Source organism: Tiliqua scincoides, chromosome 3, assembly GCF_035046505.1.
Source record: "Tiliqua scincoides isolate rTilSci1 chromosome 3, rTilSci1.hap2, whole genome shotgun sequence".
Lineage (NCBI taxonomy): Eukaryota > Metazoa > Chordata > Lepidosauria > Squamata > Scincidae > Tiliqua > Tiliqua scincoides.
In genome coordinates this window covers 24,214,390-24,336,285 of record NC_089823.1, presented here as the reverse complement: position 1 = coordinate 24,336,285, position 121,896 = coordinate 24,214,390, and the positions used below count along the sequence as shown (strand labels likewise).

Sequence of the window (121,896 nt, the reverse complement as noted above, 5' to 3'; positions counted from 1 at the left end):
TTTAGCAATAAAGTCTTGGAACACTCCTTTGAACTAAAGCATGGTAAAAATCAAAAGCACCCATTTCACAGAAATTGGCTAACCTGGGGAGTTCTTGAATGAGGCCATGTTCAGTTCTAATTCCGCCAGAGCCGATGGCTGAAGATTGCATCCATCAGAAGTGTCTGCATAAGCCCCATTGAAAAGACAAAAAACTCATTTGCTTTTATTTAACAATATACAAGTTAAATATGTTAAATGCACAAATCATTTCAGCAACACTTTCCATTAGGCAGTCTGGTGAACCTTAGTCATCTAGCAAAGCACAGAACTCATTATTGCTTCATGCAGTCTTACAATGTGGCTTATCAATTTTAGGGGGCATTGATTTCAAGCAGTGTGAAAAGGCAGCACTAGAAAAACTTTTGGAAGACATAACTGCTGGTCACAGTGCATACTGCTCTTTCTTATCAATGGAAAGTAGGATACATTATGGGGTAGAGCAGTGATTTTCAACCTTTTTCATCTCAGGGCACACTGGCAAGGCACTAAAATGGTCAAGGCACACCATCAGTTTTTTGACAACTGACAAGGCACACTGTACTGTCAATGGGGGGCTCACATCCCCCAATAGCCCTACTAATAAATGACCCTCTCCCAAATTCCCACGGCACACCTGGGGATCATTCGCTGCACACCAGTGTGCCACGGCACAGTGGTTGAAAATGGCTGGGGTAGAGATTCTGTGTGGTTTAGCAGATAGAGGGTCAAGGAAGAGCCTTGTTCAAATTCCTATTCAGCCAGGAAAGCAACTGGGTGTCCTCAGTGGCATAGCTAAGCCATTTGCTACCCGGTGCACAGAAAATTTTGTAGCCCTCCCTCCCCCACTTCAACATCAAATTTAATTAAATTGGGTGTTTTTATTTGTTAAACTGAGTGAGGAATATTAGTATATTGAAAAAGCAAGAACGCTGAAAGTTAGGATTGGGCCATATGTTGTATGAATTAAAACTAAGTTGTGTTATTTGTTATTTAAATACAGTATATGTATACATCTAAAATAAAACAGTAAAATGCAATGTAAAGTAGCAGCAATCAATCACAGGCATAATGGATGAACACATAAGCACAGCTGCTACCCCCTGCGCCCCCCCCAGTGACACCACTGGGTGGCCTTGGACCAGTCTGTCAGCCTAAACTACCTTATAGGGTTGTTTTGAAAGAGGGAGGGTGGTAGGTGGAAGCGTGCATTCCACCCTGAGTTTCTTAGAGGAAGGATGTGACAGAAAATGTTACCCGAAAGCAGGAAACTAAAAGCATTACAGCTAAAGGAACTACTAGCCACCTGAAAAGGGATTGTAAGCAGTTATATGAAGCTTACTACCATTCAGTAGTCAAAGAGACATCCGAGTAAAGCCCTGGAATGGCAGGTGGATCAACCCTAGGACATTTTGGGGGCATGTGCATATTTTTAATAGCAACTGTGCTGAGAGGGTGTGTGTGTGAAATCCTGACTGAGACTGCAGCACGGAAAGAGGAGTTATTCCCTTTCCACTCATGCTGTGGTCCAGATAAGGGAAGTTGCCTCCCAGGAGGTAAGTTGTCCTCCCAGTACAAATTGGATTCTTTTTTTTGGCAGGGGGGGGGGATTATTATAACCATGACAGAGGCAGGAAGGGGTAACACACACACACACACACACACACACACACACACACACACACACACACCTGGTTGCATTCTAAATGTTAGTCATGACTCAGTCCACAGAAATTAATGGCACTGAGTCACAGGTAATTTGTCATAATTTCAATGGTGGTCCAAATTAGGAATGTCTTTGAAGAACCTCAAAATGTCACTGGGTTAGCATCAGCCCCTTGTCAAGAGGATAAGAAGTTCGGATCCTAGACAATGACTTTGCAACAAACATTTTGCATTAACATAAGAACAGCCCCACTGGATCAGGCCATAGGCCCATCTAGTCCAGCTTCCTGTATCTTACAGCGGCCCACCAAATGACAAGAGACCTCATCCTGGTGCCCTCCCTTGCATCTGGCATTCTAACATAGCCCATTTCTAAAATCAGGAGGTTGCACATACACTCATGGCTTGTAACCCGTAATGGATTTTTCCTCCAGAAAATTACAAGTAACACAATGAAATTGACCCTCCGATGTCAACTTGTTTATGGATCCCAAAAGGAATAATGTAGCACAAATCAAAGAGAAAAATGTGACACATCATCCTCCAGTATTCTTAACAGGTTGCCCTGCTCTATACTTTCAACACCCTACCCTGCCCATTTTTTAATCTGATTTTTTTTACTATGAGGAATTGGGATCAATAATATAATTAAAATGAAAGGGAAGACAAGGAAAATGTAACATTGCATATCCAAAGTATTTGGGTCCAAATAAGACACTAATATGATGAAATTAACTATCCAGTTATTGTAGTCTCTGGGATGGATCCCAAGATGCCTTGCACTTGTGCAAGGTAACTCCCAATTTCTAATTCTCCCCTCTTGCTGCAGCTGTTTTGCCTGCATTCTGTTTTGTCCTGGAGGGCCCCTGGTCTGACTAGCAAGATTGAATGATTTAGGAAGGTAATAGCTACTACTATGCCTGGTTTGGTATGGCAAACAGGACAATCATGTCCCCAATCTGCCAAGTTCATACGTGCAACAGTAGTATTTTGTGCACATTCACTATTAGTTATGCAAAGTGATTTCATAAGATTGCAACAGCTGTGAGGCATCAGGCCGTGATCCATGAAGTATGGGAAGGACACCACACAAACCTTCCTTCCCACTGCGGGAAGGAGGGAGAAGGAAAGTTGCACTGTGAAAGGAGAACTCCATTCGTGTTTCTCTAGATCAGTGATTTTCAACCTTTTCCACCTTTAAGTGCACACTGACAAGGCACTAAAATGGTCAAGGCACACCACCAGGTTTTTGACAATTGATCTTCCATTGGCCCTACTAATAAATGATCTTCCCCCAAATACCTGTGGCACACCTGTGGACCACTCACGACACACCAGTGTGCCACGGCACAGTGGTTGAAAATGGCTGCTCTAGATCCATCTCATTGTCAAATACATCTCTTTTTTTGTATGTAACTTAAATGGGACTTATCTGATGCCTGATTCATAAATATTCTTTTAAGTATAGAAAGATTAAACATTTTTACCTAGGATAATGCAAGATGCCCAGCATGCAAGCAATTCCTCCTCTCCCTCAGAGGCTTGTGAATTTGTGCCTGTGAAGTTAATGTACAGCCACCAGGAACACTATAAACAGAACATTTCCCTGGTATTATGGTCAAGGGAATTTTCACCAGCTTATATCCAGGGATTTCCAGGTTCACACATTACATTTCAATGCATATACACACTGGAAGACAGTCAGGACTCTCACATAGAAGACAAAACTGGAGTGAATCAGCCCTTTGCATTTCTACTAAGTGCACTTCCATATATGTGGAGATCACCAGCTTCAGGAAAATAGGAACACAATATGTATACAAACAAAGGCAGATCTCAAAGACAAGGCTCACTTCAATCAATTTTATTATCTGCAGAACAAAAAGTTGCACAGGTGGACAGAGACAGCAACACAGTAAAAAAAATTAGATCCACAAATTATTTACAAGGAATTCAGTGGTTCAACATTTTAATCTTGTAAAAAGCAGTAACACACATCAAGGTTTGTGTTTTTTTTTAAACCAAAGCCCAACACAAATTTTAACTAAAACTGTGGTCTGAAATGAGTTTTAAACTTTTTAAAAAAGCTTTCTCTTTCCAAAAAAGAAAATTTGCTCATACTTCAGATTCTGCTAACACACGTGCACAAAGGAGGAAAGCCTGAGGCTAAGAAATCTATTTCCCTTAATTCTGAATTCACCACATTCAAGACTAATACGTCTGCTGGACACCTACTATGTGAAGACACAAAAACAGTCAAACTTAGAAAAATAGTACTTAACAATTGAGAGCAGCCAAAACCAGAAATCTGTATGTGCACTACCTGCTTTGTTTAAAAAGTGCTAGATGAGAACTGCAAATTCTTGCTTAAATTATATACAAAATATTTTCTACGTAAGAAGGCTAGACCTCACTGAAATTCTGTACACATATGTGCTGCAGTGATCAGGCATGCTGATTTACAGCCCAAATATCAAAAAGATGGTTTAGCACAAGCCCTGCTGAAGTGAATGGGATATGCACTGGCAACACAGTTTAAAGACTACAACCATAGTCCCTCATTTAAGGCAATGTATGTTCCTGTTGCATCTGTTTTAAACATTCACAGATCTGGAGATACAACTCAACATGCAATGATATTGTAATCTGAACTCTAATGTGTGACTGATACTACTGTATTTGTGTGACACAGTTTCTCTCATCGTTCAGCTCTGATCTAACCTTGGTATATACTTGCTGTCCCTGCTGAGTAAACATAACTCCAGAAAGGAAATACTATCAGCTCATTCAGAATGGTCTGATCATGTCAGAGTAGAACAGTCTGTCTCCTGCATGTCAGAAATGAAAGCCTTAAACATAAGAAATGGATCCACCTGTTCTGAAATGGGCCTTGCTCAGGTAACATCTTGTGTATACGGTCTGTTCACAAGAGCAACTCAGTGTGTTCTGTGATCACCACTCACAGAAAAAGATACTGTGACAACTGTCATAAGCCGGTATTCTTGCACTGTCAGTGTACCCTGGAAGTTTCTGTCAAGTCATCCTCAAGCACTCTTCTTCCATGCAGTTCCATGAACTGCACGAGTAGACTGTTTGCATTAGTTTTGCTATGCCATTAAAGGTTGCTGAAATTGATTGAATTGAATTAGTTGTTTGGGCAAACCAGTGCCATTTGAAAAGGTGTGAATCAGTCAACACCTCTCAAAATTCACAATTTCTTTTGAAGGCCTGCCAGCTAAGGACACACTGCTACTGTTCAGGACCAACTGGTTTGAGAATATTAACTATGAACACCCAGTCCATTTACAGCACAGAGTGGAAATAAAACACAAATGGAAAATTAGTCAAAAGTCTGCAATGTTTTGGGACATCAACATATATACATAAGTAAATGTTACAACTGGTTTTTGATATACTGATGGTAATAGGAAGGGAAAGGAAGAGAACAGCCATACAACCTTGGAAACATTCTGTCTTATAAGACAAGGTTTGCAATGCATTATATGTACTCATATACATACACAAATGTGCATTTGTACTGTATATATTTACATACATATACACAGAACCACCCTGATGTTTTGAAAGGCCATATAAAAAACCAAAAGATATGGACTCAAGCATTTTTACTAGAATATACTTTATCTGTACAAAGAAACCAAGTATGCATATATCTATATGGTTTAAAGCTTATTGACAAAAATATTCTGCTACTTGTAATAGGTTAAATAGATGGTTTAACAAGATTTCGTAAGAATGAAGTATATATCTAAAACGAAGACAAATAAAGTTTTTAAGTGAGCTTTGATTCACAAGAAAATAGCCATTTGTTACAATTACATTTTATAATCCAGATTGGGAAGAAGTAGCAAAACCTTATAAATTTCCAAGACACAGAGCACCTACTGTATCAAGCTTAAAAAAATAGATTTTTCATGATAAACTAGATAAACACATTGTCCCATCTCTCTGTCCCAATCCTCCCTTTTCACATTTATCTCTTCCCCCTTTTGTTTCCAGCTGGAGGTTTCTTCAACTGGAGAAGTTGTCCACCTGTGCCAAAACTTGCAGAGGCTGGATTGGACACCCCAAATGTCAGGCCAGCAGATGCAGTGATGCCAGGGTTGCTGAAGTTAAAACCAGATGTGCTCGAACTGCCAAAGCCTTGTAAGGGAGGGGAAAGCATTTCAGTAGGTCTAATTATGGATAAGTTACTTTCACTGAAAAGTAAGATGCTGTAAATCCAATATTACATACCCATTGTATCTGGGAGGGTTAATAATAATAAAAAAAGTTACAGTTCCGCTAGGTTAGGCTGGTTGCACTGAATTCAAGGTTACAGGTACAAAATTTACCTTAAGGTCTATACTTCAATATATCACAATCCTAAAGTACAGTGGAACAATCTCCTTACTTGCAGGATTTACTGTTACTAATAGGGAATTTCTGTAACAACTGCACATGTCTAACACATTTGTCTGTGTTACCCAAATAAAGTAACTTGATCAATATCATCTGCAAAAGGAACAGTGCCAGGGTGGATTGCACTGCTTTGAACAAATTTACTCAGTAGGGCTGGAAGATGCAAGAATGAAAAATTCTATACTAATTCCAGACTCAAATGGCATTAAAATCTGATATGTCCCTCCTTTGGCCAGTCTGTGGCATACTGTGACATGTACTGTACTTTTCATTTGAGCTTATGTACTGTACTGTATTTTCATTTGAGCCTATGTCTTCTCCCCACACAATACAATATACTGTATGGTTTGGTTTCATTGGTCTTTGCTCAATGTAACAAGCTTGTTACTAATTCTGAACAAATCCTGCTGCTTTAGAGATGGAACAACTGTTCGTTTTCCCCAGGGCGGAGGGGTGGGGAGGTCAAGAAAGATAGCAGACAAATCCTGCACATGCACCATGTATTGGCATAACCTTGATTCCCCACCACCATCTTGCAAATACTGTCTTCCTTCAATGTTAGTTCTGCTACTTGGAATTGAAATTCACAGACCAGGGATAGGGGAATGGGAGTCCCTTTGGGGACCAAAATGCAGAATACCAAGTACTGTAAAGCACAGAATAAACAGTGTTTTTGTCCCTGCTTAGGAAGAAGTGAATCACCAAGCCATCAGAGGATCTCAAAGTTTACTAACACTGTGATTATGGGAGTCAAAGGCAATACCAAATATTTTAAGCTACCTTTGAAGCTTTAAGCTACCATGTCTGCTATTGAACATCAAATCTACAACTAACTTATTTTTACTAGAAAAGGAAGGACTCAACAAGAAGGGTACCTGATTTTACTGGTGCAATGCAATTTTCCACTCACACTGAAAAGCCCTTTCTCAACTGCATCTTAATAGTAGTTCACAATTATCTTTTGAGGGAAAATGGCAGGTGGTCAAAACACCAATACATTCGGAGACATTTTAGAGTAATGAAAAGGAACTAAAGCTCACTTATGAGGCATAGGCATGTCCAGTAAAATAACTGACTTCTTTCTTTTGAGTGACAGATTCCCCATGCCATGCCATAAAGTGCTTTTCACACTTTATTTTCAACAGAAGTTTGCCATGCAACATAAGGGATTTTCGTTTAAGAAATACAAGCTCCCTTGGGAATACAGAAAGAATCCATGCAGTTCTTTGGGTCAAAGCCATTGGAACCACAGAAGCCTGGTCTGAAATTTGGAAAGTTTTCTATTAGATTCTTTCACAGCTGGATATTTCTAATGCCACTCTAAAGACTATTTTACATAAGAAAAAACATTTTCAGTCACTGGAGAAATTTATGTTAGACGTTAAGTACTAATAGCACATTAAGTATCTTAACATTCGGAATAAAACAAACCTGCACTAAGGCTTCCTGACGGCTTATTTGCAGCTCCAAATCCAAATGATGATGCACCTGTAGCAGTGCTTCCAAAACCAGAGCTAGTTCCAAACCCTAGTGGAACAGTAGTGAAAACAGGGAACACAAGTTAAAATACATGCATACAAGGACTGGGATTGTTTTAAGCACCTAGCCCCTCAGACCCATTCTTTTGCTGAAGGTTCTATTGTTAAAGCCCAACTGGGTGGAAAGGTTGGCAGGCACAGGCATGTATTCTTCGACTGCTCTTAAACAGGGTATGTTTTATGGCAATGCATAAACCCATCATCCACTGTGAGACGAGAATCTGCTTGTGTTGGCTTGTATTAAAGGTCCCATTCCAATGAACGAACAATGGGAACAGATATACTCAAGGGAATTAACTATGCAGAGAGTGCCTTAAATCTGTATGCCTGGAAACAGCAGCAGCAGTGAGCAAGTGCAGTTTATAAAAATGCACTTGGGTTGGAGGGGCCAGTGACATCGCCTACAGTTCACCTGCTATAATATTGCAAGTTGGTTATGGTCCTGAAGCATGGGATCATAATTTAAGCCTGCAGTCCATGTGAATTTAACACACCTCAATACCCTTTTAACAGTGAATTTTCTATCTCTGAAGCTAATCTTGACTATTTTAAAAGGCGAGTGCCCATATTAGTGAACGTGAACACATGAAGCTGCCTCACACCGAGTCAGGCCAATGTTCCTTCTAGCTCAGTATTGTCTGCATTGGTCAACAGCTACAGGGTTTTTGACAGAGGTTTTTCCTAGTATATTTGGGAAATGCTGTGGGTTGAACCCAACACCTGCAGGCAAAGCAGGCCTTTTGCCACTGAGCAACAGTACCTAGTTGCATTTCTTAATAGTTTTGTCCCCATTTCCCCTGTAAGGGCACACAAAAATGAAGATTTTTACAGACACACAGATTATGTATACAGTTAGATTTAAAGAATAGGGAGATGCAAAGTGACTATATTTCCAAGAGGCATGTGGTGCCTTGTCAAGTCTCCAAGCACAGTGGGACCCAGGCATCTACAGATGCCAGCGAATACAGGGGTGTGAACTTAAAGGGCTTCAAAAACACAAAGCATGCCAAAATTGCATTTCCTACCATAGCACAGTCAAACCACACTGTTCCCCAGCCTCTAGAGCTCTTTTTAGGATTAAAAAGTCCCACTCCTAGGTTGTACAGAAGTTCCTCTCTCCTCCCAGCGTTGCCTCAGAATGCATTTTGGGGCAAACCTGGGAGGAGAAAGGAACCTCTGCATGACCTGAAAGTGGGTCTTTTAAACCTAAAAAGAGCTCTAGAGGCTGGGAAACACAGTTTGACTGTGCAAAGATAGGACATGCAATTTTGGCATGCTTTGTGCTTTTCAAGCCCTTTAAATTCAGACTCCGGTATCTGCAGAGGGTCCCGAAGCAGAACCCCCACAGAAGCAGATACACATCCCAGCTGTATATCACTATAGCAACAAGCACTTGACATAGAACATTACCCCTCTTTCAAATGTTACATTGCTGTGTTACTCAATAGCCATATTAATGTGCTTTCTCCAGGCATTATAGGCAAGTTAGCACCTTTCCAGAAATAGCACTAACTTTATTTCCATTTTCCAGAAATTTGCATAAACAGTGGGACTTGGGGTGAAGTGGGGACATCAACATGCCTGTAGTGGGTAGAGCCAATGTAGCAAGATGGTAACATATGAATAACTTGCATCTCATCTTCAAAGACCAGGGCAGATATAACAATATAAGTTTATACACATAAAAGTGTGAGGGTAAAAACACTTTAGTAACTAATCATCTCTGATCTCCTACTTAGATTGCATTCCAGGAATGAGAACCACTTGGCAAGTTCACATTATCAAAAGAATGCCCCCAACAAACCTGAGATTGTGATGAAATGTGAGATGAAGGGTGCCTATAAAAATGAAGACTTAATGCAGTTTAACCCTTTAATGCTCTTTACCATTCATAAACAAAAAAAGTTGAAGAGTGGTAGAAGGGTATTTCCAATGTGTGCTTACAATTGTAGCGGGTCTTCTAACCCAAGTTGGAGTTATGAATATGAACCAGAGACTAGTAGAGATTCAGATCAATTAACACAGAGCACAGAGATCTTGCATATTTGGTATAAAGAACTCGGGGACCAAGTAGTTCTTCCAGTGAAGTGCACTGCTTAGTTCAATTCAGGACGTGCTGTATAGTAATTCAGTGAAATATTAGAAAAATTAAAGTGTACCTCCAAGGCTTGAAGAGCCTAAGCCACTTGATTGCAAGCCAGTGCCAATACCTGAACCGAATGGTGTTCCAAAACTAACTCCCAGAGACGGCTGTGGCCCTGGTATAAAAAAAAATGAAAACAAAACTTGCCTTACTCTTTCGCAACAGAGATCCGTTACGTTAACCCTTTCATTAAAAAAGCAAAAACATCACAGCTTAACAAATGCTTTTAAAAGCACCAAAACTTTCATCAGAATTCTTTCCCAAACTACCTTAGCATCTAAACGTGATACGTCTAAGATATGGAATACAATATTAGAGGATGCTACCAGTAAATCTAGCAAGTTATGCCAAAGCATAAGATCACAGTATGACAACTCAGCATGTCATTTGTAAGAATTTATGTTCCTTGATGGGACTATATTTGAATGTCCTACAAGCAGTTAGCAGTGCTTCTTTAAGTTAGATACTAACATGATTAAAATCATCATGTTACCAAATGCTGGATATTAAATACTCTTTTGAGTATTTTATCCATTTTTTAAAAAAAACCCAAACAAAACAAGTGGATAAAAAAAACAAGACAATGACTTTGTTTTATTAAATTTATTGTTCATTTTAGAGCAAGTCAATTACACAGTAACATGACAATTCAAACTGGTTCACACAAAAATGATAGTTACTGAGTTGTTAGAACTCTGCTACATTTACAACAATTTTTGCCTGTTTAAATAAACATTTACAGAAAGGCACAGTTGTGTACCTTACCCAATACATTCAACAGTTTCAGATTCAGAAGTTTCTAACAACATTTAGCAGATTGGAGAGACAATAGTTTCCCTAAATATGCAAACTGCTTAATCCATTTTTAGTATGCCAAGATAGAATTTATAACCTTATCGCTTGTGTGTGTGTTTAAAAAAAAAAAAAACTTACTAGCCCCTCATTATAAATAGGTCATAACAAAAGTTCAGGTTAATCTAGTAGCTTATAAAAGCTACCAGACAGTTTTCACAGTACAATCTGTATTTCTACCTTTAAGCACAGCCATCAGTGCATTAGTCAAACTTGAAAGATTATAATCAAGTTCAAATACTGTGCCTACCTCTTCATATTTGTATATTCTTCCCATGTTGAAGGCCAAGGGCACAATGCAGCAAGTGTCCAATCTTGGAAAACTCAATTAAAATGAACGGAGAGGATGCAGCAATGCTGCTGAACTGCTTCCTCAAAACAACTGTCTTGTTGATCCATATGAACTCAAAAATTAATAGTATAGAATGCATCAGTATAACTACCAATAAGTTTAATTTTAAAAAATCACTGCAAAATCTTTAGGTTTTCAATTCTTCCTGGACATTCATATTCTCTATTAATTTTTCCAAGTTTCTCTAGCCTGTTATTGCATTACAGTAATTAGCACTCATCTACCATGATTGGCATTTTATAAACAAAACAAAAAAGGACCCTTGGTGACAATTTGTAGGCTGTGTTGTGCAAGTCAGATAGTATTCATGGTCCCCTTCTGAACTTGCAAATGTATAAATACTGGAGGTTCAAGTTCTCACAACTGCTAATTTAACAACTAGCCAAATAAATCAAGCAAAAGGCACTGTTTTGCATTAGGTCTCTTGCAAGAAACATCTCCTCACCTTAGGTGATCCAATGCAAAAATGAGGTCATTATTCAAGGTCGCATTCAGCCTTTAAAAAGGGCAACTACAGCTGTGAACTTGCAACTAGCACTTAGCACTTATTTGACAAGTTGAGGTTCTATCTGCATCCCAAGTACGTACACCAACTAAAGACTTTATTCTTTTATAGAACATTGCATTAACAAATTAAAAACTTGACAAACAAATTTATATACTCTCTACCTGGAAGCTCCTTAAAAAGTTTCCAGTACAAAATCAGTTAGATTTCTAACAAAAAAGTGTCCAGTGTTCTCTTTAAGAGGGTGTGTATCGGTTTTCCATCTCAAGAGGAGGCACCATTGGTGGAAGACTTAAGTAGTTAACACAACAGTCCTCCCAAACAAGCATGCATTTGAGCATGCTCTTTAAAGTAATTCAAGATGGGCCTATATTCAAGTTACAGAAAAATATTTTCTGATACTTAAAGCTGACACATTTTTCAGCTGAATAGCAATCTCGTAGGAGTACAACTCTGGATCAGAAAACCAAAACTTGTCATTGAAGAGTCAGGTACACGTACATAATGTTAGAGATCGTCCATGCCAAAATTCATAAGTAAACATTGTTGCCTTTGGATAACACATTACAAATCATTTAAGCTATAATTAACCTAAAGTCATCTATTTAAAATCCCTAATTTTTGCCCTAGAGAGCAGTTTAATAAATAAAAACTCACTACTAAGAGCCCAGTTAGGGTAAACATCAGCAAGGTTTCCTACTTGGCTTGCTGGATATTGTTACTCAAGTAGTGAAAATAAAGGTGCAAACCCAAATTGTCCAAGTCTGACAAATCTACTTCCTAGTAAAGCAAGCTTATATCTCGTTAACTTCACTTGAGTGGCAAGACTGAATTGGATACTGCCACAGAATTGGCTCAGGCACAGAGTCCAATTTAGTGTCTTTACTCAGACAGATATTTGTTCTGACAGAAATACAGTATTGTCAAAATGATACCCTCAGTAAGGTCACAGGGCACAATAAAGTTTTTAGTGCGAGAGAGCAAAGCAAAGTGCTTTATAGGTAAGTCAACCAAATTGATTGCTCAATCAGTAGCAACATGTGCCTAAGGCTATAATCACACTAAACTATTTTTGCCTGAAAAATGCTGATGGCACAGCAAGGGAGATAATAAGGGAGATAAGGGGTTTAATACAGACTCCATCCATTATAACTATTAGTGCAAGCACCATTATTCCAACGCATTACACAATTTCACAATTGCAATTACTAAAGTGTTCTAGAGTTGACAAAGTTCCAGAACTCTTATTAACACTGAATATTTGACTTCTGAATTAGGGTTCTGCATTTTCTTAAACCTACACCCTCTGCCCTACTTCAGAGAAAGACACTTTTCTACTCAAGGGAAACTGATCCAGTGGATATAAACAGGAATCTTCACGTATACCAAACTACACCTCTAACATCAAGTTACAATATATTATTTTTCAGAAAACTAGAATAAGCAATACCATTTTGTGACCTCTTCTCATTATTCTTTGGTGGCCTGTGCAAGATTAAAGATGAGTTGAAGGCCAAAATGCAGTCAATGCATATGAATATCCAAGTTGGTCATTGGTCCATCTAGCCCAGCCTCATCTTTTCTGACTGGCACTGTTCTCCAAATCCTCCAGCAGAGGTCTCTCAGCTCTGCAACCCAAGATTCTTTAAACTGGAGTTGCCAGGGTCTGAGCCTAGGATCTGATGTATGCAAAGTACATGCCTTATCACTGAGCTATGGCCCCTCCAGCTGCCATTTTAACAGTCACAGGTCTGTTTAGGTCTGCAACTAAACCTCTTGGCATATTTGCCTTATATACCATTGTCACTGCAAGACCAAATGAACACCTTCTGTTCACAACTGTCTGCATTTTATAGTCTAACCAAATTTCCAGTGACAGCATACATTCATAGGAGTACTGGCTTAGCTACTCTCTTCCCTCTGCACTCGGAAAATGGTGAAGGGTTGGATCCAAAGCATGCCTTTTCACATGCAGAAGATGAGCTCACAAAAGAGCTATTATACACCTTATGCTACAGCAACACACAAGAAACTTGAAACTAAATCCAAACTTGTTGTTCTACTTGCACATGCACAAGTGCCACTAAAAATTATTTCTGCTATACTTGCACAAGGTTTTGCACAATAGATTGAGCAACTGTTTCCATTCTCCTCACGGTTCTTTGGATCCAACTCACTGGCAGTAGTCTACCACATATATAGTCAAAAGCAAGTTCCAATAAAATCTGTGAGTCCTACAACAAATGAAGGGTATTTAAGAAATGGGGGAAAAAGTTTCCATTTATATATGAAGTTTCTGGGAAAGTGTTCCTTAGTAATACATTATGCAGAGTTACTCTGATAACTTTGGGGAAAAATCTTAACAGGACTATGGTTTTGGAAGCAATAGACCTCAAAATTTATTCCTTCCTGTAAGACAAACTGTAAAATGCATTCAAAGAAGGTTATTTGTCAAATACTTTCACGTGCTTCTTGCAAAAGCTATACATCTTTATTTAAAATGTGGCAGATTAAGTTATGTTGCTACATGAACCAGAAGAATGTACTAGTCCTTATATTCTTGCAGTGTTCTAACTATTTGGACTCATCTGTTACAGGCTCAAGATGCCAACACCTGGCATAGGTCAGAGCCGGAAATACCCTGTAGATCCCATTACTTAATAGCAGTAACTTAATTTACAGCTCTCTAGGTAGTAAGCCATGTTGCTTTTTGCCAAGCAACACAAACATAAGGGTGGGGCCCAAAAGGTCAAAAATCGCCAAGGAGATTCTCAGGTACGTCAAGATAAAAGTGTAAAAACTGCCCACTATTTTCCAAACTGAGTGCCTGAATTTGAGCCATGTTTAAAACCAGAATAATTCCAAGTCCCTCCCTAAAGTGACCTGATATCCAGAACCACCTTTGGAAAACAGGCATTTTAAGTGGCCACTCAGCATCTAAACTTTAAGCACCAAGGTAGACACATGACAAGTTTTTTTTAAATGGAAGTTAACATACTTCGCCCCCAAGCTGTCTAGCAGTTCCCAATCTTATCAGTGCCACGATGAACCCTGTCCTCCTCAGTGGGTCATGACGCTCCTGGTGGTGTTGGGGAGACCTCTTCTGGGTCACGCCAGGCCAGCAACCCACTCTAATGGCCTCCACAGGCCTCAGAATGTCCCCCAAAAGCCTCTGAAAAGCTTCCAGTTTTCAGAGACAACTTCTGGTTTAACCCTGAAAACTGAAGTGGCTTTCAGAGGTTTCTGCAGGACATTCTCAGGCCTGCAGAGGCCAGTAGAGTGGAACACTGGCCCAGCATGGCTGCCCAATGCCTCCGGAATGGCTATTTGGAGCCATTTGGGTGCAAGAGCGGGCAGGAGGGCCCAGTGCACGAAACACCTAGCATGGGCAAAGTTGTCTTAATGACCACCACCTCAAACACAATTTTTAAATTTTTCCTTGTATTGAACTATTCAAGACTCCAGGAACTTTTAGCACCACCCTCTGATGTTAAAAGATATAAGGGCCCTTCAAGCTCTGGAGGCATATTTCAAATTACAAAGTGCTGTTTTAAAAAGGCCTATACTTTTGTATGATGAAAGTAACAAATCTGAAATACATTTTCCCCAATTAGAAAAAGTTTACACAACAGTGTGTCTTAATTTTGGAAAGATGTTATCCTATGCATATTCAGAGGTGACAAAGACTCACATTCCAAGGGGTTGAGTAATACAGTAAACAAGCTGTTACAAGTAAAGTCACAAGATTAAATACTGAGTGTATAATTATTGCTAAGTCTATCCCAGATTTTCTATTACCTATGTTTTGATAAGTTTAGTCACAATTTTTGATTTTCAACACAAAGGAAGACCTTATATAAAACATCATACAAGTTGACCTTATATATATTTTTAAAACACTAAAAGCTATAACTTGAATGCACTCAGACCTGTAGCAGGCTGTTGCTGCTGTGTGAGTGTTGCAGCCATGGCAACAGCTGCTGCATTTGGTATGTTGCTGAAAGGAGTAGGTCCAGTTGTAACTCGCGGAGCAGTCTGCCACTTCTTCGCTTCTGCTCTCCTTGCCTCAAATACATCCACAGCATCCCCCAGAAAAGTTTTTCTGTAACCGAGATATTGATCTTTGAGCATCTGAGGAGATACAAGTAATGTTAGTTCATTACATCTCATCTTAAATATTTCAGGTTTTGTCCAGTTTTGACAGCTGTTATAGCATACTACAAGCTGGAGTATATACTTCCCCAGGATATTAGTTGAGAACTTAAAAGAAATAGGGTATCAGTCAATTAGAAATCATTGAATTTTCTGTGATCCTCAGATAAGTTGGGGGGGGGGGGTTAAACCTGTCTGACTTTAGTTTTGTCTGATTTTTACCCAAGGCCAGATCCTGAAAGATTGCCTACCAGTAATTGTTACCTAAGAACTGTAGTCTTAAATTTATTAAAAATACAGTAAAAGATCATAAGATACGTTTTTATTCATTAACTTTTAAAATTCTGGTCTCCACGACCTTTTTGTAAACACTATCAAAGTAAGCGCACTGTAAACAACATGCCAGTAGAACCATTAATCAAAACCTTTAAGGTGCCTAGTTTGTTAAGCCAGAGGCTCTACATATAACCCAACTGCGAGTGTGCAATTCAATTCAGTGGAAAGACAAGCAACAAGGAATAACTGAGCAAGTGCAGCTACACATAGTTGCAACCTGATTTACTCAGAAGTAGACACATTGCTTTCCATAGGTCTTATTATCAAGCAATGGTGCACTGAATTGTTGTCTCAGACTTTGTTTCAAATGGAAATGAGGATTTATCCTGGTGTTTTAAAAACCAGACCTCTGCCAAAAAGTTTGCAGAATGGAACTAGAGTGCCAAAGGGTTAGGTGTGATCCTGCCAAAGAGAACTAGGCTTACTTTATTTAAATGGAAGTGTTGAGTCCTGGCTTATTTTTGTCTCAGAAGCAGTGAAAAGGTTAAGTTTAGCTGCTGTTTGCTCTGAGCCTGCTTGCCTGGAAACTATTTGCTCTGTCCTCATCTCTGCTGCTGATGTGCTTGAACCCGAGTGAACTTGCAGATAAGGCAAGGAGATGATCTACGCTTCCTTTATTGGCTGAAATTTCTTGCCTTATAGGCAAGTATCTATGGTATATCCTACTTTTCTATATGCTCAAGATGGCTTATAATCACAACAAAATCAATACTGCAAAGACCTTTCTACACTGCAGCATAAACAGCAAGGTACATAACAAAAGCAATCCTAACTTGCCCTAAAGAGAAAGAAACAGATGCCATCATCTCAGATGAAAGTCAGACAAAGTTAACAGATACCAGTTCCATTTGAGAATAAGCCTATTTTCCAACAGTAAAGAATTGCCTACTTTCCAACTCCAGTTATTAAAAAGCCACTGTAAAAAACACTCTGGAACAGGAACACCTTTCATATTAAGAGCAGCTAAAAAGAAGCCATACCTCTTACAAGTCAAGCACCACCAGGTGGAATAAAAAAACAATGAATTTGGCAAGTGAATAGCTGCTTACCTTTCCCATAAGGACTCTGACATAACTGCCTGACTTAGTGAAGGCCATGTTTTGCAGCTAACACTAAGGAAAACAATATAAAGCTTAAGTTGGTCTTGTAAACTCCTAACTTAAAATGTCCCTCAAAGAATGAATCAGTAGCCTTTCCCCTTTTAAAGGCATAATATAGACCAACGTCCTACCACAATGTAAAAAAACAAAACACAGAGTGTCGTTGGAGACTCGGCCAGGAACCAGCACCATTCAATCAACGTTCTTCTATTAAAACAAGAGACACAGAGACCACAAAGGCAAAGTAAAGGAAAATTTAGTCCTTTAAGAACATTGACAGCTATTCATGTCACAATTTTGATTATAAAACATACGTAGATGTGATTTACCTTCACATTTTCATGTATTGATTGAAGCTGTGCAGCTAGAGCTACAAATGTTTGATAGATTTTCTGCATAGCCATGGATAAATCTACAAGACATGAAGATTTCAGAAGTCAAGACCCATTGCAATATGAATCATATTAGCACCAATATTAGGGCATAATGTGCTACCAGGCTCTAACAAGTATCCTACCACACAAAGTAAGATATGGAGTGTCAGACTACTTAAGAACATAAGAACAGCCCCACTGGATCAGGCCATAGGCCCATCTAATCCAGCTTCCTGTATCTCACAGTGGCCCACCAAAAGCCCCAGGGAGCACACCAGATAACAAGAGACCTCATCCTGGTGCCCTCCCTTGCATCTGGCATTCTGACATAGCCCATTTCTAAAATCGGGAGGTTGTTCAGACACATCATGGCTTGTAACCCATAATGGATTTTTCCTCCAGAAACCTGTCCAATCCCCTTTTAAAGGCGTCCAGACCAGATGCCATCACCACATCCTGTGGCAAGGAGTTGCACAGACCAACCACACGCTGAGTAAAGAAATATTTTCTTTTGTCTGTTCTAATTCTCCCAATACTCAATTTTAGTGGATGTCCCCTGGTTCTGGTGTTATGTGAGAGCGTAAAGAACATCTCTCTCTGAGAGTCCAAATAGTTTGGTAAGAAAGCAACAAATACTGTGCATCTATCAGTAACACATTTCTTTCTAGCACAAAAGGTTTAGTTTTCAAAGCCCTCATTTTAATTAATCTGCACAATTCAGAAGTATGCTAACAAAACCTCTGAGAATCATAGAGTTGGAAGGGATAGGTCATCTAGTCCAACCCCCTGCCCATAGCAGAAAACCCTCCTAGAGCAGGGGTCTCCAAACCCCAGCCCGGGGACAACTTGAGGCCCATGGGGAGCCTCTATCCAGCCTGCATTCAGCCTCTGGTCCCCTGAGAGCCCCAGGCCCCCTTAACCAAATGCAACTGGAGCTGTGCTTTTGGCTGCATCCAGAGGGTGTTGTGAGGGCTGGAGAGACTGCGTGCACCCGGCCCTCAGAATGCCTTAAAACAGCGGTTCTCAAATTTCAACACCAGGACCCACTTTTTAGAAGGAGAATCTGTCAGGACCCACCAGAAGTGGTGTCATGACCAGAAGCGGCAGGAAGATTTTTAACAATCCTAGGCTGCGATCCTACCCACACTTACCCAGGAGTAAGTCCCATTTACTATCATTGTTAAAAACAAACGTAGCAGCCTATTAAAAGTACAGATCTGTAACATTTCCCCAAATGCAGTCACATATCATGGTAGCATCATCTAATACATTAAAAATAAAATGGGGACCTACCTGAAACTGGCTCATAACCCACCTAGTGGGTCCTGACCCACAGTTTGAGAAACACTTCCTTAAAGCCTAAAAACATCACTTCCTGGTTTTCCTGAAAAACCAGAAGTAACTTTTCATGCCCTCTGAAGGCTTTAGAACTTTTCTGAGGATTGGGTAGGTGTTTCCTGTGATGTGCTGGTTCTGAGGTATTTACTCCTGCTTGGGAAGTGGGGGAATGGGAATCCATTTGAGTGTGTGCTCAATTTCTATTTCTATAGTGTGTGTTGGTGCTTGGAGAAAACCTGGAAATTTGAGAGCATGCATTTATTCATTCATCTAAGTTCCATCTCTAGTGTATTTAAAAAATTTTCTCTGGCCCTCAAAACTGTGCCAGATATTTGATGGTCAAAAAATTTGGAAACCCCTGTCCTAGAGCATCTTGGCAGGGATGAGAGGCTGCCTTATTGAAAGCAACTAGAAATAAAATTCTGAAAGGAGACTTCAACTTGTTGATTTGTCAGAACAACAAGTTATATGTAGATATTCAATTTTATTTTTTTCCCACTTCACTATATTTATAGACTGCTAAAAATATGATATTTATAGGATATATTTATTATATAAGATCAAATATTTATAGACTAATTTTTATTTAAAGACTGCTTTTCAACAGAAAAAGCAGAAGTAGTAGCTCAAAAAGCATGAGTAAATGGTCCCCTGCCCTGAAATGGCTCACAATCCAAAAAGAAGCAGAACACACAAACCAGAAGCAGTCACTAAAAGAAGCAATGCACTGGGGTGAATAGGGGTAGTTGCTCTCCTCCCTGCTAAATATAAGATAATTACCATTTTAAAGGGTACCTCTTTGCTCAATTAGCAGGACATTTGATTAAGTGCTTTGAAGAAGTGGTTCTCAAATTTTGTGTTCACCACATACTTGCCCTTCCTAGACAGCAAGACATTCTGTCCGTGATTTACACCAAAAGGCCTTTGAGGAGTTGCTGCTGGAAACAGGCAGACTGAATCTCCCACAACAAATGCTGAGTTCAGAGGAGTTTGGAACACAACAGAATATCTTGCAGTTTTCCAAACCTCTCCATGAAGTCTGGGACTTTCTGCTGGACCTTACTAGAATTTTTAAAAATAATTTCACCACGGGTCCACAAGCATGCCTGGGTGAAGATGATACTTGTGAGAGCAATCAAGGGTTTGGGTGGCAACTCTTTCCTGGATACCAGATTGCTTTTTCTGGATCCTAATCAATATATTTGTATAAAACTAACAATGAAGTAGCTAAAGAAATGTATGAAAGCACTAACTAATACCTTGTGGAGTTATATGGGAATTGTTTGCCTGAGTGGCAAGATGATTTTCCAGTTCTTCTATTTGTTGTCTGTACTGCTGCAATTGTACTTCAAACTGTTCAACCAAGATCCTGAAGTAGCTAGAGAAAGGAAATTTTAGAATATATAGAACATCTATCACAAACATCCATACAAAAAGGTGTTCATGTCAACTTCGTAAAAGTCAATGATACTAATTGTCTAGATTTAGACTTTACCTATAATAATAATAATAACTAGGTATTTATATACCGCCTTTCTGGTCATCAGATTACTCCTCTGACTTTATTCAAGGCGGTTTACATAGGCAGGCGTTTCTAAAAACCTCAAGGGGATTTTTACAATCATAAAGGTTCTCTCTTTCAAGAACCAACAACATTTCAGAATGGATCTTCCTGGTTTGGTCTCACTTCTGGCTTCCAGTTCTCCCACACAGGCTGGCAAGTAGCTCCATCTCTCACATGGAGGGCAGCCAAGACGCTTGCTCACACCAAGAGTAGGTTGAATCACTCAGCTGGGCTTGTCAGCTGCTTCAAGGTCTCGCCATTCTCAGCCGTTCAGGGAGCTGCCAGTGTCCTAGAACTGGTGACCTTCTGATGTTATCTTCGGGCTAACGGAGGCTCTACCTTCTAGACCAGACCTCCTGCCTATGTACCCACTACCCACTTTCAAATACTGGAGAAATGTTTATTCCTGGAGTATACAATCCCTGTTCACAAGCCAAGAAAACCCTCTTATCACTGCTATTTTTTAATGGCAGTTTATAGAAATGACCTTTTTCTCACACATACTTTAGCTATATTCATGTTACAACCCTACTGAAGGGAAGAGGTAGGTTTCATGAAATAACATGCATGCAAAGTGTCAACAACTGATGGATCATGTGGTTCACACATTTGTATTATGATACCAACTACGTGCAAGTTCAAACTAGTGGAAGCAAAGAACTGAAAAACAGATATAGCTGCCAGCATGTTCTGCGAATGATGGTACAAAATGCAAGTGAAAGTGTTCACGCAGTGCTGTAGTAATTAGGATTTATAACAATTCTCATTGTTCTGCACGTGCCAGCTTGCCCAAGTGGATTTACTTGCCCAAGTAGATTTACCCTCTGGATTTACTTTCACTTGTCTCATGCATTAATCTAATGGAAAGTAGGAACAGTTGGGCAGCTCAATCCTATCCCCCGGTGGTGCCCAGAGAAGCAGTGGTGCCGAAATGACCACCGCTGCATCCTATGGGGCTGGGGCAGCCACTGGAATCTCCTCAGGATAAAGGAACATTTGTTCCCTTACCCTGGGTAAAGCCAATGCGGGTCCAAGGCAATTCCTCAGAGCTGCACCAGCTATTTTGCTAGCGCAGAACTAAGGAGGACCATATAGGGCTTCGCAGGCCAGGAGGGGGCATAGCCTTCCTGGGTCCAATCCTCCTCTCCCCCACTCTCCCTTCATCCAGTTCTGCCCTTCTGCTGCCTTCCACCCACCTTGAAAAGCTGCTCTGCTGGCCAGCAGAGAAACTTAGCACTGGCCACTCCATGAGACACCTTCTTGGCACCGAGGTTCAATGCCTATGCCAGCTCCTCATTGCTGGCACAGAAGTTCCTTATGGCGCTTTTGCGATAGTGGTTGCCCAGGCAGCACGGTGGCCATCAGCACTGTCCAAATATAGGATCGGCCCTTAGGCCCTTAGTGAGCTAAGCACACCACAAGCATGCAGAAGGATGCCTTTAACCAATTAACAATATACTATGATTCACGGAACAACAAGAACAGCACACACTTAATCACAACTTCTAAAACTGTACTTACTCTGCTGGTGCTGTATTTTCATGTTGAAGGCCTGGAGGAGTTTTTTGTGTCCTTAGTGCTATTTCAGCATTTTTAAGTTCCTACAAAAACAGGAGGGGAAAAGTTGTGCTTATAAGCATGTTTTAAAATTCACTAAGTACTGTAGTAAGATTTTCATATAAATATTTACCGCTGAACAATTTTCTTCAAATAGTTTAGCCAGTTAGCCTGAACTATGAACTTTCCTATGCTCAGGATTACTGGGTTTGAGGGCAAAGACGACAATCAAGACAATCAGTGCCATTTTCTGTGTTAAACCAAACTTCTAGGTTGCCTCCAAATGAATCTCCAGGTGCTATCCATCAAAGTAGACAAGTATGCATGATATGAGAAGCAGACATAGTGAATAATGTTGCAGCCTTGCACCCAGAGAAGAGCTGGTCAAAAACTGCTTTATTCCCTCATACAACCAAGGACCACAGATGCAACCCAAAACTTATTCCTCACCAGATCACACAGGCTATTATATTACTTCAGTGTTGCCAAATCTTCACTTCAATTCATCCATGTAATTTTTTTTTTATATTCACAAACATCTGCTCCTCACAGCAAAAGAACAATCAAACAGGAAAAGAAAATCACAGCTAAGTGTCATCAGCACAATGATGGCATTGAAACCTACATTTTACTGTGGTCACCCAGAGGCTTCAAATACACTGAACAGATCAAACATGAAGAACTGTATAGTGAAGTTCTGGGAATAAGGAGATGAAGAGTAGTCACTAAACTACTGTAGTTTCCTTCAGGAGAACAATATTCTAGCACAGTGCAGTCATACCAATACAGTTCTCAGCTATATAAACATAAGCATGGCTTGGCCCATGAACACTGTTAGACAAATAGCCATTTTTCTGCAGAAAAGCAAATGCTTATTTTTTCCTATGTTTAGGCTTCAATAAATGGTCCTACTCAGTTGTCATACCTGAGCAGTTTCCACTTTCAGTTTGTCAATGTTAAGAGTGTTTCTCTGCAATCCACTGGCAGCCACTGATAAAAGCTGTTTCAAAGCTTTAATATCCTCCTGAACTTTAAGCATGGCTTTGGAAGACATTCGACTAATTTCCTCTTGAACCTGTTTTTGTTCTTTTACAAATTTCCTGGGGGAGGGGGGAAAGAAGAAGAGAGAAGAAAAAAGATTCATTCACAATCCATTCCCAAACATATACTGTAGCTCTTTAGAACTTATGTTTAGAACTTTATAAGTGCCTTAGCCGAGACAAGACTACCAATGAAAACAGGATTTTGTGTTCATGGAATGTGAGTAATGATATCCAAGATACCACAGCTGTTAAAATTCAATATTTTAGAAAAACAAATAAAACAGGCTGGCATTTTTTTAGGAGTTAGTCAATTTCAAGACAGTTTACCTTCTTATTGAAACACTTGAAATTTCAATGAGGGAGAAAATACTTACTGGAGATTGTCTACATCTTGGCAAATTACTGGAGGTAGATTTTCATCTTTCAGTGCTTTACTATCCCTGCCAATAGACAATAAGTGCTGTATTGGTATGATGCAATTAAATTGTTTGCTGCAGTAGCTTTTATATAGCATTGTAAATCTAAATCTGAAACTATTTAGATTTAGAATCTATAGCACTGTAATTAAAACTATTCAGCAATGAACTTGTATGTTCTACTTATAAAAATCATAAATATCAAGTAGCAAAATAAGAAAAAATTTAAGAAAATTTTTAGAAGGCTTAAGAACATAAGAACAGCCCCACTGGATCAGGCCATAGGCCCATCTAGTCCAGCTTCCTGTATCTCACAGCGGCCCACCAAATGCCCCAGGGAGCACACCAGATAACAAGAGACCTCAACCTGGTGCCCTCCCTTGCATCTGGCATTCTGACATAGCCCATTTCTAAAATCAGGAGGTTGCGCATATACATCATGGCTTGTACCCCATAATGGATTTTTCCTCCAGAAAATTTTCCAATCCCCTTTTAAAGGCGTCTAGGCTAGACGCCAGCACCACATCCTGTGGCAAGGAGTTCCACAGACCAACCACACGCTGAGAAAAGAAATATTTTCTTTTGTCTGTCCTAACCCGCCCAACACTCAATTTTAGTGGATGTCCCCTGGTTCTGGTATTATGTGAGAGTGTAAAGAGCATCTCCCTATCCACTCTGTCCATCCCCTGCATAATTTTGTATGTCTCAATCATGTCCCCCCCTCAGGCGTCTCTTTTCTAGGCTGAAGAGGCCCAAACGCCGTAGCCTTTCCTCATAAGGAAGGTGCCCCAGCCCCGTAATCATCTTAGTCGCTCTCTTTTGCACCTTTTCCATTTCCACTATGTCTTTTTTGAGATGCGGCGACCAGAACTGGACACAATACTCCAGGTGTGGCCTTACCATCGATTTGTACAACGGCATTATAATACTAGCCGTTTTGTTCTCAATAACCTTCCTAATGATCCCAAGCATAGAATTGGCCTTCTTCACTGCCGCTGCACATTGGGTCGACACTTTCATCGACCTGTCCACCACCACCCCAAGATCTCTCTCCTGATCTGTCACAGACAGCTCAGAACCCATCAGCCTATATCTAAAGTTTTGATTTTTTGCCCCAATGTGCATGACTTTACACTTACTGACATTGAAGCGCATCTGCCATTTTGCTGCCCATTCTGCCAGTCTGGAGAGATCCTTCTGGAGCTCCTCACAATCACTTCTGGTCTTTACCACACGGAAAAGTTTGGTGTCGTCTGCAAACGTAGCCACTTCAGTGCTCAACCCTGTCTCCAGGTCATTTATGAAGAGGTTGAAAAGCACCGGTCCCAGGACAGATCCTTGGGGCACACCGCTTTTCACCTCTCTCCATTGTGAAAATTGCCCATTGACACCCACTCTCTGCTTCCTGGCCTCCAACCAGTTCTCAATCCACGAGAGGACCTGTCCTCTAATTCCCTGACTGTGGAGTTTTTCCAGTAGCCTTTGGTGAGGGACCGTGTCAAATGCCTTCTGAAAGTACAGATATATAATGTCCATGGGTTCTCCCGCATCCACATGCCTGTTGACCTTTTCAAAGAATTCTATAAGGTTCGTGAGGCAAGACTTACCCTTACAGAAGCCATGCTGACTCTCCCTCAGCAAGGCCTGTTCGTCTATGTGTTTTGAGATCCTATCTTTGATGAGGCATTCCACCATCTTACCCAGTATGGATGTTAGGCTGACCGGCCTATAGTTTCCCGGGTCCCCCCTCTTTCCCTTTTTAAAAATAGGCGTGACATTTGCTAATAATAATAATATCCTCCAATCTTCTGGCACCGTGGCCGTTTTGCGGGACAAGTTGCATACCTTAGTCAGGAGATCTGCAACTTCATTCTTCAATTCCTTAATAACTCTTGGGTGGATGTCATCAGGGCCCAGTGACTTACTGATCTTTAATTTATCAATGAGGTCTGAAACATCTTCTCTTTTAACCTCTATCTGACTTAACTCCTCGGTCAGGAGGGGCCGTTCGGGCAGCGGTATCTGCCCGAGGTCTTCTGCCGTGAAGACAGATGCAAAGAACTCATTTAATTTCTTAATTAATTTAAGAACTTAATTTAAGAAATGGTTTCCTTATCGTGACCAGAACACAAATTGACCCAGTCAATATGAGGATAATTGAAGTCCCCCATGATTACAACCCTGTCCCTCCTTGTCACCTCCCTGATCTGTTTCCTCATTTCAAGGTCCCCATCAGATTTCTGGTCTGGAGGACAATAGCACGCCCCCAGTATTACATCACTGCACAAACCTGGTAATTTAACCCACAGAGAGGCTTCTTTCCATAATTCTAACTAACAATTAAGAAAACACAGAGACAAGACAATAAAGATTAAGGACCCAATCCGAAACATTCTCAGTGCTAGTGCTGAGCTCCAGCACCAGGGCTGAATGTCACAAACATGCAGTAAGGCACATCTGCGGCACCCGGAAAGGAGGAGCCACCAGCTCTGGGTCAGCACCAGTCGGCGCTGAGCTTCAGCACTGCACGGAGGGCTGGCAGGCACACCAGCTGGCAGTAAGTAGTTTCGGGATGGGGGAAGGTAGAGAGTGGGCGGAACAGGGCAGGGGGGAGAACTGGGGCAAGAAGGGGTGGGACCAGCAGAGCTCTGCTCCGCCGGATCCTAAACCAGATCCTAAACCGGATCCTAAATGTCAAGCCAGAAGGTGCGATAATGGAGTCTCTCAAGTCTGCGTCAGCAAAACAGCCAACACAAGACTTGAGAAGCCACTGCGAGATTTGGTACTCTCCCCAGGGGAAGGGGACAAAAGTTTCCTTCCCCCAAGGAGACTTCCGGTGCTGGATGCACCTAAACCAGATCCTAAACCGGATCCTAAATGTCAAGCCAGAAGGTGCGATAATGGAGTCTCTCAAGTCTGCGTCAGCAAAACAGCCAACACAAGACTTGAGAAGCCACTGCGAGATTTGGTACTCTCCCCAGGGGAAGGGGACAAAAGTTTCCTTCCCCCAAGGAGACTTCCGGTGCTGGATGCAGCGGTAGCCATTTAGGTGCCACTGCACCTCGCGAATCCTCTGGCTTTAGGATTGGGCTGTAAAGTCAACTGTTTCAAGCTTTATCATTCTCCCTGGAAACTACAGTATTGGAACTCCAATTTCATTACCTTAAGTATCCAAATTAAACCTAGTCAATGTAGTCCAATCAAGTACTGCCACGTGTTTAGAGGCACACAGTCCAATTAGTATTTCTTCAATTGAAAATATTGACACTTACTCTGGTCTTGTTCCTGTTCTGTCACCTAGAAAAAAGTTACCTTAATTAAAATTAAGAAGTTTTCTAATGTAGGGCATTCCTAGATATCCATGTTAGCCCAGCTGTCAGCATAACAGGGCATTCAAATATTAGTTATAAAAGTGCAACATTAAATCAATTCCCATGTTGACTCCCACTGAAGTTAAACAAATAATATTAAAGTATACAAGTTTTCACACACACACACACACACACACACACACACACACACACACATTAATGTACAGAGCAACTATTATCTGACTATTTTTTCAAAATTTTAGCATTCTCCTAGTACTCATCACCTAAACCTTAACAGTAAACTACAATGGAGAAAAGTTCCTCAGCATCCAAGACTCCTCAAATCAATTAGAGAGAGACTACCCCCAAATCATTCTCCCCAACAGAATTCAAACTTTATTCATATATGGGTCCCTTTAGGGAGAAGGGCAGGATATAAATAAAGTTTATTATTATTTATATTATACAATGCTCTGATTAGAAGAATGCATCTATAATTCAGCTAGTTTTACAAAATGAAAGTACAAGACCAATATTTCCTTAACCTGTACATCACTCTCAGTAGCTATTTCACTCACAGCAATATTTTTAGTAAATTGAATCCATTATTGCAAAATTGTTAAGACATTATCCATACAAAATCCTGACTGCTGTGTCAAGCATTTGGCTCTAAAATCAAGGTTATATTTTTTGGTAACCAATTTCTCTCAACTACAATGAGAAAAATAGTGGAATGAGTTCTCATAGGGGGTGGGGAGGAATGACCATGTTTGCCAAATGAGAAATTTTCCAAATGAATTATAACCTAAAATCAGAGTTACACAAAAGCTAGTGGCTAAGAGCTCCATTTAGAAACTATCTGGTTTGCTATCTCTGCCATTAACTCATTAGGTAGCTTTAGCTTACTCATTCTCTCAGTCCCATTTGTAATACAAGGATAATAATATTGACCTACATCACAAGTTGTAAGAATTACATGAAGATAATGTATACGAAGCACTTTCAGCCCTCCAAATGCCAACATAAATCTTGAATCAGGCCATTATACAAATTCCCAGATTCCAAAGGCTTTAAAATCTCTTCACCTCACCCCAATTAAAAGATATCTGATTCTAAAAAATAATTTAATCCACCTTGCAGGGTTATAGGTTAAAGACAGCATGCAGCTTATTTGCCAACTTTCAATAATTATTCTCATAGACTTTGCACAAAAGTAGTATACAAAAACCCCCTTACTTTTTTTATCTGAAGAACTACTGAAGTCTATGCCACCAAGACCTTCATTAAGTGTAGTAGCAGGTACTGCAGCTGTTCCCAGAGTCAAACCCAAAGCATTCTGTCCAAGTCCTGCAAATAACCCAGCAACTGCATCAGAGATTTCTTTCCATCTTCAGGCATCAGCATTAAACATATTAAATATCACATGTTGTAAAGCAATAAACCTTTAGAAAAATCAACAATTAGGAAAACAGGAATCCATGAATCTTGTGGTTTGGTTTAGGAACAACAAGTTCCAGCAAATGCTGTGGATGAGTTCAGCTCACAGCTATATATCATCTCAGGAAGAGATACGTGCTACCGGGATTTTTCCAGATTGCTGGTCCTAAGCAGAAAGAGTTTTTAACATTTCTTTAGGTTCAAGAAATGGACAAGTAATGCTGTTCAAGATCATATACTTGTTTTGCACCATAAGCACCCAAACTTTGAAGCTTTCAGGATAAGGAACAAGCAACAATTATTTCTACCTTTTTAAATACCAAAGGATCAGCAAGTCATACAATATAGCCAAACTGGAAGAGATTTGTCTCCAGGTTGGTGCATACAGCCAAAATCATATATATTCAAAATTCCTTTAAAACCTACAAATACTATCTCTTTAAAAACTAAAAGCACTGCCCATGGCATGCAGGAAACTGCCTTTCCCTTATGTTGTCTCAACTTGAGAGAAGGGCAGTTTCATTCTCTCATTTCAGGATCACTCAAGGGCATAAACAGAGTAAGTGGAATGGTGGGAAAAATCACCTGCACTGTTTACATTGTTTTTCTCTTTTGGGGGGGGGGGCAGCCGTGGTGGCAGCCAAATGCATATATTTGAACTTGCACAAGCAGTGTGAAAGATGTGGGTTGATTGTATGTACAGCAATCTGGATAAGGCATATATTCTAGGTGAATTAAGACAAATAAGAGAAACACCACCTGTTGCAGCTGTACTTGCATTTGGGAAAAGTGTCCCTCCCAAACCAGCCAAGGCACCTCCCAGGGAAAGTCCTGTGGATACAGTTGTGGTTGGGGGAGCTGTGCCGCCCAAGTTTAATGTAAAACCAGAAGACCCTAAGTTTTAAACAAAGATTAAGATAAAATAATTCAAATACATTAAAAAACAGTAACAGCTATATAAATATCTGCTAAATCATCTAGTCTTAAGAAAGCAATGAAAGAAAGGCATTAGGGAAATGACCTCCAGAAATTCTTCCTGATGTTAGAAGCATAAAATTTCTAGAAATTTTGAAGCAGTGAATTGACAAAAAAAGTCTCTCTCGCACCCCCCCCAATATTTTCTTATTAAATCTAACCATACTTCAAAACTCTGAGAACATAAAATGCATTACGTATAAGCCCATTAAATTAGCCACCAAAACCTTGTCATTTATACCAATATCGCCTTGAAAAATACTGCTTTCAATTTCAAACTCATTTTTATCTTTACGCACAGTCTGAAACAAGTTTCTCCACTATTTAACCTATTCACTTGTTTCTTGATTTGGAATTTCCAAATATAAGCTACAGTCAAGGGAGGACTCGAAAGCATGTGAAAGAATATGCCTGCTGTATACAGGAATTGTAATTACCCAATACTGTTGATGGTTTTATACATATTGGAATGTATACATATTTTGAGGGTGTAAAGGGCAGACAAAATAGTGTTTTAAAACTGCCTTAGAAACATTTCACAAATCATTCCAAAATATTTTCCATGTAAAAGAGATACTATGTTTCCCCATCACTTTTTCCAGACCTTCATCGTTCTAGTGTGTTACCCTGTTACTCACTTATTCGCTGAGACATCCAAAAGACTCAAGAAGGGCTGGAAATAGAAGATACCCCAAAATCACCACATCTAGGTTTCACCCCATCCATCGCAGTCCAGATTGCCTAAATAAGGTTTATGGCATGTCTCCAAGACATTCAAATAATCTCATGACGCAAGAGTTCCATAACTGGGCTGAATCTACACTATAATACCCCTATATGGGCCTTTTGACCTGAACCCACAAGCATATACAGCCTTGTGAGGAGTTGTGCAGGTCCCACTGCCATTTCTGCATTGATGGCAGGGATTCACAAGGGTCCTAGAAAGCTCTCTCAGGGATGGGACAAGTCCTTATTTCAGGATCCTCTATAATCCAGTTTTATAATAGCTTTTAATGAAGACCAAGGTTGCTGGCTCTCTACTCAACTATAGAACGCTGCTTTAGTTACAGCAGTAACAAGTCTTCTCTATCGTGAACCATGTTCTCAAGTTTATTCACTTTAATAAGTTCTGCTATTACCACTGAAAGTAGTGGGTTTAGAAAAGAAAGACTATTAGTGGCAGTACACAAGACCAGCTGAGATGCTAATTATTTTCACTTTGAACACACTGTGTCCACTCAAACATCTTAGAGAAATCCTCTTGGCCAACATTATCAGAACAACATTGATCCATCTGCCTAAACAGTTATTGCTAAAGTATGAACACTTAAGGACAATTATGTTTCCGCATCTGCAAACACAAGGAAATGCAAACAGAAAGAAAGTCGGATACAAAATTATTAGTCTTACCTGCTGCAGGTGCTGATGTGAGGGCAGAAGAAAGTGATAGACCAGCAGAGGTAGATGTGATAGGCAAAGCAAATGGTGTGGCTGATCCTGCAGGTTTGTTGAAACCTAAACTAAAACCAGTGGTTGTGGCAGAAGTAGTAGCAGGTACACCTGTAAAAGAACAATGCACAAAAAGAGCATATATCTGTTTTGATATCTGATGTCCATTCTTGCTGCCCATCCAAACTATATGCTCTCTAGGGTTCATTATAGAAGATATAGGCAACTGAATTCCATACCAGCAGCTCCATTTAAGACTATTCTAATTCTGGAGATTACCATTGCACAACTGATAGTCAAGTCTCACTCACTGAAGGGTCACAGACAGCCACACACACATAGCCATTACTGCAGCATGAGCATTCAAATGCATACCCCAGCTACAAATCTGCTTTTCATGAAGCATTAACCCAAATAGGGCATGTTAACCCAATTTTAACACCTATCAGTAAATCCCCCTTAGGAGAGAACAAGACATCCAAAGACAAAGCAGTTGAAGAAAGGGGAAGACCAAGAGTATGAAGATATTAACTTGAGAGAATGATAAGCGGGACAGACAAAAAGCCTGAAGGAAGTACAGGAGACAGACTTGAGAAAAGAAGCAGGAAGGTGAAGAGGAAAATGCCACAAGAGTCTTGATACACAAGCAGCAGTTGGCAGGAAGGACAAGCAAGAGTTCTGAAGGCTAAGAAGGTCAAGAGAAGCTGAATTTCACAATTATTTTAATCAGACAAATCATTTTTACAGTCTCCAGTGTGTCATCACCTATAAATTACTTTCAAACTTAGGTTCTTAACCTTTTTAAAAAATATTCTCAGGAGTTAATCTACATAAGAACAAATATTAGTCTAGTAATTGAATTTTTTCTTAATTTGGTACCCACAAAATATCAGAAACAAATAAAAGATCTTGTTTGTCATTTGCTCCAGTGGGCAACTGTGCAGGACTGCCAACCACTACAAATTGCCATTATCCTTACTGGTGCCCCATGAAGATATGCATGGTATTTAACAGGGACTAAAAAATGACCCTGTTGTAGTGTAACCCACATCTTGTGATCCTCCACTTTATTATGATTAACACCAACACAGCCATAATATATCTGTTCTGCTGCAGTTACAGTCAGGATTTATCAAGCACAAATCCAAATCCAAACAATTGCCCATCATTTGGGAATGTTAACCCATTTTTGCCCAGTCCACAGGTATACACATTTGGTCCCTGTTGCATATATGCAACGTTGGGCAGAAATGGCTTAATGTAACTGTGAGCCTTTTTAAGGAAAAGTGTTGAATATACAGTGCTTACTTAGTGTTAATCCTGTAGCAATGGTTGTTGCTGTTCCTGTAGCACAAAATAAAACTGAGTTTAAAACACACTTCTATTGCCAACTGCCTTACAATCATATCACTACCTGCAAAATACTGTATTAAAATTATCCAGGAGCACTCCTGCAATGTTATACAGCCTGGGATGAGTTTTTAAAAATAATATTTCAAAATTCTTGAGAAGCGAGTAAGTCTTTGTACAATGGTGGCCAATAAATCAAGCCCCAGGTATGAGATAGCATGCACAAGACACGAGGCACTATAGTACATATGTGGCTTTGCATAGTCTCAGCCAGAAAGCAGGCAGCATGGACCCAATGTCATAAACCAGGACTATAAGCCATCCTGATCTTATCTACAGGGTGGCCACAATGTCTTTAAGCAGGCATAAATGGCTTCAATCCCAGTTCCACACAACCTCACACACAGGGATTTTGTGGCCACCCTGTAAATGAGTCAAACGCTGACTGCCTATGCATCATTTGACAACACCGCTGTTGAATACAACCTATTCACATTTCAATATTAACATTGTATATAGTATCATCAATGTATGCAAATTTTAAACAGAACAAGGACAGGTCCCTGCCACATTGGGATTACAATCTAGAGCAGTGATTTTCAACCAGTGTGCCATGGCACACTGGTGTGCCATGAATGGTCTGCAAGTGTGCCACGGGAATTTGGGAGAAGGGTCAATTATTATTAGGGGCATTGGGGGATGTTAGCCCCCCACCAGTAGTGTTGTGTGCCTTGTCAATTATCAAAAAGCTGATAGTGTGCCTTGACAATATTAGCACCTTGTCAGTGTGCCCCAAGATGAAAAAGGCTGAAAACCATTGATCTAGAAAAATGGAAAAACAGTGGAAGGGAAAGGGAACAGAAACAGGAGAAGGATATGCAATAATTTTAAGAGGGAAAGATTGCAGCACAATCCTATGAGTATCTACTCAGATGTAGGACCCACTGAGTTCAATGGAAGCTAATCTCAGGTAAACAAGTATAGTAGGAGTTCCCAAGTATGCATCATGACACCTTAGGGTGTCACAACACACTCACAAAAGGTGCTATAGGATGTCCCCAGTGGCCCCTTCTTGCTGTTCCCCCAGGCGCCATCATCTTGGATCTCAAAAAATCTCATGAGATTTGGACACTGCCAACTTGGGTCTTGCAAGATCCAAGAAGGCATTGCCTGGCTGAGCCAGGAAGAAGAAACTGCAGGGGCATCATGATCCAAGCAAGTTTGGGAACTACTGATGTATAGGATTGCAGCCTAAAGCATTATGCCAAAGGATGCATAGAAAAAGCTACAGAACAGTTTAGCCATACACTGCTGCGGAGAATAGTTAGTTATCAGTATGAGCAACAAGTTACGTAGGAAGACAACATCATAACAAGTATAGCCAAGCCCCCCATATCCACTGACTATTATCTATTACCACAGTTAACAGATATCCATAGTTCACAAATCCCTCCCCCCATCACACTCATCTCATCTATTTCTGTATTGTTTGCCAACTTCCAAACTGCTTCCTCTCTGTGCCTGCTTGTTAGCTATTACACTCCAAGTACAAAGAGGAAGCAGTTTGGAGGACTTGCACAAAGCAATGATAAGTATAGGGTTCACTGCTATCCACTGCTTGGGTATCCGCAGTAGCAGCAGGAACATATTCCCCACAGATATGAGGGTGGGGATGACTATATTCTGTTATTTTGGTTCATCTACATCAGCTAAAAAAATCTATCAATTGATAAAGATTTAATGCAATGGTTAAGTATGCCAAGAACAGACACTTCCAGATGCACTGATTTAAAACTGCTTTGTTCACAATTGGATACATAAGATATAGTTTGTTACTGTATATGAAAGTAGCAAATTTTCACCATGCTGGTTGAAATAACACAGTAAATGGCAGTACTATTCTATGAAGTTAGTCCAGTTCACTGTTTGTCTTCCATTTTGCAATCATCATTAACTCATATCAGTTCTCAATTCAACATACTCATTTTAATGGAACAGAAATGGAGCAAATATATTTTACCTGTATTAGTCCCTCCTAATGTAAAACCAGTAGTAGGTTTTGAGCTAAAAAGTCCAGCTCCAAAGCCGACAGAAGCTGTTGTGGTTGGAGCAGCTGCTGAGGCCAACGTTCCAAAGTTAAGCCCTCCTGTTGAACTAAATTGCAAGATAAAACATCAGATCAAGTTAACTCACATGTTCAATTTTTTTATCATAATGTTTCTACAGAACAGTTTGAAACCAAGATAAGCCACTAGCATAAACTCTCAGGGATAGTTTGAACCGCAGTAAGTTCTTGCAGGGGCGGGGGAAGGCTGTGAAGCAATCCCCAGGATTGAGTTGCTAAGGGGGGGGCGCAGGGACTGGGATGCACTCATCAGTGCCTGCAGCAGCCTGTCGGGGGTGTGGGGAGCCCTGCGTGAGTGTCTGCAGGGCTCCCCACAGCTTAAAAAGTGAAAGTGGAGTGATCGTGCTCCACTTCCACAAAACTAGTTTGAAAAGACCTGCACCAATATTTTACTTCCTTTAAAATAAAATGTTTTGTGGTGAAAAAAGTCAGAGCTTCAATTGACCATTCAAGTGAAAAAATTGCCCAGGAGCAACACATTAATACTATGAAGTCATATATTCATTATTCCTATACAGTAAGGAATATTCCTATACAGTAAATCACTATTACCCTTGTTTTGAGGGGCTGGCACATTGATGCCACTTGCAAGGGAAGAATGGTGGGAGACAAGTACACCTTCTCTCTTGCTTGTGAATTTGGCTTCCCAGATGCAGTTGTTGGCCACGGTCAGAAACAGAATGCTGGACTAGATGGCCCTTTGGCTTGATCCAACAGGGCATTTCTTATGTCCAAGACATCCAACTTAAGTTGAAATTAAATACTGCCCTAACTTAAGCTGCCCAAGTACTGTAGCTCTTCAGGGACCACAAAAGTATATAGAGGGGGGCCTCATACCCGCAGACCAAGTTTACAGGGCCACCCTGCATGTGCCCCATCCAGGGGGGCGGGCAAGGGCTTCCCCAGGGCTCTCAATAAGGCATTGAAAACATCACTCCCTTTACAGAAAAACCAGAAGTAGTGTTTTTACTGCTGGGCTCAGAGGACCCTCCAGAGTCCCCCTGGTATTTGCAGTTTCAGTTAGCCATGGGGAGGGGGTACCAGAACAGAACCATCGCAGATACTGGGGCATGAAAGTATTCACAAAATGCTCAACTATTCCCACATTAGTATGCCAATTGCTCTTAAAACCTTTAAATTAAAACTTTAAAAATGATCAGATGAACTGAACCACAAGAAAAGAAAACCACATCAGCCTTTGAAAAATCACAATGCATTCACTCATATTGGTTCCCTATTTCCACTGTCCTTTCTTATTTTTAATCTTGTGAATGATTTGAGACAAAAACATAGATATGGGGTTCTAAAATGAAACAAAGAAGTTTCCACGACAGTTGGTGTCTTTTGTTCCAGCACATGAATCACTAATTACAGAAAACTCATTAAATGCTTCCGAATGGAATGTTTCAAGGTTGAGAAACTAGGTGTGCCCCCAGCATCAATACAATGGCTTATAGAATAATCCTAAACATGTTTACCTGGGAATATGCTCCAGTGAACAAAGATGAACTTACTTCTGAGTAAACATGCTTAGGATTGCAGCCTTAAAACAGTAAATTTGAAGTATTATAAAATGGTGTAGAGGCTCATGAAGCTAAATGTGCAACAACCAAACAGAAGGTTACTATAATCACAACTTAGAAATGTGCAAGCGTAGCACAGACAACTAGAACTTGATCACTGTTCTCACTATGACCTTCTAAGTTTATTTGAAGATTTTTCACTTTTCTGACATACACAGCACCATCTGTGTTCGATACATCAAGAAAACATTCATGTATGTAAATTAGTGCATTCTAATGAAACCCCCCCCCCCATCATACTGCTTATTAACTCCCAGCTGTACACATTTGATCCCTGCTGCATGTATGCATGCAATGTTGTGCAGAAATGGTTTCCAAGGAAAAAACAGGTAGTCAAGTCGACAACATGGTCCATGACCAAGGATGAAAAGATGGTGACTTGCTTGCCAAAACCACTCATGAAAATGAACTACAATTTGGACTGGGGATTCCCAACACATAACATATTGTTTCAACTCTGTTTCAATTCTGCTACATCAAGTCAATAACATTACTCAACACAAATGAAATTATACAGTACTTGTGTCTGGAAACTTACAAAACACAGCCAGATACTACTAATTCAGATACTGATCTGAAATACCCACCAACAAATTATGTCCAAACAAATAAGCATATAATTGGGGGGGGGGGGGAATAGAAAAAGAGAAGCAGGAAGTTCCACTTCAATAGCTTAATAGTAAACTAAAAAGGTGTCACAAAAGAATAGAGGTCAGTCCACCCTAACTACACTCCTAGGGCGTACCACTTGACACTCATTGCAGATCTCTCCCAATAGCTGAGATTACATGGTTATTGCAACGAAAGGACCTTTAGCAACTTTATACACAAGGCAATTATCTTGAATATAAACTCTGTTGTTTTAGAGTCACAGTTTTAGTTTCATTTTTGACAATGAAAATCACAAAACAGTTTATTTATTGAAAAAATAAATGAATAAATTGTTCCTTGTCCCAAAACGATTGGCAGTGTTTCTCAAAGTTTGTCCCCTACTGTACCACTTCACATCATGGAAGTACAATCAAAAGTAACTGGTGATGCTATCACCAGTTACTTCCAGATTGGAAGGCCAGATGCAATGCGACAAACACCAGTAAGAGGCTCAGGGCAGATGGGAGGATTTTTGAGCACATGAAAATTGCACACTGGAGCTCTGCCTGCAGAGCTGAGCCTCCTACTGAAGTCTGTTGCACTGTGTTGCCAGGTTTGCTGCTAGGCAGCAGGGGTCCGGGTACCACTGTGAGCACCATCAGACACCATCTCAAGTACCACTACTGGAGAAACACTGGTCTAAATAGGTTAAGGAGAAAGCAGGTTGCTCTATTTAAATTCCTAAAAAGTGCACACCTTGGATAAATCTTTGTACAGAAAAGGCGGGATATAAATAAAAGTGCCAGGTTTTGTGGCTTTTGTCTTTGCCATGGGGCCCCTTTTCTGCTTAGGTGGGTTTTCTCCGGCAACAAACAGTATACTCAACCTTGGGGTCTGAACCCCAATGGGGTTGCAAAGCCTCAGTTGTGGGGTCTTACAGGAATGAAAAAGGTTGAAGACCACTGGACTAGAGCAGCATTTCTCAGCCAGAGGTACAGGTATCACCACTGCTACTTAAGGTGGTGTCTGGTGGTACTCATGGGACCCCTAGACACCTGCCGCTTGGTAGCAAGACCAAAAATGTGACACAACAGTAGTAGGAGGCTCCAAAGCAGGCTTTTCTGCACTCAAAAAAGCCCTACCGTCCACCCTGAGCCTCTTACTGGTTTGTCATGTTGCATCTGGCCTCCAAACCCCAAAAAAACTTGTAATGATGTCATCGCTAGTTATTTTTGGTGATACTTTTAAAATGTAGACAATTTGAAGGGGTACAGCAGGCGACAACCATTGAGAAACACTGGACTAGAACAGCAACAGGTAGAGAAGGAGGCATCTGGTGCACCTCTTCAGCTACCAGGAGGTTATGTCCCAGTCCTGCTCAGATTCTTAGCAATGACGCTAAAATAGCTGTCACAAGTGCCAGGCTGTCTGGTAACTTTTTCTGTTCTAATAATAAGAATATATGGTAACAGTGAACAGTGCCAGGAGGGTATTACAGGGACAGGGGTGGGTGGAAGGGTGCTGGGAGAGGGACAGGATCAACAGCAGCAGAGTCCCCAGTCTCATACTTGAGAGCCCAATCTTGAGCATGTCTACTCAGAAGTAAACCCCACTGTAGCCAATTGGAATTACTCACAGGTAAGTATGGATAGGATTGCAGCCTTTATTTATTTATTTGGGATGAAGCACAAAAAAGGTTGCAGATGATTGAAAGAAACAGAAACAGGTTCCCCCCTTGGAGGCTGCCCCCATAGCTGCTCCAAGGCTGCACTGCTATCCACACTTACCTGGGAGTAATTCCCACTGACTGTAATTGTGCTTCCTTCTGAGTAGACATGCACAGGATTGGGCTCTGAGGCTGCAGTCCTATCCACACTTACCTGGGAGTAAGCCCCACTGACTATCATGGGGCTTACTTCTGAGTAGGTAAACATAGGATGGGGCTCTGAGGCTGCAGCCCCATCCACCTACCTGGGAGTGAGCCCCACTGACTATCATGGGGCTTACTCTGAGTAGACAGGCATAGGCTTGGCTGAGGCTGCAGTCCTGCCCACGTTTACCCGGGAGGAAGCTCCACTGACTGCAATGGGGCTTACTTCCGAGCAGAGAGGCTCGGGCTCCAAGGCCAAAGGCTCCCCGACTGACCTCTGGGTGGGTCCGAAAGAGAAGCCCCCTCCGCCGCCGCCTCCTCCTCCTCCAGTGCCCGCGGCGGCAGCCGTGGCGGACGCCAGAGTGCCGGCCCCGAAGGAGAAGCCCGCCGACATGGCGGCGGAGGCCAGAAGGGCCTCGGTGGCTCTCCCGGGCAGGGACTTCAAGCGGCGCCACTGGTGACGCCGAAGAAAGGCCGCCCGTCACGCCTCCCCTCCCCTGCGCGCGCTGCGGCGCAGTGCACCACGGGAGAGGCCCCTCCCTCTCACCCCCGCTCCTCTCTGAAGTACAGCAGCCTGTACTGAAGTACAGTACCCTGCCCACGCTTTCCTGGGGGTAAGCCCCACTGACTAGAGTGGGGCTTACTCCTGAGTAGATGTGCATAGGCTTGGGCTCTCAGGCTGCACGGCTGACCGTACTTTCCTGGGAGTAAGCTCCATTGATTCTAATGGGGCTTACTTCTGAGTAGACGTGCATAGGCTTGGGCTTAAAAGAATGTACATAGTAGCTGGTCAGAAGTACAGGTCTGTCACATTTCCCCATATGCAGTCACAGGCCCTGGTAGCATCAAGTCTAAAAATAAAATATTGAACAGAATGGGGACCCACCTGAAATTGGCTCATGACCCACCTAGCGGGTCCCGACCCACAGTTTGAGAAACACTGCTCTGGGGCATTCTGAGAAAGCACAAAGCACCTCAGGAGGTGGCGCAAGTCCAAGGAGACCCATAGGGGCAAGGGCGCTGTACCCAGAGGTAAGGGCCTCCAGTTCAGCATCAGAACCATATATAATCCCTGGCCATGTTTTTGTGGTGAGGCTTTTTACCTGACTCCATTGTTGATTTTAGAGCCTCCCCTCCAGAGAAATCCCAGGTCACAGACATTTTTCCTCATTGGCTCCTTTATCAGGCTTTCTCTTCTACAAGCAGTGTCATCTGACTGTAGAATTCAGGTTTAACTGTGAAATGCTGAGGCAGATGGAGCCAACAGTGTCACTGGATCCTTGTTCAGTGAACTATTATGACAAACATCATCCTGTCCCAGGCTCCTTGTTGCTTGCAGTAGGTTTTCTTGATTGGCCAGCTGGATTGTGATGTCACAGGTATTCCATTTTACCAATCAGTATCAGCCAGCAATATGACAACACAAAATTAAACATGCTGAGAATACATGCTGGAAATGAGTTTACATTTCTGTGATCCATAAAAACTGTACATAGTAACAGAAAACTGTACATCTGTACAGGTACTATGTAGTTTTATAGTTATACAACTATTGCACAGGCCTACAAAATTGAGGGTCAGAAAAGTTTTTCCCAAACTTTATGGTGGTTTGATATGAATTTGGGGTGCCGATTCCAAAAATGGCATCCGTTTTGCCCAATCATGTTTAGTTTTGGAGATACAGTATAGCCCCATTAGTGAATGGTTCAAGCAGCTTCCTCATGAAGCCATGGTGTAGACTTCCTCATCAGGAAGCTGCTTGAACCATTCACTAAAGGGGCTATGCCATGTCTCCAAAACTAGACATGATGGGGCAAAACGGATCTTGGTATGTTCCATCAGCTTCTTGGTGGACCAGACTCTCTTTGTGAGTCTGGTAAATGTGGTAGCTGCTTTACCGATGTGTTTGTTTAGCTCGGTATCCAGAGAAAGAGTGTCGGAGATCGTTGAACCAAGGTACACAAAGTCATGGACCAGCTCATGCACAGAGATTGCAATGCAGGGAGGTAAGTCCACATCCTGAACCATGACCTGTGTTTTCTTCAGGCTGATTGTCAGTCCAAAGTCTTTGCAGGCCTTGCTAAAACAGTTCATGAGCTGCTGGAGATCTTTGGCAGAGTGGGCGGTGACAGCTGCATCATCGGCAAAGAGGAAGTCATGCAGACATTTCAGCTAGACTTTGGACTTTGCTCTCAGTCTGGAGAGGTTGAAGAGCTTTCCTTCTGATCTGGTCCAGAGATAGATGTAGTTCCAAAGGCCTGCTTCAGCAAGACAGCGAAGAAAATCCCAAACAAGGTCAGCGTGAGAACACAGCCCTGCTTCACTCCGCTTCGGATGTCAAAGGGGTCTGATGCGGAGCCATCAAAGACTACAGTGCCCTTCATGTCCTCGTGGAAAGACCTGATGATGCTGAGGAGTCTGGGAGATCTTGGGGAGAATCTTGAAGAGGCCATCCCAGCCGACCAGGTCAAAAGCCTTTGTGAGATCTATGAAGGCTATAAAGAGTGGCTGTTGTTCTTTGCATTTCTTCTGCAGCTGTCTAAGGGAGAATACCATATCGGTGGTGGACCTGTTGGTTCGGAATCCACACTGCGATTCTGGATAAATGCTCTCTGCAAGTACCTGGAGCCTCTTCAGTGCAACTCAGGCAAACAGCTTTCCAGCAACGCTAAGGAGAGAGATGCCGCGGTAGTTATTGCAGTCACCCCTGTCGCCTTTGTTCTAGTACAGCGTGAGGATGTTTGCATCCCTCATGTCCTGAGGTACTCCACCTTCTCTCCAGCAGAGGCAGAGGATTTCATGCAGCTCAGTGGTGATGATCTCTTTGCAGCACTTTAGGACTTCAGCAGGGATGCTGTCTTTCCCAGGTGCCTTGCCAGAGGCGAGGGAGTCCAAGGCCACGTGAAGTTCTGCTAGGGTTAAGAACATAAGAACATAAGAACAGCCCCACTGGATCAGGCCATAGGCCCATCTAGTCCAGCTTCCTGTATCTCACAGCGGCCCACCAAATGCCCCAGGGAGCACACCAGATAACAAGAGACCTCATCCTGGTGCCCTCCCCTACATCTGGCATTCTGACTTAACCCATTCCTAAAATCAGGAGGTTGCGCATACACATCATGGCTTGTACCCCATAATGGATTTTTCCTCCAGAAACTCGTCCAATCCCCTTTTAAAGGCGTCTAGGCTAGACGCCAGCACCACATCCTGTGGCAAGGAGTTCCACAGACCGACCACGCGCTGAGTAAAGAAATATTTTCTTTTGTCTGTCCTAACCCGCCCAACACTCAATTTTAGTGGATGTCCCCTGGTTCTGGTATTATGTGAGAGTGTAAAGAGCATCTCCCTATCCACTCTGTCCATCCCCTGCATAATTTTGTATGTCTCAATCATGTCCCCCCTCAAGCGTCTCTTTTCTAGGCTGAAGAGGCCCAAACGCCGTAGCCTTTCCTCATAAGGAAGGTGCCCCAGCCCCGTAATCATCTTAGTCGCTCTCTTTTGCACCTTTTCCATTTCCACTATGTCTTTTTTGAGATGCGGCGACCAGAACTGGACACAATACTCCAGGTGTGGCCTTACCATCGATTTGTACAACGGCATTATAATACTAACCGTTTTGTTCTCAATACCCTTCCTAATGATCCCAAGCATAGAATTGGCCTTCTTCACTGCCACCGCACATTGGGTCGACACTTTCATCGACCTGTCCACCACCACCCCAAGATCTCTCTCCTGATCTGTCACAGACAGCTCAGAACCCATCAGCCTATATCTAAAGTTTTGATTTTTTGCCCCAATGTGCATGACTTTACACTTACTGACATTGAAGCGCATCTGCCATTTTGCTGCCCATTCTGCCAGTCTGGAGAGATCCTTCTGGAGCTCCTCACAATCACTTCTGGTCTTTACCACTCGGAAAAGTTTGGTGTCATCTGCAAACTTAGCCACTTCACTGCTCAACCCTGTCTCCAGGTCATTTATGAAGAGGTTGAAAAGCACCGGTCCCAGGACAGATCCTTGGGGCACACCGCTTTTCACCTCTCTCCATTGTGAAAATTGCCCATTGACACCCACTCTCTGCTTCCTGGCCTCCAACCAGTTCTCAATCCACGAGAGGACCTGTCCTCTAATTCCCTGACTGTGGAGTTTTTTCAGTAGCCTTTGGTGAGGGACCGTGTCAAACGCCTTCTGAAAGTCCAGATATATAATGTCCACGGGTTCTCCCGCATCCACATGCCTGTTGACCTTTTCAAAGAATTCTAAAAGGTTTGTGAGGCAAGACTTACCCTTACAGAAGCCATGCTGACTCTCCCTCAGCAAGGCCTGTTCGTCTATGTGTTTTGTGATCCTATCTTTGATGAGGCATTCCACCATCTTACCTGGTATGGATGTTAGGCTGACCGGCCTATAGTTTCCCGGGTCCCCCCTCTTTCCCTTTTTAAAAATAGGCGTGACATTTGCTATCCTCCAATCTTCTGGTTGGTTGGTTCACTGTCAAGCTTCTCCAACACAGGCAGGCATTCGATGTTATTCAGTGCTTCCTCGGTTACTGCATTTTCTCAGGAATATAGCTCAGTGTAGTGCTGCACCCAGCATCCCATCTGCTGCGCCCGGTCCTGGATGACCTGGCCTGTGGCGGACTTCAGACGGGCAGTTTTCTTCTGTGTTGGACCTAGGGCCAGCTTGATAACGACATACATCCCCTTGATGTTGCCCGTGTCAGCTGCTATCTGTATCTGGGAACAGAGTTGGAGCCAGTAGTCATTAGCACATCTCCTGGCAGTCTGCTGGACTTTGCTGCGAGCAGCTGTAGGTTGTGGAGGACCTACAGGAGGACCTGTAGGTTGTGCTCACTGGGACAGGCTTGTAGGTTGTGCTCACTGGGACAGGCTTAGTATGCTGCTAGAGCTCTCCTCTTTTCCTCAATGACTGGTGTCAACTCATCAGAGTGGGCTTGAAACCAGTCTGCCGTCTTGTTGGTCTTCTTGCTGAATATGGACAAGGCAGTGTTGTAAATGGCATTCTTGAAATGTTTCCATCTGTTGGCTGCATCTGCATCGGCCGGGCCTGGAAGAGATTCCTCAAGCACTTGTGCAAATTCCTCCACTTTTCCCTGGTCCCGGGTCTTGCTGGTGTCAATGCGAGGTCTTCCTTCCTTTTTCGTGTGATACAGTCACTTAGTTAGCAGTTTCACTCTGCTGCACACCAGGGAGTGGTCAGTGTCGCAGGCAGCACCCTGATAACTGTGTGATCTTGATGCTGGGAAGGCTGGAGTGCCTGGTGAGAATCAGGTAGAGCTGGTGCCAGTGCTTTGATCTTGGGTGTCTCCAAGAGACTCTATGTTGGGGCTTCGTGTTGCTGACACAGAGACCGTGATGACAGCAAAGCTCTAGCAGGTGCTGGCCATTTTCGTTTATCCTCCCAGTGCCGAACTGGCCTAAGCAAGTGGGCCACGAACTGTGATGAGCACCAACTCTAGCATTGAAATCGCTGAGGATGAACAATGGCTCTTTTACAGGGACCTTCCTGATAGTGGTGGCCAGGTCATCGCAGAATTTGTCTTTGGCTTCTGCTGGAGAAGACAGAGTCGGTGCATAAGCACTGATGAGAGTGACAGGTCCTGCTGATGACTGGAGCTGCAGGGACAAAATTCTTTCACTTCCCACAGTAGGTGGGATAATGGATTTCAGCAGGGTATTTCTGACCACAAAGCCAACACCATGTTCCCTGGTCTCGTTTAGTGGTTTTCCCTGCCAGAAAAATGAAGGCTTACAATCTAATACAGTGGTTTCCAAACTGTGGGTCAGGACCCACTGATGGATCACAACCTGATTTTTAGTGGGTCGCCAATGGGTGATGGAAAGATCAGATAACTGCCTCAAGCACTGAGGCTATTCAAAACTCAGATACTGTAGCTGCTAATTACCCTGCAAATAGCTCAGCTCCTGCAGTTTGCAAGGAAGTGTAAATATAGGCAGATGAATGTTCAAGGGTCTTCTGGTTATTATGAATAAATAAAATATTATTTTTTTTGAGATCTCCTTTTATAAAAGTCTGGTAAACCTAGATGGGTCCTGACATTAAGTTGTTTAAAAAAAGTGGGACCTGGTGCTAAAAAGTTTGGGAACCCTAATAGATACTGCCATACAAAAGGGGGCAGAAGGACACATATAAGAAAATGTACACTGTACAAGATAAGCTCAGCGATCATTCATGAGGATAATAAATAACTGGCCATACCACAGGATTTCTAACTTTGCAACATGCCAGCTTAACACCTGAGAAATGGATCAAAAAGGAGAGAAAATCTTGCCTTGGATAAAGTCCCATCCTATGCATGTCTACTCAGAAGTAAGCCATACTGCAATCCTAGCCACATTTTCCCAGGAGTAAGCCCCATTGACTCTAATGGGGCTTACTTCTGAGTAGATGTGCATGGGATGGGGCTCTCAGGCTGCAAGGCTAGCCACACTTTCCTGGGAGTAAGCTCCATTGACTCTAATGGGGCTTACTTCTGAGTAGATGTGCATAGGATGAGGCTTTCAGGCTGCAAGGCTATCCAGACTTTCCTGGGAGTAAGCCCCACTGACTACAATGGGGCTTACTCCTGAGTAGACGTGCATAGGCTTGGGCTCTCAGCCTGTTGATGTCCTTAAAACGCCCCCTGCTCTCTCGGGTGCAGGCGTGGCGTTCTTGGCAGGTCCTCCGAACGGCAGGGGTCGCTGTGGGAAGCGCTGCGGCCTCTTCCGGGGGCTCCCTGTCCCCCCGCCCCCCTCGGATTCTGAGGAAGTGTCTCCAGGAGACGCCGCCTGCGCTGCTGTGGTGGGTTTGGGCGCGGCGGCATCATGGAGCACATCCGCACCACGAAGGTAATTGACTGCGCTGGGCCCTGCTGGGGTCCCCCCCGGCTGTCTCTGCAGGAGGAGGCGGCTGTCAGGTGGGAGGGGAGCCCAGTCCCTTGCATGTCTGCTCAGAAGCAAGTCCCATTCTAGTCAATGGGGCTTACTCCCAGGAAAGTGTGGACAGGATTGCATCCTCAAAGCCCAACCCTGTGCATGTCTACTCGGAAGCAAGTTCCATTGTAGTCAATAGGCTTACTCCCAGGTAAGTGTGACTAGGATTGCAGGCTCAGCGCCCACTCCTATGTCTGTCTACCTAGAAGTAAGTCCCATTAGAGTCAACAGGGCTTACTCCCAGGTAAGTGTGGGTAGGATTGCAGCTTTTCAGAGGTGGCAGCCTCTCTGAGCCCAACCCTATGCATGTCTACTCAGAAGTAGGTCCCATTATAGTCAGTGCAGCTTACTCTCAGGAAAGTGAGGATGGGATTGAACCCTGACACTCCCTGGCCAGCCTGGGTTCCTCTTCCCTTCACCTTACCTGCGCTGCTCCTGCTCAGTGCATAATCCAGGCACCTTTGCCCCAATTCTGTGGGAGTTGCTCTCAAAGGTGCCACAGATCATAGTCTTGCAGGGCTGTTTTGTGCATTGGCCATAAGCAGGGACGTGTGGAGGTAGGTGAGGCAGAACCTCCCCACTGGAGTCCTTAAAGCTCCACCATGGTGTGAGGCGCCCAAGTACCCACAACCCAGGTGCTCTTGAGGAAGAGCCTCCTTAAGCAAAAGTGTATGGCTTGTGAGTGCTTGAGCACCTCACAAGGTGGGTGGCTGCAATTTTCAAAGAACTGCAGTGGGGAGCCTCTGGGAGTAAGCCCCTGTCTCCCCACACACCGCATGTCCCTGGCCAGAAGTGAGTCTGACTCACAACAATACATCACACAAAGAGAACTGTGCGGCATTTTCAAGACTATCAGGTGAACTGATCTAAGCCATTGTTTTTCAGCCAATGGTACAGATACCATCAGTGGTACTTGAGGTGGTGTCTGGTGGTACTCACAGGACCCCTAAACACCTGTTGCCCGGCAGTGAGAGCTCCAAAGCATGCTTTTCCATGCTCAAAAAGGCGTTCCACTCCACCCTGGTCTTTGTTGTGTCATATCTGGCCCAGAAGTCATATCTACTCATATCATATCGCGTCATATCAACTCAGAAGTAACTGATGATGAGGTCATCACCAGATACCCCCAGTGGTACTTCGAACAGGTGGACCATGTGACGTGGTAGAGTGGAGGACAAACCTTGAGAAGCACTGGTCTAAGGTAAAAGAGATGCCTCCCTGCCATCCGGCTATTGCTCTAACAGGTTCTCAGTGCCTTTTTGTCCTCACTCGTACTGCTATCTAGCGTTAGAGCTATGTTTCGCAACCAGTGGTATGGGTACCACTAGTGGTACTTGAGATGGTGTCTGGTGGTACTTGTGGGATCCCTGCCGCCCCGCAGCAAGAATGTGACACAACAAACAGCAGTCGGAGGTTCCAGTCCAAAGCATGCTTTTCCATGCTCAAAGAAATCCATTCTGAACCCTTTATGGGTGTTGCATCACATCTGGTCTCCCAACCCAGAAGTAACTGGCAATGATGTCATGTCCAGTGGATCATGTGAAGTGGTACAGCGGAGGATGAATGTTGAGAAACAGCACCCTGGACTATAGCTTATCACCAGATGCTGGATAAATTTGATGTGTGTTTGTTCTTTGTGTGTTTGCTGCTCTAATGTACTATGATGGCGGCTACTCTTTCTTTGAAGTCCTAGACCAGCATTTCAACTTTAGGGCTCCTGAGCCTTTATCAATTGCATAAAAGAGGAAATTTCATCTGGGAGTCCAGTTGCACCTGCTGAAATTCCCTCTTCTACACAATTGTTAAAGTCCCAGGAGTCCTAAAGTTGAAATGTTGGCCACCCCATCCTAGAGTTTTGTTTTACAAACTGTGGGCTAAATTTTTGAAGCCATGATGGGGAGGGGAGGTTCTTTTTGCCTTCAACTGGCACTTCAACTGTTTGATCTCGTCCCCCGCCCCATGGCTTAAATATATTCCTGACAGTATATCGGAGCTGCAAACAAAATGGATACCAAATTTTATGTGTTTTTAGCCAATAAGCTTTATGCTGAAGTAATCTGTGGTTGACGCCCTTTAAGCCTATACTGTATTTTTATGGCGTAGACAAGCCATAAGCAAACAGCTTGTGTGACGCACAGTGCAAATAGTTCAGCGGTCTTTTGGCTGCCTGCTTGGCTACTGTTCTTCCAAAAGTTATCATCTGAAGGGTTGTGCTTTAATAACCTGACAATATAACTATGCACTGTTTCAGGAAAAAGATGTATTGTCTGATATTTCAAAAGACAATCAAAACTTTACAAGACTCAGTCAAAACTTTACAAGACTCAGCAGTTAATTGGTTTCCTCCTGACCTGCTATACAGCTGCGTTCCTGAATACACACCCTTGTTCTTACTTATTGATGCATAACTTTTGCTTACCAAAAAAAGGCACAAAATGACAAAATTAGGTGGGTAATTGCAGTTCTCAATATATTATTAGAAAAATTTATATCCCACCTTTCCCATGCCAAAGCAAATCGACAAGTATTTGTCCATGAAGGGCCCACTTCACTTTCTAGCCATATGTATGACTTGTGTCCGCATCTTGTTAGGCTGTGTTGTTGGTTCAAATTATTTTACAGCACAAGTTTACCTTGAATGCCTGTAATAGATTGCTTTAGCTCTGTACCTCCTTGAAAGCCTGCTTCTCTATTTCCTGCAAATTAGCACGAACGAAATAATTTCTATGCAGTTCATAGTCTTTGTATTTCTGAAAACCATATATTTAAAAGTAGTGACTTATACTTCTGATGGTTCTAAAAATCAAAGGGCTGGATAATTGGCCATAAAAGGTTTCTTGTATGCGAGCCAGGGAAAATGTTGATGCTGAGTTAGTGTCTAGGAATCGCAAATAGCTGCACTGCTGATGCAGGATGTCTTGTTTTTACTGCCATCTCCTTTGAGCTCTGATCCTCCTGTCAATGGAATTTAGAAGATGTCCCCTCTCTGATTCTAGTGGCAGGCTCATTGTTCGAGGCCTGGATGGAATTTTCTGTACTGGCACTAATGAGGTAACTTTGCCAAGAAAAAATGAGCAGTGCATCTATGCCACATCTCTTATTAAAGCTTTTTTTGTGTTTTTCTGGTTTAACATTGAGATTCAGGCAAAACAAACCTTTGAATATGTGAATTGAGTTTTGGATAAAGTAAAAAATGTTTGAACTGGGAAGGATGCAGTTTAATTTGAACCGTTAGATCAGTGTTCCCCAGCCTGTGGCTTTGGGAGAGCATATTAGACACAAACTTCTGTGCCTCAGTCTGTACATTGAATAGCTTTCTGAGATTATAAGAAGGCAGATGGGTGGACTCTTCAATTCATGGAAATACAAAATGCACTGCATCATTTTCTAGGACATTTTTCATTGTTACAGGTTTTCTGTTCAGATTTACTTTGAATAGCAACAATGAGGTGAGCCTATGTCAACACTGTATTTCATAGTTAGATAACTGAACTATATCACCTCATAGGAATGTATGTATTTTCTCCCCTTGCAGGTAGAGCAGGTGAAATTATTAGACCGATTCAGCACAAGCATCAAGTCACAAACTGGAACTCTCTACCTTACAGCAACTCATCTGTTATTTATAGACACAAGCCAGAGAGAGACATGGGTGAGGATTCTGGTTGCACTGTCTTTCAGTGCATTCCTTTTGTTATATTTGTCTTTATATATATTTGTTATATTTGTCCTTTTGTTTTTAAGGGCTAAAGCAAGTTGATGTTAATGATTTTCCCCAAGATAAGAAACTTGCTTTATGAGCAGTTTATTGCCATTGGCTGCTCTGAGTGTGAGGATATGAGCTGCCCTGCTACAATTTTTTTAAATATATACTGAATTGTATGGGTCTGTGAGGTTGTCCTGTTTGAGCCGTACAGTTTTTGTGTGCTACAGTGCACTCTTTCAAGCATTTTAGGTTCCACTTCAGACTCCTGAAGAAACTGGAGGGGTAGATTTGTTTTGTAAGTAGGATTTTCCCATACTTCAGGTAGTTGCCCAAATATAATTCCTATGCATGTGTGAAAAGCATGAAAAATGTCAATCTCCCTTAAATCCAAGGCTCACAGTCTTCTCTCTACTTATGAAAGTGCTGTTAAACTTCAATTTTGTAAGATAACCTAAACCATCTGGCCTCAGGGATGAGAAGCACCTTTTATCAGCTTTGTTAACCAGGGTTACTCAGTGAGATTACATCACCACAGTTCTTTGTGAGCTACTTTGATGATGGGTTTGTTTCTTGGTATTAAGATCTTTAAAGCCCTGAATGGTTTAGGACCTGGGTATTTTAAGAACCATCTCCTCCCATGCATGCCTTCCCATGCACTTTGATCATTAACTCGGGTCTTGCTCCAGATGCCATTCCCCTCGGGCATGGCAGGCATCCCTCATGAGCAGGCTGTCTTCAGTGGTGACACTAGCCTTGTGAAATGCCCTGCCTGCGGAGGTTTGACTGACCCTCCTCTCCTGCATTCCTTCAGGAGATGGGTAAAAATTTGGTTTTTCTGTTCAGCTATTGGTAGACGTTGAGGTTTGTGATGGTGTTGCTGGGATGGCTAGTTTGGTTTTTTTCCTCCTTAATTTTGTTGTTCTCTGCTTTGTGATGCTCTGTGGCAATAAAGACAGGATAAAAAAATGTTTTAAAAGTAGAATTTGTGATTTTGTTTATGGGAAGCAAGGAATGAGCCATTCTCTGTGGATTCTTTTATGCAGATATTGCACCACCATATTGCCGCAGCGGAGAAGCTTGCCTTGACAACTTCAGGCTGCCCCCTGGTGATCCAGTGCAAGAACTTCAGAATTGTTCACTTCATTGTTCCCAGAGAAAGGGACTGTCATGATATTTATAACTCCTTGCTTCAGTTGTCAAGACCAGGTAGGGTAACTGCCTTCCTCTGTTAGAATGTGCTAAATTGAGGTGCTCCTGTTCTCTCAAAATTTGACAGCAGGGGTCAAGTTCCTTTTTTTTCTTTTGATTTATTTTAGCAAGATACGATGAGCTTTATGCCTTCTCCTACAATCCAAAGCAAAGTGAGGAAGAGCGGGTGCAAGGCTGGCAGTTCATTGACCTAGCAGAAGAGTACAATCGGATGGGTGTGCCTAACTCTGACTGGCAGTTGTCTGATGTAAATCGTGATTATAAGGTAATTGTTTCTGTGAAGGAAGAATGCAATAGGCATTCCATGCTGTAGCAGTGCAAGATGCTGCTTTGGGGAGCACCCAAGGCTTTTGGGGGCCTTGGTGCTTGGTGAGAGACACACAAGACTGTATCTTGTTGCCTGAAGGAGAGTGTTAAAGCAGAAGCACTCTGAGGGTTTGAAAGTTAGAACTTGAGGCAGCAAAGAGTTATAGCAATGAATAAAACAACAGACATGTATAGAAGCGAGATGCAGAAGGAAGGCCTGATGCAGAGGGAAAAAGCTTCTGGGATTCAGCCTTCTCTGACTTTTATTCCCTCTCAAACAGTACACAACAGGCTGGGGTTTTCCATTCTCTGATCTTGTTTACAATACTAAGCTATGAATCAAAAGTCTGCGTAATAGGGAAATTACAAAAGGATGCTGAGATTCACACTGGCTATAACTAGCCGGCTCTCTAGCTTAACCGCAATACACATTCCTAGATATGATTCTTTATAACATCTTCTTGTTGACAGGCTACAGAGCTTCAGACTCAGCATGTCACCAAGGCCGTGCAAGTTTGCTCTGCGCAAGTGCAAAGTGTGCTTTGCTTTATTGCCAACATACTAAGGCTAAGGCTAGCGCCTCCACATAAACACTACACCATGCGTTTGTGCTCTAGTTCTGTCTTGTTTTATAATGCTCCACACGTTTCATTGGCTTTGAATGTTAGGATGTGTTGATTCATACTCTTCAAATGTGCTTGGGAGCATGCAGAAGAATTCTTACCCATGAAATGAAGTCAGTAGGTGGAGTCTTGCCATGATCCTGGAATAACGTCCTGGAGAGTGTGGCTTGTTTCTCTCTCCCACGTGAGAATTCTGTTTAAAGGCCCTCTCCAGAATCCTCATTTTCTAACCTTGACAAAGTTCACACCTAGTTACATAGCAAGTGAGGGATGACTCAGTCTGGTTTGTTTATTTAAGAATATTTAAATACTGCTTTTCAACGAAAAGTTCATAAAGTGGTTTGCCCAATTGATCACTAGCTGGGTCCCTTGTCACAGAGCTCATTTTTCCTCTGTGAGCATGGCTGCGAATGAAGAGGAAGTTTCTCTTCCAGATTCATTCCAATCACTTCTTTCACTGGCTGCACTTTCTTTCTTATGACTTCATATGGAAGTCGTCTGTTGTATGATTTAATGCCAATAACTGATCTTATGTGGGGTTAGTTGTGAAAACTCCTACCATATCCTCAGTTCTTCTCCTTTAATGAAAAGCTTACTGTATTTGTAACTACTGACTTGTGTGATGAGAATTCTACACCAAGTGCCTGAAGGGTTAGTGCTCATATGATCTTTTGTAGTTGTTTACCCCAAACTGTAATCGAATGACTTCTCTCTGGTTCCCTAGCTTTCTTTTTTGTACTTTGCTGGGGAGTCTTACCTCAGGCTGTCTACTGTTGAGTTCATTTTGATAGCTATTTATTTTAGAACAGTAACTTGCAGGATTCCTCCATGTGTCCGATTCCTTGCTGTTTTTCACATGTCTGTTAACAAGTTTCCACTTTTTCTGCTGCTTGGGGTAAACAACTACAAAATATAATATGAGCACTAGCCTCTCAAGCACTTGTAGTGGAAAATGTCAATTTAGTAACCATATTTGTGGTGCTACCTATCTCTGATACTCACCTAATTTTATTTTTTTCTTATGATAATTGCTGGGACTGTGTTTGACCCTTCAGGATCTATGGGGAGAATCAGCACTGCATTGTCTAGTGCTTTTTTGTCCATGTTGTTCCTTGCTGCATTTCAGGATTTAAAACCATTGGAAGACTTCGGATCTTGGTAATAGTTAAACTTCCTCTGAGGGATTTGGGAACGTGAAGTTTGGTTTAGGAGTCATTGACAGGAGAACCAAACCCTTGCTCAGAAACAACTATCTTCTTTTGGCTGATTTTTTTAAAACTCGATTTGTTAGGCAACTTGTGCCCCACCCTTCACATGCTGATGGATGCTTCTGATCATACTATATTATGCACATTGTGATTTTGCTGCTCATCATCCTTGTTAACCATTTTCCTAAGGAAGACTGCAAGACCATTCGTATTTTTCTAACCTTGGATGTTCAAATTTCTTCAGGATAAGTCTCCTGGTCTCAGTCTGTGACAAAAGTGAAATCTCCAGCACACAGATGACACTCTGCCTGCAAGGCCTGCATCCTTTATTTCAATAGATGTCTATTTGAATGTTGCTTACAGTTTTATTTCTTTCCTTCTCTCAGATCTGTGAAACATATCCAAGAGAACTCTATGTCCCCAAGAGTGCAAGCAAGCCCATAATTGTTGGCAGTTCTAAATTTCGAAGCAAAGGAAGGTTCCCTGTGCTGTCATATTATCATAAAGATAATGAGGTATAGTCTGATTTCCTTTCAGTGCAAGTGGGCTAAAGACTGTTTTCCAACACAGGAAAAGACAAGAGGGTGAGTAGAGTAGCCTACTGTAGGCCCCTAGATGTGTTGTGGCTCAGCAAAAATGGATGCTAGTGGTGTGAAACAAGTGCCTAGGTCCTTTCTGACAAACATCTCTCCTGATGTTTTCAAACTTCCAGAAATAAATTTGGCTTTTTGTATAGCAATTATTATACTTATATTTCTTGACAAAATAATAATTTCAAGTTAGAGGCAAGAAGTTGGGCTAGAACTACTGTTGTGTATGGAGTCTATAAAACAAGCTAATTTGTCTTTGATGTTGAAAGTAAGTTGGCTATAATTGCAAATATGCTCCTGTATACAGGTGTGCTCTCCTTTGCAATGCTGGGATCGCATATCAGATGACCGCGTGTAGTCATGTAGTCATCAGGGGGCGCACAACCCCACCCTGCGAATGCGAGGGGTGTTCTGCTCCCCTCGCCTCCAGAGCACTGTCTGAGCCTCCCAGAGGCAGCGCACATCCAAGCATTGCCTCTGCAAGGCTCAGACTGAGGGAAGTCATGTCTTTCACACAGTTTCCGGTTTCCTCTGTGAACTGGAAGTCAATTTCCCTCAGTCTGAGCCTTACAGAGGCAGTGCTCGGATGTGCACTGCCTCTGGAAGGCTCAGATGACCATCCAAAGGGGAGTGGAGCATTCCCTTCCCTGTGGAGGGTCTGCGTTGCATCAAGTGCTGCTTGATGACAGGCATCGCAGTCCCGATCCCTGTCAAGTGGTGCATGACTGTATAGTGCAAAGCATATCTCTTCAGAGACCAGAATAGCTCTGGTCTTCATTTTTGCTTGCTAATATTGTAGACTAATGACTTTGAATGCTATTCATGTTATTTAAAAGAGCTCAGACCTGTTATGATGTGATATTTATTCTTGTTCCCTCAATCTTATCGCTAGGCTGCCATTTGCAGATGTAGTCAACCTCTCTCGGGATTCAGTGCCAGATGTCTGGAGGATGAGCACATGTTGCAGGCGATCAGTAAAGCCAATCCTACCAATCGCTATATGTATGTTGTGGACACCAGGCCTAAAGTATGTGTTGTCTTTTTCACTAATGATTTTTAGTATTGCTAGTAGTAGAAAGTGCTGCACTTTCAGGATACTGAAAGTGGGGTTACTCCAAAGAAAACTGTGTTTACTGTTCAGTTGCAGTTTCTATTAGGACTCAGTCTGAGCAGTGTCAGAGGAGAATAATGAAGTGGTCTGTCTGTGACTCTGTCCTGGGGTGTCCTACAGGGCAATCCTGTGTACATCTAATCCGAAGTCCCATTGAGTTCATTGGGATTTGCACACTTATTATTATTATTATTATTATTATTATTATTATTATTATTATTATTATTAACAGTATTTATATACTGCTTTTCAACTAAAGTTCACAAAGCGGTTTACAGAGAGAAAAATCAAATAACTAATGGATCCCTGTCCCAAAAGGGCTCACAATCTAAAAAGATGCAAAAGCAGACAGCCACTAGAAAAGACGCTGCTGGGGTGAGGTGGGCTAGTTACTCTCTGCCTGCTAAAAAGAGGAGCACCCACTTGAAAGAGTGCCTCTTACCCAGTTAGCAGGGGTTGACCTGCACTTAACCTGGGAGTACAGAATTGCAGATATTGTAGCTCTTTGGATTCCAGCACTACTCTTTGAGTGCTGGTGATAGTTGTTCCTAGTCATCCAGCATATATGAAAATTGGTTTGGTTCCGATTCTCTACACTATATAACGTGCAATTTATTGTTACCAGGTAAGAAGGACATTTTCTTGTATTTGGAATTCAGTTCAGCTGGCAACTTGGCTTAGCAGGGAGAATGTAATTATGAATAGTAGAATTGTCCTAGGATCAGGAAACCAAGTGATTCATAATGGTATTTTTGATGCTGCCATGTACACACTTCATGAAAGTAACATCTCATTTTCTCTATTTTATTATTGCACTCTTTTTTTTTTGAAGCTGAATGCAATTGCAAACAGAGCAGCAGGAAAAGGCTATGAAAATGAAGACAATTATTCTAATATTAGATTCCAGTTTGTTGGTATTGAAAACATTCATGTCATGAGATCTAGTCTGCAGAAACTTCTAGAAGGTATGTATAGGTGTCCTTATTGGTATCAAGAACTTGTGATAATGAGTTCAAAACATGAGTCTAAAATTGAGGTCCATTTTTAAAAAAAATTATGCTATGGATGCTAAAGGGTGGAGAACGGTTGTGAATTCTGTTTGTGATAGCTGTAACCTGCCATCTGTTTAGTTTATGAAAATTGATTTGTCATCTAGAACAGGGGTGTCCAAACATTTTGGCGGGAGGGCCACATCATCCCTCTGACACTATGTCGGGGGCTGGGAAAAAAAGAATTAATGTACATTTCAAATTTGAATAAATTTACATAAATGAATATATTAGAGATGGAACTTATATGAACGAATGAAGGTCTTGCATTAGCTTAAGGCCTATAAAAGGCCTTGTATAAAGCAAGGCCGGCCTTTCCTTCACTGCCGCTGCTGTATCACAGGCATGAAACAGCAAGCAGTGGAGGGAGCCCTTGTCCCACAGCTCATGTGAGAGGTCAAACAGTTATCCTCACACTAAGAGCAGTTGCATCAGGCCAGCACAGGCTCCAGCAAGTCTCTGGAGGGCCAGATTCTCATTGGAGACTGGGGGCTCCCTGCGGGCCGGATTGGGAGTCTCTGAGGGCTGCAAGTGGCCCCTGGGCCGGGGTTTGGGCACCCTGATCTAGAGTACACATTAGTTTCAACTGGAACAAGTTCTTATTTTATATACATTGATGCATGTGTGCAGATCTTTGATCTTGTTAGAAATCAACCTCTGATATCCTATTTTGGAGTCTTAATTGTGAGCTGCTGAAGGGAAATTTTTTCTTGTATAATTCACAAATCTAAATTATTATTTCATACAGTTTTTAAAATGAGGATAATGTTTGTTCCTTGCAGAAGGAATTGTTACTGAATTAATAGCCACTAGTTTTCTTTTCATTTTAGTCTGTGGGACAAGAGGCCTATCTGTCAGTGATTTTCTGTCTGGTTTGGAGAGCTCAGGATGGCTGCGGCACATCAAAGCAGTGTTGGAGGCAGCTGTCTTCTTAACCAAAGTAATTTTGCATTTTTTTTTACTTTTTGAAGGTACTGCATACCCATAGCTTACAGTATATTAGGTTTATATACTGCTTTTCAGGAAACAGTTGTGGCTACAGCAATTCTCAATGCATAAACAATAAATGCACACACATGCAAATGGCCCAAATCTAGGAAACTGAGTTCAGCAGAAGGTTTTGCAGCTACTGCTATATTCTTCCTGGCTGTGCTGCACTGATGCAAATACTGTCAGCTGTGCCAGTGGTGTTAACTGGCATGAGGAATGGAAGGGGCTGGTAAACTGACCAGCTCTTTCCTCTCAGTAGGAAATCAGAGCTGTAGGTACATCCTCAGTTCCCTGCAGCAGGCTATTCCTCCTGTATTAGGGTGGATGCAGAAAGGGAAATCCTTGCTTGGATGAGGGCACTTCTGTGTACTTTGTGGTGTTAAAAGTGGAGGTGGCTATACATAGCAGCTGAATTTGTTTGTGATGCACACATGGATGAGGCTTATCCCTTCTTAGGCCATAGCTTCGGAGAATGCAAGTGTGCTGGTACACTGCTCTGATGGCTGGGACCGGACATCACAAGTGTGTTCCCTGGGTTCTTTGCTGTTGGATCCATTTTATAGAACAATTAAAGGATTCATGGTGAGTACATTCAGAACAAGTAGTTTCCTTGAGTTAGCATATGCTAAAACTGAGTTACTTTGTAACTGGCTGTTGACCAAGTGATAAATTTTTAAGATAAATGTTTCAGATTAGATTGGAGTTTACTTTCCCTGCTGAAGATAAAAGATGTGTGTGTACATCAAGCCTGTGTGCATCACATATAAGCAGGCTAAGAGCTCAGTTAGATGACATAAATCATAGAACATAACTTTGCAGAATAAATCTGTGTTTAAATTAATACGTACAGCCAATTTAAATTGATCCTTAAATTGCCAATTTGCAATTTCTCATTAAGAATATGAAATAGAGGTGAAATAGAGATTTCACCTTAGTGAAAAAGTTGATGTGTTTACTGTGCTAGCTCTAAGCATGATACTACTACACACATCAATTGCATCATCTGTATTTTTAAACACTTTGTGATTCCAACTTTTACATTTAATTCTGATATTTGAGTTGGATGATTCTGGGTACTGACCTAATGTTTTAAAGAGTCAAGACTAGAAATCAAAAATTGAGCTTTGCAAAGGGGATATTATCCAGATTAAAACTTGCAACTTGAAAATAAATTAATAGCATTTTTAGAATAGAGTTTTGCTAATGCTTCTTTTCTTCCAGGTTTTGATAGAAAAAGACTGGATTGCTTTTGGACACAAATTTGCAGACAGGTAGAGTGTTCGCATTAAAGACTTGCTGCAGGCTTGAATTTGTTATGTACTGTAAATGTGCTTCATCACATCTACAGTAATTATTAAGTGAAATTAATAATTCATTTTAGCCTGCATGTTTGCAGTCTTGGGAGACGGCCTCTTAGCCCTGTAATAGCATTCACCTTATGTTAGAATCCTCTAGGCTAGAACTTAACTGAGGTCCAGGGAAATCACAAGAGAGCTTGACATATCTGTATCCTAGTTTTCCTGTTTTCACTGAGCTAGATACATGGGGGAAAAGCCCTTAGTGTATCTGAGCTCATCAGGGCTCTCTTGTGGCTTTCAGCACCTGTTTGTGATGCATCTCTTACTCAATGTGAAATGCAATTCCTAGGACTGAGTTGCTCATGTGGTCTCTGTGGATGTTCTGTACTCCATGTGCATGTTCCGTGTACACACAAATGCATTCACACTTTTAAAACCGACCAGGGGAATGCCTAATCCACTAACATTTGAATATCAGACTAAATGCCTTGAGGTTTAAAATGGATATCTAAACTTCATGGTACTCTTTATTGTTTTGGTTTTTACTTGCATATGTTCGTCCAAAACTGTAGAGCAGTTAACTTGAGTATACATTGAGTAGGATCCAAAAACCGAACAACATGTTTCAGATGTCCAAGGAGGATTTGGGCTTGTGTTTCTTGACAGCAGCCCTCTTCATGCCATGGAGCAAGCCTCTTTTGAGACTAGTGAAGGAGTGACACTTCCAAAAAGCAATTTGTGATGCAGCCTGCAGCAGCTCTTCAAAGGAAGGAGTAAAAAGAAATCCCATGGCGCATGTCTCTAAATTAAGCCCTTTGTTCCACTCCTTTTTCCTATGTGTGTCCACTTACCAGTATCACATAGGTAAGTCTGAACTTTGAACACACAAGACTTGAAATCGAAAACAGTATCTTAAGCGTATTATTGTAGTGTCACAGGACTAATATATGTCCAATAGTCCCACATGTTGTGTTACACTGAAATGCTCTTGTATAATCTCTAGAGTAGTGTTACAAGCAATTATTTTTATTGTAGTCAAAGTTAAAAGAAGTTCTAATGCACTTGTGACTGGACCAGCATATGTCAAAACAAATAGTTTTGCCGTAGTGCAGTATGCAACACCCCAGTTGTTGGTATTTTGTCTATCTTATATTAATGTGGAATGTGTTTTTTAGATGTGCCCAATTGGATGGAGACCCAAAGGAAAACTCACCAGTGTTTGCCCAATTTTTAGAATGTGTCTGGCACCTGACAGAACAGTTTCCACGAGCCTTTGAGTACAACGAAGCCTTTCTTCTCCAGATCCATGAACATGTTCACTCGTGCCAGTTTGGAAACTTCATTGGAAACTGCCAAAAAGAACGAGAAGAACTCAAGTAGGACTTCTTCCTTGAAATTGTGTTATGTAGAACTTACCACCTCTTGCTGTTCCTCAGCAGGAGAAGTCTGGGAATCCTCCCTTGGGACTAGAAAATATTAGTCTTTAGACAAGTTCTATGGTGGTGACCGTAAATCCACAAAGTGTTCTAACAGCTGTGCTGTAAGTTCTTTCTTATAGGGGGTGGGGGGAATGAAATATTTCAGCTAAGCAAGGAAATGAATCCTTGTGGGGGGGGGAGACGGACACACATAGGTACAGTATAGATACCTGTCTTCCTTCCCACCTCCCCATGGGAAGGTTTTACTAAGTCTGGGAAATGGAATTGGGGTTAACCCGCCTTCCTCCAGTATGCAGACTTGATTCAATTCCCACTCCCCTTCCTGGCACAGCTGGTCTTAAGAACAGACAAAAGCTATATATTTTTCTGTCTGTTCTGGTGCACTCTTCTTCAGAACCTGGAGCATGGCATTGCTGTGCCATCCTCAGATGCTTGGTGATGACATCACACATCATTGCCAAACATCCAGGTCGCTGAGCTCCATGGTACACAGAGCTCAGCTCAGAGCTGCATGGCTACGCAGCTTAAGGAATCACTGTTCTTGTATGCTTTGTCTCTAATGTATTGGACTAAATTTAGTTCTTCAACCACTGACAATGTGTAACCTGACATTTTCCTTGCCTTAAGATTGAAAGAGAAGACTTATTCATTGTGGCCTTTCCTTCTGGATGAATGTAAGAAATATCTAAACCCTATCTACAATGAGAATTTTTCTCATTTGCATGCTGTTCTGGAACCTAGCACAACATCCTTTAACTTTAAGTAAGTTTCATTGAAATAATTTGATTTTTTAAAAATGCACCAGTAGGCAAAGTGATGTATTAAAATACTTCTTATGGTTGACACATAGGTTTTGGAGAAACATGTATCATCAGTTTGATCACACAATGCATCCAAGGCAGTCTGTACTCAACCATGTCATGAATATGAGTGAACAAAATAAACTACTGGAAAAAGATGTTAAAGAACTGGAAGCTGTAAGTATTGGGGACTAGCAAACTTTATTTGAGCCTTGAAAGGATTACATTACTACAGAAAGTTAAGCCCCGCCCTTTTTTTTTTTTACAGAATTCAGTCCTCATCCCACATGCTAACTTGTATCTATACCCTGTCTTTCATTAATGGAAAGGCACTTTTGTAAGGATGTTTCTCTCCACTCTTCCCCACTCTGCTGATTCCCTTCAACAGTTCCTTCCACTCTGTTCCCCAACTTTCTTGAGGGTGCAGCTGTGGGGAGAAAGTTGCAAGAAAGCCCCCTTGCCCAAGTGATGTTCTACCTGCATGGCTTTCAAATGATATTTTCTTTGTAATGATATTGTGTTTGCATTTTGTGAGCATTGTCTTTGGAATTCATAAGAAAAGGTTAACACTCTACCTCCAGACACACTCGAGAATGTGCACATAAGTGTCCCAAAACAAGTGAGAGAGGAGTGTGCACAACAGGTGGACTTGCCAGGGACTCTTGAACTGAAACTTTTAATCCACTTGCCATACATGTGAATGCTCTTAAATAGCAAAACTTGGCATTGGATGTACATTTATTGCTTACAGAACTAAGCCCTGTGGTGGAATTACTAACTGAACACCCTGGGCAGTTGTCTACCGACGCAGGCTGCAATAGCAGATGAGAAAGGCATCTTTGCTCAAGTACTATCATGGTTCATGTACTTTTGCTGTTCAGGAAGAATAGAGGGAGAAGGAAAGGTGAGGGGCCTGATGATTTATGGAGGCAAGAAGTGCCACTCCATGGGGTGGAGAGGATCATAATAGTTGGTTGTAGAGCACATGCTTTGCATGCAGAAAATTCCAGATTGGTCTAAGAAGTCTCCCTGGTATTGCCAACTAAAATGATCTCAGGCAGCAGATAATTGCTGATTATCTCAGGATTAGCAAAGAGCCCTAGTTAAGACCCTGATGAGCCATTGCCAGCCAAAGCAGATAGATAGTGGGCAAAATAAACCAGTAGTCTTGGTATAAAGAGGCCTTATATGTTCACAGGGAGTAGTGAACTAGTAGTGGGTCAAGAACTGATTGTGAGCCACAGTTCATCTGGAGAAAGAATGGGTTCTGAAATAAGAACTAATGATGAATCATTCCTCTTAATCTCAGAAATTAGGGCGCCGTGCAAACAAGGAGCTGGATGCAGTCTTCTCCAAGGAATGTTTACGATCTGTTCAGCCTGTGTCACCAGCACTTAATACATGCCAGTGCTTTAAGAAGGAACAACCTCTATTGCATGGGAATGACTGTATTCGAACGATAGAGGGCTCCAACGCAGCAGACAATCGGTACAGCGAGTATATGGAAGAGCTCTCCAAACCGGAGCCTGGTGTTGTCAGTCTGGAGTATGGAGTGGCAAGAATGACATGTTAAAGGTCACGTGGAGCACTGCTGTACTCTTTCCGAAAAGACTGAAGTTCAAGGACAGGGCATTGTGAGACTGGTCTCTTGGTGCATGACCAAAAACCGATTTATTGAATGAAGAGCCTTGTTAACATAGACTAGAACAGCATGTTGGTTGTTAAGGGAGGTTGTTGCTGTTCTCTTGAAGTAATTAAGTTAGTGATATTGAAAGAATTGTGGAATGTTTTTCATAAAATAGTTTGTGGCTTAAAGAACTGAAGAATGGAACTGGTTTGTGTTTGGAGTGCAACAAACTATAGTTTGCACTGGATAACTTGATGTTGTTCAATGTGTTTATTGCCAAATGGATGATCCATCTTTGAAAATCTACTTCTAGGATGCAACAAGTTACTTACTGAGACAGCCAAAAGTATATAATGTACAGTGTATGTGTACTGCTATTTAATCTGTTGCTTGTTACTAATTTTTGATGTCTCAATTGCCATTGAAGGTACTGTATCTCTTAACTAGAAAGAGCTGGCCTTACTTTTTTTTTTTAGTCCGCTCTATTTTCTCATCAGATTGTGAGATAACATATTGTACGCAAAGTGACTTTTTGAAATTATTCTCCTTCAAAATAATAGCATGAGAGTTAGGCTAGGTTCCATCTATGGACATGTTAGTTTTGCTTTGGTAATTATGGAAATTTTAGTCTCTTGAAACAACCAATTTTTCTGATAACTAACTAGTTAATGGATTGAAATTGCATCCCTGATTTATCTGGCTCACTGAAGGGCAGTTTATGATGTCATTTGTATGTATCCATACAAAGGACTAAAATACTGTGGAGCAAATTATTTGTTTTAATGAAAACAAAACGGGTACTAAACAAAGACTGCATCTTTCAGATCAAGTTTTTGTAGCTCAGCAACTACAGTATACATAAAATAGCTTGGGCATCTGACAGGAAGGAAACTATAGAAGCAGCACATGTTTTTGAGCATTATTTTTTTTTGAATTGGTGGTGATGGTCTACAGGACATTTGTTTCTCTCCCAGAAATCTGTTTTTAAAAGAAAAATCTTAGTTTAAAAACCAAACAAAAGGTCACTTTTAATCTATAGAAACTGGTAGATTTCATTTATGTCATGTAAGTCATTGTGGCTGACTAATGAAGCAGCCGTTCTTATTTGGGAACTGAGAGAAACAAACCCCAGGTTTGCAGGCCAGCTGGCTGCAGACTCTACAGCCATTTGCTTTGAAAACCTGTTCATGTTCATGCCTGCAGGATACAGTATATTGCCTGGGAGCAAACAGGTCTCTAGTTAACAAGAAGACATAGTAAGGAGGATTATACTGTGCATCTCATACAGGTAAATGAAACATGTCCCTGGAGGTATTTTGTTTCAACTTCACCAGAGAAGAGAATGGATTTGCTTTCAGTGTGTGATGCTGCCTCTGCTCTTCCCAATTTGTTTTTATTGTCTAATTGAAGGAAAGGAAATGAGCTTTGAGAGCCGAGATTATAAACATGCACACCTTGAGGTATTAAACTCCCTAGGTGGTATAGTAGACTAATTTGTACCTGTGGGATCAAATGGTTATTTGGCACTGAGTGAAAATTAGTTTAGACTCATTCTAATCCCTGAAGGCTGTTTGAACAAAACTGCGGACACACCACACAAAACTTGACACAGTTGACTGTGTCTCCCACTGCAGTAGTTGGGATTCTGGTTATAGTAACAAGGGCAAAACGGGTCATGATTGAAGAACTGGCAAAATTGTAAAGGAAAACCATAACTATATCTTGCCAGCGCATTTAAATAGGTTGCCAGTGTTGCTTTATTGTATGTTTAAAGAAGGAGCAAGTTGAAGCCTTGTATTGTTCATTGTCTTGGTGATGGATATACTTGTCCACAGAGGGGGGGCAGGAGGGGAATATAGGATCCAGCATTCAGTGTAGTAGATCCTGTGTGATTGTACATTCTCATGTTTTCTGCCATTTTTGGCATGGTATGGATATTGTGTATACGCTAATTTTGGAAGGTATGCGGGTGGAGAAATATCTTTCTCGGGTGGTTTCTCCCTCTAGTTCATTTTGTTGTGAATAAATCTTATGTTACCTGAAAATACAAAACTGAATGTTATAATATCACATTTGTTTCTTGTAATCTTTAAATATGAGTGAAAGTAACCCATGTACATAGATCTTATTCTGAAAATATAAAATTTAGGGGTTTTAACTATTCATTTGAAGAATGGAAAGCTTTGTAGGGAATGGAAAGCTTTGGACAGTAGGACTTAAACTCACAAGTAAATATACTCGGGGAATGCACAGCAAGTCTAAGTGCTTGAATAAGAAGGGACTATTGTTCATTGAAAAGACTTGTGTACTAAGCGAAGACAAACACAATATTATCAATAGTAGGAGCAGTTTTAAAGTACCCTCACCATACTGAGTATTTTGAAAGGCCTATGGGAATCTGAAGCATAACAGGGGGGCAAGAGTGAAGATTGGCTTTCTGGGTACGTGCACATGCAAGTCAAATTGCAACCCTGGAATTGCATGGCAGATGGACAACTTTCTGTGATCACTGTTATGTCTTTACCCTATATCTTTTGTTTGTTTTGAACTTTCACGCAAAGGACACCTATTGGAATTAAGAGATTTTCCAAGCCTGAGATCCATATGGTGGTTTGCAACAATTATCTAGCCTTGCAAGAAGCCAGCGTCTGGAGTCCAGTCTTAATCTTATCACTGAAGAAGTAGAACCTCTTGGCCCACAGTAATGGGTATTTCCATATGTACAAGTGGCCAGACATCTCAAAAAACTTTCAGATGCACTGAACTATGTGCATCTGTGACATGTACATCTGCACTCATACAACATCTGGTATATATATCACATATATAGTATGTATAGGTGTATATGCATAATACAATTTATATTTTATGTTAGTCATTTTTCTCTCTGTAAGCTGCTTTGCATTTTTATTAAAGCGGTCTATGAGTATTCTTAATAATATAGTTCAGTATAGCTACCTTAAACATGCTTTTCTTAGTTGAATAGGTGTCTGGAATTTTTGCAACACTTCTTATATTTTAGGCTGACTTGCTCAGCTTTTCCTTCCCATCTATCCTTCCCTTTGGCCAACATTGAATAATTTATAGAGGGAGGGAGGCAGCTCTTTCACTTTCTTTCCGTCATGTAAATTGTGTGCCAAGATCACTTAAAGTGCTTGGGACTGGGCCCAACAAAGCTCCAGTATATGGCTTTGCAGACCTAGGAGCCAGTAACCACGTGGGTTTTCTACCTTATATGCACATGCAGATTGGAGGCAGGAAGTGGAGAGTACAGTCATGGGTGTCTTGAGGAGAATGATAACAAATCTTTAGCTAATTAGGGATATGTGCTGTTTAATTATGAAATGGCATGCAATTCATTCCTAGGTAGAATATCCAAGTTTAGTAGTAACTTTATTGTCATTGTGCTACAGCACAATAAAATTTATGCACCTTTGAGATACAAGCATAAATATATGCTACAATTCCAACAATCACACACTACTCTACTCTAGAAAGAAGTTTGCTTCTGTGCCTACGTTCAGATCTGTTTGGAGGTGAATTGTGTGGTCTCGACCTGCAGCACAAAAGTGACATGTGAATTGATTTGGCCACCTTCATACTAATGAAACTGTATTTTATTCAAAATCTTGGAGTATTTATTTTTTTAATCATCTTGCAAGAGTCATATTCTCTTATGGTAAAGTAGCATGATTTTTTTTTATAAGCATACTACTTAACCATAAGAGAACATTTCTGGGCACACATAGGTACCATTCTGCTAAGAGCCTCACATGTGAGAATTAATTGCATGTTGGAATCCTTTTTGTTTAATTGGAGCTTTAAATTTCCAGCCATTGGGTTTTGTAGGACAGCTGCCAAATGGGTATATGAGCAAATGCAGCAGGGGCTCTGCTGAGCTTGTGCATTTTCAATACATATCCAATTACTAGTGACCTGAATCTAGGAACACAGCAACCTAAAAGCATCTAGTCACAAAAGATGAGCAGAAGCATCCCCACTGTTGCCTGGTCTCACCCACCTTGTTTTAATTTGAAAATACAAATCCCCTTACTAGAGGCTTCAAATAATAGCCTGAAATTAGGAAAGAAACATTCTTATGTGAATCCACTAGGACCCAGTTCTGCCCTAGCATTGAAGAAAACCCTTCTAAGAAACTGCATTTTGTATTCTGCAACAGTGATTTTTTCTTTTCTTTCCAAAGACCTTTTTATCACAGTCATTCGACACATCTGGGAAGAGCTGAGATAACACAATACTCGTGATACTGCTACAGTGTGAAAAGAAGCCTGCCCATCCATTATGTACGCAACAAAGGCTCCTACAGCTGCCCTGTCAAAAGAGGGAATGAAGCCAGGCTGGCAAGGCTTAGCTGCTGCCATGGAATTTTTGCAGATTGATATTGCCATTCTCCTCTCCCCCCCAACCCGTAGCATGTGTTGATGCCCACTGTAAAGCAAAGATGGGGAAACCTAGCATGGCAGGTACTATCTTGGACTTGGGGCGCATGAGGGAGAAAGGAGAGAGAAGAGAAGAGAGAGAGAACATGGTGACAGCTTTTTTGGCTCTAGAATTAAAAAGATAAAAAGTTCAGCTCTTTTTCTATCAGCAGATAGAAATAATGCAAGAGTACTCTGCTGTGATTTTAAAATTGTGTAGGAGGTGTTTGCCAGGGATTGTGTACATTGTACCGAAGGCATTACACAGCTCTTCGTTTGCTGCAATGCCTTTTCAGGATATTTGAAGATTAGAGTATGAAGCGCTTGTGATCTTGTACGTGTTTTTGGATATGGTTCCAACAAATGGATCTGAAAGCACCTTGACCTCTTCCTCGGTCTTGGTAAATGAGTGGAGAATTATGGTGCCTGGTGTCCACATTATGTAAGTGTATGTGGCATATCTGTGCTGCTGGGGACAGTAAAGCTAGTGTTAGCATCTCGTCTGCATCATCTGGGAGGAAAGAGGGTGGGGTGCGGCTTGTGAACTGTCAGGGATGGTGTGGCAGAATGCAAAGATGTAACTTAAGCCAGAGGAGCAGCTGCTTCTATTGCCCAGAGGAGTTCAGAATGAGTTAGTTTGAGATGTTTGAATGCATGGATCTCCCGGTCACATTCACAAACCTTTCCAGGAATTGTTCTTTCAGTTTTCACAAGCTGAGTACATCTGCAGTTATTCAAATTTCCCCTTAATCTTCAACTGTGGTCTTTTTTCCCCCTTCTAATTCCCTGTGCTTCTGCCCTCTCCCCCTCAACACATCTGCTAGCCTCTACAAGGTGGCTTTAAATCCTTTGCAGCCATTTTCAGCATATTGCTCTCAAACATTCTGAAATAGTCCTCCTTAAAATCCAGGTAGTGCTGTAATTCATGCATGTTTAGTAAACTGAATGTGCCTTTTTCTCCCTTGTCAAAAGGAGAGAGGTTTAGATTAAAACTGATTCCAAGGTTAAGAAGATTTTGTTATCCTCAGCAGCTGCTATGAATTGTCACAGTGCTTTATCCTGTATACATTTTAGATTTCACACAGAATTGTTAGACTAGCTGCACAATCGCAGGCATGTCTACTCAGAAGTAAGCCCTAGTGCATTTAATGAGATTCACTCTCAAATCTCATTGTAGGATTGTGTGTATAGGATTGCAGCCTGGGTCTCTTGCATTTCCTGGCCATTTGGACCTCCTGTTTACATACTTTTTTTTGTCTGTACCCAGAGTCAACATTAGTAGGAAACTGCCCAAGGCCACCAGAAACCAATCCCTGGGAATACATCTCTGCAGAGAACCCTCTGAAACCTAGAGCTGGCCCTGACCCATAGGTGAGATGTGTAATATACACATCTACCTGCCAGCTGAAGGTTGTGGCACTTTATGCATCTGCTGAATGGCATGAAAACTTTATCTACAATAAATTGGTTAGTCTTTAAAGTGCCACAAGACTCTTCATGGTCTCTGATACAACAGTCTAATATGGCTACCTTCTGGGAGTTTATTTTACCTTGGAACTCTCAAGCTAGGGTGGGATTATATGTCTTATTTTTCACAGCCATTTTTGCCAAATGTGTGGTGTGTTCTCCCTTCCCCTCTGAGGCATACAGCCTGAAGTGTTTTGTTTGGAGGTGGGGGGAAGCCTTGGTTGCAAGTAGCATTTACATTCTGAAAGACCCACTTTGTGTTTGGTTGCATGTAAAAACCCTTTCAGCCTGTAACTGTAAGCTCCATTGACAAGGCTGTTTCCCTTTAGGACCACTGATTTAGGGCCCTCCTTTTGTAGTTTTCAGGACTTTTTCAGGAACTACTGAACTTGAAAACCATCCCCCCCCCTTTTTTTTCTTTCATGGCTCTTGATTGCTAAAGAGCCAGTCACTCGATGCTTTGCATCTCAATATAAATAGATGGTTGGATGGCAGGGAAAAAACTCAGCATCCTCAATAAGAGACTATACAAATAGTATAAAAGTGGTAGATGATGCAGGGCCTGGGGGTGTAAAGGGGGTAATTTGTACCCTGGCCCAAGGTCAGAAAGGGGGCCCAGGAGCCAAAGGAGGGGCCCCAGAAATTTCCTGGGATCTTTTCCAATCTCATCTAGACTCACTACCCATGCAGGATGCTGGGAACATTACCATGGGCACATGACAGAGACTACTGCCGCAAGCCACAAACACCAGACCCAGGAATGTATACATTCCTTAACAGTGTCAGGAAGAAACTGACATGCTACAATAGTTCTTTGGCTTGTGGATCTGCTTACCATGAAAGGAGCTCAGTGACACAGCTGTGGGACTACAGAAGTCAGTTTTGGTGTACATAGGACACTTTCCATTCTAGTGCGAGCCTAAATACAATGATATAATCTCCTGCAATGATTTTCTATACTGAAAGATTTTAGAGAGACTTAAGAGTGTGTTTGGTTTTCCATATTATTGTATCTAGCTGCCAACACTGGACAGGCAGGTAGACCTGAGCTCTGCATTGGGAGACTGGTAGACTTGGGCTCCAAAGTGAAGTCTATTCTGGCTGTTGCCACTTTCCTCCTGGCCGCCCCCATTGCCACAACCCCCCTCTGTTTCAACCCCTCCCTCTTTGGGAAGGGGCCCAAAAGAAACTTCAGACCTCCTGATAAAATTCCTGTCAGAGGCCCTGAGATGATGTCGTGTAATTATTATCATTTAACAGCTATATATGTGTACCATTCTGTACAAATGATGCTGGTTTGCAGGACTCATGCTTCCAAAAAATTATTCAAAAATACAAATTATCAGAATCATGTAATGACTCTATACAGGTACCGCAGGGGGCCCTGCTGTAACCATGATGGAGAGTATGAACATGCTCCCACATGTTTATGGCAGTGTTTCTCAAACTGTGGGTCGGGACCCACTAGGTGGGTCGTGAGCTAATTTCAGGTGGGTCTCCATTCATTTCAATATTTTATTTTTAATATATTAGATTTGATGCTACTCTGATACGGGGCTGCATTTGGGGAAATGTTACAGACCTGTACTTTTAACAATGATAGCAAACAGGACTTACTCCAGGGTAAGTGTGGGTAGGATTGTTAAAAATTTTCTTGCTTGATGAAGTCACTTCTAGTGACAGATTCTCATTCTAAAAAGTGGGCCCTGGTGCTAAATGTGTGAGTGTGCTAAATTCACCATTACCCCTGCTGGTTTTTTGGCTGTGACTTTTGATAGAATAGAGATTTCAATGCAGTTTATTTCATTGCATTCTGCATGACGTTATGCATAGAATGATATATAACACAATGGTATTATTCAAAAATACCAAGATTTAAATTTTTTTGGCCAGTAGTGGTGTCACCCCCTGTGTACGTCATCTAATGCGGCCCACACACCCCTGCATCACCCTTGGGGTGCCACTGCAGCTTCCATCAATATCCCAATCTGGATAGATCTTCCCAAGATTAATATTTATGCTGGAGGGAGGGGTAAGGCTTCCAATGGCACTACCACTTTTTGTTTTTACAGAGCAGCTATGTGGGAGGGGGAGCAACTGAGAGTAGTATTTTAGTGGGAGCAGAACATTAACCACCCTCCCCCTAGGCTCTGATCCCAACCCACAGAGAGGCCTGATTGACTGTTTACTTGATAAAAAAATACAAGCCATGCTATTTCCATGTGGATCAAGAAATATCAAATTTGACACTTTGGGTCAAAGTGCACACCAATAACAATACATTATATTGTTTTTTCTTGGATTTATAAAAAGCACTTGGGAACACACAAAATACTCTATGGCAGGGACTAAGAGATTCCCCTCCTCCAATTTCAATCTGGATTATTTTCCTGTCCCTGCAGTGCAGGTATAACCTAATTATCCACAAATTTTTTCACTTGCAGTTTTATCTCAATGCGATAAGAAGGGCCCTTTAAAGGGAAAATGTCCTTTTAATCAGCCTTGCTTACCATTGTAATGTGGGAGAGCTGTGGCAGCCAGGCAATCAATCAAACTCTCTCCAGGGGCTTAGAATAGCTAAGTTTCAGTTCATTCTGAGGCAAGCTACCCCTCCCTTTCTCCCCCAAACACCTGCTAAAGAATGCAAAGTGGAAGTGATTTTCACCTCTTTGCATTATCTTTGCATTGCATTATCTTGATTCTTTTACATGCTCCAGGGGGAAGGGAGGGGGGTCCCTTGCCACAGAGTGAACTGAAACTAAGAAAAGAGACGCCTGAGGGGGGATATGATTGAGTCATACAAAATTATGCAGGGGATGGACAGAGTGGATAGGGAGATGCTCTTTACACTCTCACATAACACCAGAACCAGGGGACATCCACTAAAATTGAGTGTTGGGAGAGTTAGAACAGACAAGAGAAAAATATTTCTTTACTTAGCGTGTGGTTGGTCTGTGGAACTCCTTGCCACAGGATGTGGTGACGGCATCTGGCCTGGACGACTTTAAAAGGGGATTGGACAGGTTTCTGGAGGAAAAATCCATTACGGGGTACAAGCCATGATGCGTATGCGCAACCTCCTGATTTTAGAAACGGGCTATGTCAGAAGGCCAGATGGAAGGGAGGGCACCAGGATGAGGTTATCTGGTGTGCTCCCTGGGGCATTTGGTGGGCCACTGTGAGATACAGGAAGCTGGACTAGAGGGGCCTATGGCCTGATCCAGTGGGGCTGTTCTTATGTTCTTATTGATTGCCTGCCTGCCACCTCTCTCCTGCATTACAATGGTAAACAAGACTATTTTTAAACAGCTGAGTAAAGGGACATTGCTTTTTAATTGACTTTATTTGGCATCTGCAGATATTGAGACACAACCTGCATTTACAATAGTTAAAGTTTCAGTCAGATTATGTGCAAGTGAAGAGATGTCCCATAGTTTTGAAATGTTAAGGTTTTCCTAGAATGCTCTGACCTAATTAATGTGACTTCAGCACAAGTTTCCCCCATAGCTTCAAAAGGCTCTTATCTGTGTTTAACACTTTCAAGGTTGGCATTCCAGAATAAGTATGCATGCTGCTATGTCTGAACATTTGCTAGTTGCCTTTCAAGGTCAAAATGACTAATTATGATGAGATATACCATATTTTTTGCTCCATAAGACGCACCTGACCATAAGATGCACCTAGTTTTTAGAGGAGGAAAACAGGAAAAAAAATATTCTGAACCAAATAGTGTAATAAAATATTTAATAAACTATAACAGAACAACATTTGAACCATGTAAAGTGAACAGCAGTCAACAATGGCATTAAGAACCATTATCACTGTCATTAACAAATGGAGAGACTTAAAGGTTTGAGTACTCTATTTTTCTGGAAACCCCAAGAACTCATCATCGCTAGAGTCAGAATTTATGAAGCTCACAAAAGCAGGTGCACACAAATAGGGGATCACATCATCTTTCTGCTACAATGATGTTCTGCCAAATTCCAATCCACTGGGCCTCGTGCCAGCTTAAGGCTGATCAGTCCCCCTTGTGCAACTCACCAGTGCAGCAAGCAAAAGTGAGTCCAGTTCTAGTCCACACATGCCAAGTAAATCAGTCCCATCAATCAGAGTTGCCAAATCAGAGTCCAGAGCCAATAAGCCAAATTACAGTCCAAGGTCAGGTTCCAGGTAGGTGAGTCAAATCCGTCAGGGTATCCAAGTCCAGTCACAATCCATAGTCAGATTCCAAATTCAACAAACCCAGTCAGTCTCCTCTCCTACCTCCAACCTGCACTCCTTCAAAACTCACAAACCCTTTCTGCCTCAGGTACTCCTTATATCCCTGAGGGCCCTATTGCCTTCCAGTGGCTGCAGCTGTGCAGCACACTCTGCTGGATGCCCAGGCCTTACCCTTAAAGGGGCCACTGCTGACACCACATCTACCTCCTCGACAGTTCTTCCGTGATTCCAATACAAATGAACAAGTGGAAAGTCCAACCACAACTTGAATTCTCAAGACACAACAAACCTCTGGATTTATGGTGATTTACCTGAGGCTTGTGCAATAAGCAAACACTGGCATTCTGACCAAGGAGACAGTTTTTTCTTTGTGATGGGGGGGGGGGGGGCTTACATTCAGATGCTGGATGAGGTGAGTGAAAGCGCCCCTCCCCTGCTGTGTGAGTGTGTGTGGGGGAGCAGAGCATCTGTGTGTGTAAGAGAAGGGGGCAGCCTGTGTGTGTGAGAGAGGGGGGAAAGTGTTTGTGTTGCAGAGAAGTTGTGATGCTCCAGGCTTGGGGTGGGGGGAAAGAGAGGCTGTGATGTTCCAGGCTTGGGGGGGGGAAGAGTCTGTGATGCTCCAGGCTTGGGGGGGGAGCAAGAGTCTGTGATGCTCCAGGCTTGGGGGGGGGGAAGAGAGAAGCTGTGATGCTCCAGGCTTGGGGGAGGAGAGAGAGGCTGTGATGCTCCAGGCTTTGGGGGGGGGAGAGAGAGGCTGTGATGCTCCAGGTTTGGGGGGCGGAAAAGAGAAGCTGTGATGCTCCAGGCTTGGGGGGAGAGAGGATGTGATGCTCCAGGCTTGGGGTGGGGGGAAAGAGAGGCTGTGATGCTCCAGGCTTGGGGGGGGAGAGAGAGGCTTTCCTGGGAGTAAGCCCCCCCTGACTCTAATGGGACTTACTTCAGAGTAGGCATGCACAGGATTGGGCAGCGAGACTGCCACCCCACCCACGCTTTCCTGGGAATGAGCCCCAGTGACTCACTTCTAAGTAGACACGCAGGCTTGGGCTCCCTCCAGCGCTGCCACAGTCCGCGCCGGCGCTGAGGGAACGCAGGAGCCCCCCAGCCAGCTCAGCCTCTGACTGCCCGGGGAAGCCGAGCAGAGCAGCAGAGTGAGCGGGCAGGGGGCGGGGCCAGGGCCGGGGCAGAGTTTTTTGTTTTGTTTTGTTTTTTGCAGTATTCGCTCCATAAGATGCACGCACTTTCCCCCCCACTTTTTGGGGCGGAAAAAGTGCGTCTTATGGAGCGAAAAATACGGTACTTTTATTTTCCTGAAAAATATTTTCCAGGAATAATGCCTCCTGAAAAATTAAAAAAATGTGATTATTAGTCACATAATGTAATCTTTCTTTTTCAATATGGTTTGGTACCACTGCATCCCCTGGCTTGCTGAATTAGTCATCCTAGATTATCTCACCCAGCAAGGTATAGGTTGATGTCATGATGCTACAATGGGTGTAATGATGTCATTGGAATGAATAGAATTACTATGTGGTGACATTTCACTATAAACTGATTTCAGATGACAATTTAAATAAGTTAAAAAAATGTTTTCAAGAGCTGCTGAAAAATCACCAAAAATTAGAAAAAGTTAGGTGTTTAGCCGGAATTTTTTTCAGTAATGAACTATGAAGGCATGGTTTGGTCTTTGGCCCAGCTTGAAAAGCATTGGCATTTCACAGATCTTAATTTTTATAATGAAGAAATCCTAATTCTTCTGTTTAATTGTGAACATATGTTCTAATCCAGCATGCTGGTGATGCTGTTTTATCAAAGTTTATAGGGCAATTCTGCATCGTAATGCTTGCCCTGGAAGTTCTCTACTGCTTTCTCTATAAATTGTGACAAAATTGAAATACCACAATTGTGTTATAAAATGTGCCACAAGTATTATTGTTGTTGTTGTTGTTGTTGTTGTTGTTAACAACAGTATTTATATACCGCTTTTCAACTAAAAGTTCACAAAGCGGTTTACAGAGAAAAATCAAATAACTAAATGACTCCCTGTCCCAAAAGGGCTCACAATCTAAAAAGATGCAAATGAATACCAGCAGACAGCCACTAGAACAGACACTGCTGGGGTGAGGTGGGCCAATTGGGGTATTGATTGGTTCTTCCCCCTGGCTTAGTCACTAGGGTATAAAGTGCATGAGCTTTTTGGGTGAACGCTGTTGAAATGCCACATGCCCACACTTTTGCTCTATATATGCAAACCGTTGCATCAGCAGACGTTCACTATGCACAGAATTTAATTCTCTGGGAAGCAGAGCACAGGATTAATTGGTTTCATGGACTTGTTCCATTGACATAGTTTGGGAAAAGCAGAGAATTGCCCTTTCAATTAAAAACAGCCACCAGCACCACCCTGTCAACTGGCAGTCAGTCACAGAGTAGGTTTAAACTAACTTTTTCAGTGATTTGAAGAAAGCAAGCAACTTATATCTTTTGTCTAGGCTGAATTAGCTTCATTTTTGCATTTGCCCAAATCTCTTTTCAAATTAGTCTATAACTATGTTCAATGAACTACATGCCATTTTGTACATTCTCTTTGAGGGGAAGAAATGGTTGTTGGCAACCTTCAGTCTCGAAAGACTATGGTATCGCGCTCTGAATGGTGGTTTTGGCACAGTGTCTAGTGTGGCTAAAAAGACCAATTTGTGACAGGGAAGTGACAATCCCTTCCACACTGGGAACAAGTGTAGTGTGTCCCTGGTCTGTCTCCCTGGCTATGGGCCTTCCTTCATTGCCTCTTTGCCTCAGTCTGTTGGCAAAGTGTCTCTTAAAACTGGGAAAGGCCATGCTGCACAGCCTGTCTCCAAGCAGAACGCTCAGAGGCCAAGGTTTCCCATCTGTTGAGGTTCATTCCTAAGGCTTTCAGATCCCTCTTGCAGATATCCTTGTAGCGCAGCTGTGGTCTACCCATAGGGCGCTTTTCCTGCATAAGTTCTCCATAGAGGAGATCCTTTGGGATCCGACCATCACCCATTCTCACGACATGACCAAGCCAACGCAGGCGTCTCTGTTTCAGTAGTGCATACATGCTAGGGATTCCAGCACGTTCCAGGACTGTGTTGTTTGGAACTTTGTCCTGCCAGGTGATGCCGAGAATACGTCGGAGGCAGCGCATGTGGAAAGCATTCAGTTTCCTCTCCTGTTGTGAGTGAAGAGTCCATGACTCGCTGCAGTACAGAAGTGTACTCAGGACGCAAGCTCTGTAGACCTGGATCTTGGTATGTTCCGTCAGCTTCTTGTTGGACCAGACTCTCTTTGTGAGTCTGGAAAACGTGGTAGCTGCTTTACCGATGCGTTTGTTTAGCTCGGTATTGAGAGAAAGAGTGTCGGAGATCGTTGAGCCAAGGTACACAAAGTCATGGACAACCTCCAGTTCATGTGCAGAGATTGTAATGCAGGGAGGTGAGTCCACATCCTGAACCATGACCTGTGTTTTCTTCAGGCTGATTGTCAGTCCAAAATCTTGGCAGGCCTTGCTAAAACAGTTCATGAGCTGCTGGAGATCTTTGGCTGAGTGGGCGGTGACAGCTGCATCGTCGGCAAAGAGGAAGTCATGCAGACATTTCAGCTGGACTTTGGACTTTGCTCTCAGTCTGGAGAGGTTGAAGAGCTTTCCGTCTGATCTGGTCCAGAGATAGATGCCTTCTGTTGCAGTTCCAAAGGCCTGCTTCAGCAGGACAGCGAAGAAAATCCCAAACAAGGTTGGCGCGAGAACACAGCCCTGCTTCACTCCGCTTCGGATGTCAAAGGGGTCTGATGTTGAGCCATCAAAGACTACAGTGCCCTTCATGTCCTCGTGGAAAGACCTGATGATGCTGAGGAGCCTGGGTGGACATCCGATCTTGGGGAGAATCTTGAAGAGGCCATCCCAGCTGACCAGGTCAAAAGCCTTTGTGAGATCTATGAAGGCTATAAAGAGTGGCTGTTGTTGTTCTTTGCATTTCTCCTGCAGCTGTCTAAGGGAGAATACCATATCGGTGGTGGACCTGTTGGTTCGGAATCCACACTGTGATTCTGGATAAACGCTATCTGCAAGTACCTGGAGCCTCTTCAGTGCAACTCAGGCAAACAGCTTTCCAGCAACGCTAAGGAGAGAGATACTGTGGTAGTTATTGCAGTCACCCCTGTCGCCTTTGTTCTAGTACAGCGTGAGGATGTTTGCATCCCTCATGTCCTATGGTACTCCACCTTCTTTCCAGCAGAGGCAGAGGATTTCATGCAGCTCAGTGGTGATGATCTCTTTGCAGCACTTTAGGACTTCACCAGGGATGCTGTCTTTCCCAGGTGCCTTGTCGAGGCGAGGGAGTCCAAGGCCATGTGAAGTTCTGCTAGGGTTGGTTCACTGTCAAGCTTCTCCAACACAGGCAGGCATTCAATGTTGTTCAGTGCTTCCTCGGTTACTGCATTTTCTTGGGAATACAGCTCAGAGTAGTGCTGCACCCAGCGTTGCATCTGCTGTGCCCGGTCCTGGATGACCTCACCTGTGGTGGACTTCAGAGGGGCAGTTTTCTTCTGTGTTGAACCTAGGGACTGCTTGATACTGTCATACATCCCCTTGATGTTGCCCGTGTCAGCTGCTATCTGTATCTGGGAACAGAGTTGGAGCCAGTAGTTGTTAGCACATCTCCTGGCAGTCTGCTGGACTTTGCTGCGAGCAGCTTGGAGGACCTGCAGGTTGCACTCACTGGGACAGGCTTTGTATGTTGCTAGAGCTCTCCTCTTTTCCTCAATGACTGGTGTCAACTCCTCAGAGTGGGCTTCAAACCAGTCTGCCATCTTGTTGGTCTTCTTGCCGAATATGGACAAGGTGGTGTTGTAAATGGCATTCTTGAAAAGTTCCCATCTGTTGGATGCATCTGCATCGGCCAGGTCTGGAAGAGATTCCTCAAGCACTTGTGCAAATTCCTCCACTTTTCCCTGGTCCCAGGTCTTGCTGGTGTCAATGTAAGGTCTTCCTTCCTTTTTCGTGTGATACAGTCACTTAGTTGAAGAAATGGTATACCAGCTTAAAAAATAATCTTTTTTTTTTAAATGGTTGCCTAGTCCTTGTAAAACATCTAAGAGTAGGAGTGCAAAACCTGCCAAAGATGGACATTTTCATCTGTGCCTGACATTACCTTGAAAACGTTTTCCATCTGTAAACAAGTAGTAGGTCATCTTAGAGAATTTATATGAAGATCCTTGTCTTGTTACACTGAGAGGTAGTTTCTTATGTGTGTCTTAATAGCTTATCCAATCATACACAATTTAGAAAATGACCTATAAAAATGCATGCATCATTGTGCCTTGCAATGGGAACTCACCCCCTCTCCATGAACTGCTCACTTTCATTTTAGGCTACTGCAATGCATTGTACATATGCATTGTACATACCTTTGAAGGATTTCTGGCAACCTCAGTGAGTACAAAGCACATCCGCAAGACTGCTAGGGGCCAAACTACGCAAGCGAGGCTGGTCCTTGCTGTAATGATTTTCTTTTAACTCGTCAAGATTAGCTGTGAAACACAGCAAAACTGCAGGGCAGATAAGGGGGCTTTGCCTCTTGAACCACCATGGTTCTGATCCTGATCCCACCCCCACATGCTGTTTGGCTTTTTAAAAGCTTCCATGGGTACTCAATGGCAGGTGGTATGAATGGGCTTCCCAGGTCATTGTCCTGTATATGGATGCCCTTCCCAGGGAAATGTGACTGGCACCAAATTGGATGCTTTCTGGAAATGTTCACCGGAAATTTCTGGTGATAGAATATGGACAAAGATAGTAGCAGAGGAAAAGAGAGAGAGAGACTATGTGCAGCAACTGCAATAGCAGAGTTCCAGTAGGACTGGCAAAAGACCACTGGTGCCTGAGGTGGTGTGCCAAATGATGCCCCTTTACCTGGTGATCTACCAGCCTCTGTTCTTCCCATTCCCTGGACTTTGAAAGGAGGAGGAAGTGTGAACGAGAGAAGAGTAGTGGACTAGAGAGACTATGCTCTAGCCTACCACTCTCATCTTCCAGATTTCCTTTCCAGTAAAGAAGGGGATGGTGGAACAGTAGAGGTGAGTTGCGAGACAGAGGAGAGCTCCTCCTTTACCAATCTGCTACCTGAGACAACCACTTCAGTCAGCCTTACAGATGGGCTGGCTTTGAGTCCCAAGATTAATAGGAAATTTCTGTCAGCATAGTCTTTGGTGCCTTACAAACTCTAACCATGAAATGCAGCCATTACACAATCTGGGAGGAATTAACACAAATATTTGTGGTGCTAAATGTTCAGTCCTGCTGTGTACAGACACATTCCAAAGGGACCGACTGACAGCTTGCAGGAATCACATGGTGAAAAGTCAATGTTAGTTGAGTGAAACATGCTTAATAACATTTTGTAGAGGGAGGTATAGTTCACCGGCAGAATAAACACCAGTGTATGCCTGTCAATACATATCTAGAAACACCAAGCTACCTGGACCAAGACTGTAACAGCCTTCTACCAAACGAATCTGCTCTTATCAAACTGCAAGTGTCTTTTTAAGCTACCTATATTTAAAACAGTTGGGTAAACGTTGACTGTGTATAGGCACTTGCTGTTCCAAAAGGTTTCAGTATGTGTTGTGTTTCCCCCACTGCACAAATCTAAGTATATATTCTTGGTGTCCTTTTCTGGTAACATCCAGTTGCTTTTGGAGTGAAAGGAACCTATTTGTGTGTGTGTGGAAACCTTATATATGCTTCTCACATCATAGTCATTTGAAGCAGACCTATACTGGTGGCATCATCATCATCAGTAATAATAATGATAACCCTGACAGATGGCAGCCAGGTTTTCAATCTAGAGTCACACACACCCCTGCCTGCCTGCCTGCCTGCCTTAACTGGAGCTGCCAGGGGATTGAACTTGGGTAGCCATGTTTCTGTTACCAGAGAACAGTGGTGACACTGAAAGGTGAACAAATGCAGTAGAGTCTCAAGCAAGAGACCACACACCAGCCCTTCCCTCCTCCCAAAGGCTGCCATAATTTTTTTTTTTTGCAAGGCTATTGTACCTCTCACAGTGGCATAATTAGCAAAAATTCAGCAGGGGATGCTCTGTCTGTTACTTCAGCTGCCTTTTGGGAAAAGCATCATCTGTATCTCAAGCTACTACTCAAGGCACAAGAGTTCTGCTAGGAAGAACACTGGTGACACTATCCTTCCTCAAGGGAGAAGAAAAAGGAGAATCTAGCACTTTATTTTAGGAGGTGATAATTTACAGAGGGAACTCTGTTTTTTTCTCTACAAACTGTATTCCTAATTCTGAAGAGATCTGAAATGGGTAGTGAGATGTTCAAGAGAGTGATAGACTCTCCCTGCCCCTAAGAGTAATAGACTGTAATTTGATGCCAAAGAGGTAAAGCAGCAAGAGGTTAGGCAAATTTAGAAAGGGTGCATGTGTGTAGAGAGGGCGAAAGGCACTCTTTGATCACTTATATCAAGGAACACATTGCACAATATGGCAACAATACTGGGAATTTTGTGTCAGCGATAAGTTCTGGAATTGCTAAACATTACTAAAAATGGTCTTTCTCAGAAGCTGTTCCCGTGTTTTCTAAATTCCACCACTGCCCCCCAGTTCAAGGTAACCAGAGGCTGCACATGGTCCAGCCATGACACCAGCATTGATGCATTTTATGGTGGTGCCCTGTGTTCTCCATGACTTTAGCATTTGTCTGAAGAGGGCAGTGATGAACCTGGAGACGCTTCCTCCTGGGAAATAAGGGCTATTTACATTTTACTCTGTACCCACTTACAGAATGTGAGGTGCATATCATTTAGTAACATCGGTATTGCAGCCATTACTGTAACCAGAGTTAGAGTGTAATCCTAAGTGCTTCTTGGGCCAGTGCAAGTTTCTTGCACCAGCCTGGAAGGGTTGCAAAAGTGCCATAAAGCACATTTGCACCTCCTCGAGTATCAGCTGGGCTGGTGCAAGGATGCATTCCAGCCCAGGAGGCTGCATCCAGCCTCTGCTGCGCTGACAAAAGATAAGCTCCCGTCGGCCGGCATCAGGGTCTGGGGGGCACAGGAAGGGCAGGGAGGAGGCAGAGGGGGGTATTCCAGTGCAGGTGTTGGGAGTGCAGGTGTTAGGAGAGCAGGGGTAGGGTCAAGACCCGGCACTTGTGCTGGATCTTGACCCCATTCCCAGGCAGCAGGGTGTGCACCTCTTGAGGGGCTCAGTTCCAAGTAGATTCATTGGGGCTGCTGTGGTTCTCCCTGGGTGAAGCGTCTCCCCTTGCCACGGGCTGAGCTGCTTGCAACCCGAAACTTGTGCTAGATACAGGGCAGGCCTGCTGTCCCCCAGCAAGCTAGGATTGTGCTGCCCATTGCTGAAAGACACTGATCAGGAAAGAGAAGGAATAAAGATGAAGAGCCATGCCTGAGAGAGCATGCCAAATGCTGCCCCCCTTAGTCGATGATGTGCCTACTCCTCCCACTCAAGAATCCTCATCTTCACATTTCTTCTTCTTCTCTGTCTGCCTCTTCCTTATCCAAAGCAGGGAGCAGGAGGAGGAGGAGGATTTGAGACAAGTAGACAGAGATGGGCACCTCCGACCAATTTGCTGCCTGAGGTGACCACATCAGTTGGCCTCATGTGTGGGCTTGCCTTCCGCTAGACTCTGGTGGGGAGCTTCTGTCTACGAAAGATCACCTTCTCAGAATCAACCTGGGCAGGCTTTTCTGTGACCTGTGTGGCCATTCAATCAAGTTATTTGAATTTTCATAACACTGCTGACAACATGAACAGCACGCAGGTCTGAGAAATTATTTTCCTGCTGAAGTTCCCTGAAAAGAGAACATGCAGGACTCGTAGTCAGTAATGGGACAGGTAAATCAGACTCAGAAGAGGTATTGAATGTATTTGAATAGGTAATGAGCGCCCGAAGTATTCTTGCATTCTTTTGTAGCTCCATTACAGAGGGTTGTTATAGAAAATGAGGTTTTCATAGCACACAGAACTCCTTTTTTTTCCACTTGTGAAGCACGCAGACATCAATCAGCCTCTTTGGTGGGCAGCGATACATTATGCAAGGTTACCCTCAAGTTGTTTTTTATTTCAAGTCTAGTTTGTTAGCACCATGGGAGAAGCTTGTTTCAAGGTAACTGAGTAACAACACAATACATGGCACATAACACTATATTTTCTCTTTACGTGGCATGAGAGAAGTTATGAGATAGTATACTGAAGACCCATGTCTCAATTTCCACTGAGGATTTGAAGCACTTCATAAACATACCTTCACTCCCCCCTTTCCCCCCTCAGTGACAATGCTCTGTGTATACTGAGTCTGACCTAGGATTCAGCCTGTCCCATTCTGTCCAGACCCCTCTGGGTCACATAGCACACATATCACTTCCCCCTTAAATATTTTGATCAGATATGAAACTGAAGTTCATATTTACAGTGATGAATGTGTTCCTAAGTGCTATCCTGAGAATCAACACAATAATAGAGACCATTGGTCCATCTAACTCCATATGCCAGGGCTTTTCAGACTGGGGCTTAGCGACGCCCCAGCCTATGTGCCCTGGACACTTTTACCTTAAGGGGCGAGGGCAGCCTGGAGGCAGGGGGGAGGCAGAGGCCCGATCCCCAGGATCGTGATGCTCAGGGGGGCTGCAGGGGCTTGGGTACACTTACATGAGCCTCCTGCAGCCTCCGGGGGTGCAGGGAGCCCTGCGCAACCTTCTGCAGGGCTCCCTGCAGCTTTGAAAGCAAAAGCGGAGCAATCGTGCCCCGCCTCCGCTAAAGCGGAAGTGGAGTGCAGTTGTTCCACTTTCACTTCTGAAGCTGTGGGGAGCCCTGCAGAAGGTTGTGCAGGGCTCCCCCCACCCCTGGAAGGCTGCAGGAGGCTCAGGTATGTGCAGCCAAGCCCCTGCAGCCCTCCTGAGCGGCGCGATCCTGGAGATCGCACCACTGCCTTCCCTCTGCCCCCACTGCCCCCCCCACCCCCTCAAGAACTTAGAGCGGCTCAAACTCTCCCTGAGAGTTTGCAAACTGCTGCCATGTGCTATAGTCTGATTGGTGCAAACTCTCTATAGACTTCCCAGTCCAAATCTTGTCACTGGAGATTATAGGGACTAAGCTTTGGCTCTTGTGCATTCAGAACATGCATTCTACCACTGAGCTACGGTTCCTCTTCTACGTAGGGAGAGAGGCACACAGCAACCAGGACCAGTTAACGTTGGGGTTGAGGTGCAAGTACTAGTCTAGCACTTCAAACCACACTGGTTTTTTTTATATCAGTGCTTAAGATCAAGAAAGAATAAGGACCTTACTCTGCACTTCTAGATAGACTTCAAAGCAAGGGTTGAGAACAGCACTAATGGTGCTAGGCTTTTTTATAATTTTGAATGAACACCAGACAAGTACAAAAATTATATTTGTATTGGCAACCTTCAGTCTCGAAAGACTATGGTATCGCACTCTGAAAGGTGGTTCTGGCACAGCGTCTAGTGTGGCTGAAAAGGCCAATCCGGGAGTGACAATCCCTTCCACACCGGGAGCAAGTGCAGTCTGTCCCTGGCCTGTCTCCCTGGCTATGGGCCTTCCTTCTTTGCCTCATATTAGGTCAAATTGGGTTCTTCCACATTCACATAAGGTGAATATAGCCGTACTTGAACAGAACCAGTAGGAACAGTAGGGCAGTGGGAGCACTGCCTGGAATGGCTCCAAAGGGGAGGGGGAAGGGCCATTTGCATGCCACAGTGAGGCTCCTTGAAAAACTTCATACTTCTAGCTATGCCAGTGGTAAGTCCCTTTTAAAACTGAGGGGACTGACAAAAGAAATTTGTTTGACACAGAACTGGGAGATTTCTGAGTAAAAAAAAACAAACCAGAAACCTCCACTAAGCCCTTGAGTACACCTAAAGTGGTTTTTTGAATCCCAGCCAATCTCTCAACATGAACTACACAGCAGCACCATATCATTTCTGCATGAGTTAATTAATTAGATTAGTCCCCATATTCTTTCTTCACAACAGGAAAAACTCCTTAATCTTATTTTTTCCAGAGGAAAACACAATTGTATAATAATATTTTTTTTTCTCAGTTGGCTTTCTTCAGCAGGACCAGTTGCTGATGCTGATGTACATCTCCTACATGAACTAGAAATGCCTTTTCACTGACAGATTATCACTTGAGGGGACGATGTCCATTACAAGGGATTGTTGGTGCCACCATTGGAGAGCAAGCACCATTTGTTTCCAAGGGTCTCTCCGTTCAGTCCTGTGCAGATGGTGAAGATACAGCCTGCTGTGTAAGGAGCCTGGAGAAACAATCTGAAGAAGAAAGAGCAACTGTAGGAATTTTTATACAGGCAGCATAGCCCAACAAGGCAGTTCGTTCTTGAATGCATATGATACCTAGAAGACCTTCCTTCTGGTCATTAGATGCTTGTTTTATTTTGGGAAACCAATTTTTTGATAGGACAGCCCTACATTTAGTTGCCTATGATGCTTGAACGAGTTTATGAAATTTTGGGAGTGTTGAATCCAAAAATAACATTTGTTTTGCCCAATTTGGCTGTAGTTTGGGGGATAAGGCATAGTCACCTTATATGCTGATTCAAGCAGCTTCCTCGTGAGCTCGAATGAGTTTGAGCTCATTTGATCAGACAGTTTGATCAGATAAACTCGATCGGACAGCCTACCGTGGATAAGTAAAATATATTTTTTACTTGCCTCCTGTTGGCTGTCCGATTGCTCCCCTCACCATTGGATACAGAGCTTGCTCTGTCAGCGTGGCTGTTATTGGCACCAATGATGGGGGATAGGATTGGGCAGTAAATGTCAGAGTGTCTGTGCACCCTGCACCACCCATTGTGGCCTCTGCTCGAACAAACCTTTGCATGTCTCTCCTATGGAGAGCTGGCAGTTTGAATGAGTGGACAAGCTTCTGTTCCTCCCCTCCCATTAGTGAATGCTGTGCAGGCTTCCTTGGTCAGTGCTTCTTCTGTTTGAAATGAACAGGTGCAGGGATGCTGGGAACCCAGTGTCCTGAGCTCATGCTCATTGCAATCAAGAGGCGCAGAGCAGGGAGGTAGCATGTAGAGATCTCTGTAAGTGCAGGGAAAGGGTAAGCAGGCTCCAAGTCATCTTTCCCTGCTTGCTTGGTGCCTTGAGAACCAATCTGGAGCCGTGATGGCTTTTTCCCCCTGCTTCTTTCTTCCAGCATGCTGGAGGGCAACGGAGGTTGCTGCTGCTGCTGCTCCCAGCAAGTCTAAAGATAAGTGCCCTATGGAGTGGCTGGTTGGAGTGGGTGGTGGATTGGGGAGCTTATACATCCATTGCCACTCCATTGTCCACTCTGATCCCAAACCTCCACTGCCTTGTGGCTACATCCAGTTATGAAAAGGCTTCAGGAGTCAACCTCGAGGCAAAATCCGGAGCCGGAGTCCCTGAGGCAGTTCATGTCTGAATACTGTCACATTCTGGCAACTCCTGCGACGCTGCTGGAACCAACCGTATTGGCCTCTGCCTTTCCATTGGACCTTTTCAGCGATGTGGAGAGGGGGGATTTGCTGCATGGGTAACAGCCTATCCTCCATACCTACTTTACCCAGGCTTCATGCACTAGAGAGGACACTCTGTTCCAGAACCACCATTCAGAGCGTGACACCATAGTCTTCCGAGACTGAAGGATGCCAACAACGTCCATTGCCTTTCCAAGTGTGCTGCTTCATGCAAGCACTTCAGGAGGCCTCATGACTGGTTTGCCCCATGTGCCCTACATCTCTGACTTCTAAACTGAGACTTCCTGCTTGATTTTGTGTAATAATTCAGCCATCTCTCTCCTTTGCAGTCTGATCCTCAAACCAGGCACATTAGGGTACAACTCATTTTTCCTTTTACGTGCTTCACCTTGATCTCTCCGTGTTCTCTCTCTCTTATTATAGTTTTCAGTTGCTTTACAGCCTTTCCTCCAAGGAGCCTATGGTGGCATAAATGGGTCATCCCATTTTATCTTCACAGTAACAATCCTAAGGAGGTAAATTAAGCTGAAAGCTGATGTTGCTTGTCTAATGCTAAGGCTACACAGTGAGCTTCATGATTAAGTGTAGATTTGAACAGAGATCTCCCTGGTCCAAGGCCAGAGCTGCAGCCTGAACACCACACTGGCTCTTATTCCAAGGGTTATGGTTATTGTATGAATCTGTTCAACTTTTCAACAGGAAGCAGTCATGTTTTTGTCCCATCAGCCCTTAATGCCCACTTTTCATTACATGGTTTGCATCTGTGCTGCTCTTCTCTTTATGATTATGGTTGTTATGTTTTATATGTTTTATTTTTATCTATTGTAAACCACTTTGGTAGCTTTATTGCCGAAGAGCAACCTCTAAATGCAGAGATGAATAAATATGTTCAGACTCGGGCAAATAAAAGACAGAGCTATCTTTTCTTATATTTGATAAATGAAACAGTAGGAATCTCAGTTCACAAATCCTGAAATGTAACTACATGCTCTTAAATCCAATTACTTAAGCTTACCTGGTTTGTGGATTAGGTTGTAATGTGTGCTAATTAACTAACAGTTCTTAGCTGGCAGAGATCCATATATCTAAAATCATTTCATTTTAGTATACCTCCAAACATCTAAAAATGGTTGAGCAGGTTACATGCTTTGGTCTAATTCTCTGGGGTTAGCACCTACATGTGTTTACATCAGTAGTTTCCAAACTTACTGTGATAACAGACCGTATTGCAGCAGCAATCATGCGAGATCTTGGCCCAGCCAAGATGGTGGCACCCAGAAGAGCTGGTAAAAAGAGGCTGTCGGGAACATCTTGCGGTACCTCTGTGAGTTTGCCATGGCACCCTGGGGTGCTGCAGCGCACAATTTAGGAACCAATGGTTTAAATATTGGATGCAATTGGAATTATAGGACCTGGTGGGGGCACCCATCTCTGTCCTCCTACTTGTCTCCACTATCCCTCCTCCTCCTTCCCTGGATTGGAAAAGGAAGAGGAAAAATGGAGGGGTGGAGAGTGCTGAGCTACAACACTGAAGAGTAGGAAGAGCAGAAACTGGCACATCATCAGGTAAGGGGGGAGAAGCATTTGGTATGCTGCCACAGTTGTAGGAGGTCTTGAGCTGGCCATGGCTAGTGGACCTCCATTGTCTGTAGATAAGTAACCAATGACCAACCATGGCAAAGACTGGTGTCATACTACCCTGATTGTCTCACAGAGATTTTTCTGGGATTTTCCACTGTTACTGGAAATATTTTTAGGCTGAAGGCAACAGTAATCACAGTTCTTCACTGAAAGTCAGTTTCTTTTCCTCATCTGTGTTTCTTAAAATCTTCACACCATCTTTAACCTGATTTAATCCACATGTAATGCTTCTTGGTGTCTCTCAGTTTGTCTTTCACCGCTTTACAAGAATGATTTTCTCATTTGCAGTGCAATCCTAGGCATGTCCGCTTAGAAGTAAGTCTCACTGAGTCCAATAGGGCTTATTCCCAAGCAAGTGTGCATAGGACTGAAGCCTTAATTATGCACTGTAGCTGAAACAAAACTTCAGTTTCATTGTCAAATTTCCATGATGTGAAATGATTACATTTTCAGTGTTTCATGATAGGAATGTCCACATCCTAACCTGGAATCTGCATATAACAAATCCTCCTGCCACTTAACACTGGTTTTAGTTAACTGGGTTGCCAACTGACCTGAACAAAAACCGGCCAGTACTCTACTCCTGTGAATCTGTAAAGGCAGCTAGCTTCCTGTGATTAAATCAGGGGGTGAAGCTTTTCATGGTGTGGAAATAAACATCTCCTGCCAAAGAAGCGGCTGTTTAAAGGTGCAGCTAGTGGACAGAGAAGTTGGCAGTCCTTACTTCAGCACTAAATAATAATATAGTAGCAGTAATAACAATATTAATAGAGCGCTTTTGAACCTTCAAAGCACTTCACAAACATTCTCATCACAATCTTTCAACAATGCAGTAACAATGCTATTATTATGCCCATATAACAACTTTCTACGTATAGAACTAACGTCCTAAGCAAAAAACATCACCCCTCCTTCTTTCTCTTTGAAAAGGAGTACCAATTATTCTATAAAAGTACTTAGCAATATTTGGTGCCTAACAATGACGCTTGATGTTTGTTTCAAAAGCCCCTCCTCTTTTTTCTTTATTTTCTTTTTCTGAAGCTGTCAGGCTTTAGTGGTCTTGAACAGGCAACATTCAGTTAATCCTCTCACCACATCGCCCTTTGTTCCCCCTGGGCTAGCTTTTACTGCACATCCCTTCCCTCCCCCTTCTTAATTGGCTCCTGCTGACCCTGGACTACAGAACCATCCATAAAGTTTGTTGTACTTTCCGGAGGCTTTTTCAACTCCCACTTTAACCATCATGTTGCCCTTTCTCTTTTTTGATGCATGACATAAGCTGCGTTGAAAGTCAGTATATAAATATTCTGAATATTTTCATATATATCATTTAATATATCATATAATATATCTAAGGATAAAAGCTGCATCTGGCTTTTTGCTGTTTTATTGTTGCATTGTTTTTATATTGTTTTATAATATTGTTTTATATAAGCTGCCCTGGGCACCCATGGCGATGCAGGAAAGGTGGGGTAAAAATGTATTAAATAAAATAATAATATAATATGCAATTTATGAATGATTAACATGTGAAGAGGGCAAAAGAGGGGCACACGAGGTAACCCACACTGATGTGCTGCCTGCCCCTCCCCCACATTTGGTGCGAGTCAGTGTGCTCCTGTTTTACCCTCCTCTCATGTGTGCTATGTACAAAAATGCACATAAAAAAAAAAAAAAACCTCAGGTAGGGAGAAGTAATTTTGTAAACAAGCCTGTAAAACTCACTTTTTGAATTCTGAATTATTTGCTTAAAAATTTCAATTTGGGAATGATTTCCATGTGCAAATCTGAAATTCATGAGAAACATTTTCTCAAAACTAGTTTCGGTTCCAGTGCAGAGAACCAAAACCGGGTCCAGATTTTATGCTCATGTTGGAAAGACCAGTCGAGTCTGTACATGTATGTTTCATACAAACTCCTAGTCAGAATTAAACTCCATAGATAACGACAAACTATGGGTTGAAAGCCATTATAACAGTTCAGGCCACTGTTATTTAATTATATTGTAATGAGTTTTATTGACCAATGTCCAAAGGACTAGTTTAGATTCACCTACAGCTTTTGGCTTGCACAGTAGAACTGTTGACATTTTCCCACTGAATGGCAGACCCACACACTATATTCCAAACTCCCCTCGATTTCAAAAGTGGTGCGGCACAGACATAGCGGTGGTGGTAGAGACCATGCTAATTCTATTCAATAACTACAAGGTCAAACATCCCTTGGGCACACAGCAATAGTGTAGCTAAGGGGTTGGTGTGGTAAGTATTGCAGGTGACACAACATGCAGTGTAAGCACCCTCTCCCACTCACTGTTGGAGCCATTCTGGGCAGCAACCGCAACGTGTTGCTATTGTGGTATCTGCAATACTTACCGTGCCGCCACCCCTGTAGCTATGCTATTGGCACACAGAACTACTGGCACAATTATTTGGATCCAGGCCATTATCTGTAAAGTAAGAAGCAGAATTTCCCCCTCCTCATTTTGAACGTTGGACCCGCTGGCAGCCCTTTGGTGAAGATTATATCAGCTTCCATGAACTATCTGGCCAAGCTTTTGTACCTGCAGTGTATTGGACCTATGGTTGGCTCCATCATGGTCTGGATGCTTTGATTTTGGAATGGCTTTATTCAACATCAAAGAAATGGCAAAGACAAAAGCAGAGACTAATGCTGGGATCTGTTGTAGAAAGAGGGAAATCTGCAGCCGAGCAGTCAGGCGGATTCTGCCTTCACTTCAGTGGGAGTGAAGGACATCAAGGAGACCCCCTGGCAGAGACAAAACTTTGAGTAAATCTTCCCAGATGGCAGACGACACGGGGAAAAAAACACCATCTATTCTCTGGATGCCTCTTAACGTCTCTTGTTCAGTTTGTCCAGTGTTTCTAGATCGAAACAGATGGGACACAAATAGACAAGGCAGAGATAACATGAATAAACCCATTTGTTCTTCTAACTCTGTTTAGGCAGAAAAGAACATGCTAGTTAAAAAAATTAATAGGTATTTGTGCCCATTTCCGAACATTTTTGTGTGCAGTCAGTTCTAACCAATTCAGTATTAATCTAAGGACAAATTTTTGAAGTGTGTCGCTAACACAGTATGCCTCAATCATGTTCAGGTGGGATCTAGTTCAGCTGAACTTGTTCTTGTTATAATGTAACACAGAATAAATATAAGATAAATGTGTTGAAGGCTCTCATGTGGTTGGCTTTAAACGTACAGTAATGATATTGCATGGGTGTGCCATTCCAGGAGAAGAGTATGGGGGTAAACAACCAGGCCATACCCATTTCTTACTAGGAATCCTACCTTTGTGCTATCCAATAATCAGGAAAGGCCCTTGCCGTTTTATCAGCTCTTGACACATGACTTCTTGTCTCTTCCAGAGCAATTTGATATGTAGCAATTCGCAAGTTGATAATCTTTAGCTGTCTGACTTCAGCAGGCCAGGACTTTTTCTAGCCAGTTGACAATTCTACCAGAGAAGCCAAGATTTTCTCTACTGCCCCATCACTGAATGTGAAAACCCACAACCTGCAAAGAAAAATAAAGATTTGTTGTAGTTCCACATTTTTAGCCAAGGATAACAGTTTGCAAATTTGCAGCAAATAGCTGTTGGGGGCAGGGTTTTTGGCAGGAAAACAGCACAGGGGGAAAGTGTGAAGCCTGAGTCCCATATGGCCATGGATGGCTCCAAGCCAGATCTCCCCACCCCATGTGCCTTTTTTTTAAACTGAAAAGGGCACTTCCAGTTCAGTCCCCTTTTCTGTGTTAAACTTTTCCGTTAATGTCAGGCAACATGTTATCTGACCCTGCATGAAAACAAGGTAAGTGTGAATAGTTGTGTTGTCCTGTGCAGAACAGCTAATATAGCAATAGCTCTCAACTAGGCTTATCCTACTCTTGAGTTTATTTATTTTTCACATGTTTATACCGCCCATCCTCCAAGGAGCTCAAGGTGGTGTATATGGTTTCTCCTTTTGTTCTCACAACAACCCTGGAAGGTAGGTTAGGCTGAGAATGACTGGCTGAAAGTACCCAGGAAGTTTCATGGCTGAGCAGGGGTTTCAACCTGGAGCTTTTAGGACTAAGTTCCCTGCCCATTTGCTGTGATGTGGCTTCAACTTATTGTTGTTACCAACATTCTGGGAGGTGACATTAAAAACGACAGTGCAAGCTTATCACACTTAGAGCAATATATAAAGGTTGGCACATGCAGACATGAGGCAGTCTGAAGCAGCTGCTTCAAAGGGTGGGCTCTGGGAGGTGGTGTCCCCTGCACCTGCCCACTGCCACATCCTCTTATTGTTCATACTCCTTGAAGAATAAGCAAGAGTACAAGGAATGTCATGTAACCTCCTCCTCCAGCTCCATGCCCAAAAAAGAGAAGGTGGGGCTGCTGTGATCCTGATAACTCTCCTTGAATGAGAGCTCCTGGGAAAAGGATTGTAACTTCTTTACCTCCTCCAGTGATTCTTCAAAACTGGTGAGGAGGAAGCCAGTTTTGAAGTTCTAGGAGGTGGAGGGTGTAAGGGGTAGGTGGTGGAAGAACAGGACCACACTGTCACTGCTATCATGGCCATCTCCACCTTCCTACCTCTGCCACCCAGTGCTTCTTCAAAACAGGCCAGGAATGGGTAGGTCTTGGAGGTGGAAGAGGTTCATCTCTGCCTGTGAGGCCTTCTGTACCCAGCCTGGTTGGAAGAAGTGCTGAATAGTAGAGAAAGTCAGGAGGTGGAGGCAGTGGCAGCAACAGGCAGGGCAGCAAAATGTCAGTACCACTTCAGGCATCAATTCAGCTTTAGCCAGGCCTGGGAAGAATCTTGTCTTATTGTGAAGACATTCAGGCGTTTACCAGGCTTACAATTCTATCATTTTGATAGATAAAGATCCTCTTCCATAACATTTATCAGTGTCTCTTAGGACATGAGCTCCAACTACCTACCTAATTTTGATTGTATTTACGGTCCTCAGCTTGCTGATAGCTTTCAGATGGTATATTCCCTCTCTCAGTTCAATGGGTTTGCCTCCAAGATTACAACAAAGGTTGTGGTAGACAGTGTACCTGACTGGCTGAGCCTTTATAAACCCGTTCCACAATCTGTGGGTCATCTGAGGTACCCATATCTTTTAAGGGAGGGGATTAGGATTTAGGTCTGACCAATTTTGTTTATTTTTAGCCTCAATTCTGGCTCTCCATCTGGTTTTTGAGCAGTTCCAGTTTTCTACTTATGTTTGTTCATCAGATCTTTTGGAATAGTTCCTCACTTTGCCTAGACTCAAACACTGCTGACTCCACATGTTGTCCACATGGTTTCATCAAATGATTTCATTGCATTTTGTTCTTTTTCTGCTTTTGTCAGTCACTATATTCAATAGAGTAACGGTAGGATGCAATGCTTCCTCACCATCAGCCTAAACAAAGTGGCCTAAACATACTGGCCTGGTTTAGGCCTAAACATAAACCAGGCCAGAAAGCATGAACCAGAAAGCATGAACCAGGCCAGCCTAAACATACTGGCCTGGTTCATGCTTACCTGGCCTGCATCTTACACACTGCACCTTGAACACATAAATCTAGACGTATCAGGCAGCGTACATTTAGTTGGCAAAGTACTTTATGGTCCTTATCTCTTTCATCCACACAATAACTCTAATTGTAATTGCTATCTAATACTTTAATAACTTAGTTAATAAAGTAACTAAGTACTTTAGTTGGCAAAGTACTTTATGGTCCTTATCTCTTTCATCCACACAATAACTCTGGTTACAGCCCACATTATGCCCATCTTACAAACTGGGAACTAATTAGGCTGGAGAAATAGCAGCTTGCCCGAAGCAACTAAAGTTGCCTACTCACTACAAGTTTATTTCAGTTAGAAATAGCTTTGTAACCAGTTTAATATTACAATCTCCCTCAAAGGTTGCTGGAAATGGTAATGCCAAAAAGATGCTGAGCATAATCCTAATCCATTCACTTCTCAAGCATGGGCCATCACAGTTTAACAGATTTGAAACTAATTTAAATTTTGGTCCAATTCGATTCCAGGCCTGCACTAGTGGAACACAAAAGCACTGTAAGGCTCTTTGTGGCAGTGCAAGGAGCCAGCATGCTGGCAGGAAAGCCAGAGCCTTCCCATGTGTGCTAATGAAGTGATGAAGACCCACGGGAGCAAATAAGTCCTGCACAGGAGGTGAAATGGGGCAGGGGAAGGCAGGGAGGGGATTTAACAGGGCAGGGGAGGGTGGAACAGCGAGAAGATGGGGCAGGGTGGGTGGATCAGGCCTGGGAGGGGGCAACTTCAGCAGCAATGGCACACACCTTCCTGGCCTGAACTGCCTGTATGAATCAACTTGGTCGTGTGCCAGCAATATTGCTGGCACAGGTCTGGGTTGACCCTTTGCAGCTGCTGGGGCTTACCCCAGGTCATAGGGACAAATGTACCTTTATCCCAAGGAGACCTTCAGCAGCTGAAAATCCCCTGAAGGATGCAGCATAGCCTGTGTCAGTGGTGTTGCATCACCATGCAGGGATTTAGTTAGGATTCAGCTGTTTGAAATATAGATGGGCCAATAGTAGGTCTAGTCAAGGCTGGGCAATGATCTAGTCCCAGATTTTTACAGATCCAGGTGAGTATTATCTTGTGGGCCATAGTCACACTGAATAAGTTGAAACCTAAATATGCAAGTCAACCTGCGTTCTTAAATACAAGTTCATAAGACTTTTTCCTATGAAATATCTTGAAACTAAAGATGGAGGAAAAGAGTAATATCCTGTGATATAGAATTTCAAATGATGACCAACAAGATTACACAGAACAGCAAGTCAAATCAGAAGTCTGGGGTGGATAGGAAGAATGAGCCAGTGCTGACACAAGAGTGAGTTTTGATTGCAATATTCACAGTTCACACTGTTTTCTGGAGCATGTAAAGCAGATCCATACTTCACAGAAAGTTAGTGATAAGTTATAAAGTTAGTTATAACTAAATTCATAAAGAAGTGCACAAAAGGAGATTAATTAACAAGATCAAAATAGTTGCAGAAACACAATTAACAACAGACACAAAACACACATCTGTATTTTTATGTGTTGATTTTATTTGTAGCCTGCTCTGTTCCAAAGGATGGGAAGTCCCATCTCTATCCAGACACTGCATTGCTAAGGGTCATGCCATCAGGGACAATATACCTCGCAATGTGACTATAAATCCAGATGAACTCTTCTTCAGAGCTATACCCACCACATGTCAGGTCCTAATGCACATAGGCTGGAGTACCTGATTTAGCCTTGGGAAGTATTCATGTAGTCCCAAGTGCTAGATGTGCATCTTCCAGCACAATAAATGCACCAAGAAGAGATGGATGCTTGAAATATTAGGATTAAAAAGCAATCTTAGAACAATTTGCCAAAATTAAAAATGCTCGACCACCATGTAAGCAAACTGGTATTCAAATCTTTAATTCAAATCAGATTAAAACATCTTTAGGTTAATAGGTTAGTAATCCACACATGCTAAAATATGGGTTACCAGTTAAATCATTCAGAGGCTCAGAAACACAGATAAACCAAGCAGGGATTAAAGTGCTTAGGCTGTATTAGTCTCTTTAGGAAATCCCAAATTGAATTTTTACCAATAAAGACTTCAAATGAGCACTGGACAGTCATCTGCTGTGGATGGAATATGCATGTTTCTAACAATGGCTATCTGACCACATTGAACACGTGCTCTTTGGTTACTAATATAGCTAAACAGGTTGAAAGGGAAACGGGACGTGACTTGTCTTGATATGTTTAGCATTTGTTAACATTCTGTTTCTCTCTGATGGAGGAATTAGCCCTGCACTTTGTCCACTGGGAAGTTTTGATAGGCTGTTAGCAATTGATTCATCTGTGCTTCAGGTGCCAGGAGGGGAGGTATTGGGAGGGGTATTTTTGTCAGGAGTGTAACATGGAGGAAAGGGTTAAGTGCCCCCTTCCATGCCCTGATGGCCCCCTATGGCTGCTGTTTAACTCTTTTTTTTTTTTTTTTTATGGAAGCAGAAACTGTACAGTTAGCACCATGTGTATAACAGTCCCACCCTCACCACCAGAGATGCAAACAGCTTAGAGTAGTGGTTCACGAACTGTGCATCTTAGCACCTGAAGGTGCTGAGGGGCAACTCGGATATCCTTGGCAGCCTATTCTTCCTGGCTGTCATGGGTGTTGCCATCTTGGATCATGCAAGATCTCATGAGAATCACCTGAGATCTCACTCAGGGATTTTCACTACACAGGTGCCTTGTTGTTCCTGTTTGTCAGAATTCGTTTTGTCCTTCGCCTTTCCTAAGAATTGTAGAAAAATCCTTGAAGGACACTCATATCGCATGACTGGACTTCAGCTCAGACTTTTCAGGGGGCAACATCTCTCAGAGAAAGTACTAGACTGAAATAAGGCCTCCATGTTAGCCAGCTCAGGTGGCTACCATAACTTACAAACTGAGCTTAGACACACAAGACAATGCACAGTTATGCCTACATTTTGATGTGAATGTTTGTGGGTTTCCAGAGAGCACTGTCAGAAAGACACACATTTCTTGTTGCATTGTGGGAGTGTCTCAGTCTGTTTTTCTCCTCTAACGGAGTCTACTTAATTGTCTTAATTCCCCTGTCTCCTAACTCAGACTCCTGCTCTGATGGTAAAGTGCCTGACTTCTAAAAGCTTCTTCATCAATTCCTTGTGGATATACCGTATTCCCAAATGATTTACCCTGTAAGACAGAAATGAGCTTTCAAAGTCAGACCCTCCCTGCTGCACCAGTGGCTCCCAAGCCATTACAACAAATTTGATTAAGGTCAAAGCTATACCATTTTGAGCAGCCATTTTGTAAGGAGCCTCAGTTCCTATAGCTATATAGCTATAGCTATAGTACCTGACACTCTAATACAGTAGTACACCATACAGTACCCTCAATATGGTTTGCAGGACAACAATTGTTGTGTCACAGAGGATGAATTCTAATCACCATAATTATAAGCAGAATAGAGAGAATTCTCAGACCCTTAATTATATTTTTATGGGCAGGGAGCCCCCAACTATAGTTTAGGGAAAGACAATAATCCCACCCAGTCTTTGCAAAGAGCTTTCATTTTCCGTCCTTCTTTTATTTTCCTTTGTTCTTTCCTTTCCTCCTATCGGTCACTTTTTGTTAGAGCACAATCTTATCCTGAGCCTACAGCAGCAGATCTTATAATCTGTTACTGTATGACCAGTTATGTCAGCATGAAAGGCCTACCTCGTCTGGCACTCTTGAGCTGCCCATCCAGGCTACACTGGAGCAGGTAAGGTGGTGGCGGGTTTAGGTTGTGGTTGGTTCAGAGAATGAACTGGGTGCAGTTTGGGGGTCAGAGAGGGTGAATCTCGGCAGTGAGAGTGCACACCAGATCCTAGCCTCCAGATCCTAGCCCCTTTCTCAGGCCAGACCCATCCCCTGACTCTCCTCAGACCTACGCTGGTAGAAGAGCTGGCATGGGTCCAAGGAGACTCAATGATGGCCAGGTGCTATGGAGAAGTAAGTAAAAAAGATTTTTACTTATCTCACCCATGCTGTCTGGTCGCCCCCCCCCCCCATGGCATGCAGTATGGTGTTGCTGTGTGCTATGGACTGGCAGGGGGATAGGAATGGGCTGCTAATTTCTTTAGTGATTCTCATATTCCTTCCCTCTATCATACTTTATTTTTGTAATTAGCAAAAGTTTGGGAGGGGTTCATGGATTGAAGACTCTACCCTAGTTTCTTTTGCAGTGGGGGACAAAGATTAGAATGAACTTGGCCCTCTGCCACTTTTCCTCACTTCTGTGTTGCTTAAGACCCTTTTCTCCCTAGTGCAGTCCACTTCTGGTATCAGAACTAGGTTAAGAAAATTACACCCACCCACCCCATATGCTGTTCATGGCTGCCCCATATTGTTTGGCTTTCAGATAGGTACTGATCCAAAATCACCAGTGAGCTTCATGAAGCCTGAGTTTGGCCCTGGGTTTCCCTGTTTAATGCCCTGTCCACTAGAACATCACCTTGGGCTGATCCTCAGTGCTCTCTTCTTCTTTGGGTCAGGTGTCCTTTTATTCACCCACATCAGTGGTACCTCATTCTATATGGTCCTTCTCCCCATATCACAGTTCTAGCTAAAGCCCCCGGATGGATGCAATCTCTGTTATCAGCAGCATGTCCTTCCCAAAGCAAATTGTGGGTTTTTAAAAAAAATGAGTGCTATATCTAGAAAAGAGTTTTCTCTTTTTTTGGTCTGGAAGACAAGAGGGGTACATTTAATATATTCCATTATTATATGATGACTGTTGTTGTTTCTGGCTTTTGAATCACTTAGAGGATATACACGAAAGCTGACAATTCTCATCCCAAGGCACATTGGATTTGATATAGTGCCCTTCTTTTGCTTTTGCTTAATTAGGCTAACAAGGAAAGATGTCAGCTGTGAGGGTGGAAATGACAAATATCTGTAACTGTCCTGATTTTGACAGCAATCGGCCTGACAACAGATTATCTGATGATGCCAGAGCCATTGTCTGTACTAAAAGACCTGACCTTCCTCTAAATGCAGTTATGCATCTACATTTTCAGAAAGCATCTTAAATGTGTATCTAAATATATATTTTAAAACCTTTATAGGGTATTAAGTTCTTTTGAACAGAAAAGAGAGGGGCATAGAAAGTGGTGAGACATTATTTGCAAAAAATATTTGGGGGCAAAGGATGCTTAAGTCATGTATGCATTTCCTTGGGAAACATCACATCCATAACATTTTTGGCAGTGTGGTTTGGTTAATTTGGGGCTCAGAACTGAAGTTTATCTTTTTGGAAACCATTGCTCACCTTGTCATTTGGAATCTGTAGGGCAAATGGGCCACAGTCCAGAAAGCTTCCTTGAGGTCATTGGTTTCCAACCTTTAGGAGCTCACAGATCACTGAGGCAAAAATTGGAATTGTCATGGACCACATATGGTTGTAGATGGTCTGGCCTCCTCCCTTTCTGGTGGTCTGTCTCCCAAGCTTTCCCCTACAGGCTATCAGAGAGGACAGAGAACGGACTGCCCACAGCCACAGACGACACTTTAAGTGGTTGTGGCTACAAATGGTCTCCACCCTCTTTGGTGGTCTGTGGGTGATTACTTGCTTGGCAAGAGACTGGAAGTGGTCAAAGGTGTGTTTTTCTTTCCCTGAGACTTTGCAGACCACTTCTCCGGGTCTCGTGGACCACCTGTGGTTCACAAACCACAGATTGGGAATCAGTGCTTTAGGTATACCTGAGACTGACTTGCACTATTTGTGACCCATAAATGTAGCCCACCAATCTCCACTTTCTTTCTGTTTCAGGCAGGCAGCAAAAAAGAGGTTATTGCAGCCCTACCCGAGCACCGTTGGTGGCTGTTAGGCTGAATTAGGAAACATGCACTCAGCATGACTTTTGACTTTTTGCCTTTGAGCAGCTGCCTCCCACGCTGCAGTTTATGAAATGACTTCAAAATGCTTTTGAAAGCATCTTTCCAAGTAGCAGGGGTTTCTGTGTTTTCTTGCTGGTAGGAAAAATAAGGAATGCCCTCACCAGATCACACGTAAAGGCATGCAGTTGTTTGGGTTGGGACCATTGTTCATACAGAATAGAACTTGACCCAATATAGAGGCATCTGAGCACAACAAAGTTTCAGGATGCAATCCTAACCCCTTATGTCAGCGCTTTCCAGCATTGACAAGGGCAATGCAGCTCCCAGGTAAGGGAACAAACATACCCTTACTTTGAGGAGGCCTCTGTGAGTGACACCCAACTGCAGGATGCAGCACACGTCCTATTGGCACCGCTATGCCAATGCTGGAAAGCACTGACATAAGGGGTTAGGATTGCACCCTCACACAGTCTTCCACATTTGAAGATCCATACTTGGTCTCCTAACCTACCAAAGAGATGCTGAACCACAACCCAAGTGCCCTCTTGCCCCTCTTTTCAGGAGAATCTCTTCCAGAAAATTTGAGCAGAAACGGTTCCGTCTGCAAAGTCGGACTTGCCAAGGACAAGACTTTTAACCATGAAAGCCGAGATAAACCTACTACAAGGGCAATTCAGCTATGGGATAACTTGTCTCAGAACAGAAGGTTATGAAATTTACGTAGATGCTATCAAGAAGAGCTTGGATAGTCAAATGACAGGAATGGTTTTAGACACTGGGTATTGTGTTTTAAGTTAGTGGGTTGGACCAGGTGATCCAGTGTGCGGATGATTATATGAATCAGTCAGTGCAACAAGCACTCAGAGTCCTTACCATGACATCAAATTAATGAGTTCAGTGGAGTGGATCTAGTGATCACTTTAGAATGAATGATTGAGCTCTTTGAATTATCGGTTTACGTGACTGATCAAAGCAGAAGGCAAAAATAAATGCTAACTGGGTCTGAAAATCATAACCTTTTTGACCTGATAAAGACCTGGCAGTCATACGGTATTGCTATAATGCAGCCATATTTCTCTGTCATGCATTCAGCTTCATTCATGCAATTCTAGTGAAAAAGGCATAAACATAAGAATTGTCATACTGGATTGGAACAGCAGTGATCTATCTTGCTAGCTATCAACAGTGGTCAGAGAATGCCTTAGAGAGACTGGCAACCTTGGTAGTGAAGCTATCTTTTGTTCCTAGCCCTCTAGTACAGTGGTTCCCAAACATTTTAGCACCGGGACCCACTTTTTAAAATAACACTCTTTCAGGACCCACGTAGGTTTACCAGACTTTTAAAAAAGGAGATCTAAAAAGAAATATTTATTTATTTATTTATTTATAATAACCAGAAAAAAGACCCTCAAACATTTATCTCCCTATATTTACACAAGCTTCCAAACTGCAGGAGTTGAGCTCTTTGCAGGATAATTAACAGGTAGCAGAGGTTCCACTTTTGACTCTCATGGGTGAACTATTTTCCATGTATTCCTATAATCCTTCTATGCTAGTTCTCACTGCCGTTTTCCAAGCATCCTATGGCAGTGAGAACAGTGTCTATTTACAGAGATTGTGCATTATTCCCCATTCCCCTATCTTCTATGTAAATCTATGTAAATTACAATGCATACCTCCAGTAAAAATGACTGGAGTGATATGAAGGCATAATGATATGAAGGCAAGAAAGAATGGGCAGTCGATTAAAAAAGCAGGAGGTCTTTGGCATCTGTTTCATTTGCTGCAGTAGACCTTGTAGTGGACCTTGCGTAGCAACAGAAGGCAAAATTCACCACATGACTTGAGCATTAAGGTCAGAACTGGATTAATCACGATGCTATTTGCTCCACAGAGTGGAACCCCAGGCAAAATCGCTATGGCTGAGTTATTTGGGAATGTTTCAATGTGAAGAATCTTATAATTGAGAGCGGATGCAGCTCATAGTGGTTATGAATGCAAGCTGGAAAAATATGTGGTTCAAATATCACCCCACTGCAACTTCTCCTCAGTGTCCTTGTGCAAGTCACTCTTAGTCTCTGCCTTGCTCATCTGCAATATTGGAAGATAATTTTGCTGGTCTACCTCAAGGGGCTAAGATAATGTTTGCAAAGGACTTTGGACACTAGAAATGCACTATATAAATGCTAAATATTATTACTAAGGGTATTTTTCTTCCTGTGTAGTGAGTGTCTCTAACATTCCTTGCATAAAACACTGGCTGTTACCACAAAACAGTGCAGATAGATTCCTAGTTGCTTAACTACATGTTACATGCAAATACCCATGGCAAAGTCCCATGCAACAATTTTAAAACAACAGCTTTGGAAAGGTGAATTTTAGCACAGCTGTGGGGAGGGAAGAGGTGCATAACCATATATGGGCACAGCACAATAGCGGCCTTGCTTTGGAACACACATAATAAGAAGCACACATGTAAGAACCAACAACGTGGGGGACAAACAGGGAAGAGACTGGGGCGAGGAGGAGGGTGAATCAAGGCCAGGAAGAGGGTGGTATCAGCAGCAGTGGCACCATCGATATCCTATTCCCCTTTCCAGTGGCATAGCTAGAGGGGGTGCAAAGCACTAAGTTTTTCAGCGAGCCTCACCAGAGTGTGCAGGCAGCACCTCCCCTTTGGAGCCATTTTGGGCCACTAGAGCGAAACAGAGAACTCCATTTTGCTCTTGTGCCTGGAATGGGTTCGAGGGGGAGGGGTCACTTGCATGCTCCAGTGAGGCTCCCTGCAAAACTTAGTGCTTTGCACTCCTCTAGCTATGCCACTGCCCCTTTCTTGTCTTGCTCTGCCTTCCCAGGCTGAATCGCTGGCACAAGTCCAAGTAGACCTATTAGGGCAGCAGAGACTAAACCCCAACAAAGCAACAAATGTTCCCTTACCCAGAGGAAACCTCTGGGACTGCCCCGCCTCCATGAGATGCGATGTATGCCCCCGTGGCACAGCTGTATCAGAGGGGGGAGTTTGATATGACTGGGCGTTTGGAGTCTATTGAGCTCATCCCAGCATATCTTTCTGTTCCTAGATGGCTCTTGATGGATTTCCTATCACCCACCCCTAGTGGAGGGTGCCATGTTCTATGACCCACTGGGAAACAGCATGTCGGGGAGCTCCTTTGATTGCTGAGGAGACCTGTGCTTCAAGGCTCTTGGCTCTCTATGAGGCTCTTGATTAAACTGTCAGTGAAGTTGGTGAAGGAAAGCCAAGAGTCTATTCACTGCCTCTCAAAGTTGTTCATTCATTATAAAAAAAGAACAGCATCGTGATGTTAATAAATTTGTACATAATGTTAGTTGTACCTTCCATATACCTGCCACCCACAGTTCTTTCTCCACAGGCCACTGCCATCTATTCCACATACTTCTTCCTTAGCTGCAAATGCTAACAAATTAGAAATTCTACACTCCATGCTCTTTTGTGACAATTCACCGCACCTCACTCTCCTATGTCCCCCACACTCACTGAGAATTGCTTATTTAATTTTAAGGGAATGCTGGCGGAGGCTGCGGTGCGCAGTAGCAACTACTGAAGTCCTGGTTCACCCGTTTGTGTGGATTGTGGCAGGGATGCTGTGGGCCAGGGCTTAGGAGAGGGGGGGGGGTAAAGGGGGTAATTTGTACCCGGGCCCAGGGTCCAAAGGGGGGCCCTGGAGCCAAAGGAGGGGGCCCAGAAATTTCCTGGGATCTTATGTTTTCCTATCTATTCAAACTTGTTGCCTGCACAGGATGCTGGGGACACTACTGATGCCACATGGACTCCAAAGATTTTTCCAGCTGTCTCTACCCTCCCCTTACCCTGTTTCACCCCTCCCTGCCCCTATTCCGCTTGCCTGTCACCACCCTCCCCCACTCCTCTTTGCAAAGGGGCCCAAAGAAAATGTGTACCCCCTGATAAAATTTCACCCCTCCTTCTTTGCAAAGGGGCCCAAAGAAAATGTGTACCCCCTGATAAAATTTCTCTCAGAGGCCCTGCTGTGGGCCCACAAGGCCCCAAAGGGCCTGACTAAGGGCCAAATCCTATCCAACTTTCCAGCCCTTGTGTAGCCACGCCAATGGGATGTGCACTGCATTCTGTGGTGGGAGGGTAGTTATGGAGGCCTCCACAAGGTAAGGGAACATTGTTCCCTTGCCTGAGGGCTGCATTGCAGCTGCACTGTCGGTGGAAAGCTGGATAGGATTGAGCCTTAAGACCTCTGGGTGTTACATTTAATCCTCTCTTCCAGTTGTAGCGTTGTTTATAGATTTATTAAGGGCTGGTAACAAAAGCAATATTTGTATCACCTTGACGGAGGACCACTACCTCTCACTGTTGAAATCAAATTAGACTGCTGTATTAAGGACATAAATGCTACCATTTTCTAGTCACACTTTTGGATTCCCTGCATCTATAAGAGCCAGGAGTTACATTTTTATCACTGAACTGGAACCTGCATAGTTCTCTAAGTTGAATGTATGACATGTGGAAGCTGTTTCTCTTGATAAACTCAAAGCTTTAGCAGTGTGAATGGGAATGGATGGCTGCTCTAAAACAATCATGTGGAGTCACTCCAAACTCATCCATGGGTTGGATCATTGTTTATTGAGAAACAACAAAGACTCTCCCAGGTTCTTAAAAACTAACAGATTTATTATGGCAATTACTGCTCTTGTGAGTGGTCACTGTGGTGATCTTGTACACATTAGAGCTTCACACAGAGTGAAATGTACCTTCTACATTTCTTGGCCTTTGGTCCCATTTTTTACTGTTCACCCCCTCCCCACCCCCACAATATATATCTGCCAGCTCAGGAAAACACTTCATGAAGTGGTCTCTGGGTCCACAAAAGCTTATACCACGATAAAATGGTTCGTCTTGAAGGCATCACAAGACTTTGGTTTTTGCTTCGACAAACGAAGACAGCCATCCTTCTGGAAGTTGTTCAATGAAAAGCAATTGCTTTCATGAAGATGAAGTGACTTCCAGTGTTCCTTTTTCCTGACCCACATTTTAAGAGCTTCAAGGAGGGAGAGTTTTTGAGCAGAGAAGTGTTGGGGGAAGGGTGTTTAATCCTTTCCCTGTCCACCATTTCAATGCACCAAACCAACCCTCCAATTATATTTTGCTCCCATGGAGTTCAAAACACATTTACCCACACCACTGTCTTTTTTTTCCCTTTTAAATTCTGTAACATATCTAACAGCTGCATCTGCTTTCAAATATATGTATTTGAAACACAACACAACAACAAAAGCCATGACTCAGTAGGTTGAGGACATGCTTTGCATGCAAAAAAGTCCAAAATTTAATCCTTGGCATCTCCAGTTAAAAGGGTTTTAGGAAGCAGGAAGCTTTCTTTGCCTGGGAAAATTGGGAAGCAACTGCCTGCCATAGTGCAGATAGTCCCATAGTCTGATTCAGGTTATGGCAACTTATCAGTGCAGCTTTTCAGCTAGATAGTCCCAGTTTCAATCCCTGGTATCTGCAACAGAGCTGGGAAAGCTCCTGCCTGACACTCTGGCGCAGTTTCTCAAACTGTGGGTCAGGAACCACTAGGTGGGTCGTGAGCCAATTTCAGGTGGGTCCCCATTCATTTCAGTATTTTATTTTTAATATAGTAGACTTGATACTACCATGGTATGTGACTGCATTTGGGGAAATGTTACAGACCTGTACTTTTAACAAGCTGCTATGTATATAATTTTAACAATGATAGTGAATGGGACTTACTCCTGGGTAAGTGTGGGAAGAATTGCAGCCTAGGATTGTTACAAATTTTCCTGCTTGATGACACCATTTCTAGTTGTGACATCACTTCTGGTGGGTCCTGACAGATTCTGACAGATAAAAAGTGGGTCCCAGTGCTAAATGTGTGAGAACCACTGCTATGGAGAGCTTGTGCCAGTCAGTGGACTGAATAAATGCACGCTTGTACCAGGGAGCTTTCTTTGTTCATAACTTCTTACATTAATTGGCACAATGACCGTTCTCACATTGCAAAAGACATGACCTGTCATATATAAGTACAGATTTAGGGACATGTTGTGAGAAGGGACCATTAAGATAGCACAATACAACGCTGGGAGCAGCAGTCATTTGTGCTTCATGTGGAGATGCGTAACCAAGTTATTTGCAAAGGAATGGTGTGTCCTGATGTAACTCTTTGGAATTGTAACCATACAAGGAATCAAACAGATTGTATTTACATGGTTTGGATTTGTTTGTTTGGTTTAGCTATTTGTCTTTGCCATCAAGTTAGTAGATGAAAGAAATGAAAATCCCAAAACTGGCAATAATCCTTGGGGAAATAAATCTAGGATTGGATATTGCAGGTTCTTAGAGAACCCAGGAACAATATACTGTATACAGGGCCATGGCAGGATTAATCAGAGTGGGCTGAAATAAAATGCAGTAGGACAATGCGCTGCCATATTATTAATTGGAAGTAAATCCTTCCATTCAGGAGCATGAACTGCATATCTTTTGAATCTGTGTCCATTTCTAAGACAATGCACAGTACTTACCATTTATACTGGAGTGTGTTTTCCTTTCCTGTTAGGTCAGGAACTAGGAGCCAAGACAAGTTGACTATGAAACAACTGAGTTTATTATATTGAGTATTTATTAATTATTATCTCGGAAGCTAAGCAGGGTCAGGCCTGGTTAGTACTTGGACGGGAGACCACCTGGGAATACCGGGTGCTGTAGGCTTATATACCATAGTCTTTTGAGATTGAAGGTTGCCAACCATATTAATTACATATTAATCCTACCTTTCCTCTGAGGAACTCAGGCAGTGTGCATGATCCTTCCCACTTTTCATCACAATAACCTTGTAAGGTAGATTGGGCTGAGACTGGAAAACGGATCCAAGGTCAACCACTGAGCTTCATGGTTAAGGCAAATTTGAAACTAGTTTGACACTCTTGCTACTAAATAACACCGGCTCTTGGTGTAATACAATTAAGGACTGAGACAAACATATACAGTACACCTCAATCAACCAGCCTGCTGTGGAGTCAAAGAAACTTCTTTTTATACAGATTGCAAACTTGCAAGATGAACTGAACTCAGAGGTACTGGTGCCTCTAATTTCTAGGAGAAGCTGGCTATACACACTGCTGATTGACTGACCCTTGTGTGTGAAGCCACTTCTCCCCACCAAAGAGCAATACTTCAAGTTGAAAAAAAGGAATAGCTTTTTTTTTAAGCTACCAAAGGAACATTGAAATAGAGAAATATGGTGGAAACCTGAAAAAGGGTGTGAAAAAGTCAAAACTCTGCCTGGACTCTGGAGGAAGGCATATGTGTTAGTGGAGGAGGAGTGTATACAGACAGAGCTCACCAGTGGCAGGTCTGGGTGTTATGCCACCCTGTGAACATCCTTTGAACTGCTGCTTCCCACCTGACCTGGAAGTAATTGTGGTGATGTGATGATGTCACCACAATTACTTCTGGCATGCTCCAGGCAGTTGCACACTGCTCAGAGCAACTGCACATTTTTTTCTGCTTGAAAGAAGAGGATGGCCACTCTGAACAATGTGCAACTGCGCTGAATGTCTGCAAGGGGGCAGTGGATAGCGGCATGCTTCCTGAGGTCATTTGTCCCCATTCACCCCCCTAAGTATGCTAGTGGAGCTGACAGTACCACAGGAAAACCATCGCCCATCCCTGAACGAAAGTAGCTCTGTCTCACCAACCCTAACACAACAAAAGGCCTCAGTGAGGCTCAGACCTCTCGGAGGTTCCGCCAGTCATATGATGAGCCATTTTTTGCTACCAGGTTTCTGGGAACCAGTCAAAAAGCAACAAAATCAGCATACTACGTGAGCCTTTTCATTTTAGTATCCCCCATTTGATACTTCATGCAGCAAATTGTTTTCTTGTGATTATTATTCATCTTTGTGGGTTAGGGATTATGAGTATTTAATCCACTGGAGCTCAGTTTTCCATGGGTACATTACAGCACTTTGTTGTTGTTTTAACTATTTTACAAACCTTACTGCATTTGTTCTCAACAAGCACCCTGTAAAGGAAGTCACTATTAGTCCTATCTCACCAAGAGGGAAGTGAGACTACAAGACAGCTTGGCCAGGGATGTGCACTAAACTCATGACTAAAGTGGGACAAACCGAAATCTTCCAGCTTTCTATATACTGTAATCTGCACCATGCTAACTCTCCTGTGCAGCAGTATTTCCTCTTTGTTTCTAATGCAAGGGAATTTTCAGATTCCAGGTGAAAGACCATGTGGAAGCTCTCTATGTGCATGTGTATGAAAAGTGCTTTAGACACTTGTCCCTTCTCCTTTTTTTCTAGCAGGGAAGTGACCCATGACAATTGGGGGTGGGAATGGGCAACCCCACTCTCAGGCAGAGTGGGAGAAAGGGTGCTAGTAACTCAAGGAGGGAGGAGGAACGACCCCAGATTTTCTGTTTTGTCAATTATATTCACCATGAATACACCCTCCTCCCATGGAAAAGCATCCCAGTGTCCTGGCTATAATTTGGGCTCCTGAACCATGCAGAGGTGGAGCTCCCCCCTTGGGAGGAGAAGTTAGAGATGACAATCATATAAGAACATGTGAAGTTTTTTCATATCAAGTCTGATCAGTGGCCCATCTAATTCGATAACGTCCATGCTGACTGGCAAAGGATCTCCAGGGTTTCTTTCCCAGCTCTACCTGGATGAACCTGGACCTTCTACCTGCAAGTACTACCAAGTGTCAGCCTTTCCCTATCAGTGTGGGTGGGAGTCTATTTGAATGGATTGCTGCTTGCATCTCACTTTTGTTCTTTATAGCACAATACAGATGTATCACACAAATGTGCACATCGCAACAAGTAAGGAGATATTTTCTGTCTTCACATGATTTTGAGGAGCTTAATCCTACTTTGTCCTGTCAAAAGGAAATGTTGCACCATAAGGATTTGACATTTGTAAACTCCTACTTCTATTCTACAGTTGCTTCCAGCAAGAGTGTGAGCCTTTTTTTGTTCATTTTTTCAGCATGGGCTTCTGTTTACTTGGGCTTTGAAAGAATGGTTTTGTGTGACTATCTGCATTATGTAATGTGGCAGCTGTGGGTGGATTGTTGGCAATGAGGACGAAGCACTAGACCTCTGGACATAACATCAGAAGCCTTTACTGCCTGAGAGTGAAAACAAGCCCACAGCAAATTCACAAAGCGCTCTCTTTGACCCAGATTGCCGAGATACACAGCACTCCATAGCTGAGAACATGGAACAGCATCACTCTGATTGCGTGAATGAAAAGACGTAGAAAGGAATCGTTATTAAATACAGTATTAGGATTGCACCCATATCTAGAATACATCCCATTTGTTATCTCATGTACATCTAATGCAGACATTTGCTTACATCAGATCTTCAAATGCTCCAGCTCTCCACAAACAAATAATTACGTCACTGACACCTTGATTTGAACATAAGGAGATGGACTCTCATCAATTTCTATTGAACTGCTTGCAAGAAAACATATTTGGGATCACAGATGAAGGATATCTTTTTACTCTCTTATTTAAATGTTCATTGTCAGCCCAATCCTGAGCTGCCCAGCGCTGAAAATGGCTACCACTGCATCTTGCACACTCCAAGCAGCCGCTGCCTCCTCCTCGGGAGAAGGGGACTTTTGTCCCCTTCCCCCAGGTAAAGCGAGTAGCCCTGCAATGGGGCTACTCGATTCTACATCTATCCAAAGGTCAGCGTAGAAGCAAGAGCCTCCGTGTCAGGTGTCCAGCCCAACACAGAGACTCTGGATTCAGTGGAGCAAAGCTCCACCCTTCTGCCCCGTTCCCTCCCCTGGCATGCCTCCTCCCCACCCTCTCCCTGCCCTTCCTCTGTCTTCCCCCACCCCAGAATGCTTCCTTCCTGCCTCCCCCCATGCCTCCACCTACCTCTCAGCTGCTGGGCAGTCCGTGTGACTGCTGAGCGGCAGAGCTCCGGTGCTCGCCCTGCACTCACCCAGCACCAGCCAGCGCTGGGCTAGCACCGTCAGAGCACCAGCACTAGGGCCTGCTGTTTGTGACAGTGCACACTGGCAGTGAGCTGGCACTCAAGCTTAGTATTGGGCCCAGAGACCTCTTAGGGCTACTGGGAGATTGAACCTCTACTCTCCCAAGATGGATACCATGAGACCACCACAGGGGACCCATCAAACGGAATTCCTTTTCTTTTGATTTGAGATCAGCACCTTGCCTGGAGGCCTTCCAGTGGGGCCCTTTCTGGTGGTCTTCTGATGTAGTATGGTGAATTGGGTTATGTTGCTGTTTTTTTGTTTGTTTTTTATTATTATTATGGGTCTGAACTGTTCTAGTTTTATGCTGCTTGGATGGTGGTTTCATTGTGCCATGTTGTTTTTTATATTGCTGCTTTGATGATTGTTGTTTTATCTCTTTCTGTTGCTGTTTTTATGTTTTCCTGCTGTGTCTTTTGAACTTTTATAGCCCAATCCTACCTAAATCCTTCCCACCGATGCAGTGTGTTCTGCCTCCTGCAGGGCGGAAGTCCTGGTGGAATCTCTACCCTTACCAGGGGGCAAGCCCTCGCTGCCCCACTGGGTCATTTGAATCTGTGCCAGCGATTTTGCATGTGCAAGTATCAGTGGATCCTGGAATGTGGATCAAGGCTAGGAAGGATATCAGTGGCTTCACTGCCAACAATAGGACCTAAGCCTTGATCTGTACCCTCCCCACCCTATTCCACCCCCCCCCTCCTGCACTGACTTATCAGTGCCAGGGTGTTACTGGCAGGCTGCACCAAATGATGTGTCAGTGTTTGTGACAGCCATAAAGGACCTTGCACTGCTTGAATGCCCCAGTAGGTTTGGGCCATTAATCTGTTTTATTGTACTACTGGTATTTATATATTGTTTTTATTCATTTTTTTCTTGTATTCTGCTTTAATTATCTCTGTAAGCCTCCTTGGGCACCCCTTGGTTAAGGGTAAATCCAGGGTAAATATTCCTGCGTTTAGGATGCTGACTAGATCATCCCTTGGGAAGAATTAGAGATGTATTGCCTAATTGTTTTTGTAGCCCCAATTGCATTTTTATATTTAGTGCCATTGCATTATTGTGCTTTACTTATGCTTTATTCTGTTTTAATGCATTTTTAAATGTTATTGTAAGCCACCTTGGGGATTGTGTTTGACTGAGAGAAAAAATTTATTATTATTATGTCTCATGACACAGCTGCTGGTTCTTTAGCTGGACTTGGCATTAATTACTATTCGGGCCCCACCCAGGGGCCTAGGACGTCATAATATATTTGCAAATAATGTGTGCTGTACCAAGCAGGGTGGTTTTTTGAATCTGACCGATAGTAGTTTTGTCAATGTTCAGATGCTTTAAATGTGATTCAAGCATTTTTGGGACTATACCTATTGTGGCAGTCATCACTGGAACTGCTGCTGGTTTGTGTCATTATTGCTGCTGCTGATTTGTGCCATTATTATTATTATTATTATTATTATTATTATTATTATTATCCGGCATCTTTTCCTACTGCACAGTATACAGTAGATATTTCCTGTAACTGCCAAGCACTTCCAATGTTAATATATTTGTCTCCATGGATTTTGCATTTGATTGTTTATGTAACATCATTGCTTTGAATTGCTAAGCAAGGGTTGTGGAAGGACATGGAGACAGCACAGAATGCAGGGAATATTCAGCAAAAAAAAAAATGAAAATGTCATGATTTGATGGGGTTGCCTGAACATCTGTTTACCCTTACTACTGTTACCAACTTCAGCCCTTTGGCATGTGAGCTCCCCTTCCGCTAGTATTTGATGAGCTGTAAGAATAAATTAGTTGTTACTGGTTTGTTGGAGAGATTACCAGCAGGCAAAATCACTACTTTTGTATTCCTCCTCTGCCAGATTAATTAGTACCAATTCATTTCCTATTAAAAATTGTGAACCGTCTCACAATGTCCAGAGCAATGTCCAGAGACTTTATCATCTACATGAAATAGTTGCCAGTTTTTGTGTAATATGCTCTCAATATAATTATGGTTTTATATGATAGCATTTTATGGCTTTTTTGTGTTAGAGATTATTAAAAATTAGAGATTGCACAGATCAGTGCATGCAGTGATTTGATCTTGTCCTCTGGCTACTTTGGGCTGAGGCACTACAACTGATAATAGGTTATGTCATGATTATCAGTTGCTTGCAGTGATGGAGATCAGTCTCAGGTTCTGAGGAATACAAAGAATGGTCTTTCACCACAATCTCAAACAGGATCAGATCTAATGTAACACTGGCATCCATTGGATGACACTTTAAAATCATCTCCACAAAAGTACAGAGATAAAATCTTTTCACCTGAATTTTTTTACCCCAGCCACAATTTGCTTGAAGATTAATCTGCATGTTAATCCCACAAAACTGTCAGCCCCAGAGGCGAACTGGACTGAGTTCTGTGTGTCAAACCTCTTTGTGTATGAACCATACAGGTTGATGCTGATTTCCTTTGAGAACTGTAGCCTCATATTGTAGCCAGCAGTACTGTGTACAGTACTGACTTTTGAAATTCTCTGAATGCTTTAGTATTGGGGACCAGAAACACACTTTGGCAAAAGGAAATGCTTTCTGGGTTGTAGGAAAAGTATTCATTTTGAAAGTATTTCCCCCCTCCCCCAAAATGATTAGTGTGATAGAGAATGCCATCAAATCCTATGGAAATTACCTTGCTTATTTAGTTTGCATTCATGGACCAAGTAATAAATGAGGCTATAATACAATCCATACTTTCCTGGGAGTAAGCCCCATTGACTACAATGAGATTTACTTCTAAGTAGACATGGATAGGCTTAGGATCTGTCCTTTGTATATACTGTACATTTTTCTGGCAATACAAGCTGCATACCCTCTCCAATCTTTGGATTTTCAAGACATGGAATAGAACTGAACTAAGGAAGATTCTGCTCTGGAACATTCTTCCAGTGTCAAGCCTCACTTCAAGGGAGTGCCTCTGGGCATGTGCAGATTGTTTTTCCCCCCACAGAAACAACTGGGAACGCAAAGGATGCAGAAGGCAGGAAGCTGGAGATGTGTTTATTAACTCTGGAACACCTTTCCAGTGTCAAGCCCCCCTTCAAGGGAGTGCCTCTGGGCATGTACAGATTGTTTTTTCCCCCACAGAAACAACTGGGAACACAAAGGATGCAGAAGGCAGGAAGCTGGAGATGCGTTTACTAGCTCTGGAACACCTTTCCAGTGTCAAGCCTCCCCTCCCCTTCAAGGGAGTGCCTCTGAGCATGTGCAGTGAGTCCTTCTCACAGAAACAGTTCAACTGGGAAACACAAAGCGTTTCTAAACTGGAGGGTGTTGTTGAGTCCCAGCAGCACCTCTTTCACTTAAGATATGATGGAGCCTCAAAGATGCAGAACATGAAAGATGTCCAGTGTCAAGCCTCCACTTCAAGGGTGTGCCTCTGGGCACGTGCAGATTGTTTTTCCCCCACAGAAACAAGCTGGGCACACAAAGGCTGCAGAAGGCGGGAAGCCGGGGCTGTGTTCCAGCATCCATATGCCCCCCTCTCAGCGGTGCGCAGCAGCAGCCTCCTGTGCCCCCCACAGCCCACCCCCTTCCTTCCTCCTTGCAGGCAGAAGCATATGCCGAGCGAGGAGCAGCCGCAGCCCGCCTGGATTAAGTTATATAAGCCCCTGGTGCCCCCCAGCCGCCTCGGGCGCGGAGCGGAGGTGGGCAGGGCGGGGGAGGGTCTCCCCCGGCTGGGAGGGGCGAGGGCTGGCGCAGGCCCAGGCCCGGGAAAGCCGCTTAGCCCTGCCTGGTTGCCATGGAGACGGGCGGGCGGCGGCGGCGAGGCTGTCAGTGAGCGAGCGAGCAGTGAGCGGGGCTGCGGCGGAGGCAGCCATGGAGCCGCGCGCGGAGTGCGCCGAGCCCACCGCGCTGGGCGAGCAGCCGCCGCCGCCGCCGCCCCCGGGCAGGCTGAACAAGACGGCCTTCAAGCTGTTCCGGCGGAGGAAGGCCGGGGGCGCCGTGCCCAGCATCTTCGGCGTGCGGGGCGGCAAGGGCAGGGGCGGCGAGGGGGCCGCGGCGGGCCAGGCGGGCATGGTGCGCAGCAGGACCCACGACGGGCTGGCCGAGGCGGCGCTGGAGGGCGGCGGGAAGGAGGAGGCGGCGGGCGGCGGCCCCCGGGCCGGCGGGGCCAGGGAGCCTTCCTCCTCCTCCTCCTCGGCGGTGGGCAAGTCGCACAGCTTCTTCTCGCTCCTGCGCAAGAACGGCCGGTGCCCGGGCGAGGGCGGCAAGGCGGAGCGGCCCAGGGGGCGCGGGGGGCTCAAGGGGCTCTTCAGCAGCATGCGGTGGCACCGCCGGGACAAGCTGGGCAGTGCCAAGGAGGACGAGAGCCAGCCCGGCGCCAGCCCGCTCATGCCGGGTTCCCTCACCGCCAGCCTGGAGTGCATCAAGGAGGAGGCGGCCCCGAGACCCCCGGCCCCCAGCCCCCCGGGGTCAACCGGCGGTGGGGACCAGCTGCTCACCTCCCAGGTGGCAGTGGAGGCCGAAGCCACCCCTCAAGAGAAGCCGGATGTTGGTGCCCAGCTGAAGGGCAGCCACCCTGGCACCCCTCAGGGAGAAGAGCCCCCCAGGATCCAGCCCCAGAAGAAGGACAGCCACCCCAGCACTCCGGATGGCCGAGAGACCCTGGACCACTCAGCCATAACAGGTGACATCCCCATCGAGCCTTCCCCCCCTGTTGAACCTGGGCCAGAGAAGGCGGCAGCAGCCCCTGACCCTTCTTCCTCTCTCGATCCACCCTCTGAGCCATCCATTGACCGTATTTGTTTGATGTTTGCTGACGTGACTTCACTGAAAAGCTTTGACTCTCTTACAGGCTGTGGGGACATTATTGCCGACCCGGAAGATGACGTGGGCAGCGGTGGTGGCAGTGGTGGAGGTGGAAGTGACAAGAGCGTCCCTGGGGTCAGCAAGCCGGGGGCCTCCAAAAAGCCTTCCGGGATGCTGACTTACCAAGGAGGAGGAGAGGAGATGGCCAGCCCTGAGCAGGTTGGGGACACTTGCGTACCGGAGTTCTGGGACATTCTGTCACAAACTGAGGTGAAGTCACAGGAGACTCTAGGAGGAGCAGAATCCACCGAGGCCTCCAAAGATGGCAGCTGTGCCAAAAGGGTTCAGGACAGGTCAACCACTGGGAAGCACATTGGTCTCAACCAGATTTCAGTTCAGCACAACCACAAAGAAGAGCAGAAGAGCAGGGAAAAGGAACCACAAGAGGTCATTCCCAGCAGTGATGAGGGCTATTGGGACTCCACCACACCTGGACCCGAGGAGGACAATACCAACAGTATCCAAAAAGAGGTGATCCCCAGGGACAGCTACAGTGGAGATGCTCTTTATGATCTGTATGCTGATCCAGATGAAAACACAGCAGCAGTGACTTCTGCAGAAGATATCACCCCTATTCCTTGCTGCAAGCCATTATCTCCAGTAACTACCACATGCCCAGTTAAAACCCATACAACGTCACTCAAGGACTCCAAGATACCAATCAGTATCAAGCATTTTACATCACCACATGGCAGCCATGGCCCAGATTCCAGTAACAGCCATCATATTGCACACCACCAGCCTACCAAAAGCGAGGTCCCTAGAACAAAAATCCCTGTATCGAAAGTGCTTGTACAGCGGGCCAGTTATCGGAGCTTAGCAGCAGGGACGACAGGTAAAGCAGCCACATATCATGAAAGTGCCAAAAAATAGGAGGAGACAAAGATGGGCATGCCAGTCTTTACAGGAACCCATTAAGAGGCAGTTTGGCATCAGCTGAAGGTAAACACCTACATGTGCCCCTTCTGTGAATCCAAGGGATGTGCTTCTGAATTCCATCTTGATATATAGTATATCTATATACAGCTAGGTTCTTTTTGAGCACTTTTTAAACATTTGTATCTGTTTTTTTCTGAAGCACTAAAACCACTCGGGAGGCCACTTTTCCATGCCTTTGGTGGATGCAGGACTTTGATTATGAATATAATTAATATTGCAAACTTGTGCCATGAATTCTTCAAAAAGGACAGAGCTGTGGGAGAGAGAGGACCAAGAAAAGTTTTCCTATATATATATATATATAGCTTTTCCTTTTAAAAAAAAAATGCTTTTGGCCATTTGAGAAATGATGCCTGCTCTAATACTGTGGAGAAATGCCAAGCAAAATAATAACAACAGTAAAACCTCACATATTTAATTTGAGGTATAAAGAGCACCAACAACCAGCAGCAGATTCAATTCACCTGTGAAAGGTAGCTGTTTGACAAGGTGGATTTCTATAAGAGGAGATATTTTTGTCTGTCTGTTTGCTTTGGATCCGTCCTCATGTAAGTGGGTAATGAAGACATCTAGTGAACTCTCAAATGTTTACATCAGTATTTTTCCAATGCATAAAATAGGTTCAGGGAATAATTTTCCTAAATGCCAATATAAAGACAACTACAACATTTATACAATAAATTGTTCCTCATGTATAGATAGATGCGTACATTACTCTTAGTGCTACAGTTTTTTTTAAATTAAAATGTTTTTCTGTATCTACTAGAGTTGGAGCAAAATTAGTTTTTATAGATTGGTAATTTTACAATTTTAGATGTATGAACCTTCTTAAAAGTACCATAAACTAGAGCAAAATTTTATATGGACTCTTAACACCCAGGAAAACAAATCTGTTATGTTGATCTTGCAAGAGTGATGCATGCATAAAACCAGAGTCAAGGTTCTAACGGTATTTTCATTACAAACCACTGATTTTCAGGAGTTTCAGAAAATAGAGCCTTGGTTCCATTTTTGCAGAGCTGAGACCCCAGGCTGCAAATCCATTAGAAAAAATATTTTCAAAAGAATAAATTTAGTTTTGGCTATTTAAAAACAAAAGTTTAAATTTTTTCTTAGGCTTAAAGATTATTTTACTTTAAAAAAAGAAAGGAACATTGGCAAACTTTTAGTTTGTTAGATAGTTTAGCTACAATGGACATAACAGATGTTAATGACCATTGAACATGGGCAGTGGTGCTGAAAAGTGGTTACTGTATTGACATCTTTTCAGTGAAAGAGCATCACATGATGTGCCTAAAGGACTATTTTCAAGATAGGTTGAATCAGCCCCATTGAGGCCTAACGGGACAACTGTGCTTATGCAAAATAATAATTTGAAAAGAGCAAAATCAGGCAAAGCTGCTGTTTCACTGTGTTGAGGAAATAATGCATATTTAACATTGTGCTTTTAAAAATGATATATGACATAGAAAATCCTAAGTTTACTTCTGAGAATCAGATATTTTTCACCTTAGTTTTATTTGTTTTAACTTCTCCTCTTAAGTTACTGTAAGTAAATGTAAGTATACAAAATACACATATAAATACGAGCATTAAAGCTGTAGGTTAATAAATAAAAACTAGAACATACAAATGCTGCAATCTTGCAACTCCTAGGTGGCTTAAATCCCATTCATTTAAATGGTATGTAAGCAACCAGCAGGCAGGATTGTGGCAAAAAAGCCAAGAACCAGTATGTCAATGTACCAAAGGAAGGGATTTTTTTTTACTTTTTTTTTCCTTTGAACAGCTGAAATCTAACAAAAACTGCTTGTAAAAGCCCTCTTGGTTTGAGGACTGCTTTGCCATGGAGCACTGGGAGAACTGCTGGTTGAAGAAACACAGTTCCCAAATTCTCTTGGGCATATGAAGCTAGTTAAGCTGCTCTTTGGCTCCCAGCCAAGGTTGCTGTTCCACAGTGGTCCGGTTGGAAAGAACTATCCTGAAACTAGTTTTGTGATCCTAAAGGGACTTTTTCTTAAACATTTTCTCAGCAGCCCTCAAACCATATGGCAAACTGCTTTTGAAACAGAGGTGAGTTTCAAAAGCAGTTTGTAATATGATGGGGGGGAATCAGTTGTTCAAATAAAAATGTTCACTGGGCTTGTGAAAACCTCTTCCATGAGCCTTCGCAGCTCTTTGGACCACAGTTAGTGATATCTCTGGCTTGCAAATGTGGATATATAAGCTATGATCCTCAAACCACTTACAGTCCTGTCAAGCTGCTGTGTCACTGAAATGCGCATTCCTGTGGTACAGCATGCTTTATGGCTGTTGCAAAATGCAGTGCACAGCCTGGCTGCCACCTCAAATAGTGAGCAGCAGAGGCCAGGCAACAGCAGGCACCACACATTCCAATGTGAGTAAGTTGGCATGGGCAAGTGCCATGAGGTGGGTGGAACAGGGCAGGGAGGGAAGAATAGGGCAGGGACTGGGGTGGAGATGGGGGTGTGTTGAGGGTAGGAAGAGGGTGGTTATCAGTGGCAGCCTCTCTGCCAGTATCCCCCTTTCTCGCCTTGATCCTCCTACCCAGGTCTACTTGGACTTGCACCAGCAAAATCACACAAGTCCAAGTAGACCCATTTGGGGAAGTAGAGGCTTACACCAGGGCAAGGGAACAGATGTTCCCTTACCTGGAAGAGAACTGTGCCCCCCCCCCCGATGCTGTGCACGCTCTGGTGACATGGCTGCATCAGTGGGGGGATTTTGATGGGATTGGGCTATTAATCCGTCAGAATATTGAGAATAGTGCTTTTAAGTGGTTTGTAGATTACATGCAACAAGGTTGAAATGGGTTGAGTCTTCCATTATCTCAAAGGAGGGAAGCTAGTCAAAGCCTTTTACTCCATATGCTTTGTTGCTTTGTGTCAGAGCCTGATAGCTGAAGTCCAGGCATGTTTAATTGGCAATAAGTTATACTGAACTCAGTAGGTCTCCCTCAAGCAAAATACACATTTAGAATCAGAATTCTAATGTACTCAAAAGGTGGTTTATTTTGTATACTTTCTCAGAGTGTATTTGTGGATGGTTGGAGATGCATCCATTCACATATACATGTTGTACATATGCATGTATATTCCTATGGACACATACTGTACATGCACACATTTCTGTAATATTCTAAAAAGCACGTACACTTCCACCCACAGACTAACATACCAAGGGGTACATGCAGCAAATCTTGTAAAATCACATTGACAATTATTTCTGTTTGTCTGAGAAAGGGATCCACATTTGACCTGCTTCACTTTTTTTTAAGGCAGTTTGTAGTGGAGGTAGGAAGGTAATTTGCTTACCCTTGTGAAGTTCCCATTGAGGGCTCTGAGACTGCACCAGAATAAATGGTTTCCCTCTTGGTATTCTGCAAGGAAGAACTACGGAAAGCATTAACTTTTAATGCTAGTCCTCTAACAAACAGCTATTCTTTATGTTATACCAGTGAAGGTCATGCTCTCCTTTTGCATGCTATTTATGCAAAACTATCAAAATTTTGCTTGTTTTATTTTAAAGGAGCAATTGTGTAAAGAAGTGCTGCAGGGAGCCGAAAGTTGAGCTGGAGAGAGGATGTTGTGATATGCAGGAAGAGATTATTACAGGTCAAAGCAGCCCTGCATCATCTAAGTACTAAGAAACAATGTTACCATTTTGGTAGTGCTTGTTTTTCCTGCACATTTCCACCATTTGCATTTTGTTTACTTCTAGCCTGCATGTATTAAGAAACAGTACAGTCAACAGTCAACTTCCCATCCCATTAAGCTGCGCCATTAAAAATACTTTGTCTTTCTTTCATTTGCTTGCTTTTTCATTTCCCACCCAGTTGCTCCTCTTCCAAATGCAAGGAATGCAGCATAAATCATCATATATGCAGCCTTTTTCACAGTAATAGGTCTATGTTAATAGCTGTTTATAACTTCAGTAGTTATTAGCAACATCTGTAACTACTGTGATACATGGGAGAGTGCTCACGTGACTTTGTTGGTAAGGGAGTAGCACTGTATACAACTAGCTAGCAAAAATACTACCTCTTGTTAAGGAAGCATGTTCATTTGCTGCTGCTGCTGTCTGAGTAACAACTTGATAGGGTATCAGTTATGGGAGTTTTGTGACTGTCAGTTAAAATTTGATTTATTACACTGTAAGTATATTCTTAACAATTAAAGAAGAAAAAAGTACCACAAGGTACTATTCCCTAAACACATATGTTTGTGTAGGTGAAACGGTTGGCATCTGGCAATTAGGTCTGAAGTTTTCAAATGTGAAGAAGAGTTAAGGTAATGGTATGGAGTTGTTTTTTTCCCACTGGTCTGTTAATGGTGTTTATAAGTTGATGACAATCAGATCTTGAAAAGGAAGAAGAAAAAAAGTGAAATAGAATGTTAGAGTTTTTATCACAATCATATAGGGGTGGACTGATTTTTGAGTCAGGTTACGTAGCCTGAAAGATGACTCCACATTTTGAAGTCACAGAATAGCCAGAAGGGGGTCCATATGAATATGGGCTGGTCTTGTGAGAGGTTTTACATGTATTTATCTCTGGCACAGATCTGTGAACGTGCCATGTTGTTACCAGATTTTTCAAGTTCAAGGGTCTTCCTGGAGCCAGAAATACATAGAACACACATGACTCTTTGGCCTCGAAGGAAGCAATGGGGTTGCTCCTCCCACAAGTGCAACATATAGTATGTGAAAACATCGCATTATTTTGAATCCATGGTGACGTGAGAATTGAATGTATCAACGCTGCTTACATGTGCTTCTGCCTACATCTGCTTTCATGCTTCCCCATGAAATTAGACTCCAGCTATGCTCAGTCTAGTGAACCAGTTTCATAAGAACTAGCTGTTATGCATGAAACTTAGGACGCAATCCTAACCAGCTTTCCAGCACTGACCTAGCCAAAATGCAGTCCCAAGGTAAGGTAACAAACATGCCCTTACCTTGAGGAGACTCCCTTGACTGCCTCCCCACTGCAGGATGCAGTGCACGCCACATTGGCACAGCTATGTCACTGCTGGAAAGTTGGTTAGGATTGCGACCATAGTTTCATTTGCTTGGAAGTAAGTTCCACTGTGTTCAGTTGGACTTACTCCCTATTAAGCATGCATGAGACTGCAGCCTTAGAGCCCAATCCTGTGTTCGGCGGCACGACTTCATGCCACTGAGCACTGTTGCAAGCCTCTCCGGCGTAAGGCACATTTGCAAGCCTCTCCGCCGGGCTCCCGCCCGTGGTAGCCCAGCGCCGGCCGGTGCTGTGCTAGCACGGGGCAGTCGTGCAGCCTCCGCAGCTTGGTGGTCTCCCAGACTGCCGAGCCGTGGCACGGTAAGCAGGGGCAGGGGCAGGGAGGAGGTGTTCCGGAGAGGGGGGAGGCTGGTGGGGAGCGGAGACAGGGTGGGGGGTAGGCGTGACGCCGGGAGAGGGCAGGCTGGAGGCGTGCTGGAGGAGGGAGGGAGGCGGGTTCGCAGAGCTCTGCTCCGCAGGATCCAAGCAGCTCATGAAGGGCTTGGCGTCCTATACGAGTGCCTTGGTCGGCGTTAAGTGAGTAGCCCCATTGCGCGGCTGCTTCCCTTACCTAGGAGAAGGGGACAAAAGTCCCCTTCTCCCGAGGCGCCTCCTGCGGTATCCTGGGGCGTGCAGGATCCGGTGGCAGCTGTTCTTGGTGCCACCGAGCCTGGGCGCCCCGGGCAGCTCAGGATTGGGCTGCCCAGTGGCTAATTATTTTGCTAATATTAATTCCAGTTCTACAGTTTGCAATCTGCAACTAATTTTTTGCCAGGTTTCTTTTATTTTTAATAATAAGATTATATTTGTATGTTAGAAGAGCAACACAGTGCCCGAGACAATGCACTGAAATGGATGTTCAACAAACTTGCATTAGATATATATTTCCTAACCATCTGTAATCAGTAGAGCACTCTGATATATCAATGATTAAGAAAAATGGGAAGATGCTGAAATTAAAGGAGTGAAACTTAAGGAGTTTACCATCCTAGAGGCATTCTATAAAGAAGTGCATTTTAATCACAGAGATATACAGCCTTAATAGGCAGAATGATCTTCCAAGTCCCAAAGATGTTTTATTCTTTAATACCATTTTTATTCTTTAAGAAAGGCTTTATTTGTATAAAATATGTTTTGGATGAAGCTTGTACTGTTCAGTTGTTACCCTGTATGTAACATGTAAAGAGTGTGTTAGATCAGGTATTGGGCATTTTATACACTTTGCACTTACAGGTCACATGGCCAGTTTCATAAGTTCTTAGAGTTTTTAGAATATGTTGTGTATGGTTACAGTATTTTGTGTGGCATATGTTTTTAAATGGAGGCTTTCTTGTAATAGCATGAACTGCTTTCTTTGTTACTGTATTTTGTTCCCACCGATGTAAAGTTTGGTGTGCCATAGGTGTGGTCTGAATCTGAGACAAAGAGTTCGTTCTCATCTCAGTGTACATTGCTTTCATTGGCAGGAGTCCACAATCCAGTTATTCTGGAGCAATTCAATTGACTTCAGTAGCCTGGAATAAATCGCTTGTGAATTTCAGTCATCAGCAGTCATAGGAATAAAGAACATGCAGTAGATTTAAGACAGGCCCTGTCTTCACAAAGCAAATGCATGATCAGTGTCACTGAAAAACTGGTTGTCCTGTAAGCATTCCAGCCACCACATTCTTAAGCTAGCACTGAACAGAATCAGAAGGATTCTTTTTATAAGCTTATTCCATGAAAACTCCTTCCGTACTTAATTTTTAATAGCCTCTGTTGAATTATTTATCGAGACTAAAATGATATTGCACCAAAGTCCTCAAAATGTCCGATTAAGGGGGCAATTCCAGCATAGCATGTTTATTCCAAAGAAGCAAAATTGCCATGCTTTGCTTAGTGAAGCAGAACTGTTAGTTGGTTTGGAAATTTATGGGACTGTCCAAGCTCAAAAGAAGCCGTTGATTTGGATCGTGAGCCTCACTTAGAAGCTTTTCAGCCAGCTATAACAGCATTTTGGGTTTTTTGTTTTGTTTTTAAAAGATGTTTTTTGTTTAGATAATACCATGGGGGAAGCATTTTTATCTTACAGTTTTAGAAGGCAGACATTTATTTTACAGCAGAAAATGTACGTTTTGTAAGGAAATTGGATTATAAGCATGTTTTTATTGCTACTGGTAGGGCATTACATAGCTTTTCCTCTATAGATTAAAAACAAATGTATTGATAGAATCTTAAAGCTGTAGGAGAACTGGGTAGTCGCATATTTCATGTGGAGCACAGCTGTAGTGTTGCACATCTATTTCTTAGTCAGAAATCACCCATTTGTCCGCATATAACTCTACTGACACTGTTACTATTCTGAGTGGCGGGATATAATGACAGTCATCTATAAGCAATCTTGGGATAGATTTGGCTCATCAGTGAAGGAGCACCACAAAGTACCTCTTTGCCCAGTTAACAAGGTAAAGCCTGCAACCTCTGTGAAGTCTTCTGCATATACAAGCTGCCAATACTCATACCTCAGGTGGCCATGAAACCAGAGAGCCCTTTCAGCTGTTACTATGCTGAAACTGACTGCGAGCACTTTCACCCTTTCAGGGAAACCAGCCTGAGGGCTGCTTCAAACATCATGATGATTTGCTGCCCAATCCAATTCTCCACCAGTTTACATAATGTAGTGGTGCCAAGAGAGCACGCACTGCATCCTGTAGTGGGTTGTGTGTGTGTAATCAGACAGTCTAGGAGAGATAAGCAAAGCAAAAATAGTTTTTACTTCTCTGTAAGCCTGGCCACCAATTGGTCTCCCAGATCTACACCAACTCTCTTGCAGGTGTTAGTCCAAGGTGAGTCAGGGAGCAGGGCCAGGCTGGGAAGTGGGCATGGGAACTCTGTGTGCACTGCTGCCACCAAGATCCACCCTCTGTCCAGCCTGATCCTCCCCAGAATCACCCCAGTTGGCATTGTATCTGCTGTGGTGGGCATCTGGGATCTGTTGGTGGGCACACAGCCTCTCACCATTTACACTGTTGGGTCTGAAGCACATGACAGCAGAGTGACTTTTGCTGTCACAGGAGTTATGACAGCAGATTGCGAGCACCACTGCAGTAGGCCCTGCATTGGATTTAGCCATAAGCGTACACCTTACAGAAGTGTACACCTCTCAGTTGCTGCCAGAGCTGGGCCTGTCTTTGATTCTCTGTGAAATGTGTGTTTGATGTCAAACCTGAGTTTGTTGTCAGTACAGAATAGTGAACCAGGATCTGGATTTGTTGGTCCCTGGTAGATTTATAAAGAGTTTTCAGTTCTGTTTATTCTTGCATGTCCCATGGTTCTGTTTGACAGTTTTCATACTGTAGTTTTCATACATTCATATGCAGAACGTATGTTTGTAGGCAGACAGTGTGTTGGGGTTTTTTTGCTTTTTGTTTTTGTGGATATGTGCGTGCTCAAAATTAATGTAACCAAGAGGACAGAAAGCAAAAGAAAGGGTTGTACTGTATGTGTACATCTTGGATCAGGACTATGCAGCATGGGACAACTGTGGCAGAAATGGGAACAAACAGACAAGTACAGTGCTGGGAAAATACAGAGCTTGGGCATGTTCATTGCTGACCTTAAGAGTATGGGGTGGGGAGGAGAAACATGAAAGTCTTGATAAACTGGTGTAATCAATTTTCATCATTGGGTCCAACATTCCTCTTAAAGCCATGAGGCAAGATCACACCAGTGATTGTGCCAATACTTTTTGCATCCTGTGGGTTGGTGTGCCCATGATAACCTCCACCCTTTTGCATTGGACAAATCCTAAAGGGATGCAAAAGCTGTAACTATATTGCTAAAATCCTGGTGGCCATATATGTTGTACATCCATATGTTTCTTTCTTTGATATTCTACTTTCTCCTTTATGAGTTAGTGCATTCTTCATGTAGACTTCCTCTCTCTCCAGATAGTACTCCTAGACCATGTTTATAGTTTTAAACTACTTTCCTTCCAGTGTGAGCATATGTGCCTCCTTCCTACTGCTGCTGTGTATTTTGTCATTGCCCATAGTGTATGCTCCATGCACACTTCCTCCACTGCCAATGGGGATTACATTCCACTTATCTTTGATCCAGTTTGTTTGCTGCCAATGGTGCTTTCTTCATACCTATTCCCTTTCATCCAACCAGTAGTGCATTTTCCAGGAAAAACAAAACACCCTTCTTACTCCTACCAAAAAGCATTTTCCTTCTTCTGCCATGCACACTGCAGACCTTGAATGTGTTGCCTAGCTGCATGTCACACCTCTTCAAT

General features: G+C 43.0%; 3 protein-coding genes across 4 annotated transcripts; 2 read left to right on the top strand and 1 right to left on the bottom strand.

The window, feature by feature from the left end:
• Window positions 1–3,539: 3,539 nt before the first annotated feature.
• Window positions 3,540–38,532, bottom strand: NUP58 (nucleoporin 58). 2 transcript variants are annotated; one of them, XM_066619745.1, is made up of 16 exons: window positions 38,342–38,532; window positions 33,918–34,051; window positions 31,856–31,891; window positions 30,509–30,658; window positions 28,883–29,017; window positions 27,923–28,033; window positions 26,648–26,672; window positions 23,334–23,399; window positions 22,842–23,016; window positions 21,881–21,960; window positions 20,055–20,173; window positions 17,413–17,495; window positions 15,425–15,626; window positions 9,803–9,901; window positions 7,537–7,632; window positions 3,540–5,847 (listed from the first exon to the last, which is right to left on the bottom strand). In XM_066619745.1, exons 1-16 carry the CDS (start codon window positions 38,458–38,460, stop codon window positions 5,678–5,680), a joined length of 1,800 nt encoding a protein of 599 aa, XP_066475842.1. In that variant the 5' UTR covers window positions 38,461–38,532; the 3' UTR covers window positions 3,540–5,677. The 2 variants fall into 2 exon arrangements, with proteins under 2 accessions (XP_066475842.1, XP_066475843.1); XM_066619746.1 differs by lacking the exon at window positions 31,856–31,891.
• Window positions 38,533–44,863: 6,331 nt separating this feature from the next.
• Window positions 44,864–63,027, top strand: MTMR6 (myotubularin related protein 6). Its single transcript, XM_066620934.1, has 14 exons — window positions 44,864–44,935; window positions 48,555–48,671; window positions 49,769–49,931; window positions 50,042–50,199; window positions 52,458–52,586; window positions 53,554–53,688; window positions 54,605–54,737; window positions 55,652–55,761; window positions 56,268–56,393; window positions 57,033–57,082; window positions 58,285–58,485; window positions 59,176–59,310; window positions 59,399–59,525; window positions 60,658–63,027. The coding sequence occupies exons 1-14, from the start codon at window positions 44,912–44,914 to the stop codon at window positions 60,919–60,921; spliced, it is 1,872 nt and encodes a 623-aa protein (XP_066477031.1). The 5' UTR covers window positions 44,864–44,911; the 3' UTR covers window positions 60,922–63,027.
• A 47,590-nt stretch (window positions 63,028–110,617) lies between these two features.
• Window positions 110,618–114,987, top strand: AMER2 (APC membrane recruitment protein 2). The gene is made up of 2 exons (XM_066620396.1): window positions 110,618–111,461; window positions 111,630–114,987. Exons 1-2 carry the CDS (start codon window positions 110,651–110,653, stop codon window positions 112,514–112,516), a joined length of 1,698 nt encoding a protein of 565 aa, XP_066476493.1. The 5' UTR covers window positions 110,618–110,650; the 3' UTR covers window positions 112,517–114,987.
• The last annotated feature ends 6,909 nt before the right edge of the window (window positions 114,988–121,896 follow it).

Excerpts from the sequence above, each read along its gene's own strand:
- MTMR6 (XM_066620934.1), top strand. The coding sequence starts at position 44,912 with ATGGAGCACATCCGCACCACGAAG. Across the intron at positions 52,587-53,553 it reads ATTATCATAAAGATAATGAG|GCTGCCATTTGCAGATGTAG; the intron begins GTATAGTCTGAT and ends TCTTATCGCTAG. Across the intron at positions 56,394-57,032 it reads GAACAATTAAAGGATTCATG|GTTTTGATAGAAAAAGACTG; the intron begins GTGAGTACATTC and ends CTTTTCTTCCAG.
- AMER2 (XM_066620396.1), top strand. The coding sequence starts at position 110,651 with ATGGAGCCGCGCGCGGAGTGCGCCGAGCCCACCGCGCTGGGCGAGCAG. Across the intron at positions 111,462-111,629 it reads GGACCACTCAGCCATAACAG|GCTGTGGGGACATTATTGCC; the intron begins GTGACATCCCCA and ends ACTCTCTTACAG.
- NUP58 (XM_066619745.1), bottom strand. The coding sequence starts at position 38,460 with ATGTCGGCGGGCTTCTCCTTCGGGGCCGGCACTCTGGCGTCCGCCACG. Across the intron at positions 23,017-23,333 it reads CAAGATGTAGACAATCTCCA|GAAATTTGTAAAAGAACAAA; the intron begins GTAAGTATTTTC and ends CCCCTCCCCCAG. Across the intron at positions 15,627-17,412 it reads CAATACATGAAAATGTGAAG|ATGCTCAAAGATCAATATCT; the intron begins GTAAATCACATC and ends GTATCTCCTCAG.